General features: G+C 47.6%; 27 protein-coding genes across 27 annotated transcripts; 18 read left to right on the top strand and 9 right to left on the bottom strand.

Annotated features, from left to right (window-relative positions):
* Positions 1 to 558: 558 nt before the first annotated feature.
* F5891DRAFT_976635 (uncharacterized protein) lies at positions 559 to 1912 on the top strand (the record flags this gene model as incomplete). Its single annotated transcript, XM_041376632.1, has 5 exons — positions 559 to 630; positions 686 to 894; positions 1340 to 1517; positions 1719 to 1779; positions 1860 to 1912. The coding sequence occupies 5 exons, from the start codon at positions 559 to 561 to the stop codon at positions 1910 to 1912; spliced, it is 573 nt and encodes a 190-aa protein (XP_041230650.1).
* Positions 1913 to 24810: 22898 nt separating this feature from the next.
* F5891DRAFT_890935 (uncharacterized protein) lies at positions 24811 to 24990 on the top strand (the record flags this gene model as incomplete). The annotated part of the gene is made up of 1 exon (XM_041373290.1): positions 24811 to 24990. A coding segment is annotated over one exon (180 nt), but the record flags the coding sequence as incomplete, so codon positions are not given.
* A 4297-nt stretch (positions 24991 to 29287) lies between these two features.
* F5891DRAFT_1183765 (uncharacterized protein) lies at positions 29288 to 31838 on the bottom strand (the record flags this gene model as incomplete). Its single annotated transcript, XM_041366342.1, has 2 exons — positions 29288 to 31770; positions 31823 to 31838. The coding sequence occupies 2 exons, from the start codon at positions 31836 to 31838 to the stop codon at positions 29288 to 29290; spliced, it is 2499 nt and encodes an 832-aa protein (XP_041230648.1).
* Positions 31839 to 32802: 964 nt separating this feature from the next.
* F5891DRAFT_723330 (uncharacterized protein) lies at positions 32803 to 34717 on the top strand. The gene is made up of 3 exons (XM_041372966.1): positions 32803 to 33110; positions 33176 to 33868; positions 33921 to 34717. Exons 1-3 carry the CDS (start codon positions 32964 to 32966, stop codon positions 34518 to 34520), a joined length of 1440 nt encoding a protein of 479 aa, XP_041230647.1. The 5' UTR covers positions 32803 to 32963; the 3' UTR covers positions 34521 to 34717.
* Positions 34718 to 36916: 2199 nt separating this feature from the next.
* On the top strand, positions 36917 to 40324 carry F5891DRAFT_1010764 (Metallo-dependent phosphatase-like protein; the record flags this gene model as incomplete). Its single annotated transcript, XM_041360640.1, is given in 21 exon segments — positions 36917 to 37484; positions 37550 to 37604; positions 37658 to 37706; positions 37758 to 37807; positions 37869 to 37918; positions 37982 to 38017; positions 38313 to 38415; positions 38432 to 38434; positions 38471 to 38496; positions 38550 to 38649; positions 38708 to 38754; positions 38806 to 38831; positions 38884 to 38946; positions 38999 to 39079; positions 39132 to 39140; positions 39193 to 39278; positions 39341 to 39477; positions 39537 to 39582; positions 39627 to 39629; positions 39641 to 40000; positions 40053 to 40324. The coding sequence occupies 21 exon segments, from the start codon at positions 37234 to 37236 to the stop codon at positions 40320 to 40322; spliced, it is 1851 nt and encodes a 616-aa protein (XP_041230646.1). The 5' UTR covers positions 36917 to 37233.
* An 8394-nt stretch (positions 40325 to 48718) lies between these two features.
* F5891DRAFT_944559 (Metallo-dependent phosphatase-like protein) lies at positions 48719 to 51742 on the top strand (the record flags this gene model as incomplete). The annotated part of the gene is made up of 18 exons (XM_041374563.1): positions 48719 to 48969; positions 49033 to 49087; positions 49141 to 49189; positions 49241 to 49290; positions 49354 to 49403; positions 49467 to 49502; positions 49744 to 49847; positions 49900 to 49927; positions 49981 to 50080; positions 50139 to 50185; positions 50237 to 50262; positions 50315 to 50377; positions 50430 to 50510; positions 50624 to 50709; positions 50772 to 50908; positions 50961 to 51009; positions 51065 to 51424; positions 51473 to 51742. The coding sequence occupies 18 exons, from the start codon at positions 48719 to 48721 to the stop codon at positions 51740 to 51742; spliced, it is 1842 nt and encodes a 613-aa protein (XP_041230645.1).
* A 2550-nt stretch (positions 51743 to 54292) lies between these two features.
* F5891DRAFT_898673 (uncharacterized protein) lies at positions 54293 to 54721 on the bottom strand (the record flags this gene model as incomplete). The annotated part of the gene is made up of 1 exon (XM_041373415.1): positions 54293 to 54721. A coding segment is annotated over one exon (429 nt), but the record flags the coding sequence as incomplete, so codon positions are not given.
* A 147-nt stretch (positions 54722 to 54868) lies between these two features.
* Positions 54869 to 56081, bottom strand: F5891DRAFT_1103270 (uncharacterized protein; the record flags this gene model as incomplete). Its single annotated transcript, XM_041363611.1, has 3 exons — positions 55700 to 56081; positions 55599 to 55635; positions 54869 to 55542 (listed from the first exon to the last, which is right to left on the bottom strand). Coding segments are annotated over exons 1-3 (930 nt in total), but the record flags the coding sequence as incomplete, so codon positions are not given.
* Positions 56082 to 56187: 106 nt separating this feature from the next.
* F5891DRAFT_1275417 (uncharacterized protein) lies at positions 56188 to 57503 on the top strand (the record flags this gene model as incomplete). The annotated part of the gene is made up of 7 exons (XM_041370205.1): positions 56188 to 56216; positions 56266 to 56484; positions 56537 to 56646; positions 56693 to 56777; positions 56844 to 57070; positions 57133 to 57185; positions 57234 to 57503. 7 exons carry the CDS (start codon positions 56188 to 56190, stop codon positions 57501 to 57503), a joined length of 993 nt encoding a protein of 330 aa, XP_041230642.1.
* A 1172-nt stretch (positions 57504 to 58675) lies between these two features.
* On the bottom strand, positions 58676 to 61988 carry F5891DRAFT_722987 (uncharacterized protein). Its single transcript, XM_041372963.1, has 2 exons — positions 61590 to 61988; positions 58676 to 61543 (listed from the first exon to the last, which is right to left on the bottom strand). The coding sequence occupies exons 1-2, from the start codon at positions 61603 to 61605 to the stop codon at positions 58908 to 58910; spliced, it is 2652 nt and encodes an 883-aa protein (XP_041230641.1). The 5' UTR covers positions 61606 to 61988; the 3' UTR covers positions 58676 to 58907.
* Positions 61989 to 62011: 23 nt separating this feature from the next.
* F5891DRAFT_1126296 (transductin family protein/WD-40 repeat family protein) lies at positions 62012 to 63996 on the top strand (the record flags this gene model as incomplete). The annotated part of the gene is made up of 7 exons (XM_041364077.1): positions 62012 to 62040; positions 62090 to 62302; positions 62355 to 62473; positions 62520 to 62599; positions 62646 to 63395; positions 63451 to 63702; positions 63763 to 63996. 7 exons carry the CDS (start codon positions 62012 to 62014, stop codon positions 63994 to 63996), a joined length of 1677 nt encoding a protein of 558 aa, XP_041230640.1.
* Positions 63975 to 65197, bottom strand: F5891DRAFT_1010726 (translation initiation factor eIF3 subunit). The gene is made up of 5 exons (XM_041360639.1): positions 65057 to 65197; positions 64897 to 64997; positions 64581 to 64848; positions 64186 to 64501; positions 63975 to 64137 (listed from the first exon to the last, which is right to left on the bottom strand). Exons 1-5 carry the CDS (start codon positions 65067 to 65069, stop codon positions 64071 to 64073), a joined length of 765 nt encoding a protein of 254 aa, XP_041230639.1. The 5' UTR covers positions 65070 to 65197; the 3' UTR covers positions 63975 to 64070.
* Positions 65198 to 70404: 5207 nt separating this feature from the next.
* F5891DRAFT_1010716 (uncharacterized protein) lies at positions 70405 to 71317 on the top strand. Its single transcript, XM_041360638.1, has 2 exons — positions 70405 to 71005; positions 71063 to 71317. Exons 1-2 carry the CDS (start codon positions 70620 to 70622, stop codon positions 71067 to 71069), a joined length of 393 nt encoding a protein of 130 aa, XP_041230638.1. The 5' UTR covers positions 70405 to 70619; the 3' UTR covers positions 71070 to 71317.
* A 387-nt stretch (positions 71318 to 71704) lies between these two features.
* Positions 71705 to 71908, bottom strand: F5891DRAFT_944328 (uncharacterized protein; the record flags this gene model as incomplete). The annotated part of the gene is made up of 1 exon (XM_041374537.1): positions 71705 to 71908. A coding segment is annotated over one exon (204 nt), but the record flags the coding sequence as incomplete, so codon positions are not given.
* Positions 71909 to 74429: 2521 nt separating this feature from the next.
* On the top strand, positions 74430 to 75419 carry F5891DRAFT_944582 (uncharacterized protein; the record flags this gene model as incomplete). The annotated part of the gene is made up of 2 exons (XM_041374568.1): positions 74430 to 74804; positions 74898 to 75419. Coding segments are annotated over 2 exons (897 nt in total), but the record flags the coding sequence as incomplete, so codon positions are not given.
* Positions 75420 to 75586: 167 nt separating this feature from the next.
* F5891DRAFT_905493 (uncharacterized protein) lies at positions 75587 to 76410 on the top strand (the record flags this gene model as incomplete). The annotated part of the gene is made up of 3 exons (XM_041373536.1): positions 75587 to 75649; positions 75703 to 76123; positions 76181 to 76410. Coding segments are annotated over 3 exons (714 nt in total), but the record flags the coding sequence as incomplete, so codon positions are not given.
* Positions 76411 to 80973: 4563 nt separating this feature from the next.
* On the bottom strand, positions 80974 to 81808 carry F5891DRAFT_1010693 (uncharacterized protein). The gene is made up of 2 exons (XM_041360637.1): positions 81491 to 81808; positions 80974 to 81442 (listed from the first exon to the last, which is right to left on the bottom strand). Exons 1-2 carry the CDS (start codon positions 81666 to 81668, stop codon positions 81306 to 81308), a joined length of 315 nt encoding a protein of 104 aa, XP_041230634.1. The 5' UTR covers positions 81669 to 81808; the 3' UTR covers positions 80974 to 81305.
* Positions 81809 to 82909: 1101 nt separating this feature from the next.
* Positions 82910 to 84691, top strand: F5891DRAFT_722773 (quinon protein alcohol dehydrogenase-like superfamily). Its single transcript, XM_041372961.1, has 7 exons — positions 82910 to 83178; positions 83265 to 83385; positions 83476 to 83658; positions 83710 to 83825; positions 83894 to 83989; positions 84044 to 84232; positions 84283 to 84691. Exons 2-7 carry the CDS (start codon positions 83280 to 83282, stop codon positions 84562 to 84564), a joined length of 972 nt encoding a protein of 323 aa, XP_041230633.1. The 5' UTR covers positions 82910 to 83178; positions 83265 to 83279; the 3' UTR covers positions 84565 to 84691.
* A 7928-nt stretch (positions 84692 to 92619) lies between these two features.
* Positions 92620 to 93137, top strand: F5891DRAFT_722584 (uncharacterized protein). The gene has a single exon (XM_041372960.1). The coding sequence runs from the start codon at positions 92694 to 92696 to the stop codon at positions 92991 to 92993; it is 300 nt and encodes a 99-aa protein (XP_041230632.1). The 5' UTR covers positions 92620 to 92693; the 3' UTR covers positions 92994 to 93137.
* Positions 93138 to 95197: 2060 nt separating this feature from the next.
* Positions 95198 to 96923, bottom strand: F5891DRAFT_944596 (uncharacterized protein; the record flags this gene model as incomplete). Its single annotated transcript, XM_041374570.1, has 8 exons — positions 95198 to 95554; positions 95606 to 95674; positions 95726 to 95825; positions 95883 to 96135; positions 96186 to 96457; positions 96507 to 96683; positions 96734 to 96848; positions 96899 to 96923. The coding sequence occupies 8 exons, from the start codon at positions 96921 to 96923 to the stop codon at positions 95198 to 95200; spliced, it is 1368 nt and encodes a 455-aa protein (XP_041230631.1).
* A 993-nt stretch (positions 96924 to 97916) lies between these two features.
* Positions 97917 to 100536, top strand: F5891DRAFT_1255456 (uncharacterized protein; the record flags this gene model as incomplete). The annotated part of the gene is made up of 7 exons (XM_041369991.1): positions 97917 to 98187; positions 98238 to 98512; positions 98564 to 98890; positions 98952 to 99261; positions 99309 to 100049; positions 100107 to 100149; positions 100197 to 100536. The coding sequence occupies 7 exons, from the start codon at positions 97917 to 97919 to the stop codon at positions 100432 to 100434; spliced, it is 2205 nt and encodes a 734-aa protein (XP_041230630.1). The 3' UTR covers positions 100435 to 100536.
* A 5441-nt stretch (positions 100537 to 105977) lies between these two features.
* Positions 105978 to 106490, top strand: F5891DRAFT_1010614 (uncharacterized protein; the record flags this gene model as incomplete). Its single annotated transcript, XM_041360636.1, has 2 exons — positions 105978 to 106279; positions 106367 to 106490. A coding segment is annotated over one exon (302 nt), but the record flags the coding sequence as incomplete, so codon positions are not given.
* Positions 106491 to 107225: 735 nt separating this feature from the next.
* F5891DRAFT_944322 (casein kinase I isoform delta) lies at positions 107226 to 108160 on the top strand (the record flags this gene model as incomplete). Its single annotated transcript, XM_041374536.1, has 3 exons — positions 107226 to 107295; positions 107357 to 107631; positions 107681 to 108160. The coding sequence occupies 3 exons, from the start codon at positions 107226 to 107228 to the stop codon at positions 108158 to 108160; spliced, it is 825 nt and encodes a 274-aa protein (XP_041230628.1).
* A 2687-nt stretch (positions 108161 to 110847) lies between these two features.
* F5891DRAFT_944414 (uncharacterized protein) lies at positions 110848 to 111751 on the bottom strand (the record flags this gene model as incomplete). Its single annotated transcript, XM_041374549.1, has 5 exons — positions 110848 to 110944; positions 110998 to 111143; positions 111196 to 111324; positions 111378 to 111485; positions 111545 to 111751. The coding sequence occupies 5 exons, from the start codon at positions 111749 to 111751 to the stop codon at positions 110848 to 110850; spliced, it is 687 nt and encodes a 228-aa protein (XP_041230627.1).
* A 14666-nt stretch (positions 111752 to 126417) lies between these two features.
* F5891DRAFT_944351 (uncharacterized protein) lies at positions 126418 to 126696 on the top strand (the record flags this gene model as incomplete). Its single annotated transcript, XM_041374540.1, has 1 exon — positions 126418 to 126696. A coding segment is annotated over one exon (279 nt), but the record flags the coding sequence as incomplete, so codon positions are not given.
* Positions 126697 to 126867: 171 nt separating this feature from the next.
* Positions 126868 to 127682, top strand: F5891DRAFT_1183736 (uncharacterized protein; the record flags this gene model as incomplete). Its single annotated transcript, XM_041366341.1, has 3 exons — positions 126868 to 127083; positions 127138 to 127434; positions 127482 to 127682. The coding sequence occupies 3 exons, from the start codon at positions 126868 to 126870 to the stop codon at positions 127680 to 127682; spliced, it is 714 nt and encodes a 237-aa protein (XP_041230625.1).
* A 9760-nt stretch (positions 127683 to 137442) lies between these two features.
* On the top strand, positions 137443 to 138048 carry F5891DRAFT_944509 (uncharacterized protein; the record flags this gene model as incomplete). Its single annotated transcript, XM_041374557.1, has 1 exon — positions 137443 to 138048. A coding segment is annotated over one exon (606 nt), but the record flags the coding sequence as incomplete, so codon positions are not given.
* Positions 138049 to 140089: the final 2041 nt, after the last annotated feature.

The following is a 140089-nucleotide window of genomic DNA, read 5'->3' as shown; positions in this document are numbered from 1 at the left end:
AACAGCTGGTGTTAGGGTTGGACAAATACAGCTATAATTTGAGCTCCAACATCTGGGATGCTTCAAGCCAAGAAGCCTCACCTGACATTTGCCAAACCTCAGTCAACATCTCATTGCTGAACTGGCTCTTAGTCTTGATGTCAAATATTCTAATCTAAAGTCTCTACTCTATTCTACACATAACCACAGATTAATCAGCTCCAAGCCAAATAAGGACTTTGTGATTTTACTGATGAAAATGAGTGAAATATGAGTGTGCTACATTGTGATTGCAGGCCAGAGATGTTATTCAAATTTCAGAGCAAACTAATATCAGCGGTGTACGAAGTCCTACTGCCTATTATGGATGTGTGACATGCGTGACGAGCATAGTTAAAATACCGCATTACTCCGATTTAAATCTTTGTATAACAGCATAAATGCTCGTTTAAACAATGTTGATTTCGAACCATTATATATTTCGAGATTTCAATCACTTTGGAAATGTCAACTTCGTCCCCAATTCCCCTGACACCTCAACATCTTAGCTGCTTTCTTCATGGATGCAATAACTCCAGTATGCCTGCAGAACCGGACTGCTCTTCGAAGTTACAAATGGCTGGACATAACCGAGAGCTGCAGGCACATTTGGTACGTACAAGGATTTACGCTTCATCTACCCCACAATCACTAAGGGGTCTGTAAGATGTCACTTGATGACATTGAGTTGAATGAAGATGATCAAGACAGACTGTTCACCGAGTATACCATCAACACAGTTCACGCAAGCTATGCCGCAGCACAGTCGCGAGTCCAGCAGTATACCCAATTATTGACGCTCCTTAGATGCAAGGAAGATGAGTGGGCACGGAAAGTGGAGAAAGCAAAGAACATCTTGCCGCATTACAAACCCAAGTGGGTTTTGCAGGCGCAGTGATGCTTTCTCATACATATGTACTTTATTCAGCAACTCGTTACTCACCTTAATCTGCCCTTGTAGACTTCATTATATTGATTCTTAATTTACTAAGTGCAACATCAGCGTGTAAGATTCACCAGATTTATCTCTTAATAATCAATATATGCTCTTTGTATCCATGGCACGAATCGAACAGTTCAACGTTACGTCATTGATTTGTTGAGTGAATATAGAAATGTCCAATAAGGATATGTATGAAGGTGGCAGACCTGAGTCAGCATTCTGTTGTTTGGACTGGCTTTGACTGGAAAAAAAGCAATCCAGTCTCTATTGCATCGGGTCCATATGGCTGCATAGTCACTTAGGCCCAGGAATGTATTTCTCTCAGCCGCCTTATGTTCTGTTGGTGATAATCTTAATTCTTTCAATGGTGTCCTGCAGTACATTGCATTGCTCTTGGGAGAGCGATATGGACTTTCATGGACTCAGCCGACATCATTCGACATGCAAACACTATCAGAAGGCAAGTGCTCTAGCCGCACAGAAAAGAAGGGACCGGGCAAAGGAGTCGACTAAATCATTGCAACTACTACCAACTAGTAGTACTAGGGGCACTCTGGTAAGTCCTAGGTTCAACCTTCTGAGTTCGCTCACCTCCAATCATCATCTGGCACAGCTCGAACCATTCATATTTAAAAACAGTCGTCGTTTGAAACCCATCGCACACTGCAAACATAGCGCGATTTGCATGCCAACGACGCCTATCAATTCAGCCTGTCGTGGTGACGTTCGTGCTAGCCCCTCAACTTTGGCATTCCAGGATACAGACATGTTGGATACTGTGATGGACGATATCATTGAACAAGATGATAATATCACAGGTGCGCACCTTTGTAACACTTTGTGTCTGTTGCCTCACCATAAAATTTATGGATAACTAGATTCACTAAATCAACACCAGCGACACATGGTCGGGCTAGTCCTGAGAAATTTCACAGATCTTCTACCTACTGATGAAGACATAAACCCTTCTGATTCTTTTGGGAGCGATCCGCCTCCCATGACTGCGAATCCGGCTCCACCCCAGCACAGGATCCAAAGAGTAATTTTGACGCTGCATAAATCTCTTCAAACGGCGTTTAACGCATTTGGGCTATGTCGACATTATCCTAGGCAGCCTTCCTTCGAGCCGGATAGACTCATCTCGTCCTCGCTACTATCTACTTCGTGTCCAATGAGTACCTCTAATGCACATGACGCCCAGATGCCCGGACAATCTCCAGAACCGCCATATCCCTTCCCCAACATGACTACTTACCGTTGTAGAAACAACAATACAATGAGGAACAAAAGAAGCTCCTGACTGTATCTGTAAAAGTTGTAAGGTCGCGCGCTGCCTAGTCTGCGTTACTTGAGAAGCAAGTGCGTTCGACCCTATAGGGGAAGTGAGTGCAGCAAGGATCTAGAAGTGTGCGCTTAAGCGAAGTGCGAGAAAGCGCAGGAGCGCGCAAGGTACAAAGGCGCGGGAACGCGCGCGCGTATTAGCGCGAAGCGCGGGAAAGTGCGCGCGCGTATGCGGAAATGAGAAACTAAGCTTAAGTAGTGATATAAAGCAAGATAAGAGATATAAGAGTGCAAAATGTAAAGGAATAGCTTTCTACTATATTCTGCTAAGTAGTAAGTGGGTAGTAACTAGTAAGTGAAAAGTAGGAAAAGTAGGTCCAGTGTAGTATGTACTGCTGGCGCTTATATAGCGCGCCTAAGCGCGCTCATGCGGAGCCGAAGCGCTACCGAGTAGGTATGTAAAAATATATATGAGTGAGAAACTATGATAAAAATAAAGGTGGAACTATGCTAATAAAGGAAATGGAAATATACATACTAGGGAGCTTGGTGGACAGTGGATGGATGCATCTGGATGGCTGGCGCTATAGGGCGCGCAAGCGCGGGAACGCGCGCGCGCGTATACATCATGAAGCACGGGAATGGTGCGCGCATGGCGCGCGTTGCGTGGGAAAGCTGCGCCTCATATAGAGATAGCTGCGGGTAGCGCACAGAGTAATGCTATGAGTTCGTGCTGTATACTCCTTGGTGAAAACTACCATATCACGCCATGAGAGGCATGATTCTCTACACCGTCTCATGATGTGGATGAACTCCGGCAGCCATCAAAAGTCGGAAAATGAAGTGGCGTGCCTTGTTAAAGATGTAATTCAGGCTGAGGACTTCAATCCCAATGACCTGGATGAATTTTCAGTGAAGAAGAGTTTGCGTGCACTGGACGACGTAGGAAAGGACACTGCCACGTTTCCGGATGACTGGTTAAAGACAGATGTCACCCTCGACATACCCACCAAGTTGAAAGATGACCCATCTTTGTCATTTAGCGTTTCGGGCTTCCATTATCGACCACTTGTAGGCGTGATCCGTTCCGCATTCGCTGACGTCCAAGCCAGCGCATTTCATCTGTTTCCTTTCAAGCACCTGTGGAAGGACCCACTGGACGATCATCAAGAACGTGTGTTCGATGAACTTTATACATCCGACTCATGGCTTGAAGCTCAGGATGACCTGCAGAGGCAACCGAAAGAGCCTGGCTGCTCACTCGAACACGTCATTGCTGGATTAATGTTCTTTTCCAATGCGACTCATCTCGCAACCTTCGGAACCGCCAAGGCTTGGCCCCTTTATCTGTACTTCGGCAATTTAACGAAATATGCACGCTCAGCACCTAAATCTGGTGCGTGCCATCTCGTCGGATTTTTACCTTTGGTATGTTAATTGTCTCTGTATCGTACATCTCTCTCACATATTTTTAGCTTCCGGATCGTGTCAAGGACGTCCTTAGCGTCCTACCTCAGATATCGAAAAGTGGCATATCAGCACTTCACGCACATTGTCGACGGGACTTATTTCACGCATGCTGGAAACATTTGTTGGATGCAGACTTCCTTGAAGCATACCGCCATGGCATTGTACTCCGGTGTCCGGATGGCATAGTAAGAAGGGTGTTTCCGCGTATATTCACTTACTCGGCTGATTATCCAGAAAAGTATGCTTTTTCCGTGTCTATGTTGAGATAATGATTAATATTTTAGGGCTTTAATTGCGGCAATCAAGGACATGGGTTCTTGCCCATGTCCACGCTGTCTCATGCCGAAAGCCATGTTTGATCTCTTAGGCCTGGCTAAAGATATGCATGATCGTCTAGCTAACATTCGGACTTACTGTCTGAAGAGGGTAACCAGCGCACGCGAGTTCATTTATAGGTCTGGAAATACTGTTGACGGCTCAAAGGTACAGGCAACTCTTGGAGAAGGGTCATGGGTGCCAACTATGATGAGTACCTTTGGAGTCGATACATTCGATTAATAGCACTACCTCACCTGTGACTAGAACTCATTTGTAGAAAAACTCGGACCCCTAGGCTTGGACGACTTTCGCATGCTAGTTGTCGATTTCATGCACGAATGTGAGCTAGGTACATGGAAGGCTCTGTTTACCCACCTCATTCGTCTACTCCATGCGATTCCGGGCGGCGACCGCCTGGTGGCAACTCTCGACAACAGGTTTGTCGCATATCATTCTGCTCACAGACTTCAAACTGACGGCATTTATCTTAGATTTCACTGTGTCCCGTCGTATGGCAATGGTGTCATATGCAAATTTGCTAACAACACATCGGAGATGAAACGACTTGCAGCGCGAGACTTTGAAGATATTTTGCAAGTTCGTTTTATTGGTCAATTTGCTGACATACGTGATTGACATCTATTCCAGTGTGCTATGCCTATCTTCGAAGGGCTTTTTCCAAGTGACCACGATGCAATAATACAGTCAGTTTTGTATATGTTTGCCCAATGGCACGCTCTCGCCAAACTCAGGATGCATTCCGACAACACCTTATCACTTTTGGACGAGACCTTTAAGCGCCTCTCTGTCACAACCCCTTAAATGAATTAACGCAGGGCAGAGACTAGGACTCAAACAACAAGATAATCACAAAGAGGATAAGGCAGCAGGTACGTCTTGGATTGCTCACTTGGAGATACAAGAGGTTTGAACTAAAGAACTACTGACTACGACGAGCTACCTATATACACATATTGAAACTGAGACTGAAACTGAGTATGAACTAACTAACCAATCAGAATAATTAAAGGTATCGTACGATTCTATATATAACTATGATGTCATAACATGTGCCGCAGCCGCAGTAAGACTCTGGAACATTCCAAGAGTATTGCGAGGCATGACATCAATATCTTCGGCATTGTCCGATAGATCACGTGACTCTGGTATTTCTACAATAGACGCAACAATAGGAACTTCTTCAACAGTAAATACATTCTTATGAATAGGCGCTGTGACTGGGCGCTTAAAGGACTTAGAATTTAGGAATGAATAATGGTTTGTATTTGGAACTCGTGACATTACCCCCTCTCTAGGATGAGCGTCATCGCGAATGAAACTAGGACGAATAAACTTCTTGCGCCATTCCAAAAACTCTTGGGTTTCGAACACCGATTTGTTAATTTTGCGGGGATTTAATGCCTTCGGATTTTGCCGGTGAAATTCTTGAACTTTCAACCGTGCATTCTCAAGGTTTTCCTCAGGTTCCCATGTCGCTTCTTCTATCGGATATCCTTCCCACTCTACTAGGTATTGGAGTTTTGATCTGTGCAGTCTCGAGTCTAGGACTTTTCGTACTATCCATTCGGAATCGCCTTCTGATAAGATCTCTGGTGGCGGACGATGATGTGGAAGTCTTTGGACTAAGGTCGAGGGGGAATGCGGAGTGAGTAATTCTACGTGGAATACCGGATGAATCTGATATTTTGCTGGAAGGTTCAGGCGGTAATTTACATCACCCGTCTTCTCTAGCACTTCAAATGGACCAAGTCGTCGATCAGAGAGTTTCTTATTTGGTCTTTTCTGACGGATATTTTTGGCATTGAGCCAGACCAGATCTCCTTTCTTGAATTGTGGTGCGTCTTTTACTCCTTTATCGTAGAATCTCTTCATCCGTTCATTCGCCATTCGCAGCATACTTTCTGCGTCTTCCTTCGCCTCTTTCATTACATCCACTCGTTCATCAGCTGCAGGTACTTTAGAATTGGAAATTGGTGAAAAAGTGAACTCTGGATCGTATCCGTAGAGTACTTTGAATGGACTATGACCCGTTACAGTGACAGAGTTATTGTGAGCGAATTCTGCTATCGGAAGCCAGTCTACCCAATCATTTTGGCGGTAAGACGTGAACATTCTCAGATATTGCTCTACTTCTTGGTTGATTCTCTCTGTTTGTCCGTCTGTCTGAGGATGATAAGCCGTTGACATGTTCCATTTTATGCCTAGGCGTTTCGACACTTGTCCCATAAACTTGGAGACGAATTGTGTTCCTCTGTCCGATATCACCTGTTTCGGAGTTCCATGGTGTTTCCATACGTTATCTAGGAAAAGTTTCGCGATTCCTCGAGCGTCAACTTCCTTTTTTGTAGGCATGATGTGCGTTTGTTTTGTGTATCGATCAACGACAACAAAAATAGAATCGAACCCTTCGCTTTTAGGCAAATCTACTATCAAATCACAAGTGATTGATTGCCAAGGTCCCGCTGGTATTTCATTTGGTTTAAGCGGACCATGTGGTTGCGTTGGATGAATCTTCGTTGCTCTGCATCTATCACAGCCATCTACGTAATCGTGGACATACTTCGTCATTGAAGGCCACCAATAATTTCTGGAAATCAATTCTAAGGTTTTGGCACGTCCAGGATGTCCAGCCAGTGGAGAGTCGTGAAACAACTCCAATATCTCTCGGCGGATCTCTTTATCGTTTGGAACGTAAACCAGTCCTCGGAATAACACCAATCCATCCTCCACATTCCACTCTTCGACTCCTCTACGTAATTGTACCGGTGCTGCTTTTAGCGTTTGTAGCGCTTTAGCGACTTCAGGTTCTCGTTCTGTGCATTGCCTTATCTTTCTCAGCAATTGTTTTTCTCCTTGCACTAGAACTTGACCTCTTTTAGCAGCTTTTACAGTAAAAAACTCCGGTTTTAACAAAATACGATTAGAGTTGTCGTTTTCTACCCCCCCTCTGTGGTCTTCTCTCCGAGAAAGCTTATCGGCCTTATCATTGACTACACCAGGCTTATGTTGGAGCGTAAATTCATACTCCGCCAGGAACAGACTCCATCTGGCTTGCCTTCTTGTCAACTTTTGGCTCGTCATAAAGTACTCGAGATTTTTATGATCCGTCCAGATCTCCACATGGTGAAGTTTTCCCTGCACATAGTGCCTCCACTCCTCCAACGCTCGAATGATTGCTAGTAACTCTTTGTCATGGATGTCATAATTTCTTTCTGCATCATTCATTGACTTTGAGTAATACGCCACGGGGTGCCATAGGTCATCCTCCATCAGTTGAGATAGAACCGCTCCAGTTGCGTAATCAGAAGCATCGGTTTCTATTTTCATCTTTTTCTCAACGTCAGGCATTACTAGGATCGGAGCTGATGTAAACCTTGACTTCAGTTCATCAAAAGCATTTTGCTGTTTCTCCGTCCAATCCCATTTGACATCTTTCCGTAGCAAATCATTGATTGGTCTAGCGATGTCTGAGAACCCAAAGATAAATCTTCTGTAGAAGTTGGCGAAGCCCATAAATGCTTGAATATCTTTGACGCATTTAGGTACAGGCCATTTCATTACTCCTTCTACCTTCACAGGGTCCATTCGAACACCACCCTTTTCCACTATCAACCCGAGGAACTCGACTTCTGTCTGTTCGAAGCTACATTTTTCAGGCTTCAGATACAGATCATTCTCTTTTAGTCGTTTTAGTACCTCTCGTACAACTTTTCGGTGTTGTTCCCTATTGCCATTTGTGAACACGAGGATATCATCGATATAGACAACTACAGTCTTTCCATCAATTAAATCTCTGAATATCTCGTTCATCATGGTTTGAAACGTGGCAGGGGAGTTTGTTAACCCGAAGTACATCACGGTTGGTTCATGGTGACCAAACGGCGTTTTGAAGGCCGCCTTCCACTCATCTCCTTCTTTCATGCGAATATTATTGTACCCCCATCTTACATCCATCTTGGAGTACATCGTGGCACCGGTTAAAGCATCAATTAAATCTTGAGATCTCGGTAACGGGTATGCATTTTTAACCGTCTTCTCATTGAGCTTTCTATAATCCATTACCGGTCTCAACTTGCCATCTTTTTTGGCCACAAAGAAGAAAGGTGCTGCTACTGGAGATTGTGAATCTCTAATACGTCCCAGTGCAGTTTCGGCTTTTAACCAATCTTTCAAAGTGTCCATCTCCTTAGGTGACAAGGGGTAGGGTTTCGCATTTGGCGGAAGATCGCCATCATCTTTAAGATCTATCGCATGATCCCATTTCTTTCTTTCAGGGAAGCGCTTAGATTCTTCTTCTGAGAAAACTCCCAGGTACTCGTGAAGCCAATCGGGAACCATCTCTTCAACCGATTTCTTCACCTTCGTTGCTTCTTCTGCAACCTTCTGCTCCGTGGCAACCGAGGCTTTATACTTGATCCATTCTCCAGGATACTCTTCATCTTCTATTTCCTCAACTGTCGCCCTCTTCATCGCCATGTCTTCTTCGTCATCCTCTTCTGTGGGAATCAGATCTGGCACTTCTTCTATCTTTTTTTGTTCTTTTCTTTTTTCTTTATTTTTTTGTCTTTGTTCTTTTTTAGTAATACATTTAACCGGGCAACGAGAAAGTGCAAAACGTCCAGCGTTCCAATCTATTTCTGGGTTGTGATATCTTAGCCAATCTATGCCAATAATAACATCATCGCTTCCTAAGTCCGTAACCATGAAGGCTGCTTGATCCTCAACATGGTCACCGATCTTTAGACCTAATTCAGCGTAATGAGTCATTGATCCAGCGGCATTTAACGAGCCATCGATATTTTTAACCGGAATGGGCCTTAATAATTTATGGCACCGGACTTCGTTCTTTTTCACAAACTTTTCGCTAATAAATAATGTCGATGCACCGCAATCTACCAGTGCTTTCACATCTGCTTGTCGGTTCTTTCCCTTCAACGTGATCGGAATGTAAAAATGTTCAGATTTGGATCTAATATATACTTCTGATACATCCGAGAACGTAGATAGGATGGAGAAACGATTGTTCGGGTCTAAGTTCGCAGACTTTGACTTCGACCCCTCTAAAAACCCTTGCCTTCCTTGGAGCTGACCCAAGCTTTGAACCAACTCGGAATAGGGTCTTCTTCTTTTGGCACTGTAGTAGCCTTCACCTGCACCTTTGGTGCGACTGCGTCTTTGCAGTTTCTAGCCATATGGCCTTCGCCTCCACAGCGGTAGCATTTGAAGGATCCAGTCCTTCCTTGAGGTTTTGGAGCACCTCGCTGCTTGTTGGCGTCGACGTCCATAGCGTCACTTTCCCTGCTTGGACCAGGTTTGTATTCAGGGGTCCTGGGGCCTTGTTTAGGGGTCCACCAGGTTGTCTTCTTCTTGTCCGCGTCTAGCTCCTCAAAGTTGCGTCCGATTTGGATCGCATGTTCCACCAGTTTCTTCATGGTGTTTTTGTCCTCGTAACGGACATGAGCGAGCTGTATTTTGACGCGATCTTGAAGTCCCAGTCTGAACTTCTGTCTCTGGTCATAATCGGAAAATGAAGTGTGTGCAGCCTTTTGTCTGAAAGCGGCTGCGTACTCTGGAACTGAGGAAGATCCTTGTCTAAGGGATTCCAGTTCTCGGATCGCTTTTCCTTCACGATCTTCTTGCCCCCACATGGCTTCTAAGTCTTCCAGGAATTTCTCCACGGTCAACTTCTCATCTCCGGTCTTTCCAAGTTTGGTGATGTAAGGTTGCGCCCATTTGGCTGCAGTACCTTTCATGAAGGAGAGCATTACTCCAATTCTTTGGCCTTCTTGGATGTTGGGCCATTGCGCAGTGTATAGCGCTACTTGGGATATCCAGACCATGAGTTCTATGGAGTCTTTTTCTCCAGTGAAGTCTTGGGGTTTGGAGTATTTGATGGAGGGGGAATGATTCGATGAAAGTAGACTAGCTCCTGCAGAGCCGAAGGATGGTTGTTGAGACTGTATTTTCACGGTCTCGTCTTCTTGCATTTCCAGGCGTACACCCAGGAGTCTGTTTGCTTCTTCTAGAGCTAAATTCTTGGCTTCTAGTTCCGCTATTCTGACTCTGAAGCTGTCCGCTTGGTTCGCAAGTGACATGTGAATGTAGTCGACAATTTCTTGTGGACTAGATGGTAATATCACCGTCTGTGCAGGTTGCGTGGGAGAGTTTGGTAATTCAGACATAGTGCCAGTTGTGTTCTGGAACCCGATTCACTGATGTCTGTTGAAGAGCTGCTCGTAAGGGCTCTTCCGAAAGGGAATGATGGTGAAAAGAAGAAAGTTATGTAATGGAAAACTGAAGCGGTCCCCGATATCTGATCGGATCTACCACGTACTTCAGGATCGAAGGGTTCTTTAATCAACCCAACCGATGCTTCCCTAATATTAACTAAAAAAGGATACGTAACTATACTCGTTCGAGTGGGAAAAACTAGGGACAATGCAATCTCCGTTCTGAGGGTACAAGCCTAGGACAAGTTATCACTCTTCCAGCCGAAGCTTACAAGTGCGAGTCTCACTAGGGTATGTCGCTAAATCCTCGTAGGTCGAAAGCACGGTTTGTCGTCTAGACAGTTCCGCTATTGACTCGAAACAAATGCCTACGTGCGTATGAAGAAAGGAATAGGTAAAATGAAACTATAGTAACGTTGAGCAGGCAGGGTTTTGGGCCAGCACTCAAAGTTGCAGTGACACGCCTAATGTCGTGAACACCTCCGTATACTGGCGGCTGCGGTAAGACAGGGCCTGGTATAGGACTACTAACTACGAAAGATGATAGGTAAAGAAATGCGCTCAAATGAGCAAAGGGATGAAACAAAGGATCGCGGCGGTTTAAGCCGGGCAAAAGTATAACGGTTCTGTTTCGGCTAATGGTGTGGTGACTACCAACACGACCAGGCGAAAGAGAAAGAGATGCGAGAGTGTAACGCGAGAGTCGGAGTCTCCTATAGTTCAAACCTAATGTCACAACCCCTTAAACGAATTAACGCAGGGCAGAGACTAGGACTCAAACAACAAGATAATCACAAAGAGGATAAGGCAGCAGGTACGTCTTGGATTGCTCACTTGGAGATACAAGAGGTTTGAACTAAAGAACTACTGACTACGACGAGCTACCTATATACACATATTGAAACTGAGACTGAAACTGAGTATGAACTAACTAACCAATCAGAATAATTAAAGGTATCGTACGATTCTATATATAACTATGATGTCATAACATGTGCCGCAGCCGCAGTAAGACTCTGGAACATTCCAAGAGTATTGCGAGGCATGACATCAATATCTTCGGCATTGTCCGATAGATCACGTGACTCTGGTATTTCTACAATAGACGCAACAATAGGAACTTCTTCAACAGTAAATACATTCTTATGAATAGGCGCTGTGACTGGGCGCTTAAAGGACTTAGAATTTAGGAATGAATAATGGTTTGTATTTGGAACTCGTGACACTCTCCCATCAACTACGCAAGTTCCGAGATTTTACCTGTGCTGCTCACACTACCATGGAGTTGCTGAAAGAAATGGCTACTCGCGAGCGCAAGGCTGCACGGCAACGTTCGGCCTCGGGCAACCCAAATGTAGGCAGTGGTGGCCAAAGGGCGAATAAATTCAACATGAATACCTACAAATTTCACGCTATGGGGGATTATCTCCAGTCGATCCGGCTCTTTGGGACGACAGACTCGTTTACAACGCAAATTGTATGTGAACCTCTGCTACTTATGTATTCTCATCTCAATCTAATTTCGGGGCAGGGAGAGTTAGCACATAGAGCGCTGAAAGCATTCTATCCACTCACCAGTAAACTAGATACCCTGGCGCAACTCGCTAAGCACGAGCGTCGGTGTCGTGTCCTTCAGCGAGTGTCCCAGAGAGCTCATACTAGTTTATCCATCGGCGAGCAAGGGCCGGTCGACCCGCCTGCAGCATTCAAGGACCACCATTATATACTGACACTTAGCCGTAACAATCCGTTGGATATCTTCAGTTTTCTTCGAGGGCATAATAACGATCCAGCTGTATCAGTAGGTGCTGGTCTCTTTCATTGTTTATCTTGCTTACAACAGGGTGCAGGCGTTCATACCGAAGCTCAAGAATCATATATTATATCGCCTTCGGAAGTTAGATGTCACATATTGTGACCACTTATTCACCGACGAGGAGCGAAACTCGGTAATTATTGCGGACAACAGATTATATACTGTCCAGACAATGCAGGTATGTTACGCATATTGTGAGTGTTGTTAGTCTACGATCATTCAACTTCACAGGTCCATTATACAACTTATGACCTTCGACGAGAATATGATACTATAAGTCCTCGGATGCACTGCGACATTATGGTGTTATCTGGGGAAACGAGGCCCCAACATCCGTACTGGTATGCCCGTGTTCTGGGCATCTATTACCTGGATGTATGGCTAAATGTCGAAGGTCCGGTCAAAAAACGACAAATGGAAGTTCTTTACATTAGATGGCTCGCACCTGTGACTGGCCACCGGTCAGGAATGAACTATGCGCGACTTCCAAAGGTTGCATTTGTCGAAGAATCTGACTACGATGCTTTCGGGTTTCTAGATCCCGGCCAAGTCATCTGGGGTGCCCATTTGATCCCGGCTTCCGTTTCTGGGCGCGGAACAACCTCCCTTCGCCATGGAAAGTCATTTGCACGTCAAGATGATATGTTAGATGATTGGGAGGTGTACTATGTTGGCATGTGGGTGCAATCTCTTATTTTGCTGTCTCTACTCAAGCTGACGAACACTCAGATTTGTTGACCGGGATATGTTCATGCAGTACACACCTTATGGGATTGGACATCCCACCGTCCTGCGCGAGATGACAAGGGATTGCGCTAACTCAAACCTTGCAAATAGCCCAGAGTCGGAGGATAATGGCGATGATGCTGAGGGTGACAGCGAGAAAGGTGGAAGGGAAGCCGGAAGGGAGGAAGGAGACGAAGGAGACGAAGTTTCAGATGAAGAGGAATGCGAGGATGATGACAGTATTGTTGATCCGGATGACGAAGGGATGGAAGATGGCGAGGACAGTGTCGACGAGGAAGACAACTTGTTGTCTTTCTAATATCAAGTACGCGCTTTTGTTCTCGTACTGCGACGACTCATCCTCTCTTCTCAGCCTTCCTCAACAATGTTCTCTTTCTTCCTTTTCTTTTCCCCACTCGCCGCTCCCTTTTCGCAAAACACGCGATATCTCTTTCAAACACTCAACATCACTCATTTCCAGTGGTCCGGACTGTGCTCATCCCTTCGTCGTAGGTATTTCGCGATGGTTTTCTTTGCCTTCCTGCCCTCGCAGCTCACCTTTCCTGACAGGACACGCAACTGGAGACCAAGAGGTGCTTCGCGCCTTCACTCTAGATCAGGTTTAGCTCATAGTCTTTACATTAGGTCAGAAGCACGGACAGTGGTAATAGTATCAGATCAAGATTTGAAGGACAGAGACTGCATCGCAGCGACTCGTAACGTGTATAACGATTTGACTGTCGCGCCCTACTCTACTCACGGTGCTCTTGTTTCTTTGTGTTCAAATTTGTTGACTGGTCGCAAAGGGCATTTCATATGGAATGGTCTTGAATAGTGTCTTGAATCAAAATATAGATCAGGCAAAAGCAGATGGATCAACGAGTTTGAGATGAGTGTACTGCTGAACCTTGCCTGCTGCGGTGACAACATTTTAGATTTTTGTTACAGAATGTAATACTACTCTGATCTATTAACAAATACCATATGCACCCCCCACAGGAAAGCCTTAAATAATATTTTAATTCCAAAGATACATGACGAAAAATGTGAGCAACCGAGAGGTATGAAGGGAGTGCGCTGTCGTCCTATGTTGTTCTTCACTGCCACAGGTCACGACTGTGTTACGAAGTCCCACGCTATTCTACGTTCATCGACGAGTGCTAAAGGAACCTCCCACGAGAATGTCTTGGATGAGGTCATAAATGGTACTCAGAGTAAAATGGGAATTTTCGGTAAAGCTCGGTAAAGCTCGGTAACTTCGGTTAGAAACTGACAATTCGGGCAGGAACAACATGCATAGGACATGCGGCACATCGGCATAGTTTCGGACTTCGAAAACTATGCCTGTCATTCGACCACCACGTCCTCGTCGTTCTGCACGCCTCAAGCGTTTGCAGCCCAAATCTATGGACTACAACCAAGGACCCATCACCCGTGGCCGAGGAAAATCTCGGAGTACTCGAGGTAACGATCATGCTGCCCAGGCACTCAAGCTCGTCATGCAGTGGCAGGCGGACCCCTCTCGCACCCAGAGGGTTATCGAGTACCTCCGCAACCATCCAGCAGACTGCCGAGTTCTGTTCTTTTCAGACGGGAAACAATCGCATACCGAGGGTGATTGCCCATCGGGCAAGGATAAACTCTCGGTTTGCTCTGTCGTCGCCCGCCATGTTTTCCAGGCTGATCCTAACTATGCGGCGCAATACGCTGAGGTGCCGGATAAGTTTCGCGACTCGACCAACAATCATATCATGAGGTACGATTTTTCGTATCGATTCACATGTGTACTAACATTCCCTCCAGTCTCAAAAAAAGGTTTCGTGAATGTCACGATAAATTAAACTCGACGGGTGCCGGTGTCATGCCAAACGACGTCGCTCAAAATCTGCACGGTATGTTTTTTATATTTATATTTAATCAGATTAAACTAATAAAAATTACAGCGCAAGTACTACATACGTTCCCGTGGTATGACGAGCTCCTCTCCATCATGGGGACAAACCCTGCTCTATCTGTCAAGACCGTCTCATCACACCCTGGAACTGATCACGCTGCTAACTTCTTCGCTCTCACCCAAGGTGCCCAGACCTCTGGTCAGGCGCCCTTCGTCCCTGCGCCCTCTGGCCAGGCATCCTTCAACTCTGCGCCCTCTGGCCAGGCGCCCTTTACTGTCCCCCCCTTCGCTTCCTCCTCCTCGCCATCCGGGTACCATCCCTCCCATCCCGGCATCATCGCTCGCTCTCACCCTCCCGCGCCTGCCCCCTCCGAGTCCGATACGTATTGTGACAACAATTACGTCGGCGACGGATATGACGAGGACATGGACATTGACCTTCGCTTCGACGACGTGCCACAGCCGCAGCCTCCCGTAACGTCAAATTACTGGGAAGAGGAGGGTGATGTCACCATCTTGAACAGCCCCCCCAAGCCCAGAGCCTCCAAACGTCAGGCACGTCAGTCTGCATCCCCCTCATCATCTCGTTCCCCCTTGCCCAAGTCATCATCATTCGTCCTTCCCCCGAAATCGCAGACCTCCCTCCACGATAGTCACGCTGCCTTCGGCAAGCGCGTGTCGAGGACAAGCCGGACCAGCGCCAACTCGCCAAAACCCTCGTCCAGTGGCTCCTCGCTGTCGAAAACAACGATGTCGGCACCTGCCTCCACCTCCCAGACGTCACAACTCCCATCCTCCAAGGGGAAAGGGAGGCAGGTGAAACGGGTGCGGTTGGATCTTCAAGGCGACCTGAACCGGCTCAACGACGAGATCGGAAGCATCCAGTCGGACCGGATCACTCGGGGCGAGCTCAAGAACGAGCGTTACATGGCGAAGTACAACCTCGCCTGTCAGGTAAATGAGCACAAGTTTTTGCGCGAGGAGCGTGTACACTGCGACAAGGAAGCTGTCGCCACTCATCAGCGCTCCCAGGAAGCGAAGGATACGGAGATTCGCCTCCGCAAAGCGGAGGCGAAGATGCATGCTGCGCTGGCACATGCGCATGCTGAGGAGGCAAGAGCGCTTCAGCTGAAGATTGAGTACCAACGTTTGATGAGCGGTTCTAACTCTTGAGGGTGTTGTTGTAGTCTTACTGTTGTCCTTTTGCATCACATATCTCATGCTGTCCTTCATACTACATATGTTGTTATGTTAACCATTAGTCCTGTTCATGTTATGTTGATAGTTCATGTACTACTAGTTTTCAATGGACCATGATGGTGTTTCCTCTTGGCTTTGAAGGTGTGATGCTTGACATATGTTTTCTTGGATAAGTAATGTTTGATAACCTGAGGAGATGTTAGATGGTACATATAACTAGTACACTTGCTAGGATAAGCACCACAATATTAAGCAAGTGAAGAGACTGACCATCACAGTGCTCTAGGTTTATTAGCGTTCTTTGCAACGCAAAGAAAGCTGATTTCAAACCTAAGCAGCTGTGATGGTCAGTCTCTTCACTTGCTTAATATTGTGGTGCTTATCCTAGCAAGTGTACTAGTTATATGTACCATCTAACATCTCCTCAGGTTATCAAACATTACTTATCCAAGAAAACATATGTCAAGCATCACACCTTCAGAGCCAAGAAAACATATTCAAGTGGAAATTTGTAACTACAACTGCTATCCCTGTCTATGTTGTGCCTTTGAGTGAGGGCTGTCAAACAAGAGATCCATCAACCTCTCACGACGAGCATGACCTGGAGTCCCTTCATATAACCTATCACCTACTTGGTCATTACCATCTGGTCCTTCAGCTGCCTCTTGAGACATAAAGTTTCTAGCCTCTTGACAAGACCACTTGACTGATCCCTGGTCCTCTGTCAGAGCATGTTCTTCTTCAAACCGTATGATCATGTTGTGTAGGATCAGACAACACTGAATCCAATGGACTGCTGTCCGTAAGTCATCTGCTGAATTGATATTCTGTCGGAGATCTCGAAGAGATTGAAACCGCCCTTTCAATGCAGCAAATGCATGCTCCACTCGTACACGGACCTAGATAAATCAAATTTAAATCAGAAAAAAATGGAAAAATAAAGGGACAAACTGTAGAAAGGTGATAATTGAATGTCCTCTGATTTGCTGTCAGCCGTCCATTGCGGGGCTTCTTGAAAGGGGCAATGCACCAGGTGTCCAGTGGATAAGCACTGTCTGCCCAGACCCAGTGGCCAGCTGGAAGAAGTGTGTCATGTTCTTGATAGATACGAGTAGATCTGAATGCGTATGCATCATGGATGCTTCCAGGGTGACCAAGAGAATAATAAACTATGAGAAGATTGTGGGGCATAATGACTGCCTTGAATTTATTTTAATTTTTAACCATGAAATTAAAAAAAAAAACATACCTGACAGCCCAGGGAATATTTGGATTTCCTGTCATAAAAAGACTGGTGATAAAATCCAGGTGTCTCATACAGGTCAATTGATGTCCCATCAACAGCTAGGACTCCATTCTGCCACTCAGGGCAAGTGGTCACCTGTGCAGTATATTGCCGAGCAAGCTCAAAGTCCTGTGAATCAGGTGGGGGAAAACTCATGAAGGCATCATGCTGGTCAAGCAGTGCAACCATTATATGATTGGTGCAGTTAACCACAGACCCAACACTAATACCAGCCCATTCAGATACATCCTGGAGAGTGGCAGAATTACCATAGTGGCCGACACGGTTGAGAAAAATAGCAAGTTGAATAGAGATAGGAAGCTGGAGGTTGTTGGAATTGTTATGAAAAATGGGGTGGCCAGAAATGAGATTGAGGATGTCATCGAAAATTTCGGGGTCGACACGTAGTTTACGATGAAATAGATGAGGGCGATGTTCCCCAAAATGGACAAGGAGGTGCAGCTGTGAGGCTCGTGGGATAGGCTCACTGGGTCTATGGAGCACACGTGCCCTCTCTACCTCATCCCGAAGACTTGCAATGGAATCTTGAAGATGGTCGTAGTGAGCAGTGGTATGGTTGATGTCATCATCAGATGAGTCATCAGAGAAAGAGTCGGAGGAAGAACTGGAGAAGCCAGATAAAACTGGAGAAAGAGGAGATGGAGGGGTTAACATGATGCTCATGAAAAGGTCAAGGTCTGAGTCACGGGTAAGATCGAAAGAGTCGAGACTCGAGGCAGAGTCTGTGGTAGACTTGTCATCCTCCAGAAGATGTTGGTATCGGGCTGTGGCTACTGCAAGTGCAGATACATCGATGTCATGCAGCATTTGTGCATGCTTTGACTGACGAGGCATGTTGGGAATCAGGGGATCAAAACTCCTGTCTATCCCTGGCATATGTGACGCACTTTGCGGCGGAGTTTGAAAATTTCGGCAAATTCCGGTGTTTCAGCTTGCTGTGCTCATGTACCTCGTGATCATCACACCCCCTCACTCAGCACTCAACGATGCTCGCGCGCAGCCCACCTCCCTCAGCGAACCGCCAAGGGCTTCTAACATGCTAGGTACATACAAACTCCTTCTCAACCGTCCTCCGAAACTCCTTCTCAAACGCCCTCAGCGTCTCCAGGCGTTTCACGCTGCCTACCTCCCTAACCGAGCCTCCAAGCGCTTCTATCGCGCCAGGTACTCCCTCCGAAACTCCTTCTCAACCGCCCTCCCAAACTCCTTCTCAACCGCCGCCCTCCGAAACTCCTTCTCAAACACCCTCCAAAACTCCTTCTCAAACACCCTCTGAAACTCCTTCTCAACCGCCCTCCCAAACTCCTTCTCAACCGCCGCCCTCCAAAACTCCTTCTCAAACACCCTCCAAAACTCCTTCTCAAACACCCTCCAAAACTCCTTCTCAACCGCCGCCCTCCAAAACTCCTTCTCAAACGCCCTCCGCGTCTCCAGGCGTTTCACGCTGCCCTACTCCCTCACCGAACCCCTAAGCGCTTCCAACACGCCAAGCACTCCCTCACACAGCACTCAACTCATGCACAGCGCACCTCCTCACAGAACCGCCAAGCGCTTCTATCACGCCAGGCACTCCCTCCGAAACTCCTCAAACACCTTCCGCGTCTTCGGGCGTCTCATACCACCTTGTGCCATCCTCCTCCAGTTGACGAGGATCGTTCCAATTTTATTGATACACGCAGCAGTAGATTTTTTACTTTACAGCACGTACCCTCACTGTTACATGTAGATATCGACTTAGTATTTTTTTTCTTGAAATCTTATCTACTTTGCCTATGCTACTTTCGTTTCACTAAGTGTCGTTTGAATGTCCGACATCGTGCCGATGCATATGCCGAGTCTTACTGCTCGAGTTTTGTCCATCTCTAACTGAGAGTTAGCGACATTTCGCGACTTTAGTGACGTTTAGCGACGTTTAAATTTTTACTCTGAGTACCTCTATAGTGCAAAGCAAAAGTAAGACAAAACGACAATGCTCAAAATGTTCGCCACTAGTATGCTATTACCCCTTTTCGACTGGAATGAAGGAATGTCATCACATTGTCGTACACTGCTCATGTTACCCTGAATTTGCAGGGATTGATGACCATGTATCTAAAACTCAATTTTTTAACAGTATAAACGATCATATTTAGCAAGAGCAAAATTATATCCTTCTACATTTCGCACGGCTACAATAACGGTTCTCAAAGTCGAACGTAGAAAAAAATTCACAGCAAGATTTTGCGTTGCCGGTACGGCATGTTCAAACTCCGCCCTGCCCTGTCACTCGACATCGTCATTACTGGCGTCGATGGTGCCAAAGATTCAATCCGATCACCAATTGTTGTCGTAATAAACGCCCTGAATCATGTCACGCTCTGGACAGAGAGGTCGAGGTGGTGGAGTTCGAGCCGGTGTGTCCGCCAGTACGGACACTGGGAAGAAATGCACTATTCATTGGGAGGGGGTTCGTAGCGCTCGTACGGAACGTCTCCTTGCCTGGTGCAAGGAAAACAAAGACGCACGGATCAAGCTGTTCTCCGATTCCGCAAAGGATGCGAAGGAGCAAGGTCGGAAGAAGAAACAGAGCGGAACTTCGAGAGATACCTTTTATTCACAGGTCGCACAAGCTGTATTTTCGAATGACGAGGATCCGGAGGTCCAACGACTTTTCAAGGAGGACCCAAAGGCATTTATCAAACCAGTTTCAACTCGTTTCGGCATGTATGTATCCCGTTCCTGCATTGTTTCTCCTCCCACTAGAATCACTGATCAGATGTTTTAGGCTCAAGAAAAAATATAACGAGTTCAACAAGGAGCTCAAGCAGTCAGGAGCCGGAAAGACATATGCAGAGCTGCAAGAGGATCCAACGATGAAGTCGTTGATTGGTAAGTTTTAGCCGCTGTTGAACTGCACATGTCTTAATCGTATCTCTGTTAGATACAAAGCTCGAAAAATTTCCCTGGTGGCCTGAGCTTCATGGCTGGTGGCGCACAAACCCAGCTTTCAATTACGCCTTCTCTACAGCGGATACAGGGCAAGATTTTGTGTCCGCTGCATTAGAACATTTCGCTATCTCAAAGCAACCACAAGCACCGGCCGCAGGCGACGATGACACTCACACAGATGAGGATGCCGAGGACGGAGAAATAGTTGAGATCAGCGCTCATACTACAGGTGATGCTGGCATTATAGATGCACCAGATGATATGATGGTTGACCAGCCCCCCTCCATGGAGTCATTCGAATCACCGTTGTCAGCACCATCCCCGCTGTTATTTTCGGACCATGGTCCTAGCGACACGCCCAACTCATTCTCACTCGCTCCATTACCACACTGGTACCAACGACCCCAACCTCCTCCCATCACAACTTCCAACACACACGGCGTGATATCGCTGAACTCTCCTGAGCGCTCACCAGTACCCAATCAAAGCACCACCCACAATTCACCTTTCTTTTCTGATTTCAAGGAGTCATCAGCTAGCCCTCAATCCACACCCATTGACTCGGAAGATTCGGACATTGGTGCTAGCCGAGCGCTGCAGTCTCTTCGCGTCAGCTCACTCAAAGGAAGTCACGCAAGTTCACCCTCTCTTTCTACAAAGCAGTCTCATGCACGTGCACCTACTCAGAGTGCTTCACCTCAATCTAGTCGCCCCCCCTCTTCATCACGCAAACGCCCTGGTGGCAGCACTCTCGATCAGACCTCTGCCGCTGCAGATAGGATGTCTCAGACGGCAGATTCCATAATGACGCACCTTAACAGCAAACGTGAGGATCGTGTGGAGCACGAACGCTATAAACGCATGAAACTTGAGACCGAAATTTGGGCTCGTGATCTCAAGGCCCGCAGTGCTCGTGATGAGCGGGAGCATGTGATGCGTCTATCTGACCAAGATCATCAGCACCAGCAGGAGAGGATGACTCAACAGATGGAATTTGCAAGAATTGAGATTGAGCTATCTCGTGCACGTCGGGAGGAGGAGGAGGCTCGAATTCGTCGTATTGCTTTGGAGCGTGGTCTTGATCAAAACTAAGTAGGTTTGCACTATGTTGTCACGTAACAGGTTTTCAGGAAATGCATTCCATGTTGTACTCGATGGTGCCAACTCAGAGAGCTCACTAAAACGCTCCTTTCTCGAGCAAATCTCAAGCACAACTGACCCCTCCTAGAGCTCGCCAAAACGCTCCTTTCTTGAGAAAATCTCAAGCGCTACTGACCCCTCCTAGAGCTCGCCAAAACGCTCCTTTCTTGAGAAAATCTCAAGCGCTACTGACCCCTCCTAGAGCTCGCTAAAATGCTCCTTTCTCGAGAAAATCTCAAGTGTGACCTTGCGAGCCAAAAGGAATATGTATAGGTACAAGTACATTTAATATAATACTAACTACCTTCGCTCCAACGACGAAAGCAACCGCGTCTTTAACGTGTTATGAAAATCCTGCCCCACAGTTCCAATGTAAGTCTGATCACCTACTGCGCCACCCTGTTGCTGATCATCCTCTCCTCCGTCACCGTCAGCTCGCCTCAATCTCCGAGTTTGCTGATAGAAGCATATGTTCGAGTCTTCGCGGTTTTCTGTTTCCTCAATTTCAACAATTAAGTTGTGCAGAATGAAGCACGAACGGATCCACATGTTCGCGTAGTCGAGGTCCTTCTGGCTTTGGATTGGGATGCGAAGCTCCCGCAGTGATTGGAACCGGCCCTTGATAGAGCCAAAGAAGTGCTCTGAACGAACACGGACCTAGACACTGGGTGAGGACGACAAAAGTATATTAGTACTGATGCTCACTGTTGACAGGTTATAATTGAATGTCCTTTGCTCGGCCGTCAAAGACCCTCCCGCTGGCCGTTTGTACGGCGGCACACACCAAATTCGCGCAGCATACGCCGAGTCCGCCCACAACCACTCTCCCGCACCAAAAAACGACTCGGGATGCCGGGAGACCCTCGTTCGTGCAAATACGTTCGAGTCGTGAAGACTCCCGGGTACGCCAATGACGTAGTCAACGATACGCAGATTATGAGGGAATATGACGACCTTTTGGATTGTAAGTCGCTGCGCTGCACACTGAGCCGATAGTAGATACTTACCTGGGCTGTTAGAGAGTAGTCAGAGTTCTTGTCAAAGAACCCTTCGCCGTGCCAACCGGGCTTCTCGTGTAGAGGGGACGGAGTCCCATCTACACAAAGGAAACCGCCGCGCCACTCACGACATGTCTTCTGCTCCACGTACGCTTTTGCCCGCTCTCGCTCAATCTGGTCCTCACGATCGAGCGGATCAAAATGTATGGCGCGATCATGCAGTTGCAAGATCGCGATCATGACTCGCTTGTAGCAGTTGTAGATGGTCCCTACGGACACTCCAGCCCAATCGGATATGTCTTCAGTAGTCGCAGCATTGCCATAATGGCCGACACCATTGAGAAAGATCGCGAGCTGGACAGCGACAGGAAGTTGTGGATTATTTGAGTTATTATGGAAAATGGGGTGGGCTTGGATTAACGTTGTGAGTTTGTTGAATACCTCTGCATCAACGCGAAGCTTGCGGCGAAACTTTTCAGGTGAGAGCAGCGCCCATTCTTGCAGCAGGTGTAACTGCGGTGCGCGAGTCAGAGATGGACGCACGTCAAGTACCCGACACTTCTCCACTTCATCATGCAGTGCCCCGATTGCATCAATAAAGTGCGTAAACACTTGATCGCACATGTCCGGGATATCGAGTGATAGGACATCAGAATATGCTGTTGAAAGCGAGGTTACTAGAGAGCTGATGGACAACGTGGATATGACGGATGACGTCAGGGACTCCGGCCATGTTGGCGATGCGGTCCGTATGCTGACATCTGACCCACTATCACCATCCGATCCCTTATCAGAGCTATTGTCAGAGCCCTCCTCGAGGAGCTGATCCACCATAAATTCAATCAACTCCATGTATCGCGCAATCGTAAGGTCATTTGTCGTTTGCTTCAGACTACGAAGTAGTTTTTTGCGATCCGATTCTCGAGGCATCTTCCGATGTCGTTGCAGAACGTTATCAATATGATGGTCACGGTAAGGTACGATGATGATGGGCGGTGGTAAGATATGAGCTTGATTTGTCATCGTCGGAGTTCTAATTATCGGCAAGTCGCAAATTTCTTACCTCTTGAAATTTCTACGATTTTAACTTTGAGGACCGCTATTGGTCAGATCATATTCCGAGGGAGAAAGGTAAGTGAGTAGACACAAATCCGACGTATCGAACGAAGCCTTTGTTTGGTCTACGGCTACAAATGTAAACAGATACTTTTGCCATCATGTCTTTTCCGATATTTGTGCACTCCACATGGATCATGCAGTTGCGGTTCTTGCATTCTTGATATAGAAAATTGATGAACTTTGTTCCCTGGAAGCTCCGGAGTCTGTGGCTAGGTTGGGCTGTGCCTAGAGCGTTACATAACTCTTCACAAGCAGACGAGTACGAGGTATAATTTGATTCATGTCATGTCTTACTCTTCTTAACTTCTTCTATATGCATACTCATCGACAACACCCAGTATAATATCTATCAACTACAACATGGCCGATGTTACAGACGACTGTATTGTCGCTGACAGCGAGGACGAAGATGCTTTACGACCTCTTCAAATTGCTGACCTGAAGCGGCCTCTTGAGCGGAACCCCGTTTTCTACAGGCCCGGAAAAGATACTACAGCGTTAGGAATCCTTTGAGCTTCATGTCCTATACCGCATGCTAACTGGATACGGATTTGCAGCGTCAACAATTCAGACTGCCTCATTTGTTACCTGTTAAGCACAGACTCCTCAGCGAGGACGTGAACCTCTCGACACAAGTAATGTGTCTCTGTTTACACCACCTCCAGGGTACCAAGACTCCGAACAACTAGATCCTTCTCCGTTACTTCCTCGTGGCGGGGGAACACCTGTACCAAAAGTCTAAACCGCGTCCACTTCCCGTGCCGCAAAAGTCTCGAACTACGAGTACTTCATCAAAGACGATGAACTTTGTTCCTCTGGCTCACTCATAGGTTCTGCATCTGCAATCTCAGCCAGTACCTTGGCTTCAGACAGCATCCGCCCTCCAACCACACCATCTGCGGTTTTAGATCTCATCGAGGAAGTCGATCCTGTGTTTAGCATTGCCGACCGAGCCAAGACGCGCACTCGAAAGACTCAGATCAAGAAGCCGACTTACGTGTCTGTCAACCATGATGTGATAGAGTTAATATCCGATTCCCACCTCGACGAACTATCACTCGAGCCTCCACAAAAGCGGCAGAAATCCTGAGATAAGTCCGTCAAGCGGTCCCCTAACCAAAGCAACCATTTGCCCGAGGACAAAGACTCTCGAGACGACAGTCCCAAGAATTCTGAAACCATTGTAATCCCTGAGGTAACCAAGGTACTACATTTCCATACTCTTTGATATCCTTACTTACATTCTACCTAGAAAATTCCCCCGAAAAGCGTAGCTGCCCAACCAAAGCAGACTCCGTCTGTCACTCTCCAGTCACGCACCTTCAACAAACCCAAGTCGACCCCAATGTCAGAGCTCATCCGGTGTGTCAACTCAAAACCAAATTCACCGTTCTAGAACTGTCCTTCCTATTCGCCATTGGTGAGGTCTTCGCGAACGATACTTTCGCGAATTGCACCGCTCCACCCCAACCGACGGACCCCTCCACCACCATTACCAAAACCTCTCCCGTCGAAGAAGAGCAAGAAGCAAATAGGGATGGAAGATCATACCGAGGAGGAGCTGTCGGAGACCGTTGAGGGTGGCGGAGAGCCCGAATTGATACTGAGTTGGGTTATGAATGATTGCGAGTCGTGCCAGTGTATTCTTATTCCTTATCATGCCATTTACTTTTTTATTACTATGTATTGTGCAACTTTATGGAGAGCTTGTATATTAACCAATGGCCGGAGACTCATCATGATACTGACTCGCCATACAATTGTCCAATAGCGATGGGCGCCGTGTCACAATGTGAAGAGTGAGGCGGGCACAGGGGCACAGTCTCAAGATCTCACCGACACCATCGGTCAACTCGTGCTCAGAGAACCCCTGTCATTTTGTTTGAAATATTTATCACTTCTACAGGTGTGCTTGAAATCTTCTATAAATAATAGTAGCTATAGCCCTCCGTGCATATACGTTCTTGTGAAAATTCGTGCCCGGTTCAGAAGTCATAGAGCCTTCCCTTTCTCAATATCCAAATCTCCCAGAGTATCATCGCGACCCATAGCACTCAAACTTTTTAAATCCGAAAATCTAATTCAAGGCCCCAACTTCTGTGTCATTTTGAAGACGGTCTCTTCCGCCAGCCAGCCACGGGAGATTTACCTCTTACTGTGTCGAATTCACTATCATATTCACAATCTATGTAGCATCAAGCAGCGGATGCTCGACTCTTGCACTATTAGTCTATTGCTGGTCCTGGTGCCTGCATATCCGTCCCTGGTCCGTCACTATCACCGTTTGGAACCACGTCAACAAACCGTTTGATGGTTAGTGTGCTATTTCCAGACGTTAACACTGGATTTCTTTAAATTCCCCTGACTCCATATAGGCACTGGGTCCCAGCTAAAGAATCATGGTCTTCATAGCACAATGTCTATGTATCAGCCAGTAGTGTTTCAGTGACAATCCGAGACAGTTCATATTCATATCCGTATTTCCGCCTCAGTCGAACAAAAGTGAAAGGCAAACTCCTCCACAAGTATCAACCTCGTCAAAACTCATCAAGTATGCCTCGCATCATCAAGCTATGCATACACGACCGTGCTTCGCGCACCTTGGAATCATCCTGATTTGATCTTCCGTAAGCCAGTTGGCGCAAGTCAGATGAAAAGACAGGAGTGGGACGTTGAATGAGGCGAAAAGACGAATCGAGGATGGATTACACACTACTGCCAGTCGATATATGCACACGCTCCTGGAAAGCGACTGTGGTCATGACAATAGTTGTGTCAGAATCGGCCACGAGCTTAGCCCCATACTCTCGAACACTAAGGACCAGCCGTGGTCCCAGCACAAACAACTGCAAGTTCTGCAAAATCTGAAGCAAACCATAAAAAATCTGGATTCCCAGAGAATTTTGGTACTATAAAAACGATGAATCGTGGTAGCATGTATAGGCGAGTGAAAGATCAACATACCGTTGAGAATGTTGGAGAGAAATCAAGAATGAGGACGAAACACGAAACAGCGACAAAGCTACCAAGTCCGACCATTCCAGTGGGAAAATGGAACAACAATCGCAGTATAAGCTTACCTCGCAAAGTAAAGCATATGAGTTTTCACCAACACCGTGAGACAGTGCCCCATAACCCCTCCTACCGAATGTCGTCGCAGTTCACGGAAGTGTTTTACCGCAATCCAGACTGCGAGGCACAGTGCGAAGACCTCCCACACAGTTGCGAGTATCCAAGTAACAGAATTCAGAAGCAGAAAATTTTCCGTAAAGGTAATCCAGCACTGATGAGCGCCGGAAAAAACGACTTCCTCTGATATCCATCAGTGAATCCCATGCACGTTCGTTTTCATCCATAATTAAGCGTACCTCCTGAACTATGCACCATCGCCGTTATAGCTACTACTCCATCGAAAACGTTGAAGACCAGGATGTTGACAACGAGAAATATCAGGATCTTTCTGGATCGTTGATACATGGCATGCAGCCGAGTGACGACGATGACTTGCAGTGTGTTTCAGTCAATATCACTGACTCACAAGTGCCCAGCTCACCACACAACATCGCAAATGCCACAACACCCGTCCAATTCCATAGGACGTAGACAATCCAGCCTGACGAATCCAGTCAGTGATCAACCTCGGGTAGCACACATTCCAAACAGACTTACATCTGTGGCAGTATAGCGTGGCAGTCAGTAGAGAATCAAGAGTTAGTAACGAGCTACACCCACCCCTACAGGGAACCACAGTTAAATGGAGGGGAATAACAGGCATCTGTGCAGAAGACTCACTGTATCTGTCAGCGAGATGGTCGGAATATGGGCTGTATACCGTTTGTCAGGAGAAGCGAAGACAGTAGATGTACTAGGGTGACATACACAGGATAGTCAGGCTGATTATGAGAGACAGACGATCAACACAGCATTGATTGTTTAACCTTCCGGACATACGCAGCATATAAGATTCCAAGGTAGCGCACCTAGGATACTTTCAAGTCAGCACAGCATGACAACCACGATAAACAAGCTACATACACCGAGATACAGAATTGTCATCAAGGACCAACGTTGCCTCTGTAATTAAGCGTATTTTCACGGTTGTTCCTCTGACATGAGATTCTACTCACCCAGACCAATTCAACCTATAGAAGGGTTCTTAGCGGATGGCTACTCCGGTCATAGTATTGACATACCTCTTGTGCGAATGTAAGTGCTGAAAAATACTTGTAAGATATCAGCAGTCCTTTAATGTTATGATCATGCTCACCCCAATCATACGTCACTACAACAAAGGCGGCAACTGCGAAACCGCAGCCAACGTTAAATTGAGACATCATCTTCAGAATCCGACTGCTCTCCACGAACCTGAAAAATAGCTGGAAAACCGATATGCATTGATGGTCGGCCACCAAGCAGGATCATTTGAGAATATGGTCATATTGGTATAGAATGGGAGTGAGGGTGAAAGGTGAACTTGGTATACGTATAGGTGATAGTTTATATACTACCGTCCAGTGCTTGGATCACCAAAATGAAATTGACCCATTCCTGTGTTCATTACCCAAAGATCCACTGGGGCTAGCGCTCAACGTAAACGTTGGTCATGAAACATTTCGACGGGCGGAACACTTTACATACTAACACAGCGAAAGATAGAAGGCAAATTGTGTCGGCATGCCAAGGCCATACCAGAAATAAACCGTCAAAAGTAGGGAAGATTCACACGGAGTGAACTCACGTTCCCGTGCGCGAGCATAGTACTATCTCAATGTTGACTATTTCGGCGCCTCGTTCTTGGGCCATCTGTCGCTTTGTGCGCACATTCTTGCTCTTTGCATTGTTTATCGGGCTGTCATATAAGGTTGCCAACAATGATGAATGCAGAATCTTCGATCTGCATCGAGAAATTGGTGCGGTGCTAACGGGCATCGGTTTGTCTAGCCAGAGATAGCCTAGTTGAGAAACGCTGATTGACAGATAGTACTAGCGTCATCACTGCTAGATCTAAACAGCAATCAGGAAAGGACACGGAGAAAAGAAGACTTGGGCGCACTGAATCCTGATAGTATGACCGTGACGGCATAAGACCTGATTTGTTGTTCTTCAAACTGTACTGACTCATATCATGAGAACGTCCGGGAAATGGACATTCTGGAGGCAAGTCTGTCACAGACTCCTGGGATATGGCATTGTCTGGGTCCGAGTCTTGGGGCATCATGATCATCAGTGGGATTTGCTTTGAATTGACGCTTTCATAGACACAACCGCATTTTTTCTCACAAATTCATGTATATAAATAGACAAACTATATATAACACAAGACGAACCGCGCAGCGGTAATCGCTTCAATACACAATCAGTCATAAATGCATAACTTATTAACGCACTGCCATGCTCTTCACCAACCAACTGCAGCTCTTTGTCACATCAAAAACGGAACAGGGTACCGCTTTTACCAACTGTAATAAACAAGAAGGGTAGGATCTGCTAGAGCGAGTATGTGCTGGAAGCACTTGAGCAACGTGCAGGAGAAATAAATACTATCTACCGCTTTCTTATTGATGATGTCCCTACTCACATGTGCAGGTTATTTTCTGCGTCGCAAACATCGTTAACAACACACTGACCTTTATACTTTGGGCGAAGCAAAATTCTGCACTTCGAATAAAATAGCAAGGCAAGACCGGAGGCCCTTCGAACACCACTGCCTTTCGAGCCAGCAGAGGAGATGGTGACTCCAGAAATATTTGAACAGGTGATTAAGTATGTTGTCCCATGGACCGTGAGCTCGCGAGAGGTGGAACGCCCAATTCTGGCACGCATAATTGAGCGCGTCAGACGCTGATCGACTTCGTTCCTGTGCTTTGTGTGCAAAACCCTCAAAGGCCATCATAGCGTGGAATATCTCCATGTCTGGTGGGAAATGACACTGCGGTAAGGCGGAAGAAGGATCTTGATGTCCTTAATGCCAGGAACACCGGGAACATCAAGAAATCCGGCAAACTCTTGAACTGCTGGATTGCCTGGAAAGCTGCAAGTGAGAGCAATTCTGGGACGATCGCATACTCGCCGACTGCTTCCAAAGTCCTCGAGAATTCCTCCATTGTGACCCAGACAGACGCCGCAGCAGTCGACTGCCAAGCTTGACCATGGGGCGTGTGCAGCCAGTCTTGGCCACTCTGGGTCTGCAGCCATTCTCGTCCGCTCTGGGTCTTCAACCAATCTCGCCCACCTTGGGTCTGCAGCAATTCTTGTCCGGGTTGGGTCTTCAGTCGCTCTCGCCCGCTCTGAGTCTGCAACCACTGTCGTCTGCTCTGGGTTGGCAGCAAGTCTTGTCGACTCTGGGTTTGCAGCCAATCCTGTCCACTATGGGTCTGCAGCCACTCTCTCCCGCTCTCGTCCCTAAGCCATTCTCGCCCACTCTCAGTCTTCAACCAGCCTTCTCCGTTCAGGGTCTGGAGCGAGTCCCGCTTGTGCTGGGTATATGCGTCTTGACCTCGCCGGGTTTGTAACCAGTCTTGTCCCCACCGGGTCTGTAACCAATCTTGCCCCCACCGAGTCTGCAACCAATCTTTCCCCCACTGGGTTTGCAGCCAATCTTGCCCTGACTGGGTCTGCAGCCAATCTCTCCCGCTCTGCGTCCCCAGCCAAGATGGCCAGGCCTCAGTCAATGAGCCTTTCCTCCCCTGGGTCAGAAGCCAGTCTCGGACGCTATGAGCCTTCGGTAAGAATGTCTTCCCCTGGGTCTGGAGCCAGTCTATCCTCCACCGAATCTGCAGCCAGTCTTTCCCCTCTTGGGTCTCCAGCCAGGCGCACCCGTCAAGGGTCTCTAACCAGGAAAGTAAATCTGACTTATGACTTCCCCGAAGCCACTGCAGGGCTATAAGGACTGTGAATGGCGTCGGTGACTCGACGATGAAGGCCAATTCTTGTTTTAAGTTCTGCGGCTCGTGGGGTCTCATAGCCCGGCTATGTGTCTTCAATTGCGATAGTGCATCCAAAAAGGCCGTGCTTCGTGGGATGGCTTGCATCATCAAGTAGAGACATGAACGAGCGAGTAGGGGGTGGGGGTATCTGATATATTGCACCCCAGGGAGGTTGCAGTTCGAAGGGTTAAGAACGTAGTCACGAACGGACGAGTGAAAGATATTTACTGGGAGACTGCGGTCCGTAGGGATGTCCATGATTGACCGTAGCTGCGCCAGTACTGTCTCCACGTCCCTGCCTTCACCAGGGCCAAGAAGTTCCGCGATTTGTGAGATTGACAGAGGGTTTGCAAGGGAGGCAACAATAGATAAGTGCAAGTATGCTCGCGCGGGGTTGGCACATGTGGCGAGAATACGATCATATAATTTATAAACTTCCGTTCCTGGGAGCAGCTCGCTAGTGAACTCCAGCATGAGGTGGAGCCGATCGCGGGGATCATGATATCCATCATCGACGAATTTCATCATCGTAGATGCTACAATGAAACGTCTTCCCGCTCGACTAGCCAACCGTGCAAGTTCACGTGATGTTGGTTGGGGGAAATTTGAATATCGGCTCCGCAGCTTTCTGAAAGAGTGCTCCAGGAAAATATAGATGTCGTCGTCAACATCTGCGCCGTCTAATGAGATGATTGCAGCAACACCCTCTCCAGAAATTTCCACTGGTATCTCGCACACCAGTGGCTGAACGTCTTCGACTTGAATGGCTTCACGGATGTATGCTTCTGAGCGACTCGTGAGTAGGATATGGATTACGGGCAAATTGGGTTGACGAAGAACGTAGCCGAGTAGGGAAATGAGATCTGCGACCTCAGTTTCGGACATGCATTCATCAAGGGCATCGACAACGAACGCCGAAGGCGGACATTCGCGCAGTCTAGATTGAAGCTTCTGCAGAGGTTTCAGAAAGAGTCCCTCCATCTGGTCGCGGAGAGATTTGTTGGAATCCAAAAGAGCAGGATTCTCGCGGATGGTTCTGTTCAAGTCCTCCCGGACGCTGGGAAAATTGCAGGCAAGCTGGTATGCGAGCGTCGCAAAAAAATATCCGGTTGTGCAGCGTTCGGTGTGCTTGCGCGAGAAAAAGAATGTGCCTGCGAGCCGCTTCTCGATGTTCGCCTCTTCTGTTACTTGCAGATTTCTCATTCTTTCAGCTATAGTGAATGCAATAGCAGACTTTCCGACGCCTGCTGTGCCATGCAGCCAGATGAGACGACTCTTCTTTCGGTCGTCTAACAATCTGTAGATGTAGTCGAGAGGGTTTACCCGCGTCCCTTCCAGACACTTTGGATGAGGCTGACGTTCGCGGGAGTTATACTCAGCACTCTTAACGGCGATGCGGGACAGACTCTCCCACATGCCTTCAGGTGATTGGCGCACTGCGAATGAAGTCAGCGATCGAAGTAATAGATAGAAGATACTGATACTGACATTGATCATGATTCATTGTGCGATGGTGGCAGAATATGCCAGAATTGTCCGGGGAAGTGCTAGTTAGGTTAGAAAGCGTACTTAGCTACCATATGAACGATGTCATTTTTGATGGAAGACGTACGACAACGTTAGCCAATGATCAAAGTCTAGGGCTTAATAGACCTTCTGGGGCAGGGGGAGGTCGTAAGAAGTGATGGATCGTTGTTCTGGTGTTGTGCGCCTGCTGGGGATTGTGGAAGAGTGAGAAACTCGTTCGTTGGCAACACGAAGGCGGGTGTGCAGGTATTGATGCTGTGTCGGGTAGTATGGTACGTAACATATGCATTGTGTGCATGAGGGAGGACACGAGGATATGGCGAGTTCTAAGTCGTTGTCAACATTTAGCGGCCTTACCCATTGGAATGGGTGAACATACTTACGAAATGTCATTGTTTGCTGTCAAAGTCCGAGGACGAAATGGTTCCCTCCCGAAACTGGTGTGTCCAGTCTAAATTTTGGACCACCTGTGCTTGAGATTGAACGGATGAATTTTTCAGTGATTACGGATCCAGTGCCATAAAAAATTGTAGCAGCGCTCGGTCGCGCCAATCCCGATTACCTTGCGTCCCACCAAACCTTTCATCGCAAATCAGATAGTCAAAAGGCATTGCATATGCATCATGTCGAGTTTCCGGCACACTACCATAAAGTTAGAGTGGTGATAGTTTCTCGTAGTCAGACTGTTAAGGAAGAAACTTGACAGTTGTTCCTCCGAGTCGATTTAATTTTGAGGGCAGTGCTGCAATGCGGACGTTCAGAATGCGCGAAATTGTGCTGATCCGATTGAGTGAGGTCTCTGCAGACTCAGACTCGGAAGGCTCAGCGGTCTCCGTCACGGTCATCGGGAAGGTCGATCGAAAAAGGTTCCGTCACAGAAAATAACCGTTGCCTTTTTCAGATCGAAACGTTTGCTTCCCACAGGGTGAACCTCCTTTACCGTCCCATATGGGTAAGTTACCATGTATGATACCCTACGCAACAAGTCATTCGGTTCACCTCAATTTATGTAACCCTTTTTTGCAAGCTCCCGCCGTGCTCCAGTGGTCAGTCACTTAAATATCTTCCTTACATCTGGTGTATAACTTCCCACTCATACCCAATGCTCGAGTCTCGTTGTCCACCTTGCCATGTCGGAAGAGTAGGCTACGAAATGAAGCCCAAAACAGGGTTCTTATCTCTCGCTGAAGAACTGATGTTTTACATTCTCAGGTATCTTTCTTATCGAGATATTCTTCGTTGTACATCTGTGAGTCACAATTGTGTTGATGTGATTCTCATTCTAGATGGATTTCGATGATAATACTCTTGCAGGTATGCAAGGCCCTTCGCCAGGCGTACATGTCCTCCTCCGAGCTTCAGTACACTATCGAACTCATTGGCCAACGGTTAATTCCTGTCCCCAACACCAACTACACACCTATTGGCAACCGTCTGAAGACCTTGAAGGACAGGTCCCACGCATGGTTCAAGACTGACATGTACTCTTTCGAAACAATCACCTTAGAAGAAACATCGTACGCTAATAAACATCTCGTGACTCATGGGCATTTCTTCTCGTGGGATGAACCTGATGACCTGGCTGCGATAATTCCAATACTACCAAAGCCCTCGCGAAGGATAATCGAGCGCTGCTGGTCTCTAGAGACATTGCGTTCGGAGCCCGACTCAGTCACCCTGGATGTGTTGATTGACCTAGCACAAAACCTGATCGCCGTCGCGTATTGTGTTACTTCCGAGGATAATCCTCTTGAATCAGATGAGGTGGTCTGTATTGACCTTAGAGCCCTAGATGGTGATGGTGTTCACCCTCAAGCTGCCGAACGAACACTAACTCTAGCGGAGATGTCCGAATCTGAATCCGATCTCATTAAAACAACATGTGCGAAGCTCAAGTGCTGTGGGAGACATATCGCTTTGCTGCGTTCCGTGGTTATTACAAACAATGATGGAAAGAATTACGAGTGGAATCTGCAGATTTGGGATTGGCAAGACTCGCCAGGGAGGGTGAGGTTTGATCTGAAATGTTCAAAGACTTGACGATTAATCTTGAATTCAGATCGTCATCAGCAGGATAACACCCCGCCCATCTGAAAACCAGATTGATTTTTGTTTCCTCGGAAATGATAGGTTGCTCATCGTGGCTGACGATCTGGAGGTCTTTTTAATGGAAGATCTCAAGATGTCACGACGTATGGCACGTTTCAAATTGCCCCTCCCGTTGCAGTGCATACAATGCCACTTTCCCATGGACGATATTGAGCAGATGCAAATCCAACCTCAAACGGTGAGGTACACCCCAGACCCTAAGCATCAATTACTATGCCTTGCTGCGTCCTATGGTACTGCCTCTCTGGTCTTCATCATCTCCACGAGGATTTTCTTCGACCTTGACGAAGTTGCAGAAACAATGACAATACCATGGATACAATGGGGTCCTTCAAATACTCGTGTTTTCCAGTATCCATATCGAGGCAAAGTCCACGTTAATGGAAATCGAGTTTTGCAGGCTTTCGCAATCAGCGGGCCAGACACGCGTCCTGGGGAGTACGGAAGTACGTCTGATGGACTTCAGCCCAATAGCTGGGACAAACAGACAGGGTCTTGGGCGCGTGGTGAAAGAGTCATCTACGATAGAAATGAGTCCTGTCATGGATGACACCGTCAAAGAGGAGAACTTGACGATTACAACATCCTTGCCTTACGTCGAGGTCGTATCGAAAAGGAAGTTCTGTGTTCGCGAGTTACTGGACATATGGCTCGACAAGGATAGAATTTATTTGCTCAATGCAAATTGGACACATGTTGCGGCAGGTTCTACTTCGTATCCTACATGGGAGTCTAACAGGCTTGAGGTCATTGATGTCTAGAGTAGAACTCGTCCGTCACCAAGTAGTTGTATATCAGCTTGGCACAATGGTATTAGTTACTTACGAAGATAGATCGTATATCCTGGCACTTCTGGCGTAAGCACATCATTAATCACATCCTGTGAAACTGGTGTCACGAGCGTTCCGCTCTCTATAGGTCATAGTAGGCAACCATATCTTACCTAGTCTCGATATTCCTCCCAGTGATCGTGTTGTATATAGGACGCGTTATATATGAGTTTGTCTAGGGTGTGAATCCCATTTGATTCCTTGACAACAATCTTCAACAAAACCATCATGCTACAAACTACAGTGTCCGCTTACAACGTCGGGTTCGAGCCTTTCAATCTCATTTCTCTAAAATATAAGCATCAGCATTACCTCAGTCTGCGGTATCTCACAATAGCACATCCGAAAATTGGGTCTTCTGGCCCCCAACTAGCCTGCACCTCGTTCTCGGCACAAACACGTTCATGTTAACGCAGAGGCGTAGAAGGTGAACTGAAATTTGTGGAGAAGCCATCAAGAGTTCTCGTGAGTCGTGGTAACCAAGGGCATGACTATCTCCAAGTTCGTGTCGAATCTGGCAGTTCCTTAGATTCAGAGAAGGGCTTCAAAATCAACCGCAAGCTTGAGCGGAGGGGTATAAAATCCACCATCTGGGTGTCTTTTGACGAGATGTGCGTGGAGACTAGCAGTTGTAGTCGTGATCAAAGCTTTGAAAGGAGATTCAACTGGTCTATCCGAACGAGGCGTAATGTTGCAGCTACCTGCTCTCAAACGCCCAACTTTTGGTCTCTACCATGGGCCAGCCTCACGTCGAGTCATTGCCTTCATCTTCATCTCTTGTTTGAACAATCTGGAAAGGATCGAGACGGGTACCATCTATGCTTTGTCCGAGTCACAGACGTTTTGGGTGGAGATGTTAAATCTCTCCGGTCACTCGAAAAGAAACATCTTGCACCGTCTTTGCGCATACGCACGCACTTGAGATAATGTATACGGATATCAAGCAGGATAACATCATGTTTGATATGGACTCACTCACATAAAATATTGCAGTCTTCACCGAAGGGGACCAAGCTTGACGCCATCCTCCATCCTGAGTCGTTGTCCAGACCGTCGTCTCTCAGTCCCTCTCTAACTTCGCTCGAGGCCATGATGCGCAACTCCATCGTTGCGGATTTTCGGGAGAAAAACGATGTACTTTTCAGGGCATGTAGCAGGACTGACATGTGGCACATAATAGCGCAACTTGCAGATGTTCACAACCGACGAGATCTCCGCTTGCACTCTAAACCATTCTCAATGGCCCGTGGAATGGGAACGTCAACATTTGGGCGTTTGGATGCATGGTATGCGATCTATTTCCTGTAGTTTGAATTCGGTCAGCCTGATCAACCCAAACTTTAGATATTTGAACTTATCGGATTTGTTTGTATACAAGACCTCTTCTCCAAATACAACCTCGACGAACCTTGACACGGGTGCGAGTTGGCCCGTGACTAAATATTTCATCCTCGATGAGAACATAGACAACCCGTTCTGTGAGTATTCTCTGGTTTCTTTTACATTACTCATGCAGTTGGATCTCTGGTAGAAGGCCGATGTATCTATCCTTAGTAACAACCCATTTGCCGCGTCTCTAAGAGGAAGACGTACTCGCGACAGCCAAGATCATGCACGTTTGCGCTTGAATGTGAATGACCGAGATGGAGTCACTCCGCGGGATCCCTGATGGCAGCCTCAAGTTGAGTGATTCAACATATAGTACAGAAATTCTGTCTCCAATCTTCGAGGTTTCTAGGCGTGATCGTCGACATCAGGCATCTACGAGTTCGATGACCCGTACCTAGAAAGACGGTAGGCCGAGCAACGAGACGGTGAGCCGAGCAACGAGATGCCAGAACACGAGATTGAATTTGTTCATTGAGGCACCGTGGGCGCGAGGAAGGAAGGGGATCACATTGTTCCATTGAGTGATGTAGTAGATTCAGATAATTCTTCTCGGATGGATGCTTTGGACCGTAATCTTCGAAGAAAGTCTAGTTAAGCTAAGTGTTCGTGATAGATAGTATCTCGGGATTGGGAGGGGCTAATAAAGGAATCATTCTGTTCATCCGGCAAGCTTCAAGAGACCGAACCGAATATCACGGCATCAGAGCGTAGTCAGCCGTTGATCATTTAAACACTGCGCCCAATAACTCGTATGAACATGTTACCCGAGTAACGTTTCCCTGCATGTGGGATTTGCTTTGTCAAATTTCTGTGGACGAGTCGACTTTGAACATCAAAACTCCATCATCATGGCACTTCAGCTCCTGCCGAAGCACGTTATCCATTTGATACTCATGATGCACACCAGCTGTTCGAAGGCTAAACGTTAGGCAATGATTGGGGCGGCGCCAATCAAAAAGGATGTCCAATCCGAGGTCGGTTCCGAGAATGTTGTGGTATAAAGACAGTGATATTTTGAGCTCGACCTAAGCAGGGGTCTTCGGTATGATTTCCAAGTTAACTCCCGCTATTCTCCTGGGTCTTGCACTTTGTAGCACTGCTTGCGCGGGAGATCACTTGCACGCTCGCGACGGCCATACTCATCAACATTTGGAAAGGCGTGAGTACCCGCAGGTTCCACTCACACCTCCATACCGTCCTCTTGTCTGGGGAGACTTGAACGTAATCCACACCACCGACACGCATGGTTGGCTACTCGGGCACCAGAAGACGTCCTGGGCTGAACCATACTACAGGTTGGTGTTCACAGCGAACTACCTCGAGCCACCGTCACTCACCCACCTCGTGCGAATTCTACTAGTGGGGATCTCGGAGACTTTGCTAGTTTTGTGACTCACATGAAGCAAATCGCCCTCGTTCGTCCATCAATCTGAACTCGTGCACTGATTATGTATAATTCCTATCGCAGCATAAGGATGTCGACCTTCTTTTGATAGATACAGGTGATCTACATGACGGCATGTGCAATCACTCATCATCTGAAGCACGATCCAACTCACGTCTTCCAGGGACCGGTCTTTCTGATGGATATCCTCCCGGTGATGTCGACGCACACGAGGTCCGTTCTATTCATGAGTGATATATAACTGATGCTGACATGTCGGATGCGCCATCGATAGTCAAACAAGTTCGTTGAGCGCCTCCCCTACGATCTCATGACCATTGGAAAGTGGGTGTTGCGTTTGTAGTCCAAGTTCTCTCCTAATTCCCCTCCTCGATCACCCTTTTATAGCCACGAATTGTATGTTTATGCGGATACGTATGATATGTGCGTTATAAGCATTTCGAACGAATCTTCTTTAACTGACACAAATTTGCTTTTTTTTCTTTTGTCACGTTTTTGATGATTTGGCGCAACTTGTTATCTCTGCCATATCTTTGCTGACTTGTTGACACATCCCGCATGACATGATACGTCTGTTCTATTCCTTATTAAACTGTGTTTGGTATGCTCACACTACTGACTGTCTGCATCACTCTTCAATACCTGTTCTATGGAATGCCACACGAACATCTTCCCAAATTCGGAAACGGCTTACCAAAATGCCCCAAATGCTCTGTAGGTATACCAACTTTGTCCCTCACCTCGCTGGGCGGTACTTGACCTCTAACGTCAATATCACTGTTTTCAATTCAGACGGCAAGCCTGAGAGTGTCCCAGTAGGCAGTGAGTTCGGATTCAAACTGATTGTTGCTGCTGCTAACGTTTATCCCTGCAGAGCGTTACACCAAGTTCACCACAAGGAAGTAAGTGATCATGTTAACTTCGAGGAGGGACTCTTACTCATTTGACACGGCAGAGGCCGTCGTATCACTTCTCTTGGAGTCATATTCGATTTTACTGGGAACGATGTGAACACGACTGTGCAAGCTGTCGGTGATATGGTCAAGGAGCAGTGGGTACGTTATTCAATGCGTTTGAGTGATTGAGACATGGCGTCCTAATGTCTGTTTGTAGTTCGTTGAGGCCATTGCAGAAGAGCCTGACGCGTTCGTGCTTATCGGGTAGGCAAATTCCCTGTTGTCGAAGGAAATATTCCATTAATGCGACTGCAGACATATGCCTGTTTCCAATGATAGCTGTATGCCATTGAGATGTTTGTCAAACGATAATCCAATGAAACGTTCATCCAGGGCCTACTGTTGTCAACGCTGTACGGGCTGTACACCCTCTAACACCCATACTAATATTTGGAGGTGGAGGCCGCCATCTTGATCATTCCAAATGACATGCTCATTGTAGATCTAGGACATACCCACATCCGTGATTGTCGACAGTACGATGGTCGATCCATGGGTATCGAAAGCGGACGCTACATGGAAACAATCGGTGCGTAAATTGCAAAGATGAGTAAGGAATATCGTCTGACATGATCTTCCAGGCTGGATGAGTACGATGTTATTACAATACTGTACCTCAGACACCTAACACCAGAAAATTAGGCGCAGACCTCGATGCTGCCAAGGACAACCGTGACAACGTTACCTTCACAAGGAGATATCTTGACCAGAACCGCGTGACCTACGAGGTATTATATCGAACTTTTGGGTTTCTCCCGCTAGCCTAATCTTGCGCATGACTCCTACTTAGTACCACACTCGAAGCTCAAACCGAACATTTGATACCATCCACGGACGATCGATCACTCATGGCCTACAGGAGCTTGCGGCCCGCTTTAACTTGTCCTACCTGTACGGAACAGCTGGCCAAGATTATACCTTGACTTAGTGGGTGCCCATTATGTAATATTATCACTCAAACCACCAGCTCAATTATTGTGCGCTAGTAACCCTTATCCTTCCAACGGGTCTCTTGTATCCTTCTTCGTCGAAAATGTAAGTGCCAAGTTTGTAGTGAAGTAAATTGTGCAGGTATTGACGCGCTCATTAGGCTATCCCATACGCACTCGCTATTAACAATACTCGCGCTTCCATTCCAAACATAATTATCATCGATTCATGGGCTCTACGGTTCGACCTCTTGAAGGGATCGTTCACCAAGAACGATCAACTAACGATCATGCCGTATCAGGATTCGTTTTTATACATTGCCAATGTTACATCTGGGATCGCAAACCAACTGCTCCCCGCCATGAACAAGCTGATGGCGATACAGCGGAAACGAGATGAAACCCAAGCTGTATTTTCCAGTTATGAAGTCGATGATACTCGGGACAGTGCCTCGTTGGAGGAGATAGACGTCCGTCCTGGAGCGGGTGGACAAGCATCATTTGGTTATGTCACGAGAGATGTAAGGGTTCAATGCCGTGCTTGTTCGATGCTCATGACACTTGTTTGTTTAGTCATGCCCCGACGCTGATAATGCAGACGATACACTGCACATCCCGTTGCCCCACTACCCGGTTCCACTCTACTCTGGCTCAAACCCCCCAAACGTGACGGCCGACACACCTATTGATGTTGTCTTCCTAAACTCCCTTGGAAAGGAGATGATCGGCATCCTCAACAGCATACAGAAGGATAAGACTTATACGATGTATGACGTTTTATCGTATAGTCCGACGCTGACTAGCGATATACTGGGCCTGTATGCTCAGGCCATGTGGAACTGATGGTATAGTCTGTAGTTGTAGTACGCTGTACTAGTATAGTTAACCTCCTCACCCCACCATTCTGAATTGACAGTCGCATGTTAAACGAGAGGTGTGCTAAGCACATCATCAAACACATCCTGTTCAACTGGTCTCACATGAGTGTTCCGCTCTCTAGTGGTATCCATATCTTACCTAGTCTCAATATTCCTCCCAGTGATCGTGTTGCATATACGACGCGTTATTATGTTGATGTGTTTGTCTGACACGCACTGCCTCAAAACATCCGCCAGACCAGATAACAATATGCGTCCATGCAGCGGGCCTGTACATTCCCACACGACGTGATAATCCTGATGCTGCACAAAATCGTGATGAATACAACCAGGTAGAAGTTTAGTACTGCCTATATACATATACTACAAGGCGGCCAAAGGTGAGTACCAGTGAGTCACAAGTTGTCATCCGGGATGAGAAGCAAGAGCGAATTGGAACTTGCACACTAACGTTCCGGCGACATCGCCTACAAGCATAGCTCGCTCCTCCGCTTTCCCGTTCAGTACACTCCTTTCCTTCGTTAGTACACCAGGATATTGGTTGAGATGATTGTTAATATCAGGGCCTACAACAAATAATTCGAACACATAATATAAAGAGACTCGGAATACTGCCCAAACCCGTCTCCTTGAAATCTACGTCATGACACCAAATAAGTACTTGAGCACCGCAACAAGGTTTGAAATAGAGAAAAAAAATTACCGTGCTCCCTGCAAGCACCAGACAACCATCCGCGTCAACTTCAACGAGCATTACACACTACTGCTAGTCGTTATCTGCACACGCTCTTGGAAAACGATTGAGATCATGCCTGTTGCTGCGTCGGAGTCAGCCACGAGTTTAGCGTTAAATTCTCGAATGCCAAGGATCAGTCGTGGTCCCAGCACAAACATCTGTGCGACTTCCAAAATCTGAAGTAAGCCACTAAAAGTCTGAGTTCCCAGGGAAATCTGGTCCTATAGAAATGATGAATCGTGGTCGCATGCAGAAGTAAGTGAAAGATTGACATACCGCTGAGGATATTGAAGAGAAATCAAGAATGATGCAAATGCAAGCAACGGCAACAAAGCTACCATGTCCGACTTCAGTGGAAAAGAAGGAACAATAATCACAATATGAGCTTACCTCGCAAAGTAACAACGTGAGTTTTCATCAACACCGTGATACAGTCCCTGATAATCCCTCCTGCCGAATGTCGTCGCAGTTCACGGAAGTGTTTTACCGCAATCCAAACTGCGAGAGACAGTGCGAGAACCTCCCACGAAATGGAGACTATCCAAGAAATGTAATTCAGAAATGGGACATCTTCCCCAGAATTGATCGAGCACTGATAAGTGCCGGAGAGAATGGATTCCTCTGGTATTCATCAGTGAGCCCCATGCACGTTATTTTTCATTCATAATTAAGCGTACCCCCTGAAACATGTAGGCTTTCCAGTACACCTGCCACTACATCGAAAATGTTGACAATCAGGAGGGTGACAATGAGAAGTATCAGGATCGTTCTGGATCCTTGATACATGGCATACAACCGAGCGACGCTGATGACTTGCAGCATGTTCCAGTCAAGTCAATATCACTGAGGTCTCGCAAGTGCCAAGCTCACCCCATAGCATTGCAAATACCAGGACAGTCATCGAACTCCATAGCTCATACACAATCAAGCCTGAGGGATCCATTCAGTGACTAGCACTAGCACGCACTCCAAACAGACTCACATCTGTGCCGCAGTGGAAGTATTGTGTGGCCGTCATTAGAGAACTAGGAAGTTAGGAAAGAACTACACCCACCCCTACAGTGCACCACGGTTAATTGGAGAGATATAGCAGGCATCTGCGCAGAAGACTCACTGTGTCTGTCAGCGGGATGGTGGGAAGATAAACTGTATGCCGCAGCTGGTCAGACGAAGCGAAGATAATGAATGTACCAAGGAAACATACTTGGAATGGCCAAGCTGATTATGAGAGATATACAATTAGTGCGACATCGATTATTTAGCCTTCCAAACATACGCAGCATATAAGATTCCAAGGTAGCGCACCTAAGATACTCTCTAGTCAGCACAACATGACAACCGTAACAGGCAAGCTACATACACTGATATACAGGACTGTCATTAGGGACCAGCGTTGCTTCTGTGATTAAGTGTATTTTCATGGTTGTCCCTGTGACGTGAGACTCCACTCACCCAGATCAATTCGACCTATAAAAGCATTCTTAGAGGGAAGGCTGCTCTGGGCATAGGATCGACATACCTCTTGTCCGAATGTAAGTGCTGAAAATACTTCAAGTTGTAGGATATCAGCAGTCCTTGAATATCATCATGCTCACCTCAATCATACGTCACTACAACAAATGCCGCAACTGCGAAACCACCATCAAGGTTAGATTGAGCTTTAACCATGACATCTAACTGCCCTCCACGAACCTGAAAAACAGCTGGAAAAACGATATGCACTGATGGTCGGCCACCAAGTGGGATCATTTAAGACTATGGTCATATTGGGAGAGAATGGATGTGGGTGAGAGGCGGACTTGGTAGACGTATGACAATAGCATTCACGCTATATATACGTATACCACTATCCAGTGCTTCCTAGATAACCGAAATGGGATCGAGGTAGTTGCGCACTCCGCATAAATGTTGCAGTTGCGTAGGCTCCACTTCCAGGCAATTCGCGTCCTCTTTTTCGGTCATCGGGCTGTGGTAGGCTCAGGCTATGCGATAAGGATGATTAATGAGCGGTAAGTGCAGAATCTTTAATTTTGCAACGTGGGTGTGAAAGTTGACGATCACTTGAGCAATGATCGACTCGGTCGCCCGGTGCCATAGTTCCTTATATAGAAAATCATTAAACTGTTCCAGCTCGGGCGAGTTTAGGTGGTGCAACCAGAGGTTGCTGGCTATGCCTAGATTGTCAACTCTTTGTAGGTACACAAGTACGAGGTACAACAGCTTGTTAACGGAAAACGACGCGAAGAAAGCATTAGTACGAGTGTAGGCTACACACCTATTACTCGTACACTAGCAAAGAGCTCAGGTTGTTAGGAAACAATACTGAGGCCTAGGCCTCATGTGTCATATGCAGTGCGAGAAGTCAAAAAAAAAGTGAGTGGAACGTATCGCATCAAAGCCTAAAGGTGATCATAGCCCTGGTGATGCTATGTAAATCGGACTTGAAAGTTTTTTTTTGCATCAGAGGGTGGGGCAACAACTGAGGTGAGGAAGTGTTAGTCAGAGCTCGCGAGTGATGGCTGAACGTGCGTTGTAACGTTACAGTTCGGTTCTTCTATTCCAATGAGTCTACTAGTTTTCTGTTGGTGCCGATAGCGAGGCGGTGAGACATGACCACCCTTTTGTCGTTTCGACAATTTGAGCTGAGCTACGAGTTTAATATTATTGACATGGGATGAACTATTGGCTGATTAAGTAACAGGTAGCGGGCAAAATTATGAGGGAGTGGCGGGTGGGTCTAAAGAAGGATTGGTATATGTGCGAGTGAGGATGTACGAACGGTACGACGAACTCGACGTTGGTGAAGGAGGAAAAGAACGACTACCGCAAGCGAATAACGCTACCGCTCAGCTGGACGTTTGGTGCCGGGTCATTCCGGCAAGCTACATTACCCGGCACCCGCACTAAGCCAACGTAGTAATAAATAAACCAAAACAAAGTCGCATTCACAGCCTATAAGCATATATTGCTCCTCCGCTTTGCCGTTCAGTACACTCCTTTCCTTCGTTAGTACAGTAGGGATATCAAGGATATTGGTTCAAATAATTGTTAATGCCAGGACCTACAACGAATGATTCGAACACATAATATGAAGAGAATACTGCCCAAACCTGTCTCCTTGAAATCTACTTCATGACACCAAATAATTACTTGAGCACCGCAACAAGGCTTGGAAAAGAGACCAAAAAAACAAATTTCCCGTGCTCCCTGCAAGCACCAGACAACCGTCCGCGCCAACTTCACTAAGCATTACACACTACTGCTAGTCGATATATGCACACGCTCTTGGAAAACGATAGAGATCATGTCGGTTGCTGCGTCGGAGTCAACCACGAGTTTAGCGTTAAATTCTCGAACATCAAGGATCAGTCGTGGTCCCAGCACAAACAACTGCATGATCGCCAAAATCTGAAGCAACCCATAAAAAGTCTGGATTCTCAGAGATTTGTGGAACTATAGAAATGATGAAACATAGTAGCATGTATAGAAGTCGAAGATCGACATACCTTTGAGAATGTTGGAGAGAAATCAAGAACGAGGTTGAAGCACAAAACAGCGACACAGCTACCAAGTCCGACCCTTCAGTGGAAAAAAGGAATAATAATGACAATATAAGCTTACCTCGCAAAGTAAAGCACATGAGTTTTTATCAACACCGTGAAACAGTCCCTGATAAACCCTCCTGCCGAATGTCGTCGCAGTTCACGGAAGTGTTTTACCGCAATCCAGACTGCGAGACATAGCGCGAGGACCTCCCACACAGTTCCGAGTATCCAAGTAACAGAATTCAGAAGTCGGATATCTCCCGTGAGGGTAATCCAGCACTGATGAGCGCCGGAAAAGACAATTTCCTCTGATATTCATCAGTGAGCCCCATGCACGTTATTTTTCATCCACGATTTAGCGTACCCCCTGAAGCATGTACCATTGCCATTACAGCTACCACTCCATCGAAAATGTTGAAGACCAGGATGCTGACAATGAGAAATATTAGGATCTTTCTGGATCGTTGATACATGGCATGCAGCCGAGTGACGATGATGACTTGCAGCGTGTTCCAGTCAATATCACTGAGGTCTTACAAGTGCCAGGCTCACCACACAGCATCGCAAATTCCACAACACCCGTCCAATTCCATAGGACGTAGACAATCCAGCCTGACGAATCCAGTCAGGGATCAACCTCAGGTAGCACACTCCAAACAGACTCACATCTGTGGCAATATAGCATGGCAGTCAGTAGAGAACCAAATAGTTAGGAGAAACCACACCCACTCCTACAGGGAACATTAATTGGAGGGAAATAGCAGACATCTGCGCAGAAGACTCACTATATTTGTTAGTGAGAGGGTCGGAATATGGGCTGTATACCGTTTGTCAGAAGAAGCGAAGACAGTGGATGTACTAGGGAGATATACATAGGATGGCCAGGCTGATTATGAGACAGACGATCAACACAGCATTGATTGTTTAACTTTCCGAACATACGCAGCATATACAATTCCAAGGTAGCGCACCTAGGATACTTTCAAGTCAGCACTGCATCACAATCACGACAAACAGGCTACATACACCGAGATACAGAACTGTCATCAAGGACCAACGTTGCCTCTGTAATTAAGCGTATCTTCATGGTTGTTCCTCCGACATGAGACTCTACTCACCCAGACCAGTTCAACCTATGGAAGGATTCTTAGCGGGATGGCTGGCTACTCCGGTCATAGTATCGACATACCTCTTGTGCGAATGTAAGTGCTGAAAAACACTTGTAAGATATCAGCAGTCCTTTTTTGTTATCATGCTCACCCCAATCATACGTCACTATAACAAAGGCGGCAACTGCGAAACCGCAGCCAACGTTAAATTGAGACGTCATCTTCAGAATCCGACTGCTCTCCACGAACCTGAAAAATAGCTGGAAAAACGATATGCATTGATGACCGGCCACCAAGTGGGATTATGTAAGACTATGGTCATATTGGGAGAGAATGGATGTGGGTGAGAGGCGGACTTGGTAGACAGACGTATGACAATAACATTCACGCCATATATACGTATACCACTATCCAGTGCTTTCTAGATAACCAAAATGGGATAGAGGTATTGTGCATTCCGCATAGATGTTGCAGTTGCGTAAGCTCCGCTTCCAGGCAATTCGCGTCCTCTTCGGGCTGTGGTAGGCTATGCGATAAGGATGATTAATGAGTGGTAAGTGCAGAATCTTTAATATTGCAACGTGGGTGTGAAAGTTGACGATCACTTGATCAATGATCGACTCGGTCACCCGGTGCCATAGTTCCTTATATAGAAAATCGTTGAGCTTTGTTCGAGCTCGGGCGAGTTCAGGGGGTGCAGCTACAGAGGTTGCTGGCTATGCCTAGATTGTTAACTCTTTGTAGGCAGACAAGTACGAGGTACAAAGCTTGTTAACATAAGGCAACGCCGCGAAGAAAGCATTAGTACGAGCGAAGGCTACACACCTGTTACTCGTGCACTGGCAACTTGAAAGAGCTCAAGTTGTTAGGAAACAATACTGAGGCCTCATGTGTCATATGCAGTGCGAGAAGTCAAAAAGTGAGTGGAACGTATCGCATCGAAGGTGATCATAGCCCTGGTGATGCTATGTAAATCGGACTTTAAAGTTTTTTTTTTCTTGCATCAGAGGATGCAAGTAAGGACAAAAGGAGAACTGCGGCGAAGAAGTGTTAGTTTAAATTAGTTAGAGCTCGCGGGTGATGGCTGAACGTGCGTTGTAACGTTGCGGTTCGGTTCTTCTATTCCAATGAGTCTACTAGTCTTCCGTTGGTGCCGACAGCGACGCGGTGAGACGCGACCACCCTTTTGTAGTGGAGTATAATTATTTGTGTGGGTCAATTAGTTGGCAAATAGTATCTACAGCTCACCGAAGGTCGGCTTGAAGCGTCCCGAACTGCTGAGGTGTGGGATGGCCTTTTCGGATGTGAGGGATGTAGGAGATCGAGGTGGCATCGCGACGGGGGGCATTGGCGAAGAAGTGACGTTCCTGTCTGTATTGAGGACAATCAAAAAGGTAGTGGTGGATTGTTTCCTGTGTTCCGGGGCAGATGAAACAAACTGGTTAGGTGTGTCGTTCCTAGGGACTTTAAAGTTTATTCCCACCCTTCTTACCTCCATTCCGAGTCGTTGTCGTCTCTCAGTCCCTCTCTAAGTTCGCTTGAGGCCATGATGCACAACTCCATTGTTACAGATTTTCGGGAACGGTGAAAATGATCTGTTTTTCAGGGCATGTAGGAGGACTGACATGTGGCATCCAATAGCGCAACCTGCACATGTTCACACAACCGACGAGATCTCTGCTTGCGCTCTAAACCACTCTCAATGGCCCGTGGAATGAGAAAGTCGACATTTGGGCGTTTGGATGCATGGTGTGCGATCTATTTCCTGGGATTTGAATTTGGTCCGCCTGATCAACCCAAACTCCAGATATCGGATTTGTTTGTATACAAGACCTCTTCAAATACAACCTCGACGAACCTTGACACGGGTGCGAGTCGGCTTGTGATTAAATATTTCATCCTCGATAAAAACATAGAGTGTGGGTATTCTCTTGTTTGAAACTTGTATTCTCATGCAGCTGGATCGCAGGTAGAAGGCCGATGTACTCATCCTTAATAACCCATGTGCCGCGTCTCTAAGAGGAAGACGTACTCGCGACAGCCAAGATCATACACGTTTGTGCTTGAATGTGGATGACCGAGCGACGGCGATGGTTTTACTCCGCGGGAGCCTCAAGTTGAGTGATTCGACATTTCAGAATTCTATCAACTGTGTATATTCCAAAATGTCAGCAAACCTATATCACAAACACGAACCTCGTCAGCTATTCGTATTAATTTTGATACACCCCGCAGAGCGCCGCGTCTGACCATTGGTCTTAGTTATATAAATACAGAAATTCTCCCCAATCTTCAAGTTTTCTATATGCGCTCATGATATATCGGCATCTACGAGTCCGATGGTCCGTACCTTGGTGAGCCGAGCAAGGAGACAGGATGCCAGAACACGAGGACAACACGAGGAGACTGAAGTTGTTCATTAAGGCACCGCGGGCGTGAGCAATTGCAAGGGGATCACGTTGTTCCGGATTGAGTGATGTAGATTCGGATAATTATTCTCTGAACGATGCTTTATACCGTAATCTTTGAAGCAAGAGTCAAGGTAAGTGTTCGTCATAGATGCAGATGGACTAAAGCAAGGCTAAAGGTTCAAAAGTTAATCCGGCATCCTTCAAGAGACCGAACCAAATTATAAATAACAAATCCTTCGAACTTCCCAAACACTGCGTCCGTCATTTGAAATAGCTCTGTTAGCCGAGCGGCCGACAGTGGGATTTGGTTTCTCAAATTTCTGTGAACGAGTCGACTTTGAACACTGAAGTTCCTCCATCACCATCATCGCACTTCTGTCCCTGCCGGGGCATGTTGTCCATTTGATATCCATGATTGGCAGACCAGCTGTTTGAAGGTTAGGCAATTGAGGGGAGGGGCCCCGGCGCGTCAAAATGTCAGAAAGCATCATTCATATCCGAGGTCAGTTCGTGGTATAAAGGCAGTGATATTTTGAGCTTCATTTTCAGGGGTCTCGGGTATGATTTTCAAGTTAACTCCTGCTATTCTCCTGGGTCTTGCACTCCGTAGTGCTGCTTGCGCGGACGATCACTTGCACGCTCGCGACAGCCATGCTCATCAACATTTGGAAAGGCGTGAGTACCCGCAGGTTCCACTCACACCTCCATACCGTCCTCTTGTCTGGGGGGACTTGAACGTCATCCACACCACCGACACGCATGGTTGGCTACTCGGGCACCAGAAGTCGTCCTGGGCTGAACCATACTACAGGTTGGTGTTCACAGCGCAACTACCTTGAGCCACCGTCACTCACCCACCTCGTGCGAATTCTAGTGGGGATCTCGGAGACTTTGCTAGCTTTGTGACTCACATGAAGCAAATCGCCCTCGTTCGTCCATCAATCTGAACTCGTGTGCTCATCACGTATAATTCCTATCGCAGCATAAGGATGTCGACCTTCTTTTGATAGACTCAGGTGATCTACATGACGGTATGTGCAACCACTCATCATCTGAAACACGATCCAACTCGCGTTTCCCAGGGACCGGTCTTTCTGATGGATATCCTCCCGGTGATGTCGACGCACACGAGGTCCGTTCTATTCACGGGTGATATATATAACTAATGCTGACATGTCGGATGCGCCATTCATAGTCGAACAAGTTCATCGAGCGCCTCCCCTACGATCTCATGACCATCGGAAAGTAGGTGTTGAATTTGTAGTCCGAGTCCTCTCCTAATTCGTCTCCTCAATCTCCCTTTTATAGCCACGAATTGTATGGTTATGCGGATACGTACGATATGTGCGTTATAACCATTTTGAACGAATCTTCTTTAACTTGACACAAATTTTGCTTTTCTTCTTCTTTTGTCACGTCCCGCATTATATGATGCGTCTTTTCTATTCCCCATTAACTGTGTTTGGTATGCTCACACTACTGACTGTCTGTATCACTCCTCAATACTTGTTCTATGGACGAATGTCCCACAAACATCTTCGCAAACTCGGAAACGGCTTACCAAAATGCCCCAAATGCTCTGCAGGTATACCAACTTTGTCCCTCACCTCGCTGGGCGGTACTTGACCTCTAACGTCAACATCACTGTTTTCAATTCAGACGGCAAGCCTGAGAGTGTCCCAGTAGGCAGTGAGTTCGGATTCAAAATGATTGTTGCTGCTGTTAACGTTTATTCTTGCAGACCGCTACACCAAGTTCACTACACGGAAGTAAGTGATCATGTTAACTTTGAGGGGGGACTCTTACTCATTTGACACGGCAGAGGCCGTCGTATCACTTCTCTTGGAGTCATATTCGATTTTACTGGGAACGATGTGAACACGACTGTGCAAGCTGTCGGTGATATGGTCAAGGAGCAGTGGGTACGTTATTCAATGCGTTTGAGTGATTGAGACATGGCGTCCTAATGTCTGTTTGTAGTTCGTTGAGGCCATTGCAGAAGAGCCTGACGCGTTCGTGCTTATCGGGTAGGCAAATTCCTTGTTGCCGAAGGAAATATTCCATTAATGCGACTGCAGACATATGCCTGTTTCCAATGATAGCTGTATGCCATTGAGATGTTTGTCAAACGATAATCCAATGAAACGTTCATCCAGGGCCTACTGTTATCAACGCTGTACGGGCTGTACACCCTCTAACACCCATACTAATATTTGGAGGTGGAGGCCGCCATCTTGATCATTCCAAATGACATGCTCATTGTAGATCTAGGACATACCCACATCCGTGATTGTCGACAGTACGATGGTCGATCCATGGGTATCGAAAGCGGACGCTACATGGAAACAATCGGTGCGTAAATTGCAAATATGAGTAAGGAATATCGTCTGACATGATCTTCTAGGCTGGATGAGTACGATTTTATAACAATACTGTATCTCAGACACCTAACACCAGAAAATTAGGCGCAGACCTCGATGCTGCCAAGCACAACAGTGACAAGGTTACTTTCACAAGGAGATATCTTGACCAGAACCGTGTGACCTACGAGGTATTTTACCGAACTTTTGGGTTTCCCCCGCTAGCCTAATCTTGCGCATGACTCCTACTTAGTACCACACTCGAACCTCAAACCGAACATTTGATACCTTCCACGGACGATCGATCACCCGTGGCCTAGAGGAGCTTGCGGCTCGCTTTAACTTATCCCACCTGTACGGAACAGCTCAGCAAGATTATACCTTGTCTTAGTGGGTGCCCATTGTGTAGTATTATCGCTCAAGCTCAACCATTGTGCGCTAGTAACCCTTATCCTTCCAACGGGTCTCTTGTATCTCTCTTCATCGAAGATGTAAGTGCCGAGTTTGTAGTGAAGTAAATTGCGCAGGTATTGACGCGCTCATTAGGCTGTTCCATACGCACTCGCTATTAACAATACTCGCGATTCCATTCCAAACATCATTATAATCGATTCATGGGCTCTACGGTTCGACCTCTTGAAAGGATCGTTCACCAAGAACGATCAACTAACGATCATGCCGTATCAGGATTCGTTCCTATACATTGCTAATGTTACATCTGGGATCGCAAACCAATTGCTCCCCGCTATGAACAAACCGGCGGCGATACAACGGAAACGAGATGAAACCCAAGCTATATTTTCCAGCCATGAAATCGATGACACTCCGGACAGTGCCAGGTTGGAGGAGATAGACGGCCGTCCTGGAGGGGGTGGACAAGCATCATTTGGTTATGTCACGAGAGATGTAAGGGTTCCATACCGCGCTTGTTCTATGCTCATAACACTCGTTTAGTCATGCCCCGACGCTGATAATGCAGACGATACACTGCACACCCCGTTGCCCAACTACGATGTTCCATTCTATGTTGGCTCAAACCCCCCTAACGTGACGGCCGACACACCTATTGATATTGTCTTCCTAAACTTCCTTGGAAAGGAGATTATCGGCATCCTCAACAAATTACAGAAGGATAAGACTTACACTATGCATGATGTTTCATCGTATAGTCCGACGCTGGCTAGCGATATACTGGGCCTGTATGCTCAGGGCATGTGGAACTGATGATATGACCTGTAGTTAAAGTGTGCTGTACTAGTATCGTTAACCTGCTTGCTCAAACATTCTGATTCGACAGCTACATTCTAAATAAGAGGTATGCTTCGCACAATTGGCGTGATCATTCACGAAATCATCGCCCAGGCCTACTGATCCTGGAGGTCAACTTCGACGACATTCGAGAATATCAGGATGGTGCTATGCTCATGCATGTCGGCATATACTTACCTACTATCAAAGCATGAAATGCGGGGAGTAGGATTGACTATGATCGGCACCAGCCTCGACTGATGACTTGAATGGCCATGGAGAATGCGCAACACAATTGTGCAAATCAATTATCGCATTTTATTTTCTGGCACTAAATAAGAATACACCCATCTCGTCATGATATTAGAGACTCGTTTGGGTCTACATAGAACAATAGGTGAGTGGCCTTATCCACGGGACTGACATATCACATCAAAATGGACAACTTCAAGATTCGTGATTGAAACGATTCAGGAACTTAGATGAGATGTTCCTACAAGCGTGGGTCAGCTGCCGAGAGTCAAGAATCATTGGAAGTACGCATACCTCTGCAAGTTTCTGCCCTTCTGCTAAAACGACAAGGCAGGACCTCAGACCCTTCAAATACCACTGCCTTTCGAGCCAAGAGACAAGATGACGATTCCAGAAAGCTTCGAACATATGGTTCAATGTAGCATCCCATGGATTGGGAGCTCGCGATAGATGGACGGGCCAGTTTTGGCATGCGTACTGGAGTGCATCGGACGCTGATCGACTATTTTCCTGTGCTCCTTTTGCGAAATTTACAAAAGCCTTCATGGCACGGATTATATCTGGACCACGACCATACGATGATGCTGAGTTGTAATGATGCTGGTGTCTCAACGCCAGGAACACCGGAAGCATCAGGAAATCCGGCAAGCTCTTGAATTGCTGAATGACTTGAAAAGCCGGCAGTAGAGACAATTTTGGATCAATCATGTATCTGCTGATTGCTTCCAATGTGCTCGAGAACTCTTCCATTGTCACCCAGACGGATGCCGAAGGTGTGGACTGCCATGCTCGACCATGGGGCGTCTGCAGCCAATGTTGCCCGCCCCGAGTCTGTAACCAGTCTCGTCCGCGCACAGTCTGCAGCCAGTATTGTCCGCTCCGAGTCTGCAGCCAATATTGCCCGCTCTCGTTCTGCGGCCAGTATTCCCCGCGCTCAGACTGCAGCCAGTCTTGCCCGTGCTCAGACTGTAGCCAGTTTCCTCCTCTCCCAGACTGCAGCCAGTCTTCCCCGCTATCAGACTGTAGCCAAATTTCCCCGCTCTCGGATTGCAGCCATTCTTCCCCGCTCTCAGACTGCATCCAATCTTCCCCGCTTTCGGACCACATCCAGTCCTTCCCGGTCTCGGTCTGCATCCAGTCTCTGCTGTGCCTGGTCTGCAGCCAGTTCTGTCCGCCTCGACTTCGAAGCCAGTCTCGCCCGCTCTTGGTCTCTAGCCAGTCTCGCCCATTCCGAGTCTCCATCCAGTATTTCCCACCACAAATCTGCAGCCAATCTCGGCCGCGCTGGGTCTTCAGCCACTCCTGGACCTGAAAATTCCGCCAGGGTTGCTCGCTCCGCATCGCGGTTCGCAGCGAACCTCGATTTAGCATCTGTCGCATGCCTTGTCTAATCTGCGGATAATCTCGCCTGATCTGGGCATGCAGCCACTCTTGCCCGCTCCGGGTATGAAGCCACTCTTTCCCACTCCGGGTATGAAGCCACTCTTGTCCGCCCCGCGTATGGAGCCAATCTTGTCCGCTCTGGCTCTCATCCAACCAGTTCCGCCCCTCCTGGCTCTCCAACCAGTCTTGGCCCCCCTGTGTCTGCAACCAGTCTTGCTGCTGAGCCTGTAACCACCATTGTCCGCTCTGGGTTTGTAGCCACTGCCGCCCGGCACGGGTCTGCAGCCAATTTCGCCCACCCTGGATCTGCAACCAGTGTCCTGCCTCCCGCGTCCTCAGCCAGTCTTGTCCGCATGTGCTCCGCAGCCAGAACTGACCACTATGGGTCTGCAACCAGTCTTGTCCGCCTTGGGTCTGCAGCCAGGATTGCCCGCCTCGAGTCTTCAGCCAGAATTTCCCGCCTCGAGTCTGTAGCCAATCTCGCCCACCCTGAGTCTGCAGCCAGTCCATGCCCTCCTGCGTCCGCAGCCAATCCTTTCTCCCATGGTTCTGCGACCAGTTGTGCACACATTGAGCGTGCAGCCACTCATGACCATCTAGGGTCTCTAGCCAGGATCGGCAGTAGAAACTGCGATCTCCCTGAAGCCATAGCAGACCCATAAGAACTTGCAGTGGCTCAGGTGGCTGGACAATGAAGGACAGTGAGCGAGTTAAGGTCCGGGCGTCTGAATCGTGGGAATGCTCGGCTCGGCTCTGCTTCTTGAATTTTGAGAGCGCATTCAGGAGGGCCGTGCTTGGGACGTCTTGCATCATCAAGTGAAGAGAGGAATAAGCGAGTAGGGCGTGCGGTGAAGTGATGGGTCGCACGTCAGGGAGGCTGCAGTTTGAGGGGTCGGAAACATAGTCACGGACTGAGGAATGATGGATATTCACGGGGAGACTGCTCTCAGTAGGAATATCCATCACCGACCGTAACTGCACCAATACTGTCTCGACATCCCTGCCCTCACCAGGGCCAAGAAGCTCCGAGATTTGTGAGATTGACAAAGGATCTGCAAGGGAGGCAACAACAGACAAGTGCAAGTATGCTCGCGCGGGGTTGGTACATGTGGCGAGAATACGGTCATACAATTTGTAAACTTCCGTTCCTGGGAGCAACTCGCTAGTAAACTCCAGCATGAGATGGAGCCGATCTCGGGGATCATGATATCCATCATCGATAAATTTCATCATCGTAGACGCCACAATAAAACGTCTCCCTGCTCGACTAGCCAATCGTGCAAGTTCACGTGATGTTGGCTGGGGGAAATTTGAATACCGGCTTCGCAGCTTTCTGAAGGAATGCTCCAGGAAGATATAGATGTCATCGTCAACATCTGCGCCGTCTAATGAGATGATTGCAGCAACACCCTCTCCAGAAATTTCCACTGGTATCTCGCACACCAGTGGGTGAGCGTCTTCAACTTGAATGGCTTCGCGGATATACGATTCTGAGCGACTCGTGAGTAGGATATGGATTATGGGTAAATCGGGTTCTCGAAGAGCGTTGGCGAGTAGGGAGATGAAATCTGCGGCCTCAGTTTCGGACACGCATTCATCAAGTGCATCAATAATGAACATTGAAGGCGGACACTCCCGCAGTCTGATTTGAAGCTTTCGTAAAGGTTTCAGAAAGAGTCCCTCCATCTGATCACGAAGAGACTTGTTGGCATCTAGAAGAGCGGGATTTTCGCGGATGATTCTGTTCAAGTCCTCCCGGACGCTGGGAAAATTGCAGGCAAGCTGGTATGCGAGCGTCGCAAAAAAGTATCCAGTCGTGCAGCGTTCGGTGTGCTTGCGGGAGAAAAAGAACGTGCCCGCGAGCCGCTTCTCGATTTTCGTCCGTTCTGTGACTTTTAGATTTCGCATCTTTTCGGCTACAGTAAACGCAACTGCAGACTTTCCGACACCTGCCGTGCCATGCAGCCAAATGAGTCTACTCCCCTCTTTTGTGTCTGATAATCTGTGGATGTAGTTGAGAAGTTCCACCCGAGTTCCTTCTAAACACTTGGGATGGGGTTGGCGTTCGCGGGAGTCATATTCAGCACCCTTAACAGCCACTTGGGACAGCTTCTCCCAAGTTCCTTCAAACAATTGAGGCACTATGAAAGAAGTCAGTTATCGAGATAAGGGAAGGAGATGGGACTCCCTGACTCACTAACAAAGGTTGACAAGACGAAATAACTAAGGAAGTACTGTCGAGTTATGCACTGCGGTTAGAAGCCATAGGAAGAACGGTGATATCGATAAACGACATACGAAGATGTATTGAACTGGGGTGGGGTAGATTGGTACGAAAAGATTAAAACAGGGAACAATATGGTTCAGCTGGGCAACAAATTGATCAGGGGTGTAAAAGCTGCTTGTCGATTGAGATCGACTAGTAGAATATTTTAATCGGTTCCAGGCGTGATGGTGGTGGTGGTGTTGGTGGCAGCATGCAAGCACTCGTCCGGTTGCTGTATGATTGCTGTACATTCTTGGCAGCTAGGTCACCCACGTCTAGATAGACGCGCAGCAAAGTCACTGAAAAACAGATCCACTGGCACTTGATGGTCCATTTTGCTCCGCTTCCAATGAATCCATAGCCTAGTGAGAGCCTAAAGGTGCTCTGATAAAATTCTATAATGGTAAGGTTAACTGTTGAAAGTTCAACGTTGAACCGTAATGCCTTGAATTCAAATCGTTTTAAAGATCACGTGACTATGATCACAAAAAATTAGATTCGCTGCTCATCATCACAAACGATGAGCAACCTCATCTCCTGTGTATCATGGTAACCAATCTCCGTCTCGCACATCCCATATATCTAACACAAATTCCAGGGTAAAACGAGGCATTTCAGCTCACCAGCCCTCCAAATACGTCCTCGATGAGAAGGAACTCGAGCGCGTCAGTACACTTGCACGTATCGAGCTTGAGGATGCGCGGATAGAAATGGAGCGCGCGCACAATGCTGCTAATATCATGGGCAAGGGCGCGGAAGGTGCTGAGGCAGATGATGCGGATGAGGATGAGGATGGTGATGAAGATTCATGGGTCGAGTGCGTGATTTTGTTTTTACTCCTTATGATGTTTGCTGATGGTATTGTAAAGCGAGGAGGATGCGTCGATGGAGGTGGACGGGGATGTACAGGTTGGTGTGCTTGAAAAGGGGGATGGTCTTGCGCAGTATAAGTTGGATGAATATGATGTCAAAGAAGATGGTACGTCTGTGGACACGGTCCATTCAGTGATGCTGATGTTTAACAGGCACGGGTCCATTTAGCAATATTAAAGGACTTATATTTTATAGGGATAACCAAGACGATCCATACATCACACTCAAAGACGTGCGGTTGTTTTACCTCTCTCTTATTTACATCTAACGCTATACAGGATGTTGAAGATGATGAACGTTCAGAACTCGAAATCCTCCCAACAGACAACCTCCTAGTCACCGCAAAACCGAAGACGATGTTTCTCAACTCGAGATCTACGTTTACGACGAATCTCAAGACAATCTCTACGTCCACCACGACCTCATGCTCCCAAACTTCCCCCTCTGCCTCGAATGGCTAGACTTCCCACCTACATCCTCAGAAATGGAGACTGACGCCCCACCAAAATTCGGAAACTATATTGCAGTCGGTACGCTCGATCCTGAAATCGAATCGATGATACTGCGGACAGTGTCAGGTTGGAGGAGATAGACGGCCGTCCTGGAGGGGGTGGACAAGCACCATTTGGTTATGTCACGAGAGATGTAAGGGTTCCATGCCGCGCTTGTTCTATGCTCATAACACTCGTTTAGTCATGCCCCGACGCTGATAATGCAGACGATACACTGCACACCCCGTTGCCCAACTACGATGTTCCATTCTATGTTGGCTCAATCTCCCCTAATGTGACGGCCGACACACCTATCGATGTTGTCTTCCTAAACTTCCTTGGAAAGGAGATTATCGGCATCCTCAACAGCTTACAGAAGGATAAGACTTACACTATGCATGATGTTTCATCGAATAGTCCGACACTGGCTAGCGATATACTGGGTCTGTATGCTCAGGGCATGTGGAACTGATGGTATGGTCTGTAGTTATACTGCGCTGTGCTATATATACTCAACCATTCTGACTCAACAGTTGCATTTAGGCGTGCCTCGCACAATCAGCATGCTCAAGCGCCCAGTGCCGACGGAAGGAGTGCGGAGGGGTTGTTTCATATCAAATCGACATAGACGCCCATCCGAACACCTCAGAACAGACTATACCGGCTATTTGTACCATACCTGTTTTCTTTATCTCGTACACTGTTCTATAAGACCGCATTTTCCCTTCCTACAATATAGCAAAAACTTTCGAATTTTCTACGTGTGATCGTATATCCAATATCTGTAGCTCATCAGTCCGATGGCCCGTGCCATGGAAGACGGCTAGCCGAGCAAGGAAACAGCTGCCAACATACGAGGAATAGAACTTGTTCATTGAGGCGCCGCGTGCCAGAGCAACTCGAAGGAGATTGTATTACTCCATTGAGCAGCGATGATTCACTGTTTAGATCAAGACACATTCAGCGGGCCGACCGATGTTGACACAGCACTTGTGTGGTCTGAAGATCGGCTTGCGATAGGGCAGGACCTCAGACCCTTCGAACACCACTGGCACTGCATGTCGAGCCAGGAGACAAGATGACGATTCCAGAAAGCGTAGAATCCAGACGTCAACCTGGCAAGCTTGCCCAAACCCCCAGATTGGCACAGCCAGCCTCCTGACGCAAATGATAACCCAGCGATAAATTTTTGCTTGCTGAAGAAAGTCAATACGCTTGTAAACAAAGATTATATTATTGTACGGACAATCTTCCTTCTGACGAGGTTCGACTACGGGCTGAAAGTTCACTGAAAAGAATCACAGGTACGCTGACAAGTTCAAACACTTGGCTGAGATATTCCTTGAGCCTGAAGGCGACATATTACTATATGCGCAATTTGTACGAATCAATGTAACCACACACCTTTGCATGTTTCTGTCCTTCCGCTAGGATGAGGAGGCAAGACAGAAGCCCCTTCAAGCACCACTGCCTTTCGAGCCACGAGAGGAGATGACGATTCCAAAAAAGCTTGAATTTGCAGTTCAGCTCATCATCATTCCATAGATGAACGTTAACTCGCGAGAGATGGAATGCCCAGTTTTGGCATGCGTACTTGAGAGCGTCGGAAGCCGATTGACTCCGTTCTCGTGCTTCCTTTGCGAAATTCACAAAGGCCTCCATAGCACGGAAAATATCCATGTCCGGGAGACAAAAAATTGGCGGTAGTAATAATGCAGGACTGGAATGACTTTGATGCCTTAATGCTAGGAACGCCGGAAACATCAAGAAATCCGGTAAGCTTTTGAACTGCTGGATAACCTGAAAAGCTGGCAGTAAATGGATTTCCGGGTCGATCATGTGCTCGTTTATTGCTTCAAATGTAATGGAGAATTCTTCAATTGTCAGCCAGACAGATGCCGCAAGGGTCGTCTGCCAAGTGCGACCATCGGGTGTCTGCAGCCAGTCTTGTCCGCTTCGGGTCTGCAGCCAGTCCCGTCCGCTCTCGGTTTGCAGCCAAGCCTCGCCCATGGTGAGTCCGCAGCCACTCTTCTCCTTTGCTGGTCTGCAGCCAATTCTCCCCGCTCTCGGTCTGTAGCCACTGCTGCCCGCTCCTGGTCTGCAGCCAACCTTGCCCGCTGTGTGTCTGCAACCACTCGTGTACTTCGAAGGTCTGCAACCAGTCCACCACGCTCTCAGTCTGTAGCCATCTTTGCCCGTCCTGGGTCTGCAGCCACTCTTGCAGGCTCTCTGTATGCAGTTCGGTCTGTGACAAGTCACTCGTAATCTGCAACTGGTCTCGCTCTGTATGGGCCTGCAGCCACTCTCGTCCTCCGTGGCTACATAGCCAATCTTGCCCATCCTGAGTCTGTAACCAATCTTGCCCATCCTGAGTCTGTAACCAATATTGACCATCCTGAGTCCGCAGCCAGTCCTTCCCCCCCTGAGTCTTTAGCCAGTCTTTTGCCCACTGATGCAACCAGTCTTCCCTCTCATTCCACAGCCACTCTTGACCTTCTTGTGTATGCTGCAGCCAGTCCCGTTCTAGGCTCTGCAGCCAGTTTCCCTCCAGGGTCTGCAGCCAGTCCTCCACGCTTTGACCTTGCAGCGGCTCAGTCTGCAGCCACTCTTGCTCGAGGGTTAGGAGCCACTCTTGTTCGTGGGTTAATGAGCAGTCTTGCTTATGGGACTGCAGGGAGCCTTGCGCGTTCCTAGTATGCAACCAGTCGTGCCCGCTTTTAGTTTGCAACCAGAGTTTGCCCCCCAAGGTCTGCAGCCAATATTCCCCCGACTGGGTCTGCAACCACTCCTTTCCCCACTGGGTCTGTAACCAGTCCTCGCCTCCATGACTCCTCAACCAATCATTGCCCCACCTGGTCTGTAGCCAGTCCTGTCCCCATTCTGTCTTTAGCCAGTCCTTCCCCTCCTGAGTCCGCAGCCAGTCATTTCCTCCGAGGGTCTGCAGCCAGGCAAGCCCGTCCCGACTCATTGTCCAAGATTGTAACGCTGAACGTCGATATCCCCGAGTCCATAGCAGACCTATCAGAGCATGTAGTGGCTCGGGTGGCTCGACAATGAAGGCTAACGAGCGCTTTAGGGCTTTTGGGTCGTGCGGTCGCATAGCTTTGCTTTGCTTGTTTAATTCTAATAGCACATTTTGGAAAGCCGTGCTTAATGGAATTTCTCGCATCATTAAGCGGAAAGAGGAACATGCAAGTATGGAGTGAGAGTGTTTGATACGTTGCACCTCGATCAAGTTACAGTTTGAAGGGTCGGAAATGTAGTCACGAACCGACGAGTGGTAGATATTCACCGGGAGACTGCTATCGGTAGGAATGTCGATGACGGATCGTAGCTGCGCCAGTGTTTTCTCTACATCCCTACCCTCGCCAGGACCCAGAAGTTCCGATATTTGTCGGATAGGGAGAGGGTCTGCAAGGGCGGCAACGACAGACAAGTGCAGGTATGCCCGTACGGGGTTGGCGCATGTGGCGAGGATACGGTTGTATAACTCGTACACCTCCTTTCCTGGTAGCAGCTCGCTCGTGAACCTGAGCATGACCTGAAGTCGATCGCGGGGATCCTGGTATCCGTGTTCGATGAATTTCATCATCGTGAACGCCACAATGAAACGCCTACCCGCCCGGCTCGCCAGTTGTGCAAGTTCATCTGCCGTTGGCTGCGGAAAACCAGGATGACTTCCAAGCTCTATGAAGGAATGCTCCAAGAACCTGCGTATGTCCTTGTCGACATCTATCGCACCATCTAACGAGATGATCACGGTACCCATGCCCTCCCCGGAGATTCCGGCTGGTATCTTGGACGCCAGTGAACGCACTTCTGTTTTTTGGATGACATTGCAGATATGGGTTTCCGAGCGACTAGTTAGCAGGATGTGGATCACAGGTAAGTTTGGTTCACGGAGTGCTTGGTCAAGCAAGGAGATGAGATCCGTGAGCTCGGGTTTGGATACACATTCATCAAGGGCATCGATAACGAACGTAGAAGGCAGACAATTGCGCAGTCTGAATTGAAGCCCCCGCAGAGGTCTCAGAAAAAGTCCTTCCATCTGGTCGCGAAGAGATTTGTTGGGGTCTAGAAGAGCGGGATTGTCGTGAATGGCTCGGTTCAAGTCCTCCCGCACGCTGGGAAAATTGCAGGCAAGCTGATAGGCAAGCGTTGCAAAAAAATACCCAGTTGTAGAGCGATTAGGTTTTTTACGTGAGAAGAAGAACGTGCCCGCCAGCCGTGTCTCGGTCTTCGTCTGCTCTGTGACTTTCAGACCTCTCATCCTTTCAGCGACAGAAAATGCAACTGCAGACTTTCCGACCCCCGCCATGCCATGTAGCCAAATGAGTCGACTCCTCTCCGGGTTGTCTAATGATTGGTAAATGTCGTCAAGAAGGGTCACTCGGGTCCCTTCCAAACACCTTGGATGTGGCTGGCGTTCAGGGGAGTCATATTCGGCACCCTTGACAGCGACTTGACACAGTCTCTCCCAAGTTCCTTCCGATGATCGAGAACTACCAGAGACTGCGAATGAAGTCAGAAAGGGACCACAAATGACGAATATACTGACATAGATCGTGACTCATTTGAAAATCGCAGGACAGATTGAGATACCTGCCAAAGGCTCTGTCGATTATAATGGCACCATGGGTAAATGAACGCCTGAGTTTTCTCCGCAGCCAATAGCGAGTGCTCGTTTATCACACCAATGATTGTGTTTGTGGGCGGAAGTCACAAGGTTTGCAAATAATTGTAGATAAAATGATGTTGTCATGATATTCAAGGTACTCACCTCGTGATACGCGCTGTACGTGTCTTTTGATCATAGAATCTTAGCGAAGGTAACAAGTTGTACGCCAATCAGTGACTGTACATACTGCAGGTACGGTAGTACAGTACTGGCATGAAAAGTACCGCCGCAAGGGGCGAAATTGAAATAATCACGTGACCACGATCACAAAAAATTAGATTCGCTGCTCATCATCACAAACGATGAGCAACCTCATCTCCTGTGTATCATGGTAACAAATCCCCTTCTTGCACATCCCACATATCTAACGCAAATTCCAGGGTAAAACGAGGCATTTCAGCCCACCAGCCCTCCAAATACGTCCTCGATGAGAAGGAACTCGAGCGCGTCAGTACACTCGCACGTATCGAGCTTGAGGATGCCCGGATAGAGATGGAGCGTGCGCACAATGCTGCTAAGAGTATGGGCAAGGGCGCGGAAGGTGCTGAGGCGGATGATGCGGATGAGGATGGTGATGAAGATGCATGGGTCGAGTGCGTGTTTTTGTTTTTACTCCTTGTGATGTTTGCTGATGGTATTGTAAAGCGAGGAGGATGCGTCGATGGAGGTGGACGGGGATGTACAGGTCGATGTGCCTGAAAAGGGGGATGATCTTGCGCAGTATAAGTTGGATGAATATGACGATGACGATGTCAAAGAAGATGGTACGTCTGTGGACACGGTCTATTCAGTGATGCTGATGTTTAACAGGCACGGGTCCATTTAGCAATATTAAAGGACTTACATTCTATAGGGATAACCAGGACGATCCATACATCACACTCAAAGACGTGCGGTTGTTTGACCTTTCTCGTATTTGCATCTAACGCTATACAGGATGTTGAAGATGATGAGCGTTCAGAACTCGAAATCCTCCCAACAGACAACCTCCTAGTCACCGCAAAAACCGAAGACGATGTCTCCCAACTCGAGATCTACGTCTACGACGAATCCCAAGACAACCTCTACGTCCATCACGACCTCATGCTCCCAAACTTCCCCCTCTGCCTCGAATGGCTTGACTTCCCACCTACATCCTCAGAAATGGAAACTGACGCCCCACCAAAATTCGGAAACTACATCGCAGTCGGCACGCTCGATCCTGAAATCGAAATATGGTCACTAGATGTCGTGGAAAGCATGTACCCCGACATGATCCTTGGCAGACCTGATCAGACAGCCGCACATGTACCCGTCCCAGCGGGCACAGGTAAAAAGAAGCGCAAAAAGACAAAACACCGTCCCTCATCGAACGCATACCACGTCGACGCAGTCCTCGGGCTCTCATGGAACCGCAGTCATCGGCACATGCTAGCGAGCGCATCTGCGGATCGTACAGTGAAGCTATGGGATTTGTCCCGTCCGATCGTGGATGGGGAGGGAGCGATAAGGAGCTTCGGGGTGCACAAGGATAAGGTGCAAGCTGTGCAATGGAACGAGAAAGAACCGACAGTGCTTTTGTCTGGAAGTTATGATAGGACGGTTCGGGTGTTTGATTCTAGGGCACCGGACACAGGTGTTGGAGCTGTGCTTGGGGCCGATGTTGAGGCTTTGCGATGGGATCCTTGGGAAACGCATGCGTTTTACGTGAGTGTCAATCTTGATTCGTTGTCAAATGTTTTAATCGTTGATGGGTTTTTAGGTCTCGTTAGAAAATGGCCTCGTGCTCAACTTTGATGCTCGGGCGCTTCCTACGGATATGAAATCCCCTTCACCAGCACGGTTTACGCTCTCTGCTCATGATGGTGCCGTCTCGGCTCTTGACGTTAGCCCATTGCTACGGGGTTGTATATGCACGGGAGGGACGGACAAACTCGTCAAAGTGTGGAACGTAGACCAGACCGCTGGAGGCAAGCCTGCTGTGAGCATGGTTGCGTCAAGAGATATGGAAGTGGTCAGTATTTTATTTGATTCCGTCGTCGCATCAATATCATGTGCTGATTCGCGATATTAGGGCAAAGTCTTCACAGCGGTGTTTTCACCAGACGACCCCCTTACGATTGCTGCAGCAGGCTCTAGAGCGAAGCTACAGATATGGGACGTCGGCGCCAACTCTGGTGCACGGAGAGCATTCGCTTCGAAGCTCAGCGAAGCCGGGCGCGTTCTGAAGGAAAAAGAAGGTGGAGGGTTAGTAGGTCTCGTCGACGATGACGAAGCGAGCGAAGACGAAGGAGACGAGGACGACTGAGCTTTGATATATCAGCTCATACTAAAAAGACAAAAATCTACTCAAACGTAATGTAGTAGATGCCAGGTACTGTTCTACATGAAATCATCTTGGTTGGTACCGAAATCATCCAGCGCTTCATCATACACCCCCGTATCAAATCTAAAGCCAATCAGCGATCGCAACGACTGATCAAAACAATATGCTCACTTGTTGGCGACTTTCGCCGAACCTAGGACAGGCTTTGCAGCAGCTTTGACTTTCTTCTTCCCACTCGTTTTGTCTCTCTGCTCTTTCTGCTTCTCATTAGCAAGCGTCGTAAGCCCGCTCGCAGCTTTCCTGATCTCCACGTCCTTCAAAGGCTGACAGAGTTCTCGGACATGATGCTCCACGAATGACGCGTACAAAGGCTTGGTCTCATGTTGCTTAACGATGAATTCGATGATTCTTGCTGAGAAATCCTGGAAATCCTCTTTTGTGCGGGGATCGGCGGAAGTCAGCGCGTCTAGATCGGATGATGAGGTGCCTGCAAACACAGGCGCGGAGGGATCAGCTGAAAACGCCCAAACCAACAACCCGAATTCAACTCCGAGCCTAAAACCCACCTCCGAGGCCAGCAGCACCAAAAAGCGCAGCAGCATTATCCAAATCAGCTTTAATCTCCCGCTCCCTATCCAACCTCGCCTTGTCGCGCGGATCAAGGACAGAGTCTTCATCATACTCCACATCATCATTTCCCACTCGCGCAGCTTTCGCAGCTTCTTTCTCTGCTATCTTCTGTTTCACCGTGCCCTTCTTTTTTGGGGGTGCTACGGGTGCTGCTGCTGGTTTATCGTCGTCTGAGGATTCATCCGAGGATGCGTCCCAATCGCTCTGGTAAGATCGGTGAGATGAATAAGGGAGGAGATGGTAACGACGTACGACTGGAGATGATTCCTCTTCGTCTTCACCCTCCCATTTACTCTTCACGGCTATCTTGGTCGCGATCGATGCCGCAGCAGGGGCAGGAGCATCATCGGATTCTGTGCTTGATCGTGGTGAGCGTTGTAGGAGATATGATTGAACGAATTCTTGTTTTTACCCCAGTCTGACATGGTTATGTGGTGTCGATTGTCCCTTGCGGGTAGCACTATGGTACAGGTGTGTTATGGACCTGGTCTAAGTTACAGTAGTAGCAAGTGTTACTAGTAGTAAAATATTAGGTCACGTGGTCAGGTACCGGTTGAACTAAGACTTTACAGCTTGTCGTTGCAACAACCATGACGTCGATTGGTTTACCTAGTGTCGCTTACCTTCTCAAGCTCGTACTTCCCGGTTGAGTGAATTCGAACACGTACCATGATGTTATTTGTAAATCCTCTTGACGTGAGCGTGACAGTACGGCTTCGGAGGCTTTGCATGTCACTTATCCACTCCTGCTCTCCCTTGGAGCTTGAAGCTCGGATACTCTTCCGAGTCATATAGATCAAACCTGATTTTAGCCATGGAAAAGCTGAGGCTCGCATTCGAAGTAAAATCTCACGATCTCAAGTCTGGCTAATAGAGTTTAAACTTCGTCACAATCATCCATTTTACTCGACCTGCACCGGCGTGTGCACATATAAGCTGGGTCCACAGCCTATCAGATTCAACGCGCATGCCGCAGAGAGATTCAGATGCGGTCGAAATCCGGGTGCTTACTGTCCTTTAGCGCTCGCAACACTGCCTCGAGGGAGGCGTGCGATAACTTTGGCAATGGTGTCGGACTCAGGTCCGACCCTTACTTTGCCTCAACCACCAACAATGAGCAAAGACGATCATTCATCGAGGGTTTCAACTCGAGAAACCCACACACCTAGTCAAGTAACAGCTCCCGGAAGCTCTGTACGTGGCTTAAGAGGATCACATCACTCCACTCCAAACACTGACATTCACGCATCCTTCGTCTAGCATCGACCCCGTAGTAAAATCGGTCGGTTCCTGAAGAAGCTCAAGGAGGATGCGAAAAAGTTAAAGAGGGTGAGTCTACGAGCATGTGTAATGAGTGTCCTGGGATATGACTAACATTGCAACAAGCGCTCGAAGGATTCCCGCAGCCATAGCCCTGCTCCCCCAAATGCCTGTCGTGAGGAGCGTGCTTCATCGACCCAGAATATCGAGGTGGGTTCCCATACTTATCCTTTAGTTTCTGTGCTTGCTCTTAGTCTCGGTGGTCGCGCAGGCTCAGGCTGCTCCGTCTGATGCAGGAGTGGAGGCTGATATCCCATCAGCAATTCGGGATGCACAAGGTGCTACGGAGCATATGCATTCACTTTCACGGCATGCGAAAACTGTGGCGTCTGCTGGCAAGGATGCACAAGAGGATCTCCATATCGCAGACAAGTTCGAGGACACATATCTTCAACCGCTCAGGATATTCGACGCTGTTGTCGGAGAGATCTCGGATGTATGGCCCCCCTTCTCTATCAGAACCGAACTAATGCCGTTCCACAGATACATCCATATGCAAAGATGGCACTGGGCGTGCTGTCTTGTGCAGCAAAAGTACGTTTTCTTTCTCTCTCGGCCTATTTCTTGCCACTCATCAACCGTGCGTGCAGATAATTCTAGCTCAAGCGGATCGCGATGTAGCGATACTCAAACTTCTCGAAAAGTTGCATGAAGTCTACAGCTTTATCACACAAGAACAAATGCTTGGCCAAATCTCGTCCATGCACGTTATCCTGGGACAGATATCTCGACAGACCCTTGAATATGCTCAATTTATTAAAAATTATTCGGACACCAAGAACTTTTGTGAGTCTCAACGAACTGTTACGCTTTGCAGTGTCTCAAATATCTGCCGTTATCACAGGGAAGAGACTCAGAAAAAACGTCGTTTCAGAAACGAAAAATACGATCCAGCAGTACAACGATGTGTTGGATAAGCTCATGCAAAATTTCCGGGACCAAGTGGCTCACGACGTGGCTATATACGTCCACCGTACGGGTGAGCGCTCGGACGTGCTTGTGATCTGACATATATTTATACCTTTTCAGGGGAAATACTAGATCTCAGTGGTATGACTTATGCAGCTGGCGCAGGCCTAGATACCAGGAAACAATGCCTCCAAGGGACGCGCACAGAAATCCTTTCCCAAATTACGGAATGGGTCAACAGCACTGGGGACGACGTTCCACGCGTGCTGTGGTTATCCGGCCCTGCAGGCAAGGGAAAGTCGGCCATAGGCCATACCATCGCTAAGTGGTTCAACGACGTGGGAGGGCTCGGTTCGTGCTACTCTTTTGACCATCAGCGAGAAGCGGACCGTCGCCACGAAAAGATATTTTCCACGATCGCGCGAGACCTGGCTGACCGTGACCCGGAGATGAGGCGGGCATTAGCAGATGCAGTCCAGACCTCGAATTCGCTGAAGAACACAGCGGATATCACACAGCAGTGGCAGAAGCTTTTTATTGAACCGCTAGGGAAGTCATCTGGGTCAACTGCGGGACCCATCGTGATTATGATCGATGCGCTGGACGAGAGCGGCGGAGCAGAGACGCGAAGAGACCTCCTCCGCATTCTAGCTGGCAAACATCAAAGCCCCGGCGTTTCCAAAATCACAGACCTCCCACACAACTTACGCTTCATCGTCACCTCTCGGCCGCTCGGTGACATCAAAGACGAGTTTCGTGGCATTGAGCATATTCGACAGATGTCCATGGATGACATTTCAATAGCAGCCGCAAAGCGCGACATCCATGCTTACGTATCCAAGGAACTGGAGGAGCTAGAGTTCCAGGACAGAGAGTTCGGGATCCTCGCTGAGAAAGCTGACGGACTTTTCGAGTGGGCGCGTCTTGCCTGCGAGTACATCAAAGAGCCCCACGTAGGACTATCTCCAAATGATTGCTACAACGCTGTGGTGTCACGCGATCCTACTGAGAGAAGCATGCTGTTGCACAACATGTACGACCTTATTTTAACGAAAGCCATGCCCGTCCAGCATTCACAGAAATCGCGCTCAACAGCGCTAGCGAGATTCCGCTCGGTGATGGGACAAATACTAGCCACAATGGAACCCCTTCCTTTAGCTTCCCTGAACGCCATGAGGCGCTATTTTCCAACCCGAGAGGATGATTTCGATGTGGAAGTTGTTGTAAAAAGCATGGGCTCCCTCCTCAGCGGTACCACCAATCCAGATTCCCCAATCCGACCCATTCACGCATCTTTCCGCGATTTCTTGACTGACGAACAATCCAGTGGAGAGTTTTTCATCGACCTGTCAAAGGCTCAACATAACCTTGCATTCGCGTCGCTTCGAGTGCTGGAACACGGCCTGCGCTTCAATATCTGCAATTTAAAGTCGTCGTATCTGCCTAATAGTGAAGATCCCGGACTGCAAGAACGAATCAAAGACTGCATTCCCCCAGATCTGTCATACTCCTCTCGATTCTGGACGTTGCACGTACGAACCACAGCGTTCGACAAGGAGCTTGCGAAAGAAGTAAAATTGTTCTTCGGCCACGAGCGGGTGTTTTTCTGGCTCGAGTCACTCGCCCTGATCAGTGCTCTTAGTGGTGCAGTTCGTGCCCTTTTGCTCATTCATCAGTGGCTAAGGGTGAGTACATTGCTACAGATTGTCAGATAAAATGCTGACGTGCAACACCAGGGACATTCGGAATTCAAAGATGTCTCGTCGACTGCAACGGATGTCCAGAGATTCATTCAAGTCTTCGGCAGCATGATCTTACACAGCACACCGCATCTGTATGTATCGGCACTCCCATTCTTGCCTGCCAACTCTCCGCTATCGAGAATGCTTTCTGCGCAATATCCCAACGTTCTTCGTGTAGCATCTGGACGTGATATGAATTGGTGGGCTCTTCAGATGGTGCTCAGTGGGCACTCTCATCCAGTTTCCTCGGCCTCGTTCTCGCCGGACAGCGCTCGCATCGTCAGTGGTTCTTGGGATAACACCGTTCGGCTGTGGGATGCTGCGACAGGTCAGCCAGTTGGTGAGCCCTTGCAGGGGCACACTGATACAGTTTCTTCAGTCTCGTTCTCGCCGGACGGCACTCACATCGTCAGTGGTTCAAGGGATAAGACAGTTCGGCTGTGGGATGCTGCAACGGGTCAGCCAGTCGGTGAGCCCTTGCGGGGGCACACTGCTTATGTTTCCTCGGTCTCGTTCTCGCCGGACGGCACTCGCATTGTCAGTGGTTCACAGGATAACACAGTTTGGCTGTGGGATGCTGCGACGGGTCAGCCAGTCGGCGAGCCCTTGCAGGGGCACACTGATACAGTTTCCTCAGTCTCATTCTCGCCGGACGGCACTCGCGTCGTCAGTGGTTCTCGGGATCACACTGTTCGGCTGTGGAATGCTGCAACGGGTCAGCCAGTCGGCGAGCCCTTGCGAGGGCACACAAACTCAGTTTTCTCAGTCTCATTCTCGCCGGACGGCACTCGCATCGTCAGTGGTTCAGGGGATAGGACTATCAGGCTGTGGGATGCTGCAACAGGTCAGCCAGTTGGTGAGCCCTTGCGGGGGCACACTAACTTAATTTCCTCGGCCTCGTTCTCGCCGGACAGCGCTCGCATCATCAGTGGTTCTTGGGATCACACCGTTCGGCTGTGGGATGCTGTGACAGGTCTGCCAGTTGGTGAGCCCTTGCGGGGGCACACTGATATGGTTTCCTCGGTCTCGTTCTCGCCAGACGGCACTCGCATGGTCAGTGCTTCAATAGATAGGACAGTTTGGCTGCATGATGCTGCGACGGGTCAGCCAATCCATGAGCCCTTGCAGGGGTACACTAACTCAGTTTACTCGATTTCATTCTCACCGGACGGCACTCGCATTGTCAGTGGTTCACAGGATCACACTGTTCGGCTGTGGGATGCTGTGACTGGTCAGCCGATCGGTGAACCCTTGCGGGGGCACACTGATTATGTTCGCTCAGTCTCATTCTCGCCGGGTGGCACTCGCATCGTCAGTGGTTCAGGGGATGGGACTATTAGGCTGTGGGATGCTGCGACGGGTCAGCCAGTCGGTGAGCCCTTGCGGGGGCATACTGGTTATGTTCGCTCGGTCTCGTTCTCACTGGACGGCACTCGCATTGTCAGTGGTTCAAGAGATAACACCGTTCGGCTGTGGAATGCTGAGACCGGTCAGCCAGTCGGTGAGCCCTTGCGGGGGCACATTGGTTATGTTCTCTCGGTCTCGTTCTCGCCAGATGGCACTCGCATCGTCAGCGGTTCAGGGGATAGGACTATTAGGCTGTGGGATGCTGCAACGGGTCAGCCAGTTGGTGAGCCCTTGTGGGGGCACACTAGTGATGTTTCCTCAGTCTCGTTCTCGCCAGACGGCACTTGCATCGTCAGTGGTTCTTGGGATCACACTGTTCGGCTGTGGAATGCTGCAACGGGTCAGCCAGTCGGCGAGCCCTTGCGGGGGCACACTAATACAGTTTCCTCAGTCTCGTTCTCGCCAGATGGCACTTGCATCGTCAGTGGTTCTTGGGATCACACCGTTCGGCTGTGGAATGCTGCAACGGGTCAGCCAGTCGACGAGCCCTTGCGGGGGCACACTGATACAGTTTCCTCAGTCTCGTTCTCGCCGGACAGCACTCGCATCATCAGTGCTTCAGAGGATAATATTGTTCGGCTGTGGGATGCCAGGAGGATGCAGCAATCAGGACAGTGCACCGAGTCAGATCATACATCATTGTCAAATGAACATTGCGATATCGAGGCTACCACTACCATGACATTTAACACTTGGAACAATCACTTCATTTGCTTCTCGCCCAGCTCCATCCATGCGCTGCGCAACACTTCTGAGCTAATGGAGGGAGCATCCCTTGATGGCCGCAGCTCGACCCGCTTTTTACTGGATCGTCCCAGTGGGTGGATGATTGGGCCCAAACATCGGCTCTTATTCTGGGTGCCACCCGCTTCTCGCCACCCATTTTATAACCCTCAGACTGCATTGGTGATACCTAGAGGAGGTCCTGAGCTTGATTTGAGCCTCATGGCACATGGACAACATTGGCAGAAGTGTCGAGAGGGGTGAGTCTCTTCACAGTCCTTTCCGGTTGTCGCACTTACTAACATCAGCACTTGTAGACCTTAGTATCGACGATGACCGAAGTAGTGGATCCATCAAGGACATTCCAGATAAAATTTAGATGTGAAAGCGCCGAGTGTACAGTGTATCATACGTTGTATTCTATTCTACACTATGATACTCAATATGCAGTCCAAGTCCAGGGTTGTCCGAGCGAATGACTTATTGCAGAGCTGACTGCGTGCCTCTCATGATTGCTATGATTATAGGCTTTTGAGAGCATGTAATGTCGGACAAGGCAGCATTGCCGATCTTACTGGACTGTGTTGAAGTGTATAGCATTGGTGCTTCCTCATACTAGTAGTGGAAGAAGCTGAACTGACAGATATCGTTGTTGCGGTCATCTGTGGTCGTTCAAGTTCCCGTTGCATCGAGCACATTCAAAGTGGACTAAAAACCTGAGAAAACAGAGTGGGACGAAATATATATTTCATTGCGTTCACTCTACAACAACGTAATCGTGCCATCTACAACAAATGCGGTGAGAACGAGAGCACCATGGTGAAAATGACGCGTGTAAAGATGATGTGAAGCGAGAGGCGTGAAGACCAAACTGCAAGCAATTGTTTTCAGCGTGCAGAAAGACGATCCTGCTGGAAACGTGCTTGCACGGTTCCGGCCCTGAGTGCGTTTCGTTACGATCACCGGACAAAACTTGACTTGTTGCCCTGGCCCGTGAGGATAGAACCACTAGCAACACCACCTCTGAGTTCGTGGACCTCAGCACTAGGCTTGTTGACATCGAAGGAACGGATGAAACCAGGATCGAAAGCAAAGTCGTGGACTGGGATAGGTAGACGCTTTGCAATGATTTCGTTGATAGCGTCGATGTTGTATTCCAGTTGCGTACCGGGACGCTGAGCGACGGCTGGGCCACCGTGCCTGTTAGGAGAATTGATATAACAATGGATGATCCATGCTACAAAAGACTCACCCTTAATGAATGCAGCAATTGCGTTTGTTGCTCAAGAGCTTGATCAAGTCGACCTTGTTCTGAGAAATATTGATGCTTTCCAGCTTCATTCAACCATGGCCAAATACTCCGGTATCTGTGGCCGAGGGTAGTATGTTTCGGTTACTGCGATTAGTAGAGCAGCGTCCATGACGAGATCGAAAAGAATACGGGAGGACAGTATCATCTGCAAGACACAGCAAAGGTAGTGAGGCGCAATTTGGTGTATGGACCGACAATGAACATGGGAGTTAGGACGGCGAGGTTGATCAGAAACGAGGCTTGGGCGCTTGAGTTGCACAGCCTGCTAGAAGGTGTGAGGCGAACACGAGGACGTCGCAGTTTAAACTTCCAGTGCACTGACGCTCGTTATGTCTTGCTGTCAACACGTCGTGACCTGCTGAGGGACATATCGTTGTAAGTGGTGATTCTAAACTTTGTGGGATGAAGGCTGAAACGAAGCTCCGTCTAGATGTCTTCAGCTATCGTTGAAAGACAGGAGACCTCGAGCACAATGCTTCGTCAGAAATTTGAGGGACATACCAAAGATGTCTGGGGTGCCATACATCTAGCGGGCGGACAACGGATAATGACTTGTTCAAGGGACGGCTCGCTGCGGGTATGGGACTTGAAGAGTGGGAAACAGATAGGAGACGACTGGCGGGACGGTGACGGTCCAGTGTACACCATAGCGTTGTCTCCGGATGGGAAGAGAGTGGTCAGCGGGAGTGAGGATGGCGGAGTGAGGTTGTGGGATATGGACACAGGCAAAGTCATCGTGACATGGATGGGGCATACAAAGAGAGTGAGAACTGTTTGCTGGAGTGGAGATAGTCAGCGAGTCTTGAGCGGATCTGAAGATGGGACTGCAAGACAATGGGATGTACTAGAGAGCGGAGAGGCAAACCTCGCACCCATCAAGACAGGGCACGAATACGTGTTGGCAGTCGTCTACTCGCCAGACATGAGCATGTTTGCAACTAGCGGACTCGGACAGCGTCATGCCAAAATTTGGGATGTCAAGACATGCAAGTTTGTCGCCACTTTTGAAACAGCTGATGTGCTGTGGTGCCTGGCTTGGACTCCAGATGGAAAAACACTTATATCCGGGCTCAGCGCATCACTGCCGCAACTTGCCGCACCACTAACGCATCACACCGAAACCAACATTCAACGCTCATTTCCGACAACTACTCTAATCATACACAAGCCAATTGACCTAGCAGCATTCCTCGTCGAATTCATCAACTATGCGCCTCTTGGACATGCCTTTGAGAGGTTGAATTTAGAGGATGTGTTGGACGTGTTGCGGCACAGATGCGGTAGTGGGTGCGGCAGCAGTGAGTCCTAGTAATATATAGTGCGAGACGATGACATTCAGACTATACAGATTCTAGAGCACCCACATTACAATGACCTGTCACTCTCGACAGGCAGCTAGTTACAATCTGTTATATACAACTCAGACCTGCGAGTCAGACGCATGTCGCAACACACTATGCGGCACAGCCACTAATATTGGGCTAGCATATTTTTTTGATACCATGTCCCTTCTTATGCTCATAATATCACGCTCGTTGTCCCATCCTGCTTCTAACTCCATGCTCGCCTGAATGAGAATGATTCCGGTATGTTGATGTCAAGTTTAATTCTTGAATTGTGCCGATTGCATCATGATAACACCTGCCAGAGCTTTATCAGTAACTTATTTCAGCCCAGGAGTCCATGCAAGTGTGACGCCTCGCAGCTTGATACTGCGGGAGTGTCCCATAGCCCCTCTCAGGTCAAGAAAAGTAAGTGACCTAATAACCACTCAGAGGCTGGCGTCCTGACGTTCTCCGGTCTCAGGTTTCAGTCACACAGAAACTGTGACTACGCAACCTCGCACTGCTACACCCAATGAACATTTCCGTGTCGATGGTGAGTATTTTTTGGCCTTTCTCTTTCACTGCGCCAAGCCTTGACTCGGTACCTCCAGTTTCTGTCCGTGTCTTTGAATCAGAACATCACTCACAGCACTATACCTCGGGTGTTCACACTACACCACCCCTGCAACACCCACCAGTGACTTCACAGCCTGCCTCGCAGCAATATATCCTAGATGTTCACCCTACTCCACCTTTGCAACACCCGCCAGCGCCTCCACAACCTGTGCAAGATCAGCCTCATAAAATTTGGCCAATCCCTGCTCAGGTCAGCAGTTCAACTACGCGCACGATTGACGAGCCACCTAGACAAAACCTACAAAAGTCACCTGCTACTAGTAAGTACCAACTTTTCGGCACGTTCAAGGCTGGAGCTGTGATTAATCCATCCAAGGTATTGACTCGACTGATTCAACTGCACGCGCCTCTGCTGTCCACCAACCACACGCACTTAAAACACAGACCCAGGCACCTACTAGTGGCGATATCGAATGGGACGTCTGGCCTGATGGCCCCATCACACGAATTTACTCACGCGAAGATGCCAAACGACCTGAGGTCAATGACTTCCATGTCCACTGGGCTTGCGAGGGTCTAGGTGCACCTCGAAAGCAACATAGAGGCTCGCTTGATGCCTTAGAATGGCAGGAAGGTGTGCGTACTCGTCGACGCTGCAATGGCGTCATTGTATGCGCCAACCATGAATCCAAGGGTGGATCGTGTGCCATTGTCGTCCGTCCTACTACGACCAAGAAACTCATTGCCAAACAGCTTGAGGCATCATGCTCTTGTGGTGCCATGCTCGTCCATACTGATTGTGGTATTATTTATGATCTTTTCAAATTTTCAGAGGGTGTGTGCTTCGTTCATCGAGGCTTTCACCACCACATTCGCCCACCACGACGACTGCATCTGACGAAAATGGAATCATCTCACTTCCGGCAAATCATTGAGGAGCACCCCCGCATGGGTGCGACGAAGCTTGTGATGGGCCGCCCGGGCATCAATGGACCGCAGGAGTCAGTTGCAACCATATCTCCGGTGCTTCTGAACACGGCCAGGGTGAATCACGAGAGGAAAAAGGTATTCACTAAGAGCCGAGGGAAGGATATTATTGCAGGTTTCACAGAGTTTCAACGCCAGCATCCGGATTTCGTGATTTACCACACCTTCGAGCCAGTCGCAGTTGTCATCACACAGTCGCCCATCATGTTGTCGTTTCTTGTCAAGAATCACAGTAATGGTATCATATCTGATGCTGCCCATGGATTTTGGGCTGAGCGCAACGATCTCTTGATTATCAGCTCCGTCTTCAGTGATACTCTCCAATGCTGGGTGCCAGGTGTGATGACGTGGTCAAATGGTGGTACTGAAGCACACTACCGCCATCATTTCCGAGCACTATTTGAAACAATGACTCAAGAGTACGAACGGCAAAATGTAATCCTCACTGATGAGGATGTGCAAGTGATAGCATGAACTCATTTACTGCGTACAGACCAGGAAAGGGAGCATTAGCACGCCACGGAAAATACTGGTACCCTGTCAGGATCAAGTCGTGTCGACAGGTTGGAGGAAAGGCATTGTATACAGTCAAATGGTGGAGGCATTGTTTTTTTAAACCCGGCACTCAACCTCCACTTGAAGTTGGTGAGGCAGACTTAGTTGATGCGCTCTATGGAGATCATAAACGTCGCCGAATGATTCGGGTGTGTAAACCTCTTGAGATTCAATAGCAGACCGTTTGACATCCAAATCACAGCTTGGCAGATGGACACATGCGCACGAGGTTCCCCAGCACGAAGACGTCATCGCGAACTTTAGACACATTCCCTACAGTGTTAATATCGACGAAGCATTGGCTCCTCACAGTCAACTCCTCACGAATATTTTGGAGCAACCTGATCCTGTGAAGATGCGCAACGCAGTCCCAGTGCTTGGGTATCTTGCCGACCTATCAGAGAAAACGGGTCGCAAGCAGACTACTGTGCCATATTGTGGTGATCTGTCTCTTACAGACTGTGCTCAGATTGCGAACTGGGTCTACCATCGCATCCCTGGTGCATCAAAACAAATTGTTAATTGGCTAAACTGTGCTACCTATGCGCATGCGTGCACTATTGTAATCGCAAAACGGAAGAAGAATCGACTCCAGGAGATGGCCGAACATATTTTGACTGAACGTCGCTCAGCAGCACTTGACGTGGACTCCAAGTCAGTTCCTACTCCCGAAGAGGAAGCAAATGCGATACTCCAGGCGGCCTGGCTTGACCTCCAACTTAGCTATGATCCGTCTGCGATGGATGTCGATGTTGATCTGGAGTGCCTTGGCATACTCGAACAGCGAATGTTCGAACTCTCGTTGGCCGCAGGTGCTGCAGGGAATGAACAATGGGGAAAAGACGCTGGCACGCACCAAGACCGTTGGAATCCATATGAGGGTCTCCCCGAGCACTGGAATCATGGTGACCGAGATCCGTATGCACCAGAATTTGAAGGAGAACTGGATGTGCGTCATTTTCATATTTGCAGTGGAAGGTTGCATTAAAACACTGCCAACCAACAGTGTGGGCCGAACTTTAGCGAAGGAAGTGAGCCCGAAGTTGTTAAGAAAGAGAAACATACCAAAAAGCCCAAACCGCGGCCACGGCCACGGCCAAGGAAGGTGAATGGAAGTATTTGATGTGCGCGAGGATGAGCATGCTGTTGTGCTCGCCTATGACTGGATGCATGATATCTATCAATTCGTGTGGGAGATGCATGATTGTTAGTCCATATATCATATGATGAGGGTGCACACGTACATATTTCTCCTTGGTTAGACCACTGAGAGCCCACTCATCGAACTCGGGAGGAGCATCTACGGCAGTCGCGGTATACTTGGTAAGAAGGATGCGTTGGTGCGGTGCGGCGGTAGTGCATAGCCACCAAATCTCAGAATTGCCTAGAAAACCTAGAGGGGAATCTGCGTGAAAAACCCTCCGCATCCCACAGCCACAAAATCTCAGAATTGCCGCACCCTGCCGCACCCTACCGCGTCACTACCGCACCCATAAAGTACTATATTCACTATGATACCACGATAATTCTTACACAAAAACATGTACTATGGTATTTCTTAATCATAAATTATATTTAAGACCTTTGTGGACGACGTAGACATATTATATACGCATATAAGACACTTGGAGCTAGTTCGGTAACCCAAGGTAAAGTAAATTTGCCAACTTCAAGGATGATGTAAGGCCGGCACAGTAGGTGCCGATAGCTGAGTTTCAACCTTATGATATCAATATTAGTAGGACTTGTTATCCATCGCGCTCATTGCTTTAGGGATAGATTATGGATACCATTGACCCCTTGCTCCAACAACTCGCTCAAGCCCAGGCTGTTCAGCCGCCAGCTGCAGGCCGTCGGCAGAATCATATGCGAATCCTACGTCACATTGCACTACTCGTCAGTGTCCTTCTGACTGCTACGCACTCATTGCTTCAGGACTCTGTACCTGAGGCATACCACACATCGGCCCTCTCAGGTGAAGAATGGGTCATGGAACTCATCACTGGTCACCCGGATCGTATGCGATGCGAACTTGGCATGCATGCAGATGTCTTTCACGCGCTCATAGCCGAACTTCGTGTTTTGGGTTATGCTAGCTCACGCCACGTTTCGCTCGAAGAGCAACTTGCCATCTTTCTATATACGTGCGTTACAGGGCTAACGATCCGTCATGTCGGGGAGCGTTTTCAACGGTCAAACGACACCATCTCAAAGTAAGTTTGTTTTTAATGTTATTTATGATGAGCTCACAAATAATTCCAGGTATTTCCGGAAGATCTTGTTTATCTTTGCGTCCCCCCCGTTCTACACAACATACGTATGTTCTCCCAACGACACCGATGACATCTCCAGCAACATCCGTAACAATCCAAAATTCTGGCCTTACTTCAAGGACGCTATCGGTGCGATCGACGGCAGCCACATCCATGCTCGCCCCTCATCATCTGATCGCCCCTCGTATCGTAATCGCAAAGGTTTTATTTCTCAAAACTGTCTATTCGCCTGCACCTTCAACCTCAAATTCTCCTACGCTCTCACTGGCTGGGAGGGATCCGCCACAGACGCACGCCTCTATGACGAGGCTCGTTCAGGCAGTTTGTATATCCCTCCCGGCAAATATTTCTTAGCGGATGCGGGATTCCCTTTGTGTGACGAGCTCTTAGTCCCCTACCGCAGTGTCCGTTATCATTTGGCTGAATGGGGACGTGCTAATCTTAGGTATGTTTTATTTATTTTATATTTTAGGTTTTTTAATAACTATTCTATGTTTGCAGACCAACAACCAAAGAAGAGCTCTTCAATCTGCGACACTCATCCGCTCGAAATGTGATTGAGCGGATCTTTGGCGTGTTAAAACGCCGTTTTCGTATTCTGTTGCTCTCACCTGAATATCCTATGACCATCCAGGCACGTATACCTGCTGCGCTATGCGTGATTCACAATTTCATATCGACTCACAACCCTGACGACAACGTGCTCCCGGACGACGACAATGAACACTTCGATTACGACAACCCGGAGCACCAAGGGATCCCCGATGATGAGGAGGAGTTTGACGGAGCGGGAGGCATGAAGGAAGTGCGCAATCGTATTGCGCGCTGCATGTGGGAAGATTATCAGACTGTTTTGCAGCAGCGGGGCCTGCTAGATGACTCCTTTGAAGATTCTGACAATGATATGTAGCACTGTAGCACGACTCTCATGTATCCGCCGCCATCAAAGCACAAGATGTTTGCATTACCATGCTTCAACTACTGCATTATCATCATATGTTGTGTCAATAGCGCATTTTACATGAGTATACTAACTACCAGGCGCAGGAAGTTGAAGTCCCAACCGCTGGGCTGTGGAAAGAATAAAAGCACGGCGCATCTCCTTGTCAGCAGTCTGTGTGTATATGTCAGTAGCTGCAGGGTCCATAGAAAAAACCTGTTGTATTATAAGCCGCTCTGCGAACGGCAACTCTGCATCCTCAACCTGCAACATCTGCATGGCCCTCGAGCGCTGGTCCATTACCCGATCCTCAGGATAGACCATGCGCTCAGCAATTACATCTGTCAAGCGATTGACAGAGCTCTGGAATCCCATCACGGCTACAGCTGTGGTGGCCTTCGATATCTTGGTGTCCAACGTGTTAGTGTTCTTGGTGGAACCGCCCTGAGTCTGTGCATGGCCTCCTGATCCACGGCCTGATGCGCGGCCTGATACTGTCTTCGCTCTTTTGATAGAGCTCGACTCGGAGGGAGGCGGCATTTGCATTTGAGAAACTGAGGTAGATGCAGATGAGGCGGTCAGCTCCATGTCGGTGTGAGAACGTTTGCCAGGAGGAGGCATGAAGGACGGAGAAGCAGGAGGAGGCATGAAGGACGGAGAAGTAGGAGGAGGCATGAAGGATGGAGAAGCAGGTGTAGAAGTGAGGGCAGCTGCTGCAGGGGCGGTGCTAGGACCAGCAACACCAGCACTAGATGTGGCAATAATGGGACCAATCATGGTATTGTGTTCACCTGCGGGTACGCTAGGACTGGAGCTTGAGCTTAAGGGAGGGGGGAGAGCTATATTGGGTTGGTACCCTGTGCGCCCTCGGGCGCCACTGCCTCGTGGTATTATGCCGTCCATTTGCTCGTAGTGTCTCCATCCCGATGCACGAAAAGGGCGCATGACTGAATTTCCCTATTATCAAACAGTGAGACGCATGAAATAGCATTAGTGAACTTGACGTACCTTCTTGGAAACATATTCATTCCATACTGAGGTTGAAGCCTCACCCTCGACATTTGCCCCTCTAATATTGTCCCAGTGGACACCAGACTGCTGGCGATACTTCTGAATAGCATTGAAAGTCTGCTTTAACTACACAATCTATTATCAAGTCTATAAATAAATTATATATTGATAGGACTTACTGACGCCCATTTTGTCTTACACATTGCCCCACTCTTCGCTGGACCATGCTCCAGGTACTCAGCAATAGCCTCTGCAGCGCCATTGTACGTCACATCTTTGAAGTTGCCAGCATCACCGATCTTGTCCCGATTGTTGGATAGGTAGAGGAGAAACTGATCAACCTCTGTGTCGGTCCAAACAGCCCTCTCTGTAGTAGTATGAGATGACTCCTGAGCCATGGAGAGGATGTGGACTTGAGCTGATAACACTATCGATATGACACTAGCCCAGATGTTGTTCCGATTGCATAGATCTTGAGTCGTATGCTGGGGTGTGTGATAGCTAGACATGGGATCAAAGGAAGTTCAAGCTCCGATGTCGGTCTCCAAACCGGAAGCTACTGTGCCGACCTTACATCATCCTTGAAGTTGGCAAATTTACTTTACCTTGGGTTACCGAACTAGCTCTTGTTGTGTAGGGTGCGGCACGGATGCGGCAGTGATGCGGCAAAATCCTAAGGCCCCTTATATCCGGGTCATACAATTCTTCGATTAGGACATGCAGCACCACAACTTGGAAACAGATCGCAGTGTTGCATGGGCACACTTCTGCTATCACATCCATTGCAATATCTCCGAATGGCCGCATCCTCGCAAGTGTATCACATGACAGCACAACGAGATTATGGAACCTGGACAACAACCTGCCTGTCGGTCCGCCCCTCCGAGTCCAGGTTCTACATTGGCACTACTTGCAATCTGTGTCATTTTTGGCAGATGGAAAGCTGCTAGCTACTGGCTGCTTCGACCATAATGCGTATATATGGGACATTTCTGGGATACTAAAAGAAGCTGGCCTTAGTGAACTTCTGTTGGACAAGTTGGTTCTTGCTGTGTGTCATCAGGTCCTATCCTATCGCAATTGAACCTATTCCTTCTACTAGGCTGATGCTACTACATCATGTCCAGTCCGTCAGCCAATCATCGTCCCCCAGCGCCAGGTGCCCCATGGTTCCAATAGCAATACCACACAACATTGTAATGGCACATCTCAAGCTCAAGCCCAGTCTTCGCAAGCACCGGCTGCTGCCACTGCACCTCCCGTCGTCACTAACACAACTTCAAACACCAATCCTCATATCATAATCAGACACGCTGGACGCTGGACTCGTTTTTGGGTCTCTATATGCTGTTCCTCTTCTGAGTATACTGATGGTCATCATTAATCTGCCCTGTTTATTTATTCGTCTCTAAAAGATGTCCTTTGTCATTTCTTACAATTTCGTTGCGCTTCTACTGAGTATACCCATGATCATCAGTAGTGTATTCCTTCCGTTTTCTCTTCAAATACATATGTAGATCAATTGGCTCCGAACATCAAGTAGGTAGCGAATCAGTCTACTAAGTCGATAGAAACATTTGCCTACAAGCCCTCGATACTTCTCGATGCTTCTCGAAAGCGCGACCTCCTCTCCAACCTCAGCACACGTAAGTGAAGTCGGGTGAACCTTCGACAAATGCCCAGCAAACGGCAGAGAAGGAACAAGATGATTTCAAGCTCTAGGTTCTGTCAGAATGTGAAAGGATATCGAAAACGAGGATGCTCACCAGTAGACTTTTGGAAGGTTACAATCGCACCCAGCACTTGATCGATGAGACGGTCCGCTCTGCATAGCGTAGTAGGGTCAATCTTACCAATCAATCCTTCCGGAACTGCAAACTGCAAGTGATTGTTTTCGGCGTACAGGGAGACAATCTTGCTGGAAACAGGCTTGCACGGTTCCATGGACAAACGCAAGCTGCTTGCGCACCTGTTTTCATTTCATTCGTGATATCCATATCAATCTTTGGGATGTCCTCGTAAGCTTTCAAGTAGCATCTAAAGAGTGCGATGCTCTCTCGAGCAACTCACCTCCACCACACCGGCCACATGGAACACGAAATTAGTATACGCACACCATAAGGCGCATGATACATATCAACGTTAACTTCCAGCAAGCTTCCCACTGTGAAGGGGTGGTTGCTTGTAATTCTGACTGAGTTGCGTTTGGAACACAGGTGTCATCTAAAGTGAGCGCGTGAAAATAAGTGTTATCCTGTCCCAGGCATACCAGAACATTGGAGGCTTCAAGTTGGATGTAACGAGCACCTTCGAAGCGAGAACGAGCAAAAGGCATCCACGTCTCACTGACACATATGTTGATATTCGTCACTGGTAGATATCAGCGTCAACCGTGACAGATCTGAAGGCATAGCAGATATTGATGCCGTCAAATCAACAGTCTTTTTAATGCGTCCCGAGTCGTACGCTTGGTGGTTTTTTTAGACTCCGCGGATCTGCAACACCGGGGCCGAAAGCAGTACCCACATCCGATCGAAATCCAATTCAACACTCTTAAGGACCTCGTCAGAGCGGGTGATGCGAACTGTTTTCTAGTGATGCTGAAAGTTGTTGCAGCGGCAGTCAATGCCGTGCTCCAATCTAAATACTATTTGCACCGTTCATTTCTATCCTTTTCATTGGAGTGGTTCGCGCATTTCCATAGGGCGCATGACAAACCGTGAACGCGGATTTGTATGCCAATGCAGTCCTCACGGTACGTATATGCTACCCTCCCATATGTATGAAATGTACTGGATCAAGCCCTGTTGTCCTTGTCGGTCTTCAATTTGCTGCTTAGCGTAAATTTGGATCATCGCGGCAGATACCGCAGACAGTCGCAGCAGTGGCGCAGCATTTTCCCTGTGCCCACCTAGGAGCTGTGAAGCGAACACGAGGACGTGCCCGCTCAAAACCTTCAGTGCAATTTTGGCCTAAGGCTTATTGTGTCTTGTTATCAACGCATCGTGACTTGCTGAGAAACATATCGTTGTAAGTGATGATTTTGGTCTTTGCCAGATTTGAAAGCTGAAACGGAGCTCCGCCTAGATGTCTTCACCCTTCGTTGAGAGACAGGAGACCTCGAGGATAATATCGATAATGCCTCGCCAGAAATTTGAGGGACATACCCATTCTGTCTACAGTGTCATACATCTACCAGGCGGACAACAGATAATGACCTGTTCATTCGACGGCTCGCTGCGGGTATGGGACTTGAAGAGTGGGAAACAGATAGGAGACGACTGGCGGGATGGAGACAGTGGGGTATGGACCACAGCGATGTCTCCGGACGGGAAGAAAGCGGTCAGCGGGAGTATGGATGGCGGAGTGAGGTTGTGGGACATGGACACAGGCAAAGTCGTCGTGAGATGGATGGGCAATAAGCCAGTGAGTTCTGTCTGCTGGAGTGGAGACGGTCAGCGAGTCTTGAGCGGATCCTCCGACGGGACTGCAATACAATGGGATGTAGAGAGCAGAGAGACTAACCTCGCACCAATCAAGACAGGGCACGAACACATGCGGGCAGTCGTCTACTCGCCAGACATGACCATGTTGGCAACTGGCGGATCCGATGATTCCGAACAGGTTCTGGACAGTCTCAAAATTTGGGATGCTAAGATAGGCAAGCTTGTCGCTACTCTTAAAACACTTGAAAGAGCTGGTTCGGTGTTGTGCCTGGCTTGGACTCCTGATGGAAAAACACTTATATCAGGGTCATACCATTCCTCGATTAGGACATGGAGTACTACAACTTGGAAACAGATCGCAGTGTTGGGTGAGCACAGTACTGATCCTGTCGATTCCATTGCAATATCTCCGAATGGCCGCATCCTCGCAAGTGCATCCTGGGACAAGACAGCACGATTATGGAACCTGGACAACAACCAGCCCATCGGTTCGCCCCTCCAACATCCATCTCACGTGCTTTCTGTGTCATTTTCGGTAGATGGAAAGCTACTAGCCACTGGCTGCGACGATAACAATGCCTACACTTGGGATGTTTCTGGGATACTAAAAGAAGCTGGCCTTAGCGAACTTCTGTTGGACAAGCCGGTCCTTGCTGTACGTGACACTTTTTATGATCAAATCTTATTTGCTGAGATCCTATCGCAATTGAACCTATCTTCTAGGCTGATGCTACACCACGTCCAGTCCGTCAGCCAATCATCGTCCCCCAGCGCCGGGTGCCTCATGGTTTTTTTGACGACTTACCAGATCGGGCGCAGGTACGTCTTTAACATTTAATTCAGTACTGTTTTTCCTGACTTGCATGTTCTCAGCACGCATCGCATCCAAGCACACTTCGGGACCGACTTTTCTCTTTATTCTACACCGATGTCCACGATACGTCTTCGCGACCCCGCCCTTTCCACTGGGTTCGTCTCTCCGGAAGACCAACCGGTGAAGATATCGAGCTTTGCGAGCGTGCCTCAGGAGTAGTCAATGTTCCATATGCCAAGGGCAAACGTGTATGTTGTTTGTCTCCTCAAATATTCAAACCTCATCTCATACAACGCAGAGGAATGCATCAGCAAGAGAAAGACGGATGAAAATACCTCCATTGAAACCTGGGAACTCTGCCGCGAGGGCCTCACTTCCTCCCAATAGCAATACCACACAACACTCTAATGGCGCGTCTCAAGCACAAGCTGCTGTCTCCACTGTCACCGCACCTCTCGTGGTCACTAACACAACTCCAAATACCAATCCTCATGTCATCATCAGACACGCTGGATGCTGGACTCGTTTTTGGCTCTCCATGTGCTGTTCCTCTTCTGAGTATACTGACGGTTATCATTAATCTGCCCTGTTTATTTCTTCGTCTCTAAAAGATGTTCTTTATCATTTCTTACAATTTCTTTGCGCTCCTACTGAGTATACTCATGATCATCAGTAGTGTATTCCTTCCGTTTTCTCGTCAAATACATATGTAGATCAATTGGCTCCGAACATCAAGTAGGCAGCGAATTAGCCTACTAAGTCGACAGAAACACTTACCTACAGGCCCCCAATGCTTCTCGATACGTCTCAAAGGTACGACCTTCTCTCCAACCTCAGTACATGTGAGTAAAGTCAGTTGAACCTTCGACGAAGGCCCAGAAACCGGCAGAGAAACAACAAAATGATCTCAAGTTCTGGATTCTGTCGGAACGCGAAAGCATATGGAAAACGAGGATGCTCACCAGTATCGACTTTTGGAAGCTTACAATCGTACCCAGCACTTGACTGACGAGACGATCTGCTCTACATACATACATTGAGTAAATCTTCTGTAAGCCAGTTGGCGTGAGTCAGGTGAGAAGACAAGAGTGGGATATTGAATGAGGCAAGAGGCATGATGAATCGAGGACGGATTGCTGAGGGACTGAAGTAGTGCGCTGTCGCTCGACTTGGCTCTCGTACGCCCATTCGCCGATGCAATCGTAGGAATTATTGCCATCGCACGGAGAAAAGACAGACCAGTAGTTGGTGCAAGTGTGGATGGGCAGTCAGTGCCAGTACTGAGTAGTCATATCCAGAACATTGATTGAGACATTATCAGAACATCACTTGACTAAATGCAATGCCACGACAAAAATTTTGTATGTCTCCTTGAAATCTACTTTGGAACACAAATAATTTAGATCGATACCATCACAAAAGTGAGACTAAATAAAAGCAAATTCCCCTCCTCTTCGTAGAGCACCAGACAGTTATTAACTTCACCGAGAATTACACACTGCTGCCAGTCGATATATGCACGCGCTCCTGGAAAGCGATTGAGGCCATACCAGTTGCTGCGTCCGAATCGGCCACGAGCTTGGCATGATATTCTCGAACACCAAGGATCAGGCGTGGTCCCAGCACAAAAATCTGCATGACTGTTAAAATCTGAAGAAACCCAGAGTAAAGCACAATGTCCATGGAATAATACTATAGAAACGATAAACCATGGTAGCATACAGAGGTAAGTGAAAGATTGACGTACCATTGAGAGTGTTGGAGAGAAATAAATAATGAGCTCTAAGCAAGAAACAGGAACAAAGCTACCACGTCCAACCCTTCAGTGGAAAAAAGGAACAATAACCACAATGAGCTTACCTCACGAAGTAAACCATATGAGTTCTCATCAACACCGTGAAACAGTCCCCGATAATCCCTCCTGCCGAATGTAGTCGCAGTTCACGGAAGTGTTTTACCGCAATCCAGACTGCGAGACATAGTGCGAGGAACTCCCACACAGTGCCAAGTATCCAAGTAATGGAAGACAGAAGTCGCATATCTTGAACAAAGATAAATGAGCACTGATAGGTGCCGGAGAGATTGAGTTCCTCTGGTATTTTATTGAGCCCCATGCACGTGTATTTTCATCCACGATTAAGCGTACCCCCCGAAGTATCCATCGCTGACAATACAGTTGCCACTCCGCTGAAAACGTTCACAGCCAGGAAGGTAATAATGAGAAATATCAGGATCTTTCTGGATCGTTGATACATGGCATGCAACCGGGTGATCATGATGACTTGTAGCATGTTTCAGTCAAGTCAGCATCACTGAGATCTCACAAGTCCCAAGCTCACCACAAAGCATTGCGAATACCATAACACCCGTCACATTCAATATGACGGACACAATCCAGCCTGACAAATCCAGTCAGTGATCGGCCTCGGATAGCACACACTCCAAAGACTTACATCTGTGGAAGTATAGTGCGGTAGTCATTAACGAACCAAGAAGTTAGTAGTAAAAAACCAAACCCACTGCTACAGGGCACTGCGGTTAATTGAAGGTGAATAGCAGGCATCTGTGCAGAAGACTCACTGTATCTGTCAGCGAGATGGTCGGAACATCGCCTGTATGTCGTTGGTCAGAAGAAGCAAGGACATTGAATATACTAAGGAGACATACACAGGATGGCCAGGCTGATTATGAGAGAAACAATTAGCACAACACCGATTGTTTAGCATCCGAACATACGCAGCATATAAGATTCCAAGGTAGCGCACCTAGCATACTTTCAAGTCAATACAACATGGCAACCACGACAAACAAGCTACATACGCTGAGATATAGCACTGTCATTAGGGACCAACGTTGCCTCTGTAATTAAGTGTATTTTCATGATTGTTCCTCTGACACGAGTCTCTGCTCACCCAAACCAATTCAACCTGTAAAGTCATTCTTAGCGAGATAGCTGCTCCAGTCACAACATTGCCATACCTCTTGTCCAAATGTAACGGCTGAAAATACTTGTAAGATATCAGCAGTCCTTTAATGTCATCATGCTCACCCCAATCATACGTCACTATAACAAAGGCAGCAACTACACAGCCAAGGTTAAATTGAGACACCAGCTTCAGAATACGATTGCTCTCTACGAACCTGTAAAATAGCTGGAAAGACGATATGCATTGATGACTGGCCACCAAGTGGGATTATTTGAGACCATGGTCATATTGGTAGAGGATGAGTGTGGGTGAGAGGCGAATTTGATAGATGTATGACAGTAACATTCGCGCTATATATACGTATACCACTCTCCAGTGCTTGAGTAAACGAAATGAGATCAAGGGGTGAGCATCTGTGCACTCCACGTAGACGTTGCAGTCGCGTGACTGAAAACTCGAACTTCTCGCTCTGTTCCTTAGCCATTGGGCTTTCGTATCGTAAGGATGCCAAAATGGTTAGTGCAGAACCTTCAATTTGCAACGTGGGTGTGAAGGTCAATGACCGTCGTCCGCAACGTTCACTTGATTGTGGAACTGTAGAGATGATGAATCCGTGTATTCCTAAGATTTAGTTACAGGGTCATCTGTGGCGGCTAGAGAGGTTGGGCTATGCATAGAGTGTGAACTCTTGGCAAGTAGTTGAATGAGAGATTCGGAGGTACGGCAATTTGTGAACGTGGGACAACGCGAAGAGACAGAACTAATGTGCCATGTGTGAGTGGTTTACGATAGTGGCAGATAGAAAATTGAGATAGACGAACCGAGATATTTGACCCACTTCTATATGCTAAGCACGGACTCATCGTATCGTACAAAATCGACATCTGTCGCTGAATCTCCACACATGCACCATGTATGAGCCCTCTCCAATGTCTCCACGCATCATCATCTTAACCGAACGATATGGTGATGCTCGCATCTAGAAGAGGATACATTATCGGCACCTGCTTGAGGGGACAGCACTGACAAGGAGGGCACTTTTCAAGTGAATCCATGGATCTCGATGACTGGAGGCATGAGCTTTAGGTTTGTAGACCCGTGTCAGATCGTTGAGTTGTTCGAGTCTTGACAAAACTTAACCTTGAAAACATCCGCCATACACAGTGGCACACACCAAGGGCCAACACATCATGACATTGATCACGTTGTGTTGCTGTACCGTACACTCACGCACTGTCGCTATGTGCCCATCCAATCGCGAGGGAAAGCCCTGATAGACTTTGGGGGAAGAGTAGGTTGAGGTTGCTAGCGTAAGAAGGGGGTGGTTCAAGTTTTGCCAGTTGCATATACTCTTTTGCGCTCGAGCATGCTGGTCTTGAGACGCCGAATGTAAGTCCCTATATGGCAACATTGTGTTCAGTAGTACTAGGTCAACATACGACTTATTTATCAGACGACAATTCATTAACATTCTTGAACGACAGGAATTGTCCATGTATTTCGAACACTCACTCGATAGTAGGAAGACACATATGCAAGCGAACTTTGAGTTAATTATAGGACAATACTACGGCGTCGACCGCGCGCGTTTTGACAGCCATGTTGTGAAGTAAATGTGTCCAAGTTGGTCCGGAAGGATGCGATGTTTTCGGAATCGGAAAAGCTTGGATAAACAGTGTATCCGACGGGATTCGGGAAGATGCGATGGGATGTTGCATGTCACCTCCGTTCACTGCACACCTGGACACTTACTATGTACCCTACTGCCATCAGGCTTCGTGTTGTCGTTGTGGTGACCGGCCCAGTGATTTACCTTAACATTATTAATTGTAGCGTTGATCAGGTACTCAACGTTGCAATGATTGTTTCGATGACGCAACCTAGAGTCTTTCATCAAACCTTGATATATTCTCGGAGCCGTGGCCCAGGGCTACCACGTGCACTGAAACGATATGCATGTCAAAAGGTTTTTATCATTGTATCGCGCCTTGTATCATTCACATCAACAGTCTTTTCCCTCATCCTTAGGCTCCCCTTCTCGCTGCGAAGAGACCAAAGATTGAATCCCATTCAAATCCTTACCATGTCTAAGATATCCCACCTGTCCTTGCCTGAATAGTTGACTCGATTGTATTTGTCCACCAGCTCCGATGACAAAATGAAGCAAGCAGATTACCAGTATGACAGTTCCAGTGCTCGACGAATGTATGTCCGACCGTCAATTAGACTAACTTGAAATCGTTAAAATCACCCTTTGGCAAAGCATCACTCGCCTCTACGATGCCTCCGATATTTCGGAATTGATCTGTCCCTGGTCAGTCCTGCTACTAGACGGCATGAGTCCTTTGACTGTATCGCTTGACTGGCATATAATTTACCTGCTTGTGCCACATACTTCTTCTCCAGCAGCATTCCTCCCGTCTCTCGCATTCTCACAAGACCCTCCGCTGTAGCCTCCAATGTGTCTCACGGCCACTCGCAGTTCTTAACAACATTTGGGAGAACTAATCTTTCTTGTTCGTACCTTCAAAATCTACTCTTGATTCGGATAGCTTAGCGCAATGTTACGATGCTTAACAGAAACCTTGCTTACGCTGTACGATATACCCAGACCTATAGGTTCTCTACCAAGTTTACAATGAATAGTTTATACTTATAAGTATCACAATGAAATATTTGAAAGAAAAGCGAGTTCGCTCCCGTTCTGAAAGAATACGGCGTGCGGCAAAAACAGCAAGCGTTTTCCATGCCACACGCTGATGCTGGTCGACACATGCACCAATTGAAGTCGTGCAAGGACCTGTTTTGGGGTGGACCACGAGCTTTGCGTGATATTTTTGAACATCAAGAAGCAGGCGTGGTTCCAGAACGTGACTATGAAGCTTGAGCAAAACGAAAATAAATCTAACGTTCCGCAACGATTGTGTCCTGTAGTGATGATGAACGATGGTCGCATGCGAAAGTCAGTGTCACATTGACATACCGCTATGGCCGTTCGAAATGTAAAGGGAGGATGAAGCCGGAAATGGCAACAAAACTGAAAGTAAAGACATAAGTTTTCAAAACAGTCTCTGGCATTAAGCCATCTTGTCAATGGTCGCTGCAGCTTACGGAGCGTTTGAAAGCAATCTGGACTGTGAGGCATAGTGCGAGGACCTCCCATAAAGCGGGGAGAATCCAAGTCATCAAAGCCAGAAGTAGATTCCTTGGAAGTCAGAAGCGTATTGAGTGATGCCGAAGAGAATGAACACCTCTATGTTTGCGAACGAGCCTTGCGCATTCTAGTCCACCATTTACCAAAATTAAAGCTTACCTGACGAAACACGACTCATGACCATTGCGGCGATCACTCTGTCAGCGATGTTGACAGCCAGGAAGATAACACTGAGAGATATCTGGATTGATGCAAGGCATGCAACTGAGCGATCATCATGACTTGCACGTTGTGTCAGTCCAGTCAAGGTAATGCAGCTGCGTAGCTCACCACCCAATACTAAAGTCATGGTAACATTCATCCGACTGAGTGCATCGAACACCATACGACCTAAAAAATCAAGCGATGTTGGTTAACAGCCTCGCATGATAACTTTAAACAAACTCACAGCTATGGCGATCACTATATCGAACCAGGAGGCTCGGTAACTCACTCACGCCTGCAGGGGAGTGCAATTGATTGGATATGAATGATAGAGAACGGTGAAGAATACTCACTAATTCTGTTACCAAAATTCTCGGAAGAGATACTACATGTCGTCGATCAGAGGAAACATATGGAGTGTGTGTGAGTAGACATACACTGGGTCTTGATGCTGAGTATGCGAGTCAGCTAATCAACACAGCATCAATTGTTTAGCCATCCAAACGTACATCGCATGCGGTATACCGGCATAGCGGATCTAGAATATTGTCAAGTCAGTACAGCGTCTCAACCACACTTGCAACACGAGATACGTACACTGAGATACAGAACAGTCATGAATGACCAATGTTACCTCTGTCGCGCATTAATCGTATTACCGTTTGTTTTCTGATGCGAGACTCTGTTTACCTCAGACTAGTTCGACCTGTAAATACGCGATTAGCGAGATGATTGCTCCAGTAATGATACCGACCTACCTCTCGCCCAAAAGTCAATGCAAACGCACCATAAGCATACCAGTGACACTTGAATACTATCTTGCTCACCCCAATCATACCTCAACCCCAAAGAGAAGGCTGCTGCAAAAGCGCAGGGCTACTATAGTCTAGATCATCACATAGTCATGAATCGTCCAATGGTTCTCTACGAACCAACAACATAACTGGTCATTTGAGTCGAGCGTAAACGGCCACCGAATGGAATCATTTGATACTAGGATCATGTTGTTAGAAAACGAATGCGAACCTGGTGATGGGTGGTGTTCGTCTGTGCTAAATGTTCCACCATGCAGCGCTTTACTGCCGAAACAAGAATTAGAGGAATGGGATACATCCTTACTTTGAATGCATGAATACCGGTCAGCTCTGTCTCTGTTTTTGCTCACCCGGACTGAGGAGTAAAACAGCTTGTCCAAGGTCACATTCTGTTGGGATGAAAGTGAAAAAAGTCGGAAACGAAAAGTAGGGGAGATCCAAATGAAGTGACTCACTCGGGCTGCTCTCAGAGTACACCTCTCCATACCTAATTCTCCTGCTCCTCGTTATTCTTTGCTGCGGCCATCGAGCTATGATGTCACAAGTACATTTAGCGTAGTGTGGCTCTGATGTAAAACACAACATTGTGCGTAGCACCAAATCAATCTGCATACACATGATGGGTATCTGAGATATGCAAAATTGCAAATGTCACCGCTTTGCATTCAAATTAGGTCACAACTTCTGTGAATCGGGCCTTGTAGTTTCAAATTCAGACGAACGGAAAATGACGTGCTCGTCGATATCTAGCATCGCCATCAATAAGTGAACACGAAGATATAATCATACTGTCATAACGTTGGCACGTCCAGGTCTTCTTTTCTCCTCTATGCAAGGCAGGACTGCCGCGCTCACTTAGTCATGTCAGAAACACACGAGGCCATAAGACTCGGTGCTTCTTCGCACTTCAAATTTCAAACTCGAATAAATAAGCTATTTACATTTTACAAGTATTTTTTCTGAATTGGAAGTCACATGATGCAAGCCACATGGCACTTTTTCCTTGAGTGGTGACATCACTCAAGGAAAAAGTGCCACGTTCTCTCAGTCATGTGACAGCGTCCCCAACTCCCACGTTAGTAGAGGAGGGTCATTGCCACATCGATACGTCTAATTTCTCTGTACCCGACCTTGCAACCTTAACTACAGCATACTCAGAACCAATGGTGGCTATGACTTGGCTCTGCCTCCGTTTTGGTTAACTGATGCGGTCAATGAATATGGAGGATATGACATGGCTCTTCCTCCATATGAGGCTGTCAAAAGTTTAACTGGGCATTGTGTGGTGCGGATTGTTTGTTGCGGCCCATCCCCTACTGTCCTCGCCGGCCTTTTGTAGGTGAGCAAGGTTCAGTACACCATGCGAGGTTGGACAAGCCTTTTGTAGGTTATCCAACTGTCACGCGTGTGGTGAGGCCTCTCAAACTTTTTTTGTTGTCCTTTGCCTCATCACTTCCTTCATGGTTGCGGTGCCGCTAGTTATTTTGACCCTAACAGTAAGGCTGCCTGTCTCCGTGAAGTCCAATGCTAACAGCTCGTTCAGATTTCAATAGGCGCAGGCGGTTGGGTAGCCTATGGCATACTGAGCGTCCTTTGCCTTGTTTATCTTATGTTGTTTCTGATTGTTGTTATCAAGGTCATCGAAACTGTTGTGCACATTCTTGGTCGGGTCGGCTTTGATCACTCCAGATGGCCAGTCGAAAGCGGATTGATCAGTGTGCTTTCTCTTCTCGGATGTTGCGGGCCACAGAGTGTCCTACTTTGCACCTATGATGTACCACCTCGTGGTTCTTACGGTACGCATCATCTTGCATATGTAACATTTACTGCACTCATGTATCTGAACCACACTCTGTTTTGTGTTGCTGGTACGTACGGTTACAGTACTGGATTTGATACATGCCCTTAACGTGAGATAAATTAAGTTGTCGTGAATAAATCGATGTCCACGACTTGAAATACGATGACACGTTGCGGTGCATGTCATTTTGAGAACGAGCAGGTTGGAATCAGGAGTCGGGGACTGGTGCGCAAGCACCGTCACGATACATAGCAAGAAGCGAGAAGAACGACATATTGGGAATGCGGGAAGCGTACCTGTGTGTCAACATTTGCCACGAATATTATAAAGCAGGATCTCGAGCGTATATAACACAAGCATCGAAGTATACACTTTAAAGTTGTAGATAAAAAGTATATCAAAATGAGCGGCACGGTAGCTGTTGGAGCTTGATCGATCGATCATTAGCTTGCACCAGCATACATGCAAGGTGACGAACATGCTGCCACGTTCCCAGACTGGCTAAAAAGAACAGTCGTGACCGTCCACATAGAAGAGAAAGCTGGACAGATGATAAGCCTTCAATTTTGACGATCCAGTGTCGCAAAACAGTACTGACCTGTTGGCATTCCGATGTTTGAGAAACTTTCCTCCTCCCTAGTTTATCCACCATCATCCTGCCCAGTCCCCACCAGCGAGCGCACTAGGTAAATTGAAAATCTAAACGCGTGAAATGTGCATCCATTTTGAGTTTCGCTTCTGAAAGACCATGGATGAATCTGTAGACCATCGTCAATGGCTACTTTCATTCTAGTCTGGGTGATACCGCTGTTGAAACGTTTGTCAGGTTATGTACCATCTGGAATCCTCGAAAACGTACACCCTATCCAAGACCGTGTTGATGCAATACGACACCAGATAATTACTTCTGAGGCGGACGTCAATGGCAATCTTCAAAATAGAACGGGACTGATCAAACCTCCACTGCGAGAAATGCTGCGGCGATCCACACGATGGCAAACATGCGCTGTCTGTTGCCGGGAGTCGAGAAGCACCTTAGGCAGAAGCGAACTCTCGTTCGAGGTTCAAAGCATGTCGGATTGGAGCCAAATCAAAAGCCACTAGAGGGTTGCGTTCGTCTCCCCCATTTGAACGGCACTGAGAGAGGACACGCGCAGCTTGTGATTCCTGGAAAGAAATAAATGAATGTCTTATGATTGACTTGATGGGAGACTCACCAAGCCTCTAGCTATCAGAAATCTCTGGGATGAACCTGAAGGCGCTGAGCTAATTTGAGCATGGCATGAGCTTGAGGCTTGGGTGTCTTGCCGTCCTAATAGGTCAGACACGTAAGGAGAAAATGGAGTTCCCCAAGAACCAGCATGAGGTTTGTAGCGATGCGAATATGGTGCTACGATTAACGTTGAGGATGCCAATACCACGTGCGGAGTTGATGAGTACTTCCCGACCGTCAATAGAATTGTTACAGTAGAGCGAGCAGCTACGTACCTAACTTCATGTCCTGCAGTTTATGCAAGTACTCTTGCCATCCGGGCAAGATCTGCCGATCTAAGGTAGCGCAAGTCAACAGTCCACGATCATGATGAGAAATGTTGTATGACTTACTATTTTATCATGAACGGATCAAATTCATCAAGGGTTGATGATAAGAGCGGTAATACCAGACTGGCATTGAGGTGGACACGTGTAAGGGGACGTTAAAGTCACGATGATTATGTAAACGATGGCCGTCCAGTGACTGCTGGCACGTGTGGTCAACACGCGGTGGTTTCGCCAACTCTAAGACTTCTATCTCGAGCGCAATTTGAATTATTGGGTCACCTGCTTGCAATTTCTTCTCAAGCTCGTACTTCTCGAATCTCGATTGAATGAATTTGAGCCGTACTACTGCTCGCTTGCACTCGTTGAAATTGAAGTATGTATTTCGTCATAGTCATCCACTTCATATGGAAAGCCGGAGCACCGTGCTCATTTTGTGACTGAATTTGCTCACGTGCATTGCCTAATAAGGCAACAAGTTTCTACAGGACACCTGACACGCCTTGGAGCCAGAGTCAAGTATTTGCATGAATAATTCAAGTAATTACGAGGTACACTAACACAATCAAATGTCACCATTCATCCACTATGCCATCATTATCCGACTCGTCACTTGAAAATTGCCAAACTATCAAGGCTGTGTGATCAACACCATTTTCTATAGGACCGTTATCTGATGGAACATTGGGTTCATCAAGCTCGGCTAGAGCATCTAAGTCATGGATGTGAGAATCACCTTTGCTCTCGTCAGTATATTGTTTATTGAAGGAGATTCACGAAGTACCTAGGCCCAATCCTCCACGCACACCACCCATGTAGTACATGCCATCCATTTCCTCATTAAAAGGTAAATCGGCATGGCCACCAATCAATTGCAATGCACTAGCGTGAGCATCTTCGTTTTCCGTCAGTAGTAAGTTGGGATGCGGATTCTCTGCAAGCTGTACAGCAGACAGTATGTTCCTGTACACATCCCAAACTGATAACCGAGTGACTGCAGGGCGTCCCATTGCATCATAGCAATGTTCGATAAAGTCACCAAGCATAGGTGGGACAATATCAAACACTGGATTCGAAGCATTGATGTAGAAATTACGAACGTAGTCGATGCCCTCGTGATCTATAGAAACCTAGTTGGCATAGTAAGCCTTCACACAGCGTCACTAATGTAAATAAAATACCTTGAAATCCAAAGCTCCGAAATCTTCAGGAGAATCATAGATAAGATTCGGGACGCCATGTGGGAGTATCTAGAGAAATCATAAGTGCGCATTGTCACAAGACGGGTATGAATAAATTACCTTGTTGCGGTCACGCCGCTTGGCAGTATTGTTCACTCGATCCCTGTAAGCATTCAGCTCCTGCTGCAACCAGGGTATAAAAACCCAACGAAAGACCATCCTAGACGAATGGCAAGACATTATGAGTACATAAAACTGTAAGACAAGTGCTACGAACATGTGAAGGGTATTCCCTGAATCATACCAGCCTTCAATGACACCTTCGTCCAGCAAGGTCTCAAAACCAGGAGTGAACCTGCGCCGGAGTTGTGACCAAGTGATCTCCGGCATTACGTTTTTCTTTGTACGCATCCAACGATGCTGCAGAGTTCCTTGCAGGGTTGGGTCATAGCGCTGGCGAAGAAGCGTCTGTGCATTGGCAATGCCATAATTTTCGGTGCCTAAATCGGATTGAGTGATTAGTGGCATGTCTGGCAGTTGTGTCAGTGAAGCATTTACAAGAGGTATATCTGAAACTTACGACCAAGTTCTGTGATTGTGTCAAGGTAGTAGCTAAGGATTAACTGCGGATTTCGGTTGGAGTGCCATACTCTAATCCACATGATCCGCCCTGAAAACAGTTCAACTCCAGTGTGGAGACCGAGCCCAAACCTCAGCCACTTGTCATGCTGGTCAACGGCAAAGAGATCATTGACGCCAGCCGCCCAGAAGCGCTTCCGTTTCAGTCGCCTTGCTTTACGTTGCCGTACTAATTCAGGCTCATACGCAGCAAAGTACGACATCATGACGGACCTAGTGTAGTCTATAAGTCTCTGACAACACAATGAATTGGGAGAATTACTTAGCTACGCTCATGTTCTTTTCGTGAAAGAGTAGACCAATCATTTCTCGTGTTCCAGCATGAGGGAACATCTGCCGAAGTTCCATGACAGCTTCGCGGATGGTCTCTATAGTGTGACCCTGCCGACGCGAGCGTTCGAGGCCCATATCCACACGAATTTGGCGAAACTTTGTAAGCCTAAGATAAAAAATGAGTGGTAGAGTTAGCTTATCATAACTATTACGCACCCAATACCATAGCGTTCTGTATCAAAATGTTTCTGTAAGGCCAGAACGATCTCTTTATCATTGAGACGTGTCTTCCAATAGCGCAGGATGTGAGGCGTGAGCTCATCTAAGGGCGCTAGGATTTGTGTCAAGATTAAAGTCAGGGTGTAAAGTAAGTGGACTCACGCGTGGGTTTATACTGGTTAGGCATGGTGGAGATGCAAGACAGTCGCAATTTACAATATTCTGTTATATACTCCGTGATTCTATCAAGTGGCTACGTCAGTGATGCTCAATACGAATCGAAGTGGTTGCGCCAAGCATACCCATTATGACTCTGCGGACTGGCTGGAGAAACGTTCACCAGCATTGCAGATGATACCAGTGGTCCTTCAACCATAAATGAGTTCAGTCTCTCCATCCTACAACATGCATACCCATTTTGAATACACATGACTCCGCGGACTAGAGAAACGTTCACCAGCATTGCACACTGAACCACTATCTCTAGTCACCTCCTTTCATAGCCGCATTTGCACCCCAGTTAAGTCAAAAGCAAGAAGCCGTCTACTCACAGCAATCATGTCTCAACATCTCAAGGCGAGTATCCTCTCTTCTTTTCTTTGTACAATCCCCTTCAGGATGGTTTCGCTGAATGTTTTGCAACAAGGTGATTCTCTCTAAAACCGGCACTCTTCAAGATTGAGGTGAAGTTCATGGTGTTCTCGATGTTCACACTTGGTCTGATCAACCTAATTTCTAATTTGGTGCAGCACGTTCAGACAGTTTATACAACAACCGGCGCTCTTCAAGATGAGGCTTATGGTCTCCTACTTGGTTGGTGCTCTCATTCGGTGCAGCACATTCAGACGGTTTATACAACAACCGGCGCTCTTCAAGATGAGGCTTATGGTCTCCTACTTGGTTGGTGCTCTCATTCACTTCGTTCTTGGCACTCTCACTTTGGCAGGTTCATACAGCATATCAGCATATCAAGACGGAGCATACTGAGACGGAGCATATTGAGATGATGGAAACGGCCTACTGGCCTACTTGGTGGGTGCTCTCACTTTTCTTGGTGCTTTCACTTCGTTCTTGGTGCTCTCACTTTGGTCGCATACAGGACATCCAGATGATCTAGTATGCCTGTTTATTACAGTATATAACTTGTCATGTCCCGCATTGAAATCTCATCCTATTCATCATGGCCTCTTACGAAGTTGTGTCACAGTTCACTGAAGACGCATTCGCCAACGAAGACCGCATCTGTGAACACTCTACATGTGCTGCAAAAATTCATAAGGGAGATCCATGTTTCTACATTGCTACAATAGTCACTGGCCAACGCGGGCGCTTTGTGTGCGCAGCTTGTCACCGACACTATCAAGGCAAAGCAGCAACATCCATAAGGCCCACTGTTCAGTGTCCTGATGCTCAAGTTATCCGGCAAAACATCAATGCCGCATGGAAACCAGGTTCGTCCTTATACTTGCATCCTTTTTACCTTTACTAACGTGATTCTCAGCGTCGGTTGGGGCCATTCAGCAGCCACCGCGTGTAGTTGCCACTAGTGCCTCTTATGGTCGTGCTGGGCCAGATATAGCCGTTCCTTCCAGCTGGGGCAGTACCAACACTGGCCAGCCTGGCTACTCAGCAAACCATGCACAGTATGGCGCTGAACGAGAACGCTGGGCCAAGCAAGCATATGCTGTTCCCCCAGCAGAGACTATTAGCTTAGAAGTCTCGGCTGTACGAGAAGGTGGAAATAGGAGGAAGGGCGCCCATGGCATACCATTTGGAGTACGTACCATAGAATCAGAATGCTACTGTACTGACAGCTTTCAATTTCAGAACATATGCGAGGGCAAGAAAGACGTTGACGCACGCATTGATGCACCAGGACTCATTGCACTCGCTCTGGACACCATCTGGCCAAAGATACAAGCTTTTGCAGGAGGCTTTCCATGGCGCCAAGACCAATTCGTCATTCGGGATGGTGGATGGGTTGATTTATCAACCCATCCACCTCGTCAACCTTATTTTTACTCTCAGTGTATGCATGCAACTCGCAAAGGCTCACGCGCTATGACATTCAAGCCAAAACAATTCTTATTGTACGTTGTTGTACCCATGTCTCAGTGGGAGAACTACGAGACATGGCTTGATAAAGCTGAAGAGGTTCGTACTCATCTGACAATGACAAATAGGTACTTACTGACATGAAATCCTATATCCTTAGGAACGATTTAGCACGCATTCACGGCCCGAGTTACTCTCCACACCTTCTGTGAAAGAGAATGTCCATTTGAGCGCAGCAGCTGATTCATTGACCGTCTCATCATCTGAAGCACCATCATCTGAAGCGCCGTCTGAAGTGTCATCCCAAGTGCCAGTCAAGCGGCGGTTTCTCCGTGAGATCACTAGTATCCCATCCTCACCTCCCCTCAAGAAAGCAGCGCCTGCTAAGGTTGCTTTCCATTCTCCAGATCGAGAACACCTAAGGGAAGTTTTGAAGTCTGGTGGGACTGCAAACATAAACGTCGAACAAAGTAAGCATGACCTCACTCTCAAGTCCTTCTCTAAACGTCACTTGTAGTGCTCACTATCCAGCACGAGACCATTGAATTCTTCCCTGTCCCAACACGCCCACTATCAGTCATTTTAGAGGACCCGGAGCTTCACGCTGCCTTCCGCATGGATACCGAATTGGGCCATAGCGGCCAGCTTACAATTCAGACTTCCACAGATGATATGCTCGGCGCCGGAGGCTTCAAAACAGCCCATCCAGGTTTCTTGACACTGTTCTCAGCCCCCGAAACTCTCCTAGGTTCACGTCCACGCCAAAAGGTTGCAGTCAAGCGACCCTTTTACAAGAATTACCCTCCGGGCAGCAGCAAAAACCCGATGAGATTCTCGATTGGACGTTATACGATAAGCGATGAGCTTCCAAAGCTATTCAAAGAGGCAAATGTGCTTTACTGGGCACGTGCATTGCTAACATTTTCATATGAGTACATTGACCATTGTATTTCGAACTCGTCTGAACCTCCACCCTTCCACATCCCTCGCATGCGCTTTGTTGAGGCTGGTCTCGCATTATCACATGATCAAGTACAACCTGGCCATAAATCGAAGTCGCCGACTCGGATGCCTCGGGCTGGGTACCTTGTTGAAGAGTTGATCCCTGACGACTTCCTCAAATATATCCATAATATGGATTGCAACCCAATGCTTGACCCATATGAGGTTGGCTACGAAATTGCTGCATTTTTAGCTTGCACACAACATATACAATACGCCAAAACTGGCGGTCTCGCTTTCATCTCCGATTATCAAGGTATCCAACATTGTGTGGTATCGTACATGACCTTCTAGGCTGACTGCTGCGCTGCAGGTGGATCCGAGATTTTGTCCGACCCTCAAGTTCTTACTCATCCGTATGTGATTTTTTCTTTCACTTTGCAATGATGTATCACTCATTCAGGGACTGTAGCTTAGTCAGCAATGGCAAGGATGTCTTTGGGGATGGCAATATTGAACGTGCAGTCAGTGCATTCGAGCAGAAGCACAATTGCAATAATTATTGTAAATGGAGCGGCTTTAAGCTAGAACTTTATAAAGCAGCAGAGATAGGGACGGAGATGGAGATAGGAACAGCTGGAATGGAATTGGGGACAGCTGATATGGAGATGGGAACAGAGGCGGATATGGACTCTGCATAGTAGATTGGTTGAATTTCTTGTTCTGTCGTCATAGTCTAAACATGGATTGTTTCTCCGCGATCAATTTTAACACCAAGATGTGACAGCACATGTATTGTACAAATCATACTAATATACAAGCCACCGAAGTTCAAGCGGCCATGGTGGGGTTAGGGTTATTCCGTATAAGGCGATCCGTTCCAGAACGGATCGCCTTATACGGAATAACCCTAACCCCCTCACCATGGCCGCTTGAATGTGCGAATTTCAGTCAACAGTCACTTGTAGATTCACGTTTTGTTTTGACATGCTTATATCGAAGTATTATTTGCACGCAGTGTTTGGGGTCTCTCAACTGCATGTGACCAAAGTCGCTGGCAAAACGAGCACGGTGCTCCGGCTTTCCATAACTTCATCCACAGTCGATGGTCATGCACGTCGTCGTAAAGCGACCGCAGAATGATTTGAATGCGGTCGAAATTCAATTGGTTATTTATAGCTTCAGTCTCACGGCTCGCCCCTGCCTCCAGGCTTCCTCAAGTTGCGCATGCAACAATGAATAACGTGGAACCCTCCTCTTGCTTCAACTCAACCATTATTCATGATGAGCAAAGACAATCATTCATCGAGAGATTCGGCTCGAGAAAACCACACACCTAGTCAAGCAACAGCTCCTGGAAGCTCTGTATGTGGCTTAAGAGGATCACATCGCTCCACTCCAAACACTGACATCGACATATCCTTCGTCTAGCATAGACCCCGTAGTAAAATCGGTCGGTTTCTGAAGAAGCTCAAAGAAGAAGCGAAAATGTTGAGGAGGGTGAGTCTACAAGCATGTGTAGCGAGTATCCTAGAATACGACTAACATTGCAACAAGCGCTCAAAGGATTCCTGCAGCCAGAGTCCTGCTCCCCCGAATGTCAGTCATGATGAACCTGTTTCACCGACCCCGAATATCGAGGTGAGTTCCCATACTTATCCTTTAGTTTCTCTGCTTCCTCTAAATTTCGGTGGTCGCGCAGGCTCAGGCTGGTCCGTCCGGTGTAAAAGTGAAGGATGATGTCCAATCAGTACTTTGGGGTGCACAAGATGCTATGGATCATATGCATTTACTTTCGGGACGTGCGATAACTGCGGCGTCTCCTGGCAAGGAAGCACAAGAGGATCTCCATACCGCAGGCAAGTTCGGGGACACACATCTCAAACCCCTCAAGATATTCGACGCTGTTATTGGAGAGATCGCGGATGTATGGGCCTTCTACTATATTGGAACCGAACTAATGCTATTCCACAGTTACATCCATATGCAAAGATGGCGCTGGGCGTGTTGTCTTGTGCAGCTAAAGTACGTTTTCTTTTCATCCCTTCCTATCTTACATCACTCAGCAATCATTCGTGCAGATTATTCTAGCTCAAACAGACCTCGACGCAGCGGTACTCACACTTCTCGAGAAGTTGTGTCAAGTTTATGACTTTATAACACAAGATCGAATGCTTGGCCAAATCTCGTCGATGCGCATTATCCTCGGACAGATCTCTCAACAGACCTTCGAATGCGCTCAATTTATCCAAAAATATTCTGAGACCAAGAACTTTTGTGAGTCTTAAGAAGCTGTCACACTCTGCACCGTCTCAAGTTTCTATTGATATCACAGGGAAGAGACTCGGAAAGAATGTCATGTCAGAAACAGAAGATACAATCCAACAGTACAGTGACGTGTTGGATACGCTCATGCAAAACTTCCGGGACCAAGTCGCTCACGACGTAGCTATACACATCCACCGTACGGGTAAGTGTTTGAACGTGTTGGTGATTTAACATCTACTCATACCTTTTCAGGAGAAATATTGGATCTCAGTGGTATAACTTATGCAGCTGGCGCAGGCCTGGATACCAGGAAACAATGTCTCCAAGGGACGCGCACAGCAATCCTTTCCCAGATTACAGAACGGGTCAACAGCACTGGGGACAATGTTCCACGCGTGCTGTGGTTATCCGGCCCTGCAGGTACGGAAAGTCGGCCATCGGCCACACCATCGCTAAGTGGTTCAACAACGTGGGAGGGCTCGGTTCATGCTACTCTTTTGACCGTCAGCGAGAAGCAGATCGTCGCCACGAAAAGATCTTTTCCACGATCGCGCGCGACCTGGCTGACCGTGACCCGGAGATGAGGCGGGCATTAGTAGATGCAGTTCAGGACTCAAACTCGCTGAAGAATACAGCAGATATCACCCAGCAGTGGCAAAAGCTTCTGATCGAACCGCTGGAGAAGTCATCTGGGTCCACCGCGGGCCCCATTGTGATCATGATTGATGCGCTGGATGAGAGCGGCGGAGCAGAGACGCGGAGAGACCTCCTCCGCATTCTAGCTGGCAAACATCAGAACCCCGACGTTCCCAAAATCACAAATCTCCCACACAACTTCCGCTTCATCGTCACCTCTCGCCCGCTCGGTGACATCAAAGACGCGTTTCGTGGCGTTGGGCATATTCGACAGGTGTCCATGGATGACATCCCAACAGCAGACGCAAAGCGCGACATCCATGCTTACGTATCCAAGGAGTTGGAGGAGCTAGATTTCCAGCACGGAGAGTTCGCGGTCCTCGCTGAAAAAGCTGACGGACTTTTCGAGTGGGCGCGTCTTGCCTGCGAGTACATCAAAGAGTCCCACGTAGGACTATCTCCACACGATTGCTACAACGCCGTAGTATCATGCGATCCTGCTGAGAGAAGCATGCTGTTGCACAGCATGTACGGCCTCATTTTAACAAATATCATGCCCAAGGATACATCCAGCCATATCCAGCATTCACAGAAATCGCATTCGACAGCGCTAGCGAGATTCCGCTCGGTGATGGGACAAATACTAGCCACAGCAGAACCCCTTCCTTTAACTTCCCTGAACGCCATGAGGCGCTATTTTCCAACTCGAGAGGACGATTTCGACGTGGAGGTTGTTGTAAAAAGCATGGGCTCCCTCCTCAGCGGTACCACCAATACAGATTCCCCAATCCGACCCCTTCACGCATCCTTCCGCGATTTCTTGACAGATGAACCATCCAGCGGGGAGTTTTTTATCGACTTATCGAAGGCTCAACATAACCTTGCATTTGCGTCGCTTCGAGTGATGGAACATGGCCTGCGCTTCAACATCTGTGATTTAAAGTCATCGTATCTACCTAATAGTAAAGATCCTGGATTACAACAACGAGTCGAAAAATGTATCCCCCCACATCTGTCATATTCCTCTCGATTCTGGACGTCGCACGTACGAACCACAGCGTTCGACAAGGAGCTTGCCAAAGAAGCGAAATTGTTCTTCGACCACGAACGGCTGTTTTTATGGCTCGAATTACTTGCTCTGATCGGTGCTCTTAGTGGTGCCGTTTCTGCCCTTTCACTCATTCCTCAGTGGCTAAAGGTGAGTACATTACTACAGAGTGTCAGATAAAGCGCTGATGCTCGACATCAGGGCCATTCCGAATTCAAAGATGTCTCATCGACTACTACAGATGTCCAGAGATTCATTCAAGTCTTCGGCAGCATGATTCTACACAGCACACCGCATCTGTATGTATCAGCACTCCCGTTCTTGCCTGCCAAATCTCCGCTATGGAATATGCTTTCTGCAGGATTCCCAAATATTCTTCGCATAGCATCTGGCCGTGCTATGAACTGGCCGGCTGTTCAGACCGTACTCAGTGGGCACACTGGTTGGGTTTTATCGGTCTCGTTCTCACCGGATGGCACTCGCATTGTCAGTGGTTCGCAGGATAAGACAGTTCGGCTGTGGGATGCTGCGACTGGTCAGCCAGTTGGTGAGCCCTTGCGGGGGCACACTCATTATATTCGCTCGGTCTCATTCTCACCGGATGGCACTCGTATTGTCAGTGGCTCAGATGATAACACAGTTCGGCTGTGGGATGCTGTGACTGGTCAGCCAGTTGGTGAGCCCTTGCGGGGGCACACTGCTCATGTTCGCTCGGTCTCATTCTCACCAGACGGCACTCACATTGTCAGTGGTTCAGAGGATAACACAGTTCGGCTGTGGGATTCTGCAACTGGTCAGCCAGTTGGTGAGCCCTTGCAGGGGCACACCGATTACATTCGCTTGGTCTCATTCTCACCGGATGGCACTCGCATTGTCAGTGGTTCCGATGACAACACAGTTCGGCTGTGGGATGCTGCAACTGGTCAGCCAGTCAGTGAGCCCTTGCGGGGGCACACTCATTATGTTCGCTCGGTCTCGTTCTCGCCGGACGGCACTCGCATCGTCAGTGGCTCAAGTGATAAGACAGTTCGGCTGTGGGATGCTGCAACTGGTCAGCCAGTTGGTGGGCCCTTGCGGGGGCACACTCATTATGTTCGCTCAGTCTCGTTCTCGCCGGATGGCACTCGCATCGTCAGTGGTTCCGAGGATAAGACAGTTCGGCTGTGGGATTCTGCGACCGGTCAGCCAGTTGGTGAGCCCTTGTGGGGGCACACTGATTATGTTTGCTCAATCTCATTCTCGCCGGACGGCACTCGCATTGTCAGTGGTTCAGACGATAGCACAGTTCGACTGTGGGATGCTGCAACTGGTCAGCCAGTCAGTGAGCCCTTGTGGGGGCATACTCATTATGTTTTCTCGGTCTCCTTATCGCCGGACGGCACTCGCATCGTCAGTGGTTCAGAAGATAAGACAGTTCGGCTGTGGGATGCTGCGACCGGTCAGCCAGTTGGTGAGCCCTTGCGGGGGCACACTGATTACGTTCGCTCAGTCTCGTTCTCGCTGGATGGCACTCGCATCGTCAGTGGTTCAGACGATAACACAGTTCGGCTGTGGGATGCTGCTACCGGTCAGCCAGTTGGTGAGCCCTTGCGGGGGCACACTGATTACGTTCGCTCAGTCTCGTTCTCGCCGGATGGCACTCGCATCATCAGTGGTTCAGACGACAACACAGTTCGGCTGTGGGATGCTGCAACTGGTCAGCCAGTCGGTGAGCCCTTGCGGGGGCACACACATTATGTTCGCTCGGTCTCATTCTCGCTGGACGGCACTTGCATCGTCAGTGGCTCAAGTGATAAGACAGTTCGGCTATGGGATGCTGCGACTGGTCAGCCAGTTGGTGGGCCCTTGTGGGGGCACACTCATTGTGTTCGCTCGGTCTCGTTCTCGCCGGACGGCACTCACATCGCCAGTGGTTCAGAGGATAAGACAGTTCGGCTGTGGGATGCTGCGACCGGTCAGCCAGTTGGTGAGCCCCTGCGGGGGCACACTGGTCGAGTTTTCTCGGTCTCATTCTCGTCGGATGGCACTCACATCGTCAGTGGTTCACAGGATAGGACAGTTCGTCTGTGGGATGCTGCGACCGGTCAGCCAGTCGGTGAGCCCTTGCGGGGGCACACTAATTATGTTTCCTCAGTCTTGTTCTCACCGGACCGCACTCGCATCATCAGTGCTTCATCTGACACCACTGTTTGGTTGTGGGATGTCAAGACGATCCAGCACTCACAACAGTGCACCCAGGCAGATCATCCATCATTGTCAAATGAACATCACAATATCGAGGCCACCACTACCATGACATTGAACACTTGGGACAATCACTTCATTTGCTTCTCCCCGAACTCCATCCATGCGCTGCGCAACACCTCAGAGCTAATGGAGGGAGCATCCCATGATGACTGTGGCTCGACCCGCTTTTTACTGGATCGTGACAGTGGGTGGATAGTTGGGCCCAAAGATCGGCTGTTATTCTGGGTGCCACCCGCTTCTCGCCACCCATTTTATAGCCCTCAGACTGCATTGGTGATACCTAGAGGAGGTGCTGAGCTTGATTTGAGCCGCATGGCACATGGACAACATTGGCAGAGGTGTCGAGACGGGTGAGTCTCTTTATAGTCCTTTCCAGTTGTCGCACTTGCTAATATCAATACTTGTAGACCTTAGTATCCACGATGACCGAAGAAGGAGATTTCAGATACAATTTAGACGCGACAGCAATTGTACAGTGTATCATACATTGTATTCTATTCTATACCTAACATCCAGTCCACGAGCGAACCATTTATTGAAGAGCTGACTGCGTGACTCTCATGATTGCTGGCTTGTGAGAGCACGTAACGACGGACAAGGCAATGTAACGAGAAATTCTCCCGTATCTAGTCGATCTGTGTTGCATTAGTTGGCAGTGGTGATCCGTGAGCAGTCAGAAAGCGCCTGGACTTAGGAAGGTGTCACGTCAGGCGATAGTGTCATTATGATCTATCAATTACCTATCATTGTAGAAGGTACATGATACATCCTGGTCTTTGAGTGAAACTGTAAGACGACAATACATCAGTCACAGAGGGTGATATATTACCTACCATGAAGATCAATATATTGAATTCTATGATACATCACTGATACCATCAGTCACAGTGGGTGATACATCAACCTACAGTGGGCCCGTTTCTGAGATTATGATATATCACCTCCTGGCACGCAGATGTATCTGCGCGCTAGGAGGTGATATATCACTGGCAGGTCAGTAGTAAAACATGAATCGTGATATATCACCTGCTGTAGTTAGTTATGTCACAGCTCGGCTCGGCCTGGCTCGGACTCGGCTTTTACCGGCTACACTTGCCATTTGGTTAAACTCATCAGTTGAACCACATTGTGCAGTTTGGTTCAACTTACGAGCTGCACGAACTGGCTACGAGCCATTAATTAAAAAATGTCGACTCAAGCCAGCTCAAGTTGACTGCAGTCGGCTCAAGTCACGTGGAAGCCACTCTGCTGAATTCTCACTGTAAAGTCTGCAACATTTAGCTGTTGCATAGCATGAGTAAGGCTCCATTACGCATTGATGGTAGATTCAGGCCGGAAAATATTTTGGGATCAGGTTCATATGGTGCGTTCATATGACATCAACAGTCAATTGATTGATATTCAGGGTTTCAAATATACACTAGCTGTCGTCTACCGTGCACAAAACTTCCTTAACAATGATATCATTGCCATCAAACTTGAACCAGTCACCAATAATCCACCTTCTCTCGAGCACGAACACCACATTCTCAAGCAACTTGAAGGTGGAGTTGGGATCCCCCGCATCCTTTGGTTTGGCAGGGAGTCAACACACTATGCCTTGGCTCTTGACCTCCTTGGTCACTCGCTGCATGATCTTTTCCTCATGTGCAACCAAAAATTCAGACTTCAAACTGTTGTAAACTTAGGGGACCAGCTGGTACTTTGGTTCAAATGTGTTGTGCTGTAGATACTGACCCATTTTATAGCTGTCGCGCCTGGAGTACATTCACTCACACGGTTATGTTCATGGCAATGTCAAACTGCAAAACACTATGATAGATATTTTGGAAAAAACTGTTTATATTATTGATCTTGGTATCACGAAGAGATACTGGAATTCCTCAACCACATCCCACATCCCATTTCATCGAGGTCAACATCTCACAGGCACCCCTGCCTTCGCTTCAATCAACAATCACTTGGGATTGGAGCTAGGTCGCTGTGATGATCTTGAATCACTTGCCTATATGCTGATATATTTCTTGCGTGGCTCCCTACCATGGTTAAATAGTGACCATGAGAAGCTTTCTGACTCCTTTATACTCGAGCACAAAGTAGATACCGCCATTGCAGATTTATGTGAGGGAATTCCTCCTGCATTTGCAAATATCCTCATCTACTCGTGCTCTCTCTCATTCTCAGAAGATCCTGATTATGACTACATCAGGCAATCGACCAGACTTTGACAAAGATTTATCTAGCCTTATTTAATGTATAATATTAATAATATGTATCATAATTGTAGGTCACATGATAAAGGAATAGATAGGCAGCCTACATAGGTGAAATTTGCCAAAGCTATGATATTGATAGGCCTGTGGTACTGGGTTGTGATCTACTGACACACTGGTGTATCATTGTCAGATGTATCTAATCTTACATGGGTAGCTTCCAATGACAATATATATAATCATTGACAATGTGTCAGGAAATGATGCTAGATTATCATACTCTATCAATGTGCCATTTTCCCATCAAGCATATCTAGCTTTAGATAGGCAGCCTCCGATGGCAGAAGCTGCCATCAATAGCGGTGTGATTGGGCATGACATTGGCTTACCGTGGTCTATCAATGTGCTAATTTTCTAACAAGCATATCTAGCTTTAGATAGGCAGCCTCTAATGGCAGAAGCTGCCATCAATAGCGCTGTGATTGGGCATGACATTGGCTTACTGTTGTAAAGATACAACAATGCTAGATACTATACGAAGTAAGTGTCAGCACTATAAAAATGTTGTAGTGGTCTTGCACAGCCTAGTCTGCTATACTTGCTAGACAAGTGTGTTCGACCCGAGGGGTTTGGTATTGGAATAAGTCTATAGTCAATCGATAAACAGTCAAAAGTCCGAGCACGAGAAACAGAATCTGAAGGTATAATTACGAGTCCGATGCCAAAGCGTCGGCCGATGTTTTCGGGTTTAGCGGTGTAGAAACAACAATACTGAGAGGAACAAAGAAATGCTCCTGACTGTATCTAAAAAGTTGTAGGTCGTGCGTTGCCTAGTCTGCGATACTTGAGATGGCAAGTGCATTCGACCCTAAAGGGGAAGCAGGTGCAGCGGAGATTTATGTGAAGATATAAGCAAGATAAAGGATGTGAGATGTGTTGTGCTAATGAATAGATTTCTACTGCGACTTTCTAAGTAGTAAGTACTAGGTAAAGTTGGGTGAAAAGTAAGGTGTGAAAGGTAAGTACTGCTGGCGCTTATATAGCGTGCCTAAGCGCAGTCATGCGGAGCCGAAGCGCTACCGAGTAGGTATGTAAAAATATATATATGTGAGAGTCCATGATAAAAATAAAGATGGAATAATATGCAATGAGAGAAATAGAAATATACGCACTAGAGAACATGGTGGACAGTGGATGGATGCATCTGGATGGCTGGCGCTAAAGGGCGTGCAAGCGCGGGAAAGCGCGCGCGCGTATACATCGTGAAGCGCGGGAAGTTATGCGCGCATGGCGCGCGTTGTGCGGGAAAGCTGCGCCTCATATAGGAATCGCTGTGGACAGTACACAGAGTGGTGCTGCGAGTTGGTGCTGTATACTCCCTAGTGGAAACTGCCATATCACGCCATGAGAGGCATGATTCTCTACAGCGGGTTAGTGGGTTTCGGGTGCGGGTTCGGCGGGTTAGCGTCGGGTCAGGGAAATGATTGTTGGGTATAGCAAGCGGTATGCGGAATATCGATAATGACGGGAGTTTCGGATAGAAAGAGCGGTAATATTCGCAATGTCAATTAAGAACTACGAAATATCGGGTTTGACCTCAAAGCGTCGGGAAACGGCTCCCTACTACTTGGATGATGAATATGCTATGTGGGTACCAATATATATAAGTATGTAGAAACCCGGAACCCTATAGGCGAAAGTAGAGGCCGAAGAATTTCGGGTCCGATGTACATGTAAATAAACACGAGGCGCTGCGGACTATGGGAAAACATGTAATAGCGCTGGCTACGACGTGAGTAATGTGCGAAATAATCAACTACACACCTAGTGGGGCTAGCTTATGAGACAAGACACGGATAGGACAAGAGCGCAGGAAAAATGTCGGGTCCGACGTGGCCGATGCATCGGGTCCGCTGGTCAAAGTGTCGGGTTCAGCGGGTATGTGTCAGGTTGCATTGGGAAGTGAATATTGAGCAACGAACATTTGACATGATGCGTGGAATAGCTGAATACCAGCCTAGCGCAAGCTCGAGTGCTACACCGTGGTCTATCAATGTGCTAATTTTCTAACAAGCATATCTAGCTTTAGATAGACAGCTTATGATGGTGGGATCTGCAATTGCTTACTATGTGTCAGAGTGGGATATTGGGCTACCATGTTATGACAAGATGCTGAGCTGCTACCACATGTATATATGACTACATAGACAGCTTATGATGGTGGGATCTGCAATTGCTCACTGTATGTCAGAGTGTGATATTGGGCTACCATGTCATGACATGATGCTGAGCTGCTACCACATGTATATGACTACATAGACAGCTTTTGATGGTGGGGTCTGCAATTGCTTACTATGTGGCAGAGTGTGATACTGGGCTGCCACATTATGGCAAGATGTTGAGCTACTACCACACATATATATGACTACATAGACAGCTTATGATGGTGGGATCTGCAATTGCTTACTATGTGGCAGGGTGTGATATTGGGCTGTTATGTCATCGCACAATGGTGAGCTACTACCAGATAGCTCTACTGCTACATGGACTGCTTTGTTTTTGACCAACACATATCCTTACGTTCCTTGCAATAGACTCATGTTCGTGCCAATGGTGGAGAATTCATCAATCAAATTATAGGTTAACATGCTTTACAGACAGTACAGTACAAAATAAATAGATCATGTAGTGTCAGCATTGGCTCATTCTCGCAAGGCAGCATGTTTCGCCCGGATTTTCGACAGCGCGCTGTTTTCGCTAATACTGTGCTGCGAAGATGAGGAGTTAGGAAAGATATGGCTATGCAATGTGTTAATTTCAAGCATTTATAATTGATTAAATGAATCACAAACTGCGTCCACCACGTCATAAGGTCAACAACTTCATCACTTTCATCGGGATCCTCCAACAGGTCGAGAATGCTGTGATAGAAATTTTTGGAGTCCGTAACGGTGTCGGTACATGAAAATACAAACGGTGAACTCAACGAAAACCGAACCTAAATGCACAATCAGCAGGAAAAAGCTTAGTTTATTGATTTTCCTACATACCTGTGTAGCAATGTAGGCTAGGGATCCTTTGGTAACAGACTTCATGCCATGGAGGTAAGCATTGCTGGAATGCATAGCTTTTGGTTCCCTATCCACCGAGCTTGGGGACGTAAAAACATGTTTAAAACCCTATCAAGGGAAATAACTGAGTGAGATGTTCATTACTGACAGCATAAACTTACGAATATTAGTATCTTGCTCCTCAGTAAACCCTTCCATGGATCTTCAGGATCATAGTTATACTCGGCATATAAGAACATAGGCCACTGGTCACCGCTCTTCAGACTCAGCTTGGTTTTGAGTTGTAAAGTGAGGATAGTTTATTGAGCGATAGAAAGACTTACACTACATTCGACCAGTCAAGGCCTGCCAGGCAGAGCAATGCACCGGTGACTTCATGATTAAACCCGCGATCTGACTTGATGTTTCGGGAGAGGGGCGGTATGACTACTTGTCCTCTTGGCACAAGCCATTCAAGGACAGCAGACTTTAGAGTTTTTGTATCGTCGCCTTGCGCACCGGAAGCCCCTTTACCCAGCTGCAGAACAGTGAGCATGATAACTTCCAGTTTTAGTTAAAAAAAACCTTGCCACAGAAGCGCCATAGGTATTACAAAGAAAAACACCACACCATCCTAGCGCCATAGGTATTGGATGGTGCAGTCTCAGTATCCCGTGTAGCAGTAGTGAGATTCGTCATCGCTTGTAGATACATATAAGGCACCAGCACTGTCACAACAATATATCATTATTTGGACCAAGGATGTCCAGTTCATCTCCTGAGCCCCTTCAGTGACAAATTCCATATTATATGGGCCACCCGACCTCCATAATATCCCGTATGAGACGGGCTAGCAGATCATGGGCCCATGTTGTGTATATTCTCAATGATGACAGATGGGCCGGGACACATATTATATCCGATGGAGACAGGTGGGCCCATGTATGCCAATGATATATATATCCTTGATGTTGATGGATGGGCTGGGGGAATATGATCATTCATGGAGATGGGTGGGCCCATCTGGGTAATATGTAGAGTAGGATATTATAGACAGCTGGGCTGAAGAGAGATGTAAGGCAAATATTGTTATATAGACGGGTGGGCTGACGGGGGTGTATTACATATATGGGTGGGCTGAGGTAGGGGAATATTACATAGATGGGTGGGCTGATGTGGGGTGTATTACATATACAAGTGGGCCAACATGAAAAGTATTACATATATGGGTGGGCCGATGAAAGGGATATCAAATAGACAGGTGGGCCGAGGATGCGATAAAATATTTATTACATAGACAGGTGGGCCGAGGATGCGATAAAATATTTATTACATAGACAGGTGGGCCGAGGTGGGGTATAATTATATCGATGGGTGGGCCAATGTAGGATGTATTATATAGACGGGTGGGCCAACATAGGATGTATTAAATAGACGGGTGGGCTGAGGTGGGGGATAATGCATAGATGGGTGGGCTGATGTGGGGGAATTGTACATAGATGGGTACATATATGGGTGAGCCTAGATATGTTCCATCAAGACATACAGCTGATGTAGCCACCAGCGAATCAAACCTGTAGGATACATGTACACTATGAGCACATATACCTACTGTTGACCACCAAATATAAACCCCTAAGCACAAAAACATGAATCGACCATGTGTGGCATTGACCAATAATTGAGGACTGAAGTGGAAAAACCCCACACCTGAACCCTGGTGTGCAACATATCCTATTTATAAGCATGGACACCAGAAGCACAACACTCACAAAAATATATATGTCAAATTTTCAGTGCCAAACCCCAAACCGAGATGTACCAACCCCCGAATCCCGAAACCCAAGACTGTCAGGTCTCAGGTTTCGGGGTTCGGGGGTCCGGGAACTCGGAACTTGGGGAACTTTGGGGAGATCAATAAAATTTGATTTACAATTGAATTGATTGACAAACATGTTGACTTACCCATGTTTGAAATATATTTTGTTCTACATACCGAGTTCCGAGTTCTGGACCCCCGAACCCTGAGACTGCCGGGTCTCGGGTTTCAGGATTCGGGGGTCCGGAACTCGGAATTCGGTATGTAGAACAAAATATATTTCAAACATGGGTAAGTCAATGTGTTTGTCAATCAACTCAATTGTAAATCAAATTTTATTGATCTCCCCAAATTTCCACAAGTTCTGAGTTCCGGACCCCGAGACTGCCAGGTCTCGGGTTTCGGGGGTCCAGAACTTGGAACTCGGTATGTGTAAACAAAATATATTTCAAACATGGGTAAGTCAATGTGTTTGTCAATAAACTCGATTGTAAATCAAATTTTATTGATCTCCCCAAATTTCCTGAGTTCCGAGTTCTGGGACCCCCGAACCCCGAAACCTGAGACCCGGCAGTCTTGGGTTTTGGGGTTTGGGGGTTGATACATCTCGGTTTGGGGATTGGGGGTTAGTAAAATGTTTACAGATATATGTAGGTTGATTTAAACATTGTCTGAGAGATGTTGTTCATCTCAAATGTCAAATCCTGAGTTCCAAATTTTGGGACTCGGCACCTGGCACCCGGGACTCAGGGTTTGGCACTGAGAATTTGACATTCGGGTGTTCGGGTTTCGGGTGATATCTACCTCAATCTACAGTTTCGAGTTCTGGATATCAGGACTGATCATTGAATCATTCAATTGTGGCATAGGTAACATGCATTGAAAAAGATTTATGTACATCTATCACTGAGCAATTATGTAGCCATTTCAACCTCCTCACCAGGAAGATCAACCTTTCCCTCAACATCCATCTCCTCATCAGAAGAAGCATATTCTGGCAGGAGGTTACCTGGTTCATTAGGGACCACAATATCGCCGGAGGATTCTGGCAAGAGGTTGCCTGGTTCATCTGGGAGCACAATTTTGCTGGAGGATTGTGGACCCTCAGGCTGAACTTGGGTGGGCTCAACCATGGACCTACCATAGCAGATCCATGCTCAGGCATCAAGGGTGTGGGTTCCATCACTGAAATGTCCAAATCAATGAGGTTGGAAAGTGCAGAGGGGAGGGGTGACATGGACGGGGGGGACCTCCTTGATCAAGCAACATTGATCCATCGGCCAGTGTGTCCGGAAGTGAAAATGAAGGGTGCCAGTCGATCACCGTGCGCTGGAGGCTCTCATGGAGGCATTGCAGGGTATCAATCTTAGTGTCCTGCTCCTGCACCCAAGCCTCAAGAATCGTGATTGCCATGGAATGGAGATCCAGCATGGGAACATTGAGTGCTGCACGAGGCACTGCAATGCTGGAAGACCTGACTGCTAAGTAAAAAATTAGGTCAGCCGGTTATCAAGGGTTTGGGTGACTTACCAGCTGGTGCAGGTGCAGGACAGGTGCAGGGACAGGTGTAGGTGCAGGTGTCTTCTTGATGGTGATGGTCTTGCTGCAACCATGTGACTGCACCTGGGGTGTAGTTGCAGCAGGGATGGCCGGAGGTCAGGACAGGCAATGAGATTGACTACGAGTTCGGGCCCTTGACTAGGAGGGAGACAGAGCATTGGATGGAGCAGGGGCAGGTGTCTTGGAACACGTCTGGCCGGTGGTAGACTTCCCTCGGATCCGTTTGGGTGAGGATCCCAGAGATGCAGGGTTGCATTTGATCTTCTTGGTGGAGCAGCGGATGCAAGACAAGCAGGGGAGACTGGTCCTCTTGTCCAAACGAGTCGCACAGGGCCAATTCTCCTTGACACAATAATGGCAGGGGTTGTTCTGTGGTATCCATTAGTAGATGGACGAAGGGGAATTAATTGGAGTACTCACTGGGCCGGGAATGGTGATATCAAATGTGGTATTGGCCGGCAGGTCACCATCCGAAGCACCGGAAGTGTCATCAGAGGACTCCTCCTCAACTTCCGGACGACTGCTGGAGGTTGCCTGACCGATGGTTAATACACATATGAGTTTCTGGACAACTTCTAAGACTTACCCGAGCCTCCGGACGACTGATGGGAGATTTCTAATGTAATGGGAATGAGTGGGAACTATACATGAGAGGTCCGGACAAGTCCAAACAACTCACCGTAACCTCCGGACGACTGCCGGCAGTCAGCTGTGGACACATGAGCATATATTTAAGGTCCAAATGAAAAATGCAAACTTACCGAAGCAGGCCCAAATGATTGCTTCTTGGGGGAACCAGGTGACCGAGGCGACTGGGGCTTCCTTACCACAATGGTGCGCTGGGGAAGGACGACCTCCGGCACTCCACACGAAATCGGCTGCAACAAATTGAGAGCATGTCACAAATACGCCAGAACACATACCTGAACAATTGGGTCTTCATCATCTTCTGACTCCACAAACGGCTTCGACTTCAGGAGTTGACTTGACTTGACACGCTTGCGTGCCTTCATCGCCAACTTTGGAGGTTGGGAGGAGTGTCTGGAAATCATTGGAGACTTCCTTTTGTTGCTCCCCCCAACTTCTGGCTCCAGGTCGACGGAGGTGGCCTTACCTTTTCCTTTGTCCCGGACCTTGGGGGTCGTCTTGCCGGAAGGTCCGGCGATGACTGGAGGTGAGGGAATGACGGGGGTGGGGGAAGGGACAGGTGCAGGTGAAGGGACAGGTGGAGACGGAAGGTTGACAGTCAGTGGGCCAGTGGAAATGTTAGGGACAACAGGGAGATCACAGGAATTGTCACCCAACGCCTCCCAGGCACGGACTTGCTTGCGCCAGACGTGTCTAGCCACCCGGGGGTCATCATGGCCAATGCTGTACCAGTTGGGCAATGCCCGGGGAGTCATGGAACGCACCCTCATCAGCTCCTTAGAGCAGGATGCCACAATTCCAGGGATGTATTCCCCTTTCTCGTAGGCCCGGATGATGTCAGCCTACCCGGACATTAGAAACATTAATGTTACACTAATTTAATGAGTTCAACATACCAAAAGAGTGGTGACCTGCTTTGTCAGAGCAAGGTGGATGTCCACTGAGCCAGCCGGGATGTGCCGGGCGCCGGCAATGATGCCCACAAGTTGAGCAGTGGATGCCTTGAGGTCGGCCAAGGAAGATTGAACTTGAGTAGACATTTGGATGGAGTTGACAGATGTGAGAATGTTAAAAGCAGGGTGAAATCTGTTATCACTAGAATGAAGTTTCAAAGAAACAATACAATTGAAGGACAATGTTGAAAATCGTTCATTGTTTGTGTTTGTTTGGTCATGGTTCAACTTTCAGCAATCGCTGGCCATCTGTTGAACTTCGACATTATCAGTTATCAATCAGTTCATCAGTTCATCAGCTCATCAGATATCATGAGTTCTCAACCTGGGGTCAGATTTCATGACCCTCCGGTCACTGAATTCACTTCAATGGATGTGGATGAGTCCTCCCAGTCCTGGATGTTCCTTGGTATGTTTTGTTTTTTCTGATTTCAGTCAATTGATCTGACATGGTTTAGATCCATTAGATGATATATACCTTGGGCTGGATGATGAGTTAGACTCTGATTCCGGGTCATCCGGTGGTTTGGATGTATTGAATGTGATTCCTGGTATGTTTTCCAATTCAAATGTACATATTCCACATGTGCAAATTCATCACATACTTCCAGATCCATCATCTCCGGCTCTGGCGGATGGACTGGCCCTTTACAATGACCCGGACTTGTATCTTGGTCTGGAGGATACCTTGATTTTGTCTGATGATGCTCCAGTTGTACCCGATTTTCCTATGGCTGGTGGGGTCATTCTTTCTATTTCATGTTCACCTTTCATGGCATTTCCCCAGTGAATGAATCGACTCCGGAGCCTCATCCGGCCACTTCGGTTGTACCAGAGGCACCCATACCTTGTAGGTATAGTCATATCATTTCATGTTCTTTACTCATGTTATCTCCCAAGCTATTTCAGAAACTGCCAAACATCAATTGCCTGAGCCGGAACTCAACAATGAAGCACTGCGTGCCATGGTTCAGGAGTTCATGCCAATTGGATCTTATGATCGAGCTGAAAGTAAGTATGCAACATTTGATTATTTATCTCTGCTAATATCCTGCAAGTTCAATCAATTGTAGATCGCCTGGGTGATTACCAACAGTGTCATGAAGATCTTCCTGCCCCTACAGTAGCACAAATTTTTGAGGCTGACAGACCATTCAGGATGGCATGGGCTGAAACATGCAACAAGCTGCAGAAAGCAGATGCTGACCTCTGGAGGATGCAAAGGGTAAGGGAATCAACCTCCGAAATGCTGAAGGTATTAGATACCATCATTGAGGCCTTTGAGGACTCAAGTAACATGTAAATATTGATCAATGTCTGATAGTAGACACATTGCAGTATACTTTACCTGCTAAGTACTTAATACTTGGTACTTGTATACTGTACCTACTCAGTAGGTAGTCCTTGGTACTTGTATACTCTACCTACCCAGTACTCGCTGCCTGGTTTTCGGTGCTTGGTACTCGGTGCTCGGTACTCAGTGCTCGGTACTCGGGCCTTGGTACTTGGTACTCGGTGCCTGGCGTTCGGGGTTCGGTACTTGGGGTTCGATACTCGGGCCTTGGTACTCGAGATTTGTGATTTGTGATTTACAATTAGGTCGTTAGTACTTTGACATATACATAATAGCACATATGACATTACACATGAGGGCAGGAACATATATGTACATTAAGTGCGTCCCCGTGCTCTGGTTACTCTAGGTGTACTGTCTACTGGCATTTGCAACTTACTCCGGGTCGTCCTTGTGGATGGTTCAACAGTGACTCAAGTGCCCTGCCTCCTTTTCTGTGCCGGCAGCATGATACTCTCTTCCATTTCAACATCATCTCTAACCTCGCCCATCGCATCTTCAGTTAACCCAGCAAGGAGGTCTCCCATTTGTGATGTCAGTAATGCACCTTTTTTGGCCGGCTTGGCCGAGCGAGGCTTTGGAATTGCACGTGGGACTGCCGGCCCTCTGGGTGTAGGACCTCCCATCCTGTGTTTCTTCAGCGGAGGTCTCCCGTCAGCCAGGTCATCATCCACATCATGCTCCGTATGATGGATAGCACTCTCCTTATCACTCTCAGCTTCTGTCGATGACTCCCGAGGCCTTCGGATGGTAACCCTTGGCTGCCTTCTCACTATACGAGTCTGAGGAGAGGGTGAGTTGCCAGATATGACACATGGTATCATGTCCCCATCTTTGTTCTTCCATGCTTTGAACAGAAATGTGGGACCTTCGCCTGTTTCCTGCTGAGTGCACCAGAAATGGAGCAAGGTAGTGGTGTCCCAAATTTGCAGCTTCGAAGGTTCCTTCACTGGGTGCGGGATCTATCTTTTCTGCCGGAAAAACTGTAAACTTGTTGAAGGAAAAGGTCAAAATTTATCTGTCATGTAATCTGCCTAAAAATGATGAAACAAAATCATAATGTTCTTGTAAATTTCCAACGGAGAAAACTGTAAACAAATTAAAATTTTGTGGTTTCAATTTCTTCATGATACATCAGGTGAAAATTTTAGAATAATGTTCACCTTTGTCACAGAACACAATACTATACAAATAGAAGCAACATGGTGTATGATTTGTTTTGAAAAAGTATATCAGAAAAAATGAATGGAGAAATCAAAACTTTTTGTATGATGTGTTCATGGAAAAACACAGACAAAATCAGGACCACAGAACCATTTGAATTGTTCCAAACATTGTCAGAAAAGAAAATGAAAACAAGATTGTAACCTTCTGTCATGATGAATAAATCATGAATGTGGTTTCCGGTATGTCCAGATTTTGTGTGCAATACAAAATAAGGAAAAATTGAGATAAATATTAAGAACAGAGGGTGTGTGAATGATAAATGGTCCATTGACTGGTCAGATTTGCAATGTCCAATATCAATGTCCAAATTATGTCTGAGTCCAGTGTCAAATGTCCAAGTCCAATGTCCAAGGTCAATGTCCAATGTCCAAGGTCACTGTTCAATGTCAGAGTTCAATTCCCAATGTCCAAATCCAATGTCCAATGTCCAAATCCAATGTCCGACGTTGATGTCCAATGTCCTAGGTCAATGTCCAATGTCAAAATCCAATGTTCGAGGGCAATGTCCAATGTCCGAGTTCAATGCCCAATGTCCCAATCCAATGTCTAAGGTCAATGTTCAATGTCCCAATCCAATGTCCGAGGTGGGTCAATATCCAATGTCCAAATCCAATGTCCAATGTCCGAGTTCAATGCCCAATGTCCAAATCCAACGTCTGAGTTTAATGCCCAATGTCCAAATCCAATGTCCTAGGTCTCTGTCCAATGTCCAAGTTCAATGCCCAATGGACATCAGATATTGACCTCGGACATTGGATTTGGACTTTGGGCATTGAACTAGGATATTGGAGAGGGACCTCAGACATTGGAGATTGAACTCAGACATTGGGCATTGAACTAGGATATTGGAGATGGACCTCAGACATTGGAGATTGAACTCAGACATTGGGCATTGAACTAGGATATTGGAGATTGACCTTGGCCATTGGATATGAACATTGGGCATTGAACTCGGACATTGGACATGGACCTCAGACATTGCACATTGACCTCGGACATTGGATTTGGAAATTGGGCAATGACCTTGGACATTGGGCATTGAACTTGGTGTAGAAACAACAATACTGAGAGGAACAAAGAAATGCTCCTGACTGTATCTAAAAAGTTGTAGGTCGTGCGTTGCCTAGTCTGCGATACTTGAGATGGCAAGTGCATTCGACCCTAAAGGGGAAGCGAGTGCAGCGAAGATCTACAGGTACGCGCTGAAGCGAAGCGCGAGAAAGAGCAGGTGCGCGCAAGGCGCGGGAACACGTGCGCGTGCGTATGCAGAAACAACAGAGAGGTTAGACTTAAGCGATGATATGATACTAGATAAGAGAAGAGAGATGCGAGGTGTAAACAGATAGAGTTCTACTATGTTCTGCTAAGTAGTAAGTAAGTAGTAATAAGTAATGGGGAGGTAAAGTAAGGTAAAGTGTAGTATGTACTGCTGGCGCTTATATAGCGCGCCTAAGCGCAGTCATGCGGAGCCGAAGCGCTACCGAGTAGGTATGTAAAAATATATATGAGTGAGAAACTATGATAAAAATAAAGGTGGAACTATGCTAATAAAGGAAATGGAAATATACGTACTAGGGAGCTTGGTGGACAGTGGATGGATGCATCTGAATGGCTGGCACTATAGGGCGCGCAAGCGCGGGAACGCGCGCGCGCGCGCGCATACATCATGAAGCGCGGGAATGGTGCGCGCATGGCGCGCGTTGCGCGGGAAAGCTGTGCCTCATATAGAGATAGCTGCGGGTAGCGCACAGAGTGACACTACAAGTTCATGCTATGTACTTCCTAGTGTAAAGCTGTCATATCAGACCATGAGACACACGAGTCTCTACATCGGACATTGGACATTGACCTCGGACATTGAACATTGGATTTGGACATTGGGCATTTAACTTGGACATTGGACATTGAACTCAGACATTGGACATTGGATTTGGACATTGGACATTGACCTCGGACATTGGATTTGGACATTGGGCATTGACCTCGGACATTGAACAGAGACCTAGGACATTGGATTTGGACATTGGGCATTAAACTCAGACATTGGATTTGGACATTGGGCATTGAACTCGGACATTGGACATTGCCCTCGAACATTGGATTTTGACATTGGACATTGACCTAGGACATTGGACATCAACGTCGGACATTGGATTTGGACATTGGGAATTGAACTCTGACATTGAACAGTGACCTCGGACATTGGACATTGACCTTGGACATTGGATTTGGACATTGGGCATTGAACTCAGACATTGGACATTGACCTCAGAAATTGGGCATTGCACTCAGACATTGGACATTTGACTTGGACATTGAAATCTGATTCAGAACATTGCACTGGGATATTGGACATTGGACATTGGGCATTGGACTCAGACATGAGACATTGGACTTGGACATTTGACACTGGACTCAGACATTGAATTTGGACATTGATATTGGACATTGCAAATCTGACCAGTCAATGGACCATTTATCATTCACACACCTTCTGTTCTTAATATTTATCTCAATTTTTCCTTATTTTGATTGCACACAAACTCTGGACATATTGGAAACCACATTCATGATTTATTCATCGTGACAGAAGGTTACAATCTTGTTTTCATTTTCTTTTCTGACAATGTTTGGAACAATTCAAATGGTTCTGTGGTCCTGATTTTGTCTGTGTTTTCCATGAAACACATCATACAAAAAGTTTTGATTTCTCCATTCATTTTTTCTGATATACTTTTTCAAAACAAATCATACACCATGTTGCTTCTATTTGTATAGTATTGTGTTCTGTGACAAAGGTGAACATTATTCTAAAATTTTCACCTGATATATCATGAAGAAATTGAAACCACAAAATTTTAATTTGTTTACAGTTTTCTCCGTTGGAAATTTACAAGAACATTATGATTTTGTTTCATCATTTTTAGGCAGATTACATGACAGATAAATTTTGACCTTTTCCTTCAACAAGTTTACAGTTTTTCCGGCAGAAAAGATAGATCCTGCACCCAGTGCTTCAAGTCAACATCCGCCAGAAGATATGTCCGGGCCACGAAGTCATCCTGACTTTGTACAATGGCACTCCATGGCACAACCACCTTGTCCTTCCTGGAGCATATCCCTTTATCCATGCATTGAACAATTTGTCAGGTGATGCGACGACAAACTCACGATAGTGCGATGTAAGAAAGGCCCTCACTATGGCCTTCTTCTCCTCAAGTTTGGTGTCGGTGATGTCCGGAAGGAGTGGCATACCCTCCCCATCCATTTTGAGTTCGAAGGCTGGTTTTCGAATTCGCTTTGGACCTCCCTTGACCTGATGTCCTCCATCCCGTGCCCCGGCGCCTATCATCGTGATGCTCAACATGTTCAATCTGGTATACATGGTTCAAACACTCACCGAACTGTTCCTGCACGTACTCCTGCCACACTGGCTCAATGTCCTCTCAGTCCTTCGTCTTCATGAAGCTGTCCCCATCTCCTAAGGCCTCATTATCATCATGCCTGCATGAATATTTTGAGACGAAAGATCTCCATCAATGGATAAATGTACTCACATCCCAAACAGCACCTTGCCCTTTTCATTCTTCCAAGCCAACATCACAAACACTCTCATCCCACATTGCCTCCACATCTCGTTCGAAAAGTGCTCCATATATGCCGGACCCTTCTTACAAGCCACTTGTGCTTGTATCTCTGGAGGCGGACAGTTGTTGGACCACTCTTCGGCTGTTTCTTTCGCCTTCTCCAACTTGTCATCGTCCAATTCAGCCATGACTCTCTTCACCGCCGCCTGATAATGTTTGAACATACCAGGATCTCCTGGCTTTACCCCGGACTTGTCCTCAATCCTCTTCAGCACCTTTTCACGTTTCTGCTGGTAGATCACCATCCTGGGCATCCATTTCCTCCCATACTTGATCATGTCCTTCCTTTCCTTCTTTTTCTTGTTGTTGAACAACCAAGTCTTGTACACCTAAGAGTTGATGAAAGAATGTGACATTAAAAATTTAGTTTTTCAACACAACAAAGAAGCCTCACCTGCTTCCTCTTTTTCCATTGTTTTTGGTCCAACTTAGGAGCAAACAACCTGGCCGCCCTTGCTATGGCAGTGAAAATCGCTCGCTTCTCACTCCTTTTGGCAGCAGTCCACTCAGGAAGGTAGTTCTTCAACTCCAAAATCTCCTTGTCCGTGAGCTTCTGAGACTGTGGTTGACGCATCCTGTGTCTTCCGGAAGTCGTGTTGGTGGAATGACCTGTTCTTGCCATAGTGAATCAGAATGCAGAAATGGCTAAGGATTTGCAAGGTGGAAGTATTAATGAATTGTGCGAAGTTGAACTTTGAGCAAAGCCTAATGATGGTTAATCGGCCCATATTGGACCCTGAGCCATTAATGGAAATGAATTTGTAATGAGCCAACAGGACTGCACCACATCATATTGCAATAACAATTCATTACACCTGAGCTGATGCCTTGCTTGCAACATTAATAAACAAGATGAAGATAGGTAGATGCACCCCAGTGCAAAAATCTCACAGGGTGGAAGCAAGGGGCAGCAAAGGTAGGAAGACTTGGGTCAAGGTCCCACTTGCAAGCACGAGGCGACATGCCTACAGGTCCATGCCTAACTCTCCCCCAGAATCACCAACAATTCAGCCTGTTGAGGCACCGCCTCCTTGGGAAGACTTTCCTGACAATACTTACGAGGAGGACCAAGGCTCATTTGAGCCTTTGCAACTCCCAAAAACCATGGCAAGTTTATGTACAATGTTGGAGTGTCATTCAAACTATGGCTAAGCATTCAAAAATACAGAGTCAAAATGACTACCTCAGGCAATGGCTGCCAAGGCAGGAATCATATCTACATCACCTCCTCGATCGAGAAGCTCCACCAGAAGACAGGAGATGCATCATCTGCCAACAGGATGGGGTGTACAAATGTCAATATTGTCTTGGTGAGCCACTCTATTGCATGGGCTGTTGCAGGAGTCAACATTGTAGCAATCCTTTCCACTGGATCAGTCAATAGAATGGGCGATTCTTCGAGCGGAGTTGTCTAGCTCATGTGGGACTCATTATATACCTTGGCCATGATGGCAAACAATGTCCGGTGGTCACCGATCGGTGGAATTTGTTTGAAGAAGATGAACCCGAAGACCTGCTCAAGCCTGAAGATCTGCCATTTGTGTCCGGACCCGAGTTCCAGCCAAAGGAAAACACCATGGTCATTGTGGACAAGTCCAGAGTTCATCACCTGGAGGTTCGATGCTGTGAATGTCTGAATGCCATGAGTCCAGACATTCAAATGTTTTGACACAGATTTTTCCCTGCATCTTTTAACAGGCCAAAGACTGTGTTCACCTTCAGAGTGCTCAATGATTTGCTACTGGACAGCCTTGAATGCGGCACCTCCGTGATGAAATATTACAGCAAGCTCCGGCGAATGACCTCCAGCATGTTTCCACACCTTGTTCCGGTAATGCTTTACCCTCATGATCTACTGGACATCATATTGACAAAGCACATTGCAAGGACCGATACAGAGAGCTCATGAGGGTCGCTCGACAGTGGAGGCAGTTGAAGACAATGAAATGGCATGGCTTCGGCCATCGTTCTGATAACCCGAGCATAGGAGAACTTGCATTATTTTGCCCGGCATGTCCTCAGCCTGGGATTAATGTGCTGTTGTCAGAGGATGAATCTCTTGATGAGTGAGTCCTATTCTCAACCTATGTGGCCTCCATAATAATACTAGGGATCCAAGCTGGAAATACACCCGGTCATTTGTGATGGACGGAAATTTCAAAGCCGAACATCTGCATCTCATTAAGCCATTCGATGAAGTTTGGCTGTCCGATGGGCTTGGATTCATGGTAGGAAAGGACAGGTATAAAATGCACCTGGCAGAGGCTGCTGACACAGTGGAAAAATCAAGCTGCAACAATCACCGGGCAGTAAATCAAGCTAATGCTGCTAGGCACAAGCTGGAGTCCACCGGTATCGGGGGAGTTGCCTGTGCCAGACACGGTTGCTTTGTCCCTCACTCCATGGTGGATTTTCAGAAAGGCGAAAGGCAAGCCACATCCACCATTCCCCATTCACGAGTTAACCATGGGGGGTCACTTGCAGACAAATGAACATGGACTACGCCCTTTGCGAGGCTTCCCAGCACAACATGGAAGGTATCACCAGGGCTGTCACCTTCTATGATATTAATTGTCAATACAACAAACACTTTCGGGTTCGGGTGGATCGAAGTCGATTTCTAGAAATGGCACCACAACTAACCATCATTCCCGGAATTAGGTTGTGGCACGTTCATGGCCATCAGGGACAGCTGCTATGTCCGATATGCTTCTAACTTTATTGAAGGCATTGGTCGGATTGATGGAGAGATCATGGAGATGCTATGGGCACGGCTCAATCTGATCTCCCCTGCTGCTCAGGGAATGTCATCTCCCCACCGAAAGGAATGCCTTGATTATCAGATGAATGACTCCAATTTCTGCAAGATGATTCGCATGAAAAGGACTCTATGCCGGAAATACAAACTGGCTAGGAATGGTATCTTAGAAAGTGGAAAGGCATTCAACAGACTCGATGAAGCAGCACCCTCACATTTGAAGACAGAATGGTTAGCCAGGGAGAGGATAGCTCAGTCAAGCAGATTGAATGATCCTTCAGCCATGGATGAATATGAGATCAATATCAAAAAGGGTAAGTTGAGTTCCATTGTCTCCATTGAGGTCTGAATTAATATTGCACTCAGCACCTAGCAAAAAGGAGATCGAGCTTAGATTGTTAGAGGAGGGTAACGCCCGCAATGCAGCACCCTCTCGCAGATCTGTGGCGACATGGATATCAACAGGGTTAGCAATTGAAGAGGCTCAGATTGCATTGCTCATCGAGGTCCGAAGGATCGGAAGAAGATCCACTGAGACACAGAGATTAGACATCACCCATCAATGAGATCGGCTCCAAGGCCAGATAGATGGATTTGCTCGGTCTGCTCTAACATATCTCGGGGAGGGATTTGATGCAGATGATGAACCTGAGGACTTGGACGTAGACATTCTAGATGATCTTGATGATGACCCGGCAGGTTTTCACAGAGACATCTCATACATGGACAAACTCTCCCGAGCTCACTGTAATCCCATTGCCATCGAACCTGGGGGTTGATAGATGCAGACAATGCATGGCAGAGGATCTGATTCCCCAGGAGATGTCGCTTCGTGAAGGGCAGGCCAATGATGCCCTTCACAATCTCCGCATTTACCTTTGCAACAAGGCCATCCTGTTCCGAACAACCATTAGGCAGGCCAAATCCCAGGCCCTGAAAACTCGAGCTTGGTCCCAGGTGATGTCGGTGCAGCAGGCAGTCTCCCTCCATGCCAGCATATATACAAAGACAAGGAAGCAAATGATGAAACTTGAGCCGGGGCAAGACCAGCTTCAGAAATACAAACCCCTGCTTTGTGAGCAACTCAAAATCAGCACTGCAGTGGGAGACCCAAATGCCCGAGGTCAATGAAATGAATCTTTGGCTTGGTTTTGGTCTGTTGAAGTCGACCTCGGGGGTCCTGATCAATCGTGGAATGAGGAATGTGAGTTTCTGCTTGCATGTCATATCCCGCGGTTACCTGACTGGACCCATGCCAAGTTTACCGAGTCCATTGGCTGAGGGCAAAGGCACTAAGGGATCGATGGAGGGAGGAAATGCTATTGGTCAAATTGGAGATGGATTGGACATGTAAATTCTTTTTGTGGAAAACAACCCAATGGGGCGAGCACATGCAGGAATCATTGGAGAAACGACTTCCGGGTCATGGATGCTACGCCGGAAGGCAATCCCAAATGTATTCATTGCTTGCACAGGATGCGCAGGCAGCTTTTCAAGACCTACAAAATGTGTTGATAGAGGCTGGAGATGAATGAACATTGTTTTCTCATGAAGTCCCTTTTTCCACATACATAATTGAGGCCCAGGAATTGTCCAGGTCAGCCCATGTTGGAGTTTGAATTTCGTATCCATCCATCAGTGATTCTTATCTTCACATCTTCACCATCTTTCACTTGTATTGCCAGCACCATAGTCCTGTATCAGCCATGTCTGCATCTCATGCATCCACTTCTGGCACTCTGAATGCCGGAAGCCATTACCGACCCCTGAAGCTGAGTCTTGCAACTATTTCCTGCACATTGGCAATGGCTGGATCTCGCGTCCGTGCATGCATCTCTCAATATCAGACGGAAGCTGCCAACAATGGTCTATCTTTTGACCGGATCAAGTATTTTAAAGCTGGGCTGCAATGGGAGATGAATGTATGTCACCACTGCCCTGATGACTTTGTTGGTCAATGCTAAGAATGTGAGCAGACTTTTGTCACACCACTCCTGCAGTACTCTGCTTCACAGAATATCGTGTCGGTGGTTCCGGTCCCTGTCGCTTATATCCTTAAGTTGTATCCCATGCTAACCTGGAACACAGTTCTGGACGATGTCTTTTCATTCCACCTCCTTTCATTTCATGATGAGCCAATTGCAGGACATCCGTCCCGGATTGTGTTTGCATATACATGTCCATGGTGGATGGGAAACACCACAATCCCTGATCAACCATGGCAGTGGGATGAAATAATGGCTTCCTGCGTCTCTCACTACCAGTATTGGGCGGTAAGATGTTAGCTGAATTACCTTGATTGATGACTTATCTGTTTCAGCTTAATGTTGAGGATGATGCTTTGGTTCTTCCAGAGAAGTTGAAAAACACTTCGACTCCACCACTCATGGGACTGAGGTTCATCAAAGAACGCATGGAAGCATGGATGGAGGAGCAAGATCAGGGCATCAAAGCCAAGATGGGAGAGGTGAAGATGTACACTGATATGTTAGAGAAATTGAGAAAAGGCAAAGGAGTGTAGTCCCATTCAGTCTTCATTGTATACAAGATGTAACATATTTTATGCATTCAAAAATCTCACATCCGAGTCCCGGACGCCCAGGTCCCGAGTCCTGAATTTCAGAGGTCAGGGTTCAGAGACCCGGAGCTCGGCAACTGTGTTGGGTGTCAGGGTATCCAGACCATTGGAGATAGCATGTGTCAGTATTTTGCGTTTCATGGTTCATGTTGGGTGAATATGGAATTGGGGACCAGGGACTTGGTATTCAGAACAGTGTCAAGTCCCAGGTCACAAGCTCTGAGTCCCGAGTCCCGAGTCCCGAAACCCACACCCAGCAGTTGCCAAGCTCCGGGTCGCCGAACCCTGACCTCCGAAATTCGGAACTCAGGACCTGGGCGTCCAGGACTCGGGACTCGGAGCTCGTGACATGGGACTCAACACTGTTCTCAATACTGAGTCCCTGACGCCTGATTCCTTAACCAAGAAACATGAACCATGAAACGCAAAATACTGACAAATGCTATCTCCAATGCCCCGGATGCCCTGACACCCAACACAGTTGCCAAGCTCCGGGTCGCTGAACCCTGACCTCCGAAATTCGGGACTCGGGACCTGGGCATCCGGGACTCTGTATTCAGAACAGTGTCGAGTCCGGAGTCCACAATGTCGGGGTTCAGGGTTTTGTCAAATGTGTATGGCAATAACAAATGTTAATTCAAGCGTATTTATACATCTTCCCCCAGTCTCAAATATCACGTGCTGAGGTCCGGGTGTTGGGACTCAGTACCCCGGCACTCGGGACTCCCACATGTCAAGTCCCGAGTTCCAATTATTGAATACCGAGGCTTGCATCCAAATTATTCAGTCCCACATATCACTTTGGAAATGCTCAAAATTGAGTATTGAGGTCCGGATCACAATTGGTACATGGTATTCATTTGTTGGAATGTATATAGGTCACAATGCTTGCTCTTTGTTTGATCTTTCACACGCTGTATGCACCATCCACACTAGCCCATCCACATGATGGAACACCAGTGTAAATGTGAACAGCATCCCTCATATACCATGCCCAAGCAATCCGATCCCCTTCCACATCATAAACTCCATGTCTCACAATCCTTCCGGAAAACGCAATCATACAGCCGGAATTGTACTTGAACTCCAGCTGAAGGTTTGGCATTGTCATCCGAGCATTAGAATAGTTCCCCACGGTGGTGAGAATGTCGAAGCATTCAGCAATGGACATGTGGTCTCGATGATGGGGGGTTTCCTGATTGGAAATGATGGAGAGGGTGTTAAACACGGATGCCCAGTACTGCAGGGCCTCCGGCATCTGTGGCAGATCCTTGCTTACTGCTATATTTCCAAGGTTTGACAAGGTTCTCAACCCTGCCCAGTACTGCTCAGGATGCATGACTCTGAGTGCCATGGACGCGAAGGCTGCTGGCCTTGCAATGGGTTTGAGGATATTCTCGCAGGAAGGTCCCTTCAATGATGCAGATACCTCCGGATCTGACACATTCTTTGGGATTGGTGAGTATGACTGCCGGAATCACCATCCCATCAGATCCTACCTCGTGTCCCTGTTGAAACCATGCCGGAGATAGATTGATGCATCTGGGAGTTGGTCCAACATCTTCCGAGCCCTGGTTGAACAACTTTTGATTAGTTCGCCAATTGCCATCAGCCCTTACACTTTTTTCGAGGCTTGGAGCGAGCAAATCGGTGGCCTCCCTGATTTCCTTCTGTAGGTTCCATTAATATTCAATATCTATTGAGTAACAATGTATATTACACACCTGGGTGGTGTCAGTCAGGGCATCTGGGAGGTACCATGCAATGATGGCACCGGATGCATCAACAATTGTGGCAGGTTCGTCAACCAACCTTTTGCCTTCATGGCCAGGAGGACACCTCTCAAGCAACCTCGCCTCTCTATGTTCATTATGCCCGGTGTCCTTTGGGGAGATCAATTTGCTATATCTTGCAATATCCATCTGCATCTGAACTGTCATGCATGAATTTGAATGATAAAATGAATTTTTCGAATCTGCAGGAAGACCCACTGGGATTTTTAGATGCCTTTATGAGTACATCAGCCAAGCGATCGCATGCCATCACCAGATCAGTGTCTAGGTTGGGGGAAGGTATGGCTGGGCCTCCTCCAGTCTTCTCTGCCTTGAATTTCTGTTCAGTATATTCCCCTGCTTCATAAGTCACAGTCAGGGCCCAAGTGTGCCAGATGTTTATGCTATCAGGAGGGGAAGGGGAAGAACCGTTCATGCTGGATGTTAATCTTGGGAAATCAGACGCTGAATGCTGGATGTCCGGACTTTGGTGTTATAGGGGGTGGAGATAGAGAGGATCAGATAAGGGAGCCTTGGATAATTTTGGCTGTCAAAGATGTATTATTATCCATTGCTCAATGAAATACTACCTGATTGGAAGTGTGCTGGTCATCAGATATTCATTTGTTGACTCCCGGGTCCTGGAACTCAGAAGTCGGTATGGTTGACCCATATTTGGGTGGTCGGAATTTGGCGTCTCGTAGGGCAACACAAGCTTCGCACAGCCATATCAGGAGATCACCTGCAGCTCCGGGAACTCGGTAACCTTGATTTATTACCTCCTCTGAGTAAGGTTGACTCGCTGGTCATCAGATATTCATTTGTTGACTCCCGGGTCCCGGAACTCGGAAGTCGGTACGGTTGACCCATATTTGGGTGGTCGGAATTTGGCGTCTCGTAGGGCAACACAAGCTTCATACAGCCATGTCAGGAGATCACCTGCTGCTCCAGGAACTTGGTAACTTTGATTTATTACCTCCTCTGAGTACGGTTGACTCACATGTTGGTGGTCGGAACTTGGCTTCTTGTAGGGCAACACAAACTTCGCACCCCGGATTCCACATTCTGCAAGACAACCTAAGCACCATCAGAGGCCATGTCAAGAGAGCACCTGCTGCTCTCTTCAGAAACATCTCAATTTCGGTTGGCCATTTAACATGGAAAGTATTAACTAAATTATGTGTTGAGTTCCGGGTCCTGGAACTCGGAACTTGTTACAAGTAACATCGGCTACATGGCCCCCCTATCATTTTTCCCCTTCGTCCTCGCCCTCGTATGCCTCCGGCTCATACTTCTCTACCGACTATCCGTTGACCGGATCCTCGGGACCGTTCCCATCCCTCATCCCCCTTCTATCGCACCAACGTGCGCACATGCCTTCGGGCTATGACTTGTTCTGACTCGTGCCACCAATGTGGCTTTCCTTATCTTGTCTTATCTTCCCTCTGACTCATGCGTGCTGCGCATTGTATCACTTACTGTTGGCTCGTTCCAACGTTTCTCGGTCTCATTCCGCATTCGACCTCACATCACTAATCAGGCTCTGCTACCAGCGTACCTATACCCTTTCCGTTTCCCCTTTGCCCTTACCTACAGTATGGTAGCCTTGCCCTTAACCCTTTCCACTTAGTATAAGTAGTCGGTCACTCTGTACTAGATTCCCTAACTTGAATCTACTCAATCTTCCCTCGAACATACTTCCCTCTGAAGCCCCCTCAGCTTCAGTCTCTAGTATCTTTTCTTAGGTGCTCATCGCGCCTAAGTCTACCTCGATCGACTACTCATCGTTCGGACAAGACTGTCCTTACTTTGAGAATGTCAGTGACTTGAAGACATCCGTCTTGGAAGTCACGTGACACGCGTGCCTCTGATATCTGCCGACTCGACATCGCCAGTCTCAGTCGCTACACCAGACCCTTCTGGTTACATCACGAACATTAGCGGACGACGCCCCTCTTAGGGCTCTACATAACAGATCTATTTGAGTGCATAACAGAACTCGGAACTCAGTACAGTTGACTCCAATTCTGGTGGTCGGAACTTGGCTTCTCATAGGGCAACACAAGCTTCGCACCCCGGATTCCACATTCTGCAAGACAACCTGTGCACCATCAAAAGTATTAACTAAATTATGTGTTGAGTTCTGGGTCCCGGAACTCGGAACTCGGTACAGTTGACTCAAATTCTGGTGGTTGGAACTTGGCGTCTCATAGGGCAACACAAGCTTCGCACTGCCATGTCAGGAGATCACCTGATGCTCCGGGAACTTGGTAACTTTGATTTATTACCTCCTCTGATTTAGTTGATGTACAACTACCTCAGCTCCATCATGTCTACAATTATGATACACATGGGCCCACCCATCTATATTTTATACCACCCTTGATCCACCCGTCTAATACAACATCCCATACAACACCCTCGGCCCACCGGTCTAATTAATATGCGTCTGGGCCCACCCGTATAATACAATATTTTATAACACCCTCAGCCCACCCGTCTAATTTAATATGTGTCTGGGCCCACCCGTGAATGTGATAACAAGTACCTACCCATCTCTCTCATACACATCTACCTTAATACACCCATCTGCATAATATCCAACTACCTCGGCCCACCCGTCTACCTAATATTCATGTACATCGGCCCACTCATCTACTCTATATATTCCCTGCATGGGCCCACCCGCCTCCATCGGGAATAATTTGCCTCCCGGCCCATCTGTCATAGTCAAGGATATTTTTATCATGAGCCCATGGTCCGCTGGCCCGTATCATACGGGATATTATGCACATCCGTTCCCTCGTATTATATGGAGATAGGTCACTGTAATATATGTACAGGCCTTACAGGCGTTGTGCCAGGCATTGTAAGGCTCCCAGATGACAAAGTAATGTTATAACCACGTCACTCGCACATGTACTAATGTATGCAAGAATTATCAATACAATAGTAATGTAATATATTTCTTCCCTCACACGGCTGAAAGACAAGTCCTTCCAATGCATTCTAATACTCAGCATAGTCACCATAATCCTCTTCAGTATCCGCGGCACCCTCTCTGTCCTCAGCACCAAGAACGGCATCATCTAGTTCATCCTGCCACAAGCACCCCACGTCCTACCAAGAGCAGTACCACACAACATTCTAATGGCGCTTCTCAAGCCCAGTTTTTGCAAGCACCGGCTGCTGCCACTGCACCTCCACTTCAAGTAGGTGGCGATTCAGTCTACTAAGTCAACAGAAACACTTGCCTACAAGTCATCGATACTTCTCGATGCTTCTTGAAAGCGCGACCTCCTCTCCAACCTCAGCACACACGAGTGAAGTCAGGTGAACCCTCGATGAATGCCCAGCAAATGGCAGAAAAAGAACAAAATGATCTCAAACTCTAGATTCTGTCAGAACACGAAAGCATATCAAAAATGAGGATGCTCACCAGTATCGACTTTTGGAGGCTTACAATCGCACCCAGCACTTGACCGACGGGACGATCCGCTCTGCATAGCATAGGGTCAATCTTAGTCAAACTGCAAGCAATTGTTTTCGGCGTACAGGGAGACAATCTTGCTGGAAACAGGCTTGCACGGTTCCAGCCCTGAGTGTCTTTTGGTAGAATCCCTGGATGAAGCTTGAATTCTTGCTCTAACCCGTAGGATGTCTGTGAGGATAGAACCACATTTGAGCTCATCAATATCAGCACTAGGCTTGTCGATATCAAAGGAACAGACAACGATAAAACTGGGATCGGAAGCAAAGTTGCAGACCAGGATAGGTATACGCTTTATAATGTATTCATTGACAGTGTCAATGTTGTATTTCATTTGCATATCAGAATGATGGGTGACGACTCGACCACCATGCCTGTTGCAAAAATAAATACAACATCAGATGATCCATGACACCAATGACCCACCCTTGACGAATGCAGCGATTGATTTCTGGTGCTCAAAAGCCTGGGCTTCCACGATTAAGTCAACCTTATATAATGTTTTCCAGCTTCATGGTTTCCACCGTGCTGAGTGCTCCGATATCTGCAGCTGAGGGCATGTTTTATGTCTTGCAATTAGATGAAGAGCAGCATCCATGACTGCGGCATCGTTAAGCTTGGTAGACATCAGAACTTGAATATCGTGACCCAGTCAGTCCATGAAGGAAACATGGTGAATGACTTTCATCCTCTGACCACATCCTGACCGTTCGCAAGGAGGATTATCTTCCTGGTCTAAGCGGTACTACCTGGGTGAGGCATACCTCGTTCCCGCATTTGTAGATCTATGAAAGTGGTTCTCGAGATCAACAATGGATCAAATACAAATGAGAAAGAACACACTTTTAAATGCCTTTAAATCAGCAACAACAGCAAGCACACAGAAGAAATGCATTGTATAAATGAGGATCAAATAAATCTGAAGGGGACAGGAAGACACCTTGCTTTATGTGCTGAATGTTGGCGAAGCTGCGAAGGAACCACCTGAAATTCCTCATCAAACAGTTGACTCTATCTGCAATGCCAGCAGATTGCCACCACCTTGTACTGCCAACAATCTGTATGAAGTTAGGACAAGTCTCAGCGGGACGTGATAAACAACACTAACATTGAATCTACCTAGGACAAGTCTAGGGTATGTCAGCAAGGGTCAAGTACTAGTGAGCAAGAAGGCATACCTCAGCGGGACGTGATAAACGACGCTGAGGTGAAACTACGGGGACAAGAACATATAAGTAAGGGAATCTAAGCGAGGGAAGCTGCCGGTGACATCAGTACCGGTGAGGACGACATATGGTGCAGAAGGTGCCAAGAGATGATAAGGACTAGAAAAGGTAAAGGATGATAACGACTGGAAAAGGTAAAGTAAAGAAGCTCCGGAGGTTCATCCTCCGGAGATGGTAGCATGCACCTGCGTTACATCATTGATCGTCAACACACCCCCTCACTGAGACACCAGTTGGAGGCCGGTGTAGAAGAGGAATCTTGGCTATAGGTGAAGACACTTAAAACTAATGGGTGCTCTACAGCAAGACCAGGATACGAGACAACGACTCAACCCAAAGGACAACCACTGAGAGAAGTTCCTCGGAATAAAAATGGAGGGAAACTCTATGAGCTAGGCAGGCACTAACAGGCGCGAGAAGGTAACGCGCGCGAAGGCACGCATAAGCGAGGCGAAGGCGCGCGTGAGCGGGAGGTTTGAGAATGTGCACACACGAAGCGATGGCACGCTAAGAGCGTTAAGGGAAAAGATCCTTAATGAGGAATGGATGCTCAGATGATAGTTGATAGAAGGATATGATCTGATTTCAAGCAGGGAGGTGATCTATACACTTTCCAGTACCCCGAGATAAGGAGAAAGTAAGTACCAGAACCAAAAAGAATCCCTCTGTATTTAAGAAGGAAGATTTCGCTATGCGGCGCGCTTCCGAACCGAGTAACCATATCAACTCTAATTATAACTAAGTTTAAATAGTCTTTCTATATGTAGCGCGAACATCGGACCGAAGATTTCGTTAGTTCAATGAATGAGATAGAAATAACGCACCAGCAAATCAGTAAGGACATGGGATGAATGGATGGACAGTAGCGCGAAGACCCAGGAGGAGGCGCACGAACACGCGCACAAATTGCGCATAGCGTGTGCGCAGGTAAGGCGCGCCTGAGTGCGCGCGAGTGTACCTAAGGCGCACAAGTGCGCATGAGACTGGCCCTTTGGATTAGAGCTGGATCATATAGGAATGTATGGGTAAGGGTCCCATACTCAGCATTGAGGCGCACGAGTCTCTACACCGGGCATGTGTTTTTCGAAGAGTGGACGCAGGAGTGCTTTCGTCAAGATATCTGCCATGTTTTTGTGCGATGAGACCCATGTCAGCAGGAATGTGCCTCGTTCAACATGCTTGCGAATAAAATGATACCGCACATCAATATGTTTCAAGCGGATGTGGTTCCTAGCCTCTGCTGACAATGAAATCGTGCCCGTGTTGTCCATATGGATGATGATGGGGAACGGGATGTTAATGTGGAGAGCGACAAGGAGGGATTTAATCCACAAGCCTTCCTGAATGACATGCATGGCAGCCATGTACTCAGCTTCAGTTGACAACAGTGCGTGTGTTGTCTGCTTCTTTGAGACGTGAGCTATGACACCCCCAGCGTAAAACCAAATATATCCTGAAATAGACAGGCAATCTATGGGAGAGCTGGCCCAGTCGGCATCACAGTAGGTGTGAAGGTCGTCATCAACATTGGCACCCCTGTAGTGCAGACAGAGGTTGATGGTGCCAGAGAGATATCGCAGGAGCTGCTTTGCAGCTGCATAGTGTGCAGGAGTAGCATTGGAATTGTGCTGTGCGAGTGAGTTCACGGCGTAGGATATGTCTGGGCGGATGCAGACTGCAAGGAAGAGCAATTCACCCACGAGTTTGCGGAATTGGGTGAGGATGTTGAGTACTGCGTCATGGGTGTCATCAGGCTTGCCGAACGGGTGGTGAGAGTCGAGAGGGAGACGGACAGGATTGCAATCGAGCATGCCGTATTCCTCTAGCAGATATGTGATATACTCACCCTGGTGCAGCCAGAGTTGATGGGAGCCTCGGTTACATTCGAACTGTATGCCGAGAAACTTAGTGACTGGGCCCATGTCCTTTATCCCAAAACGCTTGTGAATCTGCTGCTTCACCTATGTCAGGAATGATGGTGAGTTTGACATTCCCATACCGTCATCCACGTGGAATCCGATTATACAGACAATGTGAGTGCCAGTTGCATGACTGTCGAAGATGAAGACTGCATAGTCGACCTCACAACGTGAGAAGCCCAACTCTCCCATGACTGCTCTGACCTGCTCGTACCACTCCATTGCAGACTGCTTCAAGCTGTATATAGTGCGGAGCATCTGCCAAACCTGCACCCTCCAGTCGCCCTCTTCAAAGCCTCTAGGTTGGCGCATGTATATGTCTATGTCCTCCTTGAGTACGCCCCAGAGGAAGGCTCGAGTTGTGTCAAATGAGTGGAGCTCCCAGTCGTTTTTGCAGGTGGGAGCAGCGATGAGGCGTAGGGACACAGGTTTTTAGTACTGGCATGAATGTTGCACCGTAGTCCACTCCCGGTATCTGTGAAAACCCTTGAGCGACAAGGCATGCTTTGAATGCTGATCCTCCCTTGTTGTCTTCTTTGAATTCGAGAACCCAATGGTTGCCTATTGCTTTGCGACCGCTGGGGAGGGGAGCGAGCTCATAGACGTGCATTTCGTCCATAATGCGAAGCTCTTTTCACATAGCCGCCAGCCAGTCGTCGCAATCAGTGCGCAATATGGCTTCGTCGTACGTAGCTGGGGGAATTTGCATGTTGTACCCAGGGCTGTTGGGGTCTCATTTGCGGTCACTGCGGATGGTGATATGTGCGTGCTCTTCAATCATGACGTTAGCGTAGACTTCGGGAATGTCGACATTCGGCTCTATATCCACTAAGTTCTCCTCTATTCCTGCGTCTATTCCTGCATCTTTTCCTTCATCTATATTTGCCATCTCCCTCACCCCTTCACTCGAGTGAGCAGACTCTGCCATGTGCGCTGCCCATGAGTTGCGTAAGCGCGCAATACGATCCTTAGTGGCCGTCATCTCCTCTGCGTAGGTGCATCCAGCCGGTGTAAGTACTTTGGCCCTGCCAGAACGCCGGGCAGGTACAAGGGGAAGTGGTGAAGGGTGCTGCGAAGGCTGAGTGATTGGAGTGGCGACAGAGGGTAAAGCAGGAGGAAGGTGATTATCTAAGCTGACCGAGGCACGAGGTCAGCAGAGATTTGAGTCTACGTGCGAACAAGCGAGGTGGCGCAGCACTTCTTGCTTCTGCCCACCTCGCAGCACCCTCTGTTTATTCTAAATGTTAGCATTCTATTCTATTTCTTTTGCTTCTCGGGCCTAGTGCCTGTTCCCATATGCCGTCCGAAGACCCCAATGAAGCCATAAGGCCAGACTTTGCTTTGGATGAATATCAAGAAGCGCGTCAGCAATTAGTCGAAGACGGCATTACTGCGGAGCAAGCCGCTTGTTTGCTAGCAGCGCTATGGACCATCAACAACAATGCTGATAAGGAATGTTGGGCACTCAAGCAACGTCAAGCGAGGCTCACCCGTCAGAGGGAAGAAGACGAAGAAGAAGAGCGCCTGCAACAGCTCAGAGAGGAGCAGGAAGCAGCTCGCCTAGAAGAAAGGAAGAAAAATAAAAACAAGTACGCACCGCTCGTGCGTGGTAAGGTCCCATCCGATCCAACCATACTTCCTGCCCAATACGCGACACGCAAGCTGAAAGCTGGCGATTACTGCGAGCTTCATTACTTCACCAACAGAGGCCTGGACGAGGCCAAAGCATCCAACCTGATAGCGGAGCCGGATGCGTTAGTCATGATTCCATCCACGGACGGCCTACATTCGTGGGTACCAGCCGCAGCAGTGAAAGATCCCAAAGCTGCTCCGGTAGTCAAGGATGAGAATCTTACTTGGGAGGAATTCAACGAAGCTGCCCCCCACATGATCTCCATGATGAAAGTATATGACTGGCCAGAGGACCGAATTCTGATGCACGTCCAGTTCTGGTCTGCGCTTCAGTCGCACCACTGGCGTCACGTCGCAGACACCCTCAAACAGAAAGCATTGCTCCTCTACCAATCACAGCAGCGACGATGCTGGCACCTCACCATCGGATCATCTCAGAGCTGGAGTCTCGAAGAGATCAACCAGGACTTGCTGTTCGAGGCGAGGGAGGAACTTTTCAACGAGAAAAGGGAGAGAGAAACCTCAGCGGCCATTCAGGTCAGTTTGCTCGTCATTTATTTCTCACAGAACCAGAACTCATCGTTCTTCATTAATCATACCACCCTTTTCTCGGCCACTTCACCTATTCAAATTTTCCAATCTACTCATCGTCTCACCTGTTGGCCATCATGTGCCGACACGTGGGACCAACCTTTCTCACACATTGACTATCATTGTCACTCGTATGCATCGCGCGTGGATATCACATCCAAAACTTGTCGGACATCACGCTCCGTACAATCTGCGTATCTCGCAACCGCTGCGACATCGGTGATCATCACCTCACGTCATCATGACTGTGCATCGCGCGCCGCTTCAAATGCAAACCGAAACCTGCAGCGAGCAGCGTCAGCCTTTGCTGCAGCCAATCATAGCGCCCCGTGGCATCAAGCTGCGGGACAACCCCAACCATACGCATCATCGCAGAAGCGGCCTTTTGCGCATGCCGAAGACTCACCGGGCAGCAGCAAAAAGGTGCGAGTTTCCCACCCTCCAGCCGCTGCAGGGACATTACCATGCTGCACAGTATGCTTGGGGAGACACCCGCATCGCATGGTTGAATGCACAGCCACGCAAACCTGGGACAAATGTTTCGATACTTTCTCCGAACAGATCTGCAAGGGCCTTTGGACAAAGGATGGGAAGCAAGTCTGCACAGGTTGGCAGTGAGAGGAAGGGTGCTCCACCCCCAAACACGACACTCACCATGTTTGCTCGGGGTGCAGAGCCAACACTCATGGCGCCCAGAAATGTCCTAGAGCGCAGAAAGTTAGCACCTCTGACGCCATATAAGGCTGAAGCCTGGGAACAGGAACTGCGCAATGCAGAAGCCCTGGATCAGTTTTCCAAAGTACCAGAAGGCCTTAGATTAGGCTTCAAAGTAGATTTTCCCTCCATCTCAAATGTACAAGCTCCGCCAAATAAAGATTCTGTTTTCGAGTTTTCAAACGAGTTTGACAGCATCATACGGAAAGAATTGTTCAAGGAACGATACATTGGACCTTTCTCAGCCACATCGTTAGAAGGCCTTATAGGCCCTTTTCAGTCCTCGCCTATGTCTATCATTCCCAAACCAGGGAAACCAGGCAAGTTCAGACTCATTCAAAATTTCTCCTTTCCGCACTCCACAAACAAATCATTCCCTAATCCATCAGTAAACTCCTGCATCAACGCTAACAATTTCCCCGCTATTTGGGGAAAATTTTCGGTGGTCTATCGGCTGATCGCAAATCTTCCCCCAGGATCTGAAGCCGCAACGCGTGACATTGCAGAAGTGTATTGAACAGTTCCGCTCCACCCGTCCCAATGGCCAGCGGGCGTCGTACGCATTTCAGAGGACCAGTTCTGCATGGATACCTGCGCAGCGTTCAGAGCTGCACCTTCCACAGGAGTGTATGGCCACGTCGCTGATGCCGGAGCCGAGATCTTCCGAAACAATGGCATCGGCCCTCTAGACAAATGGGTCGATGATCATCTCTTTCTCCGGATCAGATGCGAATACTTAGAGCAATACAATGACTTCAGGAAAGAATGGAACAAAGTATTCGCTCAAGAAGGCATGTGACAATCAGGCAGCTGCCTCTGGTTCGGTGACATGTGTCCCTGAGACCAAAATTCTAGAAGAACTAAGTGAAGATTGTTCTAAACCTTTGCAGGATCGTTCGCACCGGTCACCAAGATCCAAGCACAATGAACTCTTTGGTTATTGTATGCAAGACATCGATGAATTATCCGAAGACTTAGGTTTAATTTGGGAACGGTTGAAAGACCA

This window comes from Suillus fuscotomentosus (genome assembly GCF_016647785.1).
Source record: "Suillus fuscotomentosus strain FC203 chromosome Unknown F5891scaffold_8, whole genome shotgun sequence".
Taxonomy (NCBI): Eukaryota; Fungi; Basidiomycota; class Agaricomycetes; order Boletales; family Suillaceae; genus Suillus; species Suillus fuscotomentosus.
This window is presented reverse-complemented; position numbering and strand designations above follow the sequence as displayed.

Bases quoted from the DNA above. Each gene is read 5' to 3' on its own strand.
- F5891DRAFT_722584 (XM_041372960.1), top strand. From the start codon at position 92,694: ATGTTGTTTCTGATTGTTGTTATCAAGGTCATCGAAACTGTTGTGCAC.
- F5891DRAFT_1010693 (XM_041360637.1), bottom strand. From the start codon at position 81,668: ATGGAACCGTGCAAGCCTGTTTCCAGCAAGATTGTCTCCCTGTACGCC. The intron at 81,443-81,490 runs GTGAGCATCCTC...GACAGAACCTAG, and splicing joins AACCTTCCAAAAGTCTACTG to AGCTTGAAATCATCTTGTTC.
- F5891DRAFT_1010716 (XM_041360638.1), top strand. From the start codon at position 70,620: ATGCAGCAATCAGGACAGTGCACCGAGTCAGATCATACATCATTGTCA.
- F5891DRAFT_722773 (XM_041372961.1), top strand. From the start codon at position 83,280: ATGCGGGCAGTCGTCTACTCGCCAGACATGACCATGTTGGCAACTGGC. The intron at 83,659-83,709 runs GTTCGCCCCTCC...CATTTTCGGTAG, and splicing joins GGACAACAACCAGCCCATCG to ATGGAAAGCTACTAGCCACT. The intron at 83,990-84,043 runs GTACGTCTTTAA...GCATGTTCTCAG, and splicing joins ACTTACCAGATCGGGCGCAG to CACGCATCGCATCCAAGCAC.
- F5891DRAFT_723330 (XM_041372966.1), top strand. From the start codon at position 32,964: ATGCTCGAGTCTCGTTGTCCACCTTGCCATGTCGGAAGAGTAGGCTAC. The intron at 33,111-33,175 runs GTGAGTCACAAT...ATACTCTTGCAG, and splicing joins ATATTCTTCGTTGTACATCT to GTATGCAAGGCCCTTCGCCA. The intron at 33,869-33,920 runs GTGAGGTTTGAT...TCTTGAATTCAG, and splicing joins GGCAAGACTCGCCAGGGAGG to ATCGTCATCAGCAGGATAAC.
- F5891DRAFT_1010726 (XM_041360639.1), bottom strand. The intron at 64,502-64,580 runs GTGGGTTTTAGG...CTGTGTTTGCAG, and splicing joins TGGTGCTGCTGGCCTCGGAG to GCACCTCATCATCCGATCTA. The intron at 64,138-64,185 runs GTGAGCATATTG...GATTGGCTTTAG, and splicing joins TCGGCGAAAGTCGCCAACAA to ATTTGATACGGGGGTGTATG.